Source organism: Pungitius pungitius, chromosome 1 (genome assembly GCF_949316345.1).
Source record: "Pungitius pungitius chromosome 1, fPunPun2.1, whole genome shotgun sequence".
NCBI classification, from domain to species: Eukaryota; Metazoa; Chordata; class Actinopteri; order Perciformes; family Gasterosteidae; genus Pungitius; species Pungitius pungitius.
Genome location: NC_084900.1, coordinates 11702310 through 11843786, shown reverse-complemented (window position 1 = coordinate 11843786; position 141477 = coordinate 11702310). Strand labels below are relative to the sequence as shown.

The 141477-nt window shown below is 42.8% G+C and overlaps 10 protein-coding genes across 26 annotated transcripts in view; 8 read left to right on the top strand and 2 right to left on the bottom strand.

Annotated features, from left to right (window-relative positions):
• The window catches only part of rtn3 (reticulon 3), a 23011-nt gene extending 16373 nt beyond the window's left edge, over positions 1 to 6638 (top strand). For all 3 annotated transcript variants that reach the window (XM_037481220.2, XM_037481221.2, XM_037481222.2), the window contains 5 exons: positions 1 to 103; positions 1319 to 1388; positions 2315 to 2361; positions 3737 to 3795; positions 3894 to 6638. The exon at positions 1 to 103 is cut by the window's left edge and continues 36 nt beyond it. In XM_037481220.2, the coding sequence (XP_037337117.2) occupies positions 1 to 103; positions 1319 to 1388; positions 2315 to 2361; positions 3737 to 3795; positions 3894 to 3942 (328 nt within the window). In that variant the 3' untranslated portion in view covers positions 3943 to 6638. The remainder of the gene's footprint in view (positions 104 to 1318; positions 1389 to 2314; positions 2362 to 3736; positions 3796 to 3893) is intronic.
• A 687-nt stretch (positions 6639 to 7325) lies between these two features.
• zfta (zinc finger translocation associated) lies at positions 7326 to 15300 on the bottom strand. The gene is made up of 5 exons (XM_037478767.2): positions 14354 to 15300; positions 13258 to 13773; positions 11392 to 11751; positions 10670 to 11104; positions 7326 to 10291 (listed from the first exon to the last, which is right to left on the bottom strand). Exons 1-5 carry the CDS (start codon positions 14475 to 14477, stop codon positions 9813 to 9815), a joined length of 1914 nt encoding a protein of 637 aa, XP_037334664.2. The 5' UTR covers positions 14478 to 15300; the 3' UTR covers positions 7326 to 9812.
• On the top strand, positions 14160 to 25087 carry si:dkey-28a3.2 (uncharacterized). Of its 3 annotated transcripts, none has more exons than XM_037478765.2 (7): positions 14160 to 14297; positions 17541 to 20951; positions 21735 to 22439; positions 22598 to 22647; positions 22735 to 22790; positions 22885 to 23202; positions 24066 to 25087. In XM_037478765.2, exons 2-7 carry the CDS (start codon positions 17628 to 17630, stop codon positions 24080 to 24082), a joined length of 4470 nt encoding a protein of 1489 aa, XP_037334662.2. In that variant the 5' UTR covers positions 14160 to 14297; positions 17541 to 17627; the 3' UTR covers positions 24083 to 25087. The 3 variants fall into 3 exon arrangements, with proteins under 3 accessions (XP_037334662.2, XP_037334660.2, XP_037334661.2); XM_037478763.2 differs by lacking the exon at positions 14160 to 14297 and adding an exon at positions 16192 to 16334; XM_037478764.2 differs by lacking the exon at positions 14160 to 14297 and adding an exon at positions 16192 to 16341.
• A 1446-nt stretch (positions 25088 to 26533) lies between these two features.
• On the bottom strand, positions 26534 to 30253 carry ecsit (ECSIT signaling integrator). The gene is given in 8 exon segments (XM_037480760.2): positions 26534 to 26682; positions 26685 to 26918; positions 27012 to 27117; positions 27217 to 27423; positions 28835 to 29058; positions 29159 to 29564; positions 29735 to 29897; positions 30131 to 30253. Coding segments are annotated over 8 exon segments (1476 nt in total). The 5' UTR covers positions 30226 to 30253; the 3' UTR covers positions 26534 to 26641.
• Positions 30254 to 31029: 776 nt separating this feature from the next.
• Positions 31030 to 63582, top strand: eml3 (EMAP like 3). The gene is made up of 24 exons (XM_037479372.2): positions 31030 to 31190; positions 43034 to 43210; positions 43443 to 43557; positions 43740 to 44243; positions 46208 to 46318; positions 46554 to 46582; positions 49894 to 49929; positions 51115 to 51235; positions 51566 to 51715; positions 52539 to 52608; positions 52874 to 52984; positions 53630 to 53725; positions 55104 to 55238; positions 55417 to 55555; positions 55707 to 55858; positions 55974 to 56099; positions 58069 to 58200; positions 58321 to 58388; positions 58669 to 58757; positions 59028 to 59125; positions 59861 to 59948; positions 60038 to 60136; positions 60221 to 60351; positions 61217 to 63582. Exons 1-24 carry the CDS (start codon positions 31166 to 31168, stop codon positions 61421 to 61423), a joined length of 3009 nt encoding a protein of 1002 aa, XP_037335269.2. The 5' UTR covers positions 31030 to 31165; the 3' UTR covers positions 61424 to 63582.
• Positions 63583 to 64067: 485 nt separating this feature from the next.
• On the top strand, positions 64068 to 88158 carry mta2 (metastasis associated 1 family, member 2). 2 transcript variants are annotated; one of them, XM_037479032.2, is made up of 18 exons: positions 64068 to 64481; positions 71405 to 71472; positions 73661 to 73754; positions 78825 to 78942; positions 81246 to 81309; positions 81400 to 81517; positions 81630 to 81732; positions 82173 to 82272; positions 82492 to 82680; positions 83622 to 83696; positions 83771 to 83829; positions 83913 to 84013; positions 84255 to 84394; positions 84497 to 84725; positions 84823 to 84912; positions 84991 to 85109; positions 85254 to 85396; positions 85598 to 88158. In XM_037479032.2, the coding sequence occupies exons 1-18, from the start codon at positions 64454 to 64456 to the stop codon at positions 85740 to 85742; spliced, it is 1983 nt and encodes a 660-aa protein (XP_037334929.1). In that variant the 5' UTR covers positions 64068 to 64453; the 3' UTR covers positions 85743 to 88158. The 2 variants fall into 2 exon arrangements, with proteins under 2 accessions (XP_037334929.1, XP_037334928.1); XM_037479031.2 differs by having other exon boundaries at positions 64069 to 64481; positions 85589 to 88158.
• A 2501-nt stretch (positions 88159 to 90659) lies between these two features.
• On the top strand, positions 90660 to 92487 carry cth1 (cysteine three histidine 1). Its single transcript, XM_037477832.2, has 2 exons — positions 90660 to 90875; positions 91227 to 92487. The coding sequence occupies exons 1-2, from the start codon at positions 90867 to 90869 to the stop codon at positions 92157 to 92159; spliced, it is 942 nt and encodes a 313-aa protein (XP_037333729.2). The 5' UTR covers positions 90660 to 90866; the 3' UTR covers positions 92160 to 92487.
• A 1074-nt stretch (positions 92488 to 93561) lies between these two features.
• Positions 93562 to 99306, top strand: taf6l (TAF6-like RNA polymerase II, p300/CBP-associated factor (PCAF)-associated factor). Its single transcript, XM_037480662.2, has 12 exons — positions 93562 to 93888; positions 94341 to 94495; positions 94630 to 94716; positions 94799 to 94949; positions 95061 to 95111; positions 95508 to 95602; positions 95670 to 95744; positions 95915 to 96135; positions 96651 to 96783; positions 97012 to 97140; positions 98154 to 98641; positions 98712 to 99306. Exons 2-12 carry the CDS (start codon positions 94349 to 94351, stop codon positions 99061 to 99063), a joined length of 1929 nt encoding a protein of 642 aa, XP_037336559.2. The 5' UTR covers positions 93562 to 93888; positions 94341 to 94348; the 3' UTR covers positions 99064 to 99306.
• A 1225-nt stretch (positions 99307 to 100531) lies between these two features.
• On the top strand, positions 100532 to 102370 carry kcnk7 (potassium channel, subfamily K, member 7). The gene is made up of 3 exons (XM_037479612.2): positions 100532 to 100867; positions 101102 to 101497; positions 101859 to 102370. The coding sequence occupies exons 1-3, from the start codon at positions 100537 to 100539 to the stop codon at positions 102137 to 102139; spliced, it is 1008 nt and encodes a 335-aa protein (XP_037335509.2). The 5' UTR covers positions 100532 to 100536; the 3' UTR covers positions 102140 to 102370.
• A 5004-nt stretch (positions 102371 to 107374) lies between these two features.
• ehbp1l1a (EH domain binding protein 1-like 1a) lies at positions 107375 to 139935 on the top strand. 12 transcript variants are annotated; one of them, XM_037478084.2, is made up of 33 exons: positions 107376 to 107668; positions 113637 to 113694; positions 114084 to 114179; positions 114278 to 114331; positions 114431 to 114609; positions 114758 to 114897; positions 116060 to 116125; positions 116496 to 116711; positions 117632 to 117787; positions 118044 to 118253; positions 118368 to 118487; positions 119083 to 119301; positions 119497 to 119556; positions 119646 to 119751; positions 121609 to 122022; positions 122196 to 125312; positions 125396 to 125461; positions 127644 to 130864; positions 130956 to 131010; positions 131558 to 131743; positions 132053 to 132601; positions 133023 to 135341; positions 135523 to 135616; positions 135701 to 135867; positions 135977 to 136025; positions 136121 to 136624; positions 136718 to 136769; positions 136932 to 136975; positions 137083 to 137194; positions 137419 to 137518; positions 137827 to 137900; positions 138474 to 138588; positions 138675 to 139935. In XM_037478084.2, exons 1-33 carry the CDS (start codon positions 107565 to 107567, stop codon positions 138766 to 138768), a joined length of 13116 nt encoding a protein of 4371 aa, XP_037333981.2. In that variant the 5' UTR covers positions 107376 to 107564; the 3' UTR covers positions 138769 to 139935. The 12 variants fall into 12 exon arrangements, with proteins under 12 accessions (XP_037333985.2, XP_037333986.2, XP_037333987.2 ...); XM_037478083.2 differs by having other exon boundaries at positions 132011 to 132601; positions 136121 to 136621; XM_037478082.2 differs by having other exon boundaries at positions 132011 to 132601.
• Positions 139936 to 141477: the final 1542 nt, after the last annotated feature.

Below are 141477 nucleotides of genomic sequence, written 5' to 3'. Positions count from 1 at the left end.
GACTTTCCGCAAGCACGTGGACTCCAGTCTGACCCACATCAACCGAGCCCTGAAGCAGATGAGCCGCCTCTTCCTGGTCGAGGACCTCGTGGACTCCCTGAAGGTGAGAAGCTCTGACCTTCAATCATTGTCCACTGGCCTCCTGAGTCATGGTCATTTCCTCTGCTCATAATGGAAACCTTTACCCACTTTGTTCTAAAAGTGCTCTGCTCTGGTAACCATGGTAACCCATCTCTCGGGGGAAATCAGTCCAATTATTTAAGTACTAATCTGATCTTTATCGCTAACATGAAATGAAGACTCGTAACCTTTACATCCAGGTGATGAACTGGTTCTGCATAACTGTACTTGAGTTTAGAATTTAAACAGCTCTACTTTGTAATGAATTTCATCTGTGGCCTATTTTAAGGACTTGTAGCCAAAAGATCCTGCTTTGTGAAATGCATCAGAAACAAATGGAAGAACCCCTCATTGTTCTGAAAAGCCTTTTAATAAATTCAAAGGCTGGCCTTCACACCCTACCTTAGTGATTTCGGCCCATTCTGAATGATTAAGTCTGTTCTAGGGTGATGTTTGCAGAGTTGTGCAGGCTGTCACCAAACTATGCACAAACAAGAAAGGTAAATGCAAAAGCTCCTCCTAAAAGGTGCAACAAAACAGGAGAAACCGGGGGCTGACAGTCGAGCTCAGTCAGTCCACACCCATCAGGATACATGAGAGACCTGTATGGGTGGGTCACAAGCTCTCTGACAGCTGCTTTTCTTTCACTTACAATTAAAGTGAGGTGAACAGGCTAGATTGAGGTTCAGTGATTGAATTTACCAAAAACATTGAAAAAATAAGTACCTGCTTCTGTCGTACTTTGACATCAGCGGCTGGCCTATCAGATTGTAGCAAGCAAGCATCTTTGTATCTTTGTTGTTCTCTCAGCCAGGTGGCAACCTCTGGTTCTGCAGAGTGGAGCCAATATGCAAGCCTTAAAACTTGCATTGTCTGTACTGACTCGCAGCGGGTGATTCATTCCTCTGGATTAAAAAAGACGTCTGATAAGACTAGTTCCCACACTGCCAAGTTAGAATTTGCTCCTTCATTTATTTATGTATTTTTTTTGTTGTGGAACTGGACTTCCATAAAATTCAATACATTGATACCATCAATATTTTTCTGAGCTTTTATTAGTTTCTTATGGCCACTATTAAGACCTAATTGTACAATTTACACTTTGATCTGGGATTGAAGCTCTGATTAACAAGGTCTATTTGAAATGTTGTATTGTGTGCAGAAATGCTTCTAAGTTCCTCTTCGGTTCCCTCAACAGCTGGCTGTGGTCATGTGGCTGTTCACCTACGTCGGCGCTGTCTTCAATGGAATCACCATCCTCATCCTGGGTAAGCACTGAGGGACCCAAAATGATGTTTTATGTTTTTACACATTTCTGAAAAATGTCCACCATCATTCCATGTCAGAGTGTGTTATGGAAACTTTTATTTTTTAAATGAAATATTATGGCCTAGCTTATTATTTTTCAGCTGAGTTTCAAGTTCATTCGGTTCAGGTAACTTTTAACAAAGCAGTATGGACAAAATATTGATGAAGTGTCACAATTGATTTTATCAAGCCTCCAAGTATCTACGGATTGAGATAATGGTTGCTAACAACAGACGCAACCATAGCTCACCTCACTGTACTATATACGGACGCTTTTGCTTTTAAATCTTTCATTTTTTAAGATAACCAGCGGAAAAATATTCTAGATTGTCGCCCAATCAGTGTTGATGGTTAATGTAGTTGATTGAAAAAATACATTTGTCGCTGCTCTATTGAGTTTTTATAGTGGAAAATGTATGTTCCTCCTGCTTCCAGTAAGTGAGTAGTTGGAGGTGCGTGCAGAAACTATTTTTTTTCTCTTGTCCATTGTATCACAAGCTGCAAAAATGGCATCTGCATCCTCATCCTGGGTATAGAATAGCAGAGGATGCTCTGGACGAATATACATTGGCCAAAGTTTTAGCTGACACATATTTACCTGTATCTCTTAGAGCAAAATTACAGGGCAGAAGCAGCACAAAAGGCTAAGGCAGCATTTTATTTTGAGGAAACTGGTCCTCGGGTTTAACAGTGACATGTGGCCTTCGTTTTGCAATGCATGTATACTGAACATTATATATTTAGTGTCAATTATAAAGACCTGAATCAAGTTAATTTTGCATTACCACTGACAAGAAAACCTTAACATGCAAAATATGAATATGATAAAATCAAAAATAAATAGGAAAATTCTGAAATAAATGTGCCTTCTCTGTTTCTTCTCCAGCTGACATCCTCCTCTTCGCCGTGCCTCCCGTCTACGAGAAGAACAAGGTGAGACCGTTGTCCTCGGCTTCCATGAATGTATCAGAGGACTTCAGCTGGACATTCCCAAGAGCATTGAGCTCACTGGATGACTCGGTCTTCATCACACCCTGAAGGCTTGTTGCTGTCCAGTGTCGAGCTGCTGAGAATGTGAAGTCATTGTACTGCCGGCTCATCCTGTCGATGCACATCGTGACCACTGGGATCTTGATGTGTTCATGGGAATGTACTCATCAGCTGTTGGAGGCAGGCTCTTGGTGGTCATTGTTTCTTGTTGTTGCTTTGTCCCTGGATTTAGTCATAATGAAGATGCTACTTTTGTGGGTACCTTTTTTGAGTGTTTCAATACTCGATGTGATGAGCGCTTTGCTTTAATGCAGCATGTGATGGACCATAGCAACACAGAGATCCCTGAGCTGCACTGGAGTGAACAGTCCCTTGACTGGCAGTTTTAACCTTTAACGTAGGAGTGGATGGAGTGTGGCCCAGAGTTACGCTCCCACAACGCTCTCAGCGTAAATGTGTGTGAGCGCTGTGTGGTGTGGTGGCGATTAGCCGGCCCGTTGGACACAAAGCTTCCTTTCGCTTGATGGGTATAGAACTAAGTACTCTTTCGGTATCTGTATGAAATGTTTTTTCACCACTGTTTTTTTTTTTTGCTTCTTTCCTGCGGCTTACAATTGGGCCGCTGCCTTAGAGTCTACCGTTCAGAAACACTTTGCTTTGCACTGTAAAATAATTGAATCCAAGCACAGGACAGGGAGTTTGTGAACAGACACATCCACACTTCTGGCTTGGAAGCGTGATCTTTTTTGTATTTTTCCCAGGAAAATCCAACTCTGCCTTTAACCCTCTGGTTCATCAGGTTTGGTCTCACTTTCACTGAATTTGTTAAGTAGCACAGAATTTAATGTTACTTGTAGAACAACACGTCTTTGATGACATCAAAATTTTATTTTATTTTCAGCTCTAATTTGAGACTGAACCATCAGAAATATGAAAATCTGACAAAGAATGAGAATTGTTAAACCCGTTGATGAACAATGGTTTAATAAAAAACTGCTGGCAGGTTTTGGGGTCAGAGTGGGTTCTGCTTGAAACGACAGTTCATACAACGTGTCACCTGATCCAGTGTAAACATCTGCTGCCCTTTGTTCTGAATGATTTCACCAGACCTCATGACCACAGCTCTGCTCTCTTGATCATTCAAAATGTCAACATAACTGCTACGAACTGAAGAAAGTGAGCACAGGTCCTTGAACTAGATAACACCATAAATAGGCATCCCAGTATTTTCTTGCAGTGGTTATCATAAATGGACCAGAATGAAGAATCATAGTCCCACACAGATGCTAACCTTCTGTCTCCCCTCGTCTCCTTCCAGACCCAGATTGATCAGTACATTGACGTGATACGCACCCAGGTTAACACCACGATGGCCAAGTAAGTGAGTCAGGTGGTGGGGATGAGTGTGTTCTAGACGTAGCGTTCATTCAGCCATTCAGTTTCCACTTTCACATTGTTTTTGGTTTTTTTCACAGGTTGCAAGAGAAACTTCCCGGAGCTGTGAAGCGCTGCAAAACTGAATGATCAACCCCCCGATCGGAAGCCTCCACGACACCATCGCCCTCATCCTCCATCTTAGAGCCCTCTTACCTTCTCCGACCCCTCTCCAGATAACGCCAGTTTAATTCCCACCCTCCTCCACCTTCAAACACCTCCTTACCACACTGAATCTTCCTAGGTAGAAAATCTCTTGCGCTGTTATTCAATGTAAAACTACTGCGCAGCTTAACTTACAAGCATTAAAAAGAACTGTGCCTGTGCAGACAGGAAGTGTGTTGCTAGCGGGGAAGTGACGTAGCGCCGCGGCGGACCCTGACTGTCTGTGGGCGCCGTTGGGTCCAGTGAACTAGACTGAATATATGACCTGGTTTCATTGTATAGAGCGAGCGGGGGGCAGGGGAGTGATGGCTGTCCACCTCACAAAAAAAGCAAATGTCTGTACTTCAATGCACGCATAATCCTAAAGGTTAACAGATCATTTGTGATGGAAAAGTAAATAAAAAAAGGTTTAAATAAAGCGTGCTAAACGGAGCGTTTTGGGTGTCATGTGGCTAGTCTTGTCCTGCTCTACTGCTGTTAATATGACTTAGATTTAGAGGCTGTTAACCGTTCTGCTGAAATGCCTCTTAGCGACCTAGCCTGACTCGCCTCACAGGCAATTCTGTATGTTTCTGTAATGCACTGAACATTTATTTTTAAATCCACAAGCAGGTTGAAATAAAAGCGTTGGAACACTGAGCCAGTGGTGATAATTTGGTCTAGTTCACCCTCTTCAGAAGCATTTTTCCGTATGTAAATATCCACCTGGAATACAGTCTCTTGCTCTTGCTCGCTCTCGTTCTCTGATTATCTCTCTCTCTCTCCTCCCACGTACGGAGCACATTAGCCCCGCTTTTTATATCAAAGGGAAAGTTCCCTCACAGGAGCACTGCTTTTGTCTCACCTGTTCTAGCCACAGTGTCGAGGACTCGCACTCAATTTTACATTTTTCTTCTCACTGCTTATTACTATTATTGATATTAATGCTAGGATTGCTGCTTTTGACTGGCCAGTAGCTTGACAACAGCCTTGTAGGAGTTCTGTTAACTGTCATTGAGCTTCGTTTTAAGGTGGAGGTGTTTCCGAGGCCTATGAAATCATTTTTGATTGTTGGATAAGTTTAAAGATTCTCTCTGACGTCCTGTCACCTCGAAGCGGCCACTTCAATAGATATGGACTTAATCGTAAATAATTGAACATTAAACTAGCATTCCCCGAACATTTGACGGCAGAGGGAAATGGAGCAGCTCTGTAGAGTAATAATAATAAAGTTCAGATGTGTTTGATCTTTTTTTTGAGGGGGTGAATAATAACTTGAACTCTCAATATGAGTATAATTTATTGAATTCAATAAAAAAAAGATAATTGCTTGTTAAAATTTTGCTTTTTCTTTATTCAAAGTCTAACTATTATTTTCGCATGTTTGACTCCATATAAGCCCAGCAGTGACCTGAGCTGAAGTCCAATAGGATGTGGGGGGGGGGGGTTAAATACGCGTGTAGCCAGGGATATGGAAGCGCTTTTGAAGTGCTTACTATAGAACTCTGTCTGTCCCTTTGTTCCTTTTCTCTGACTGCCAAGAAGCGCATGTCTTAGTGTAAGCTGGAAACAGATTGCCACCCTTTATAAAGGCTGTATCATATTCTCTACCCTGGCTTTTGTTTGATATGATTATTACTCGTGACTGTTTCAATGGTGTTTTTGACCTCGGTGAACCATAGTCATTTGTTAGCCACTGTTGTGTCTCCATATTGTTTTAAGGGATGAATATATAGAAGGACCGTGTGAGTGTGTTTTGTGTTCGCTGCGCCCTAAATAAAGTTTGCACGGAATCTCTGTGTACTGAACACCTCCTAAATGCAGTAAATTCCCATTAAAACTACTACGCCTGCCTAGTTGTTTTCTCTGGCACACCCCTGAATACTGACACTGTTAATGTTTATATGCATCCTGTTAATTTATTTGAATGTGGAGATGCTGTATATGGTAACTTAAATTTGTCATCTAAAAGCTAATGGAGGTCATTTGTGTTGGTTTATGTTTATTTAATTGATTTAAAGGGACAGTTCAACCAAAATCACAGAAGAACATGTTCCAGAATTTAGATATAAAAGTTCAATTTTGAACTTATTTGGTGTAATTTGTGGTGCTCACAGCATTGCATCATGAGTCAGCACTTGACTTCTTTATAACGTAGTTTTGAGGAAACTAAATTCTGTTGTGTTATTGTGGAATCTAAGATTGATTTCACAATTCATCCATTAGGTTGAACTGCCCCTTTATTGTTTAACCAGCCCCCTCCAGGCTGAACCAGTGTGTTGGCATAACACGCTGTTCGCTTCCCCAAATGTGCAGCACCTCTTAACTAGTTCAGGAGGGGCCCTGATAACGTGCAACAGCACCAAGGCTAAACATAGCCGCCTACTCGGATTCGGAGCCTATTTTTTTTAGAGTTTAATATATCATGAATTAGACCTGTTTCCGCACAGCATGTTGTTTTGTTGTGTGCGTGTGTGTTGCTTTGACGTTGTTGACGAACATGAGCTCTCTTTTGTATTAGCTATGACCTTGGTTCTGATTTTTAAAGCTTTGGGGAAGATGTTTCAAAAAGAAAGATTAAAAAAAGTATGTGGTCTCTGTACTGATGTCAAAGTGAAATTAATAAAAACACGTCAAAGGAGGATGGATGTGTTCTCTGTTTCAGGGTAATTGCAGTTGGAGCACTTCCACAGGAACAAGACATGTTCACATTATGCCCGCAGATATCAAAAATACACCCAGGAAATATCAAAATTAAGAGGCTCTGCCTTAAAGCTGTATGGTGTTTGGGTGGAGAGGGGATTATAATTTCTAAAATTAGACCATGCAGTCATACTAAACCATTAATGTTAACAGCCCCATGGAGACTCCATGTTCCATTTAAAGCCTATGTGGTATTACATAATAGGACCAAAGCCCTAACTAGTGAATGCAGCATCATAACGTTACCAGCCATGCGACTGATGAACAAGATGTCAGTTCATGGGGTAAAACCTGACATAACTCCTATTTTACTGTTCTAAACGTGTAGTTTATTAGTTAGTTTATTAAAGATTAGCTGACATAAGAATTTTGAGGATAGTTTTAGCTAAGACAGTTTTATGTTTATAATATTATCATTACTTTATTTATTCATTCAATATAAGGTCCTATGGTGGTTGTTCAGAAGGGGTGAAACACAATTAAGTGATTACATTTTTTTTTTTTTTTTTTAAGCTTTAACGTTTTCTGCGTCTGTTAATTTAAATACAAATGATATGTCCACTATTTTGCATAAATGCATACGTAAACATTCAATTGGTTGTACGGATCGCGTCCAAATCAGGAAACAGAAGTAAACGAGTATTTATTCAAACATCATGGAGAGAATTCATGTACAAATGAAAAGTGAACAGACGAGGTGAGAGTGAAGAAGAAGAAGAGGATCTTTGTCCACACCACTTACACAGTAGAAACACACACAAGCAGATGCATCACATGCTCAATCATTCGTTTCATTGATAGTTCATTTTAAATAGTTAAGTGCTATCTATCTCTGAATGCCGGGTTCTCAGCTCTAAAGGACCAATACAAGGGGAGCGTGGGCGGTTCCTTCATTATCACTTTGTATCAAAAGCTTCACCTGAGTAAATTCTGTCAATGTACAACAGAATAACAGAGGGACCGTGAGGGATTTTATCCTGACGGCTCAATGCATATCTTGTAAAATTACAACATAAATATTAAGTACACAATTTTCAAATAATTGTCTTGAAATATTAAGAATTATTCTAACATTTATACAGGCTTTTTTCCATTCTATTGCAAATTTATTTCCCAAAAGATTTCAACTTCACCCTCATATTAAGACTTTGTGTAGTATGACATTTGGCATAAAATTGTCATTATTCTTACGCTGACTGTTATTGAAAGTCTTTCCCTCAAAATGTTTTGAAATGTAATTTCAACCGTATGCTCCAAATATATTTGTTCTTATATTTTTCTCAAACCTTTTTTCCTCTTATTAGTTTGCTTTTTTCCTAAATACATACTTTCTTATGGAAGTAAAATATCAGTTTATTTGTTTTTCTTTTGGGCTCAGCACATGTAATTATACAACCTATGCTGACACTTGTATTGCTGTCTTCAAATGGGACTTGAGGACCGCTGATGAAATGGTTGTGGATGACATCACAATCCCTGAGGTACATTTTCCAGGTGAAGGCCTGACATTTCATGGCAGACGTTGCTTTCTTTGACAGCTGGAAGCTTTTCTTCAGCATCTCCTCTTGACCATATTTTGTACAGTGAATGAAAACAACCAAAGTGTAGCAGAAGTCCTTTGAGCATTCCTCGTGGCGTTAAAGAACAATGTCATTGAAATGATGAAGTAGAAAAACTGGACATAATTACAAATTACAACACGCTTTGTAGAAACTTGGGTGCATAAAAGTGCTTGTATAAAGGAAAAAATATTCTTTCCATATATTTACATATTCTTTTTTTGTGCAGTTTTAGCCAGGATGTAGATGATGGCAAGGATGCAGACTGACTGAGAGATAACATATCTCATTTAATGGGGGACGGACAAGGACGTCCTTCTCCCCCCACTGTAAACAAGGAATTAAATAGATGAGAGAAAAGGGACTGCACTCTGGCATTCATTGTCTTCAGCATTACATCAAACAGCCTCATTCGATTGGCTGTACAGAAGGAGCACTGGGCTCTCGTACTTTTTTGGGGCACAAAGTGCTGTGTTGTCTTCAGACACGTTATCGCAAAACTAACTCGCCTCAACAAAGACTCTAACCTCCTGAGAGCGTAACACTCTGACCAGAAACAAGCCTGGGACTCCTCCTGGGACCCCAACTGGGACCACTTCAAAGAAGTAGGATCCCACATGGACCTCATTCTCGTAACCCTAGTAGGATTCCAGCTGGGACCACTTCTGGGCCTGAAATAAATAAAAAATATGAAATTTGAGTCATCAAATTGCATACCAGTATGCCAAGTTAGGACCAGAACGTTGGAAATCTAAAATCACTTTTGGTCAACAAGTGAAATGAACTGGTGGAGTGCTTGATTGGGATAGTGGTGACCACTCGCAAGGGCTAGTCGCCGTTTACTGCGAACATGCTAGCTACGCGTGTCCATGGGTTCCCATGATCCCAAGCTCATGACTTTCCTAAGCAGTCTTAGCTAAGCTCTTCTGCCCAGATCAAATATTCCGCGGATGTTTCCCATGGTCAACATGCAGGAATTCCCCGTTTCCAGCTGACAGCCTGCTGATGTCAAGTCTTTAAACACGTGGCTGAATTAGTATCATTCAAACAGCATTACATTGGCTACACTGCCTACTGCAGTTTGAACAGACCGCCCTTAGTTAATGTCCTACAATGGGGACCTTAAGAACATGGGTATGACCCCCCCCCATGGACATGCTAGCTTTAGACAGCCACAATGCTCATCTGAGGACCTTCTCATTTGTAATCGGTTGAGCGGTCAAACGGTCTCTTTAGTTTCGAATGAGCGGAGCGGACATTTTTCACGGCTGTGACCTCTCTTTTGTGCCAGTTGCTACCTTCACACTCTACGATTTGGATCAAAGGTGGAAATTCCAGTATTTTCTAACAAAACTCTTGATATTTGTCAATCATGAAAACTGGTCATGTTGACATTTTACTCTGCAGATACAATGCAGAGATTTGGGGAACTTTGGAACAGAGTCAGAGGGGTCAAGGGCCCTGTTTGGCAAATACTTGGACATCCTTTTAAGAGAGAAGGTGGCTGCTTCTGAGCGGTGAGGGCCACGTGGGGAGCCATGGACGGAGCCCTTTCTAAGTGCCATAGTGGGCCGCGGCGGGTGTCAGCTCGGTGTGTCCGTGGTCCTGGGAGGAGAAGCAGTCGTCGGAGTGGATGAAGTGCAGGGCGGCCTGATTGTAGCTCAGCATCGCCTGCTGCTTCTCCTCTGGGCTGTAGTCCAGGGAGTGGGGGTGCACCTGCTGGACGTGCCTCTTGATGGTGCTGACCTTCAGCGTGGCCAGAGTGGCGCCACACACCATGCAGATGAGGCCATGTCGGCGGCAGTCGTAGTCCATCAGGTACTCCATCCGCCAGCGCACCTGGTAGTTCCTCCTCTGGTCCTTCCCGGGGTAATGGCCGTGACGAAAGGATGCGGCTGCAGCGCCGTCCTCCCGAACTTTGCCCTTCCCGCCGCTCACACCCTCCTCCTTCTTCACAGCTTTGCTGTGGCCTCTCACATCAGGGGAGGCGTCCACGCTGGTCCCCGCCGCCTTATTTAGGACCTCAGCTTTGCCTATGTTGAAACACAGTTAGAACAGGGGTGTCACACTCAGGTACTGCCCACTTTGATCTCAATCTTAGGCAACAGTCCAGCCGTATGTTTGACATCCCTGCGTTAGACTGAATGAAACCATTTTACTTAAATACAAACAAATATAGATGAGATTCTAGCACTTATTTAATATTTTTTGAAATATTTCAAAAAAATATGAAATGGAAATGTAATTCAAAATCTTTTAATGTGAAACATATGTGCAGAAAGTGGCACGTTGGCTTAATATCGGTCGAATGAGATAAACTATAACCATAAAAAAAGGAAAATATAGACAAAAGCCCTTTCATCTGCAGCTAACCTACATAAAGGAAATAGCAGGTTGTGGAAGCATCTCACCGTCTTGAATTTGCGAGCCTTCACTAGAACAATCTTTGGTCCAGGCAGCAGCCATGGCTTCCCTTTCTTGGCGGCTCAGGGTCGTCGTCTCGGGGTGACACTCCTGGATGTGGCGCCGGAAGCTGCTGACCTTGATCTCGTGCAGGACCTGGGAACACACCATGCAGAACGTGCCGCGGCCCTGAGGCCCGTGGGCCACCAGGTAGTCGAGGCGGAGCCGCCACGGGTCGCCCTCGTGCAGCCGCCTCCTCCTTGGCTGCCGGGGGGACTGCGGAGGTCGCACGCCTCCGTTTTCGGCGATGAAGTATGCGTCCTGAGTTAAAGTGCCGTCACCTTCTGGGTACACATCAGTGTTGGTCTGCATGGCCTGAGCAAAGAGGTCCAACCCGCCTTCTTTGGTTTCTGGCTCTGATTTGATTGAGTGTTCTGGCTGATCTGTTGTGGGGCAGAAAACCACACAAAAAAAAGATATATGAAAGACTGTCAGCACTTAACAGCTACAGGTCGATCAGCCACAATAAAACCTGATAACCATTATTGTGGATATTGTTAGATGCTGATGGAGTACACTGACTTGGACCGTGAGCCAAGACCGAATGTCCAGGCGGCCCGGTTACCCCGTCGCCATGACAACGCCAACTCAGATACCCAATGAGTTACAGACGTCAGACTGTTGGGACTAAACTAAACTTATTAGAGCGCTTCTCCTCCTGGGTTCCTACCGTGAGCCTGAGACCAGGCCTGCAGGATGCAGTGCTTCTCCACAGAGCTGTAGACCAAGGAGTTTGGGTGGGTGTCCAGCACGTGGCTCTTGATGTGGTCCAGGTGGAGCGAGGGAACCTCTCCTCCGCACACCATGCACAACAACCGGCCGGCCTCTGCCTCGTACTCCATCAGGAACTCCTGGCGGAACCAGGCGTGCAGCGAATCGTTCAGGTAGCGCTCCAGGGTCCGGGCCGACGGGCCAGCCAGGTCCTGCTCCTCCGCCTGGACATGGGTGGCTTCACCCTCCTCAGAGCAGGGGGGCAGACTGGGGGGTTGTTGTGGCTGCTCCTGGGGTGTCACCGGTTCCAGGGGTTCAGCTGTGTTTAGAAGATACAAAGCACATACACTCACCTATAGATTATTAAAACACCGGATCAATTTCTCATTAATGTAATTATCTAATCAACCAATCACATGGCAGTTGCTTCAATGCATTTAGGGGTGTGGTCCTGGTCAAGACCTGGTCTCCTGAACTCCAAACTGAATGTCAGAATGGGAAAGAAAGGTGATTTCACCAATTTTGAGCGTGGCATGGTTGTTGGTGCCTGACGGACCGGTCTGAGTATTTCACAGTCTGCTCAGTTACTGGGATTTTCACGCACAACCATTTCTAGGGTTTCCAAAGAATGGTGTGAAAAGGGAAAAACATCCAGTATGCGGCAGTCTTGTGGACGAAAATGACTTGTTGATGCTAGAGGTCAGAGGAGAAGGGGCCGACAGATTGAAGCTGACAGAAGAGCAACTTTGACTGAAATAACCACTCGTTACAACCGAGCCAAAGCATTTGTGAAGCCACAACACGCAAAACCTTGAGGCGGATGGGCTACAACAGCAGAAGACCCCACCGGGTACCACTCATCTCCACTACACATAGGAAAAAGAGGCTACAATTTGCAAGAGCTCACCCAAATTGGACAGTTGAAGACTGGAAAAATGTTTCCTGGTCTGATGAGTCTCTATTTCTGTTGAGACATTCAGATGGTAGAGTCAGAGTTTGGCGTAGAGTCAGAATGAGAACATGGATCCATCATGCCTTGTTACCACTGTGCAGGGTGGTGGTGGTGGTGTAATGATGTGGGGGATGTTTTCTTGGCACACTTTAGGCCCCTTAGTGCCAATTAGGCATCGTTTAAATGCCACGGCCTACCTGAGCATTGTTTCTGACCATGTCCATCCCTTTATGGCCACCATGTACCCATCCTCTGATGGCTGCTTCCAGCAGACTAATGCACCATGTCACAAAGCTCCAATCATTTCAAATTGGTTTCTTGAACATGACAATAAGTTCACTGTACTAAAATGGCCCCCACAGTCACCAGATCTCCACCCAATAGAGCATCTTTGGGATGTGGTGGAACGGGAGCTTCGTGCCCTGGATGTGCATCCCACAAACCTCCATCAACTGCAAGATGCTATCCTATCAATGTGGGCCCCCCTATGGGCCGAGGGAGGGCGGGGGGGGCGGGGGGGGAGGGCAAAGGGACATTCATTCTATGGGGCTGTTTCTTTTAATTATTATTTTCATTAAATATGCTGGGCTTTTAGTTGAAGTTGTAATGTGTTTTTGCTGTACTTCCTTTGCATAGTGAAGTAGGGAAATAATCTACCATTTAATGATTTTTTTCTCTGTTGTCTTAAGTATGTAACCATATGCCACCTGAGCAAAGACGTATCCAGGCCATTCATCCCCTCTCCAACCCCAACATCTCACCACTGAATCATGACATCATCCTGTCCTCCTCACACACCCTAATGCCAAGACGTAAACTCATACTGCCACCAAGTGTGAGCTTTAGAGAACTCATGCCAAGAGTCCTACCCACCGGCTGAATGCTGGTCCGAGTCCGGCTGCTCCTCTTTCTCCTGAGGCGACGGCGCCGCCACAGAGCCGTAAGACCTCTGAACTCCCCCCAGGCTCAAGTGGCTCTCCCATCCCGAGCGGATGACCTCCTTGTCAGCGGTGCTCCACAGCAGGGAGTCGGGGTGCTTCTGCCGGATGTGCCTCTTGATGGTGCTGAGCTTCAGAGTGGCCAGCGAGCTGCCACACACCATGCAGATCATCCCGTGCCGCTGGGGGTCAAAGTCCATCAGGTACTCGCAGCGCCAGTACTCGTGGTAGTAGCGTCGGTGGTCCCGTCCAGGGATGCGACTTAGGCCCGGACGAGAGGCTCTCTGGACCCTGGGTTTACGTCCAGAGGGGCCGGGGGCCGGGGAGAGGAGGAAAGGTTGGTCCGGTCCCTCTGTGATGTTCCAGTAGCTGGTGCCTGGAGATGTGACAGGTGTGACCATGCCGGCCTCTGATTCCCCCTCACCGTGGCCATTGGCCAGACCGTCCTCGTCTGAAACAAGGGACAAACAAGAACAATCCTTTTTACTGCACTGTAAAAATGGCCTCTCGGTAGATACTGTGATGTATACAGAACTTTCGGACTATAATATTGTGTTGTCCAAGCTTTTATTGTATGGGTTGTGGTCAGGCTGTTCTCCCTTGAATTAAATTATAATCATAAGAATCAGAAAAGGTGACTCGTTTTGTTGGCTAACATTTGATTTTTAGCGTAATCACGTCGTTATCACACTGTATATACTTATCAAGCAGTTTCCGTCGCCATCACGTTGTCATTTATTCCAATAGTCATTATTGTCGTTTATTCGTTGGCGTGAGTCTGCCTGCGCCGCCGCTGTCCACTAGGGGGCAGCGGCGTGTCTCTTAGGTCCGCCTGCCTGCGTGCTGTTGAGCCTTTGTTTATAGGAGCCACAGAGGCGGAGGGGCCATGCTGCTCCACGGCATTGTCCCCGACACGGATTAACTGGAAATCTGACAATGGCCGTGGCTCTGACAGCCACGCAGTCCCACTTTGCGGTGAGAAACACCATGAATAATAACAATAACTCTTTATTTCTTCTTCTTTTCTTTACCTCCCAAGTCACTCTCCTCTTTCGTCGCTTCCTCCTCTCCGCTTATTATTAATGAGAGCAGCTCAGCCTGCTCGGCACACCGGAGGTCCACGGGCTCGCTTCCCCCCGGGTCCTTCTCTTCCATCACTGGCCCGGCCCCGCTGTCTTACTCGTGGATAGTGGTCCTTCTTCCTTCACCGTATCGCAGCGCCGAAGCGGGACATGTCACACTAAACGACACCACATTACACCAGTGACATGTTCGCACCGCTCGACACGCATCTGGCAGACGCTCTAGCGCGAGCCCATCACCGAGGAGCCCGTGTTCTGCGATGCCCCCCCACCCCCCAGCCCACCCCGCTGCGCACGGGAGCCAAGTTAACTTTCATATAATTACACTATCGTGTATTCCGCCGGCGATTAAAGCTCGTTCCTCCGTCCAGCGCCGCGGCGCAGGCCTCCAGTAATGTATTTTAAGGCTCTTGCTTGTCTTCAGGGTGGGGAGCCGACTAGGGGCCCCTGGGGCTCCTTAAGGGGCTCCTGGGTAAATTTAAAGAGACAGTAGCAGTGTCGTCAATGCACACCCACCCCGGGGGGGAGCAAACAGAGCAGCGGGCGCTAATGCTGATAAGCCGCTAATACTAACGCTGCTGTTCTCTCAAAATAATGCCAGGACAGAGGCGGGCTGGTTCGGCAAAGCATCGGTTAAAAAAAAACGAGGCGGGTCCATTAGAAATTAGGGCCCCACGAGCTCGACCTCATAATATGTTGTGCTGGGGATCCAGGGGGGTTCGGGGGTACTTTAATCCAAACACAGATCCCGTGTGGTCATTTTTGACATACAAACCTGCTCTATTAAGCACAAGGAACAGTTATTTTCATTACTGTTTGGCCTATGGGATTTTGGCTTTAATAAACACTCGTTGGTCAAGTGCCCAATTGACATATTCAAAACCCTTGCTTTGTCTAAACAATAGACCCCCCCCCCCCCAATCAGTTTGCCACCACTCTAGAACCTTTAAATGTGCCAATGCAAGAAGCTATAAAAGTCAACATTCCTGGCATTTTTGCTTACATAAGTACTTTTTGTAAAATGAACCATCTGATCATACATTGCGTTATGAAGCATTATTGGTTGTCTTGTGATTGTATTTAAATACTATTACTTTGCTTGTGTGTTAATCTCTATCGAAGACTGGCCCTTCAAGAGAGGGTTTATGGCGATCATCTTGTTCAGAATCTACTGTGTGTAGAGATTTTTCATTATACATCTTAGTTGATGCTATTTACTATTAAAACTAAATTAGACAACGGGGCCCCTTTCGCCAGCAATACATAAATGAAGAGAATGGCTACCTTTTATTTATCAGCCCACTAAATGTTACTTCTTGTATTTCAAGTCAAGACCTACAAGTAAAATGACTATTTTTCTCATCAAACCTGCCTATTAATGCTTGTTTGGCTCGTTTATTTAAAACCACCAATCGCGCCGTCTATCCATGGTGGTTCTGCACATGAATTGAGGTAATTTGTAGAAAAAGCCAATAAATCAATGGGCCTTTGTCCAGCAGCACCAAATTGTAACAGACTTTTGTAATATCTGTGCATTGCCGCCGAATTAGTTATTTGGTTATCCACCCCAAATCTTGACCTGACGAATGAGGCTAATTATCAGCCAGCTAGCTCGAAACCAAACGTATCGGAAGGATTTCTCATAAACACCACTGAATGGATTTGAACCGGGGAGGCGTTGTGCTCTACTGTCTCTGCGTGTCCGCGCCACGGAGTGAACGCGCGCGCGCGCGCACACACACACACACACACACACACAAGCGCACGCAGAGCGGGCGTCCAGGTCCCACATCCTGGTACTTTACAGCGTTGTCAAGGCAAGCCTCGGAGAGCACGGCTGGCTGACGGAAAGTAGCTGCAGTGTCCTGGCAACGTATCTGTCCAAAACACGTTCACTAAAACTGTCCCGGAAAGTTAGGTGTAACTAAAGGTATCGGGTATGCATGTTTTTCTTCCACGCGTTTCCGAGCGTCGTGCTTTTACCACAGCGATGTGCGGGGTTTCTCGTCTCTTTTCGGGCAGGCAGCAGACTCCGGCGCCCGTCCGTGTGGACAACAGGGGGAGGTCTTGTCCATTGTGGCGCTTAGAGAGAGACACAGCGGTTCATGAACGATTTGCGCCGTAAATGTCGCAAATTTTCCCCACAGCGTTTCGGTGTATAGTGCAAAACGGGCTTTAGCTAGGTCGGTTCGCGGCGTTTTCGATCAAATGGTCGCAGAATAAAGAATAAAAATGGCTCTCGACAGATATAATTTGTGATAGAAAGGGACAGGTTTAAAGGGACAGTGTCACTGCTTCCTTCCTGGTTCATGTAGCTTAAAGTATGGCTACACATTTCTAACGCGACGTGTTTGTATCCCCAATGACGCCGTTGGCCGAGATATTTAATATTCATATGCCCCAATGCTACAATCTAGCAGTTAGCTAACTTAGCTATAAGCTTTACTCTGTCTCACGTGTAAATCGTGTTGTGGGCGAGGAGCTGGTGTCTTAGTGTTAGCCTCCATGTGCATTGTCTCTTGATTAGCATCTAACAACCATCAATCCATTTGAACAAGGGGCCCTGGAAATGGTAACACCTGCCTGTGCTCAAATGTGATATTTTACGAAAATAGTTAAAATATTAGGGGTAAAGTTATGTTAAGTGTTTTCACAAATGACATAACACAATATTAACATATTGCATTTGAAATGTTTCACCACAATGGGTTCTAAATTGAATTGATCACATCTTTATTTTTATATGAATATGATACAAAATCATTTTTTACATTTCATGTGTGACATGATGTGTGATGGTGTGAAGTCATTGCAACGCTGTGTGTATTTTAGGATTTCATCACACAACATATACACATGGTGTTAATTTAACCACAGAAAAAAAAATCCTCAGCGTCACAATATTGAAATGGAGTTTATGGTTAAGCTGTATTGATTTGAATGAACCGATGGACCTGATACATTTTCCACTGGGTGTATTACATCTTATCAGTACGTCCCTCATTTTTAAAGACACATGAAATAAAATAGTTTGCGCTACAACCTGTTTAATCGATTCTTGCTTTAGCTCGCTTCACTTCATATCAAATTTATCACAAAATGAACATGCAATTTACACTTTATTTTTGTTCTTCAGGACACCTGCATACCAAAGTGATGCCTGCAAGAGTTGGCAGCTGCTCAGCAAAGCCAACCATCATGTAGGAGGAGACCATGTAAGTTGATGCCATCAAGGATCGTAGACCAACGGGATGATTTGAATCCGTGCGACGAGGGAAGAGCCCGCCACCACTGTTGGATGAGAACTGATGGGCCTTTCAAGCTGGCGATGCCAACTGCAAAAGATAAAAGTGGTTCAACATCCCACCGCTACCGGCCGGCCTCAGAGTATGATGATGCCACCCTCACCCAAAAGAGACAATACTGGAGAACTAAGAAACGGGAGCAGAGGGCCCGACTGACAGAGCGTAGAAGAAAGGGAACGCAAGGCGGAAAGCTCCTACATCTGCATGACCCTGCAGTGGCAAATTCCACTTTAACCCTCCCTTTTGCTGCTTTTGCTTCTCCTTTGCAGAGTAATGACGACTCATGCAAAAAAGTCACGGCCTCTTCTGCATCACCAAGTGTAAATGTAGCCACAGCCAGCTCAGTTGAAGCCACTGAAAACCATGAAGAGAAGTGGCTCCATTCAATGAAACTGGACATTGTCTCGCCTCAGTTGCCAACATCATGTTCCATTTCATCCAAAGCTTCAAGGGGCAACGCGGTAACAGCCAGGGGTGCGCTGAGCAGAGCCGTTACCTCACATACACCCAGTGCAACCCAGCTGAACACCCGTTCCCCAGTGCCTCCATTCAGAGTGACCAGAACTACCAATGGCAGCTCCACTGAAACAACGCCTCAGTCATGTGTGTCCCTGCAGAGTGCATCGGTCCCTAAAACACAACATCAGCCACAAGTTGCATTACGCACCCAGCCCAATCTCCCACCAACCAATGTCACCACAGGCGTGGTTCTTATGTCTTCACCATGTGTCCCAGACTCTATTAAAACAATGGGTAGAAAAACCAACACAACACCTCAAAGTGGAACAAAGAGTGCCTTGGTCACTTTGCAGGGGGCTAAAGGTGTTAGCAAGTCCTATTCTTCCTCAGGGCTCGAGGAGGAGGAGCAAGCAGCCAGACGCAGAGAGAATTGGCGGATCAAAAAGCGAGAGCAAAGGGCAAAGCTGGCAGCTCAGCTAGTTAAAGCCAGAGAAAGGGCACAGAGTGTGGACTTCACGTTTAGGAGGCAAACGGCACAAAAAACAGGACTTGTTGGAGGCAAGATTCTTTCGCATCTTCCATCTCAGTCAATTTTGAGCGAAGCAGGCAAGAGGCAGATTCCGACTCAGGTCAAAACTTCATTTATATTTTCATCTGCCAAAAGGGAAAATGATGAACTGCAAAGTGGGGCAGAGGGTTTAGCCACAGCCCACCGGAACAAGGTAACAAATGCACATGGCAATAGGACAACACAGGCAGCCATCACATGTGATGCTACTTTGCTTAGAAAGCCTGGGGAGTCTATGAGAAGGTTTCCTAGTTATTTACATCTTTCTAATGTTGCCAGAGGGATGACACGATGTAAAACACCTAGACAGAGGTTCATGGATGCCCAGAAGAATTTAATGAATCAAAGAAACATACGATGTAAATCCCCATTAAATGCCTCAGTCTTTGGTAGCAGAAATCTCCCTCAAATTGACCCCAACGATACGCCTGAGCAGATAATCGCTAAACGCCGAGAGTACTGGCGGATTAAAAAGCGTGAACAGCGAGCGAGGCTGTCAATGGATGTGAAGTCTCGGTTGAAGGAGAGAGACTCTCTGATGCGAAGAGTGAAACGTTACCAGTCAATCCTGGAGGAGATGAGGAGGGCCAGAGCGTTGGCCCAAGCAGCGGGAAGCGGCCTTACCCACGCCTCGGAGACCATTGGAGGGTTCATCAAGGAGGATGGAACGGTGACTATTAACATTCCCCAGGGTCCTTCAGAGCACAACTCAGAGTGTCATGTTCCTTACAACACCCCCAACACAAAACCTCAGCACCAACCGAATACAAACCGAAGAGTTATAACACCCATTCGTGTGACTAAGCCCCCTCCTCCCCTCCGCCCAGCTCAGGTGAAAGTCTCTTTTCCGCTCGATGGACAGTCGCTCAACAGGTCACCGAGACTACCACCAATCAGACAAAGCACAGCCTCTGCTAAACCCCACAGGTTAGCGATCCAAACGGTCGGTCAGCTCACACTCACTCATCCTCAACCCCCCCAAAATGTGGTTTCTAGAGGATCGACAGCAGGGTCAAACCTGGGGGCCTGTGTCATGAAGATGGCCATCTCCAGTAATGCACCATCGCTGTCCGGACTCTCTCTGGACCCCGAGTTGACGGAAGAGGAGAGGATGGCAAAGAAAAGGGAATACTGGAGGATAAAGAAGCGAGAGCAGCGCGCAGCTCGAGCCGCTCGCATGAAGCAGGGCGTCTTCCAGGCCAGGGCCAGTGTGACCTTACAGAGGAGGAGGGCCCAGAGGCAAGTAGCAATAACAACCACAGGCAGGAGTCTCCCGAACCAAACCAGAAATGTACAATCCATACCCAACAACAGTGTCCCAGTTATGCCTCATGCAAATGAGATAAAACAAGAGAATGGGTCCATGCCAGAAGTTGACCTTAATTCTCAACTGGAACAAGCCATCTGTCCAGATATCAAAGCCCCGAGCTCCCCACCACCGTCACCACCCCCTCCAGCGGCACATTCAGAGCCTGACCCGACTGTGAATGCAGACAGCCAAGCTACCACTCTGCTAGCCGTAGCTTCTATGAAGAAACTCCTGGAAGAATCACTTAGTACAGTGACAGAGTGTAGCGGTGAGCATTCTACCATTAAAATGGAGTCAACGGAGGCCTCAGAGCAAGAGATGGAGCCAAATTTACCCCAGAATGAGTTTGCTCCTATCGCTCCTGACTTGACATTGGAGATAAAAGGCTGGCCTTCGAATTCCAATGCCGTAGTTGAAGAATGTTCACCAAGCCCTCATCTCAAGGACTCTGCCCAAAGTAGCGAGACGACAATACCACCTCTTCCCACCTCCAGCGGGGTAGTCCTGCCTCCCACATGCGAGCACTCATCCCAAACGCATTCAAACTTCATAGTAAAACCCTCCGTGGAAGCCTCTCCGCCCCGCAGAACCCAGAGGCAACGCACCAAAAAAGCAGGCCGCCAAAGCAGCCTTTCCGCAGAGCCGCCAAAGCTACATCACCTACCACAGCCGCAGCAACAACACGGTGAAAAACAGTGCCAGGCACAGGAAGAATGCCAAAACAGCAACCCCCGCCCAGAACAAGGATCTCTCAGTGTGACGACCGAGCGCAGCGGTCTGTTCGGCCTGCAGAGGAAGAGGGAGTACTGGAAACTGATGAAGAGGCAGCAACGGGCCAGGTTAAGAGCCCGGCAGAGAGACAGTCGGGGAGAGTGCGGCACTCGTCTGTCCCAGAAAAACATTCAGGTGATGTGACCCATAGAAATAATGATCATGTTGTATACTATATACCAAATAGCCAATATTCAACTGAGGGGAGCCAAGAGAGGTACACGTTTAGAAGAAGCTACAATCAACCCCTTTACAGAGTTCAATTAAAGCGGGGGATTTCAGTACTTGGACAATCCTACTTTTTGGACATTTTCAGTACATTTGAACAGTACAGAGATAATACTAATAACCATGATGACTTTAGGTGCATCCCAATAAGACATTTTCCTACTCTTTCATCCCTACTAGACCTACTGATTTTCACAGCTTCCCAGTTTCCACAGAATTATGCTCTGTATCCAAAACAGTTGGAGCCCTTTTAAAACTCAATAACTTTTTCTTTGCATTTTTAACTGTGATAAACTATTGATTTATAGGAATTATATTATATTTATATTTTATAATTATATTAATTATAGGAAAACATCAATTTTGGAACACTTGTTGTGCACAAGAACATCAAGTTTAGCCATGATCACTGGAAGGTCTCTACTGAATTTCACAACATCCTGTATTGATACTGCTGCCTGGCTTATTGCTTGATGTTCTACACAAAGAGTGCTCTCTCTAAAGCACCAGTCATTACACCACAATCTCTATCTGGAGTCTCTCACATATAGATGATACAGCAATAATAGAGGAGTGGGACTGATAAGGGCCTAGTTTAGCTAAGGACAAACACGTATATGCATGTTTCAGAAAGATTATTTTCTGGTGGTGTATTAATTGTGCTTTCCTGTTAATTCTGTTGTTTTTTAGGCTTCAGGTCTCGTTCTTATGAACACTGCGAAGGGCGTGACTCCCCGGGGAAAATCAGCCGTCTCTCCCGAGCCACCCGTTGCTTCTCCGACTGCAGTAGCCAGTATCCCCCCTGTCCTGCTCGTTAGCCCCACAACATGCAGCGCTAAACAGTCACCTGACGCATTCCGGGTCAAATTGCCTGTCAACAGTGTCCCCTGTTCGCCCAGAAGTGTGCAGCACCATGTGAACATTGAACTATCACAGAGCGAGTCCTACTGTCAAGGACCTCACGAGAATCCACAACATGCCATGCCAGGTTTCAGAAGGTGGATGTCCAGAAGCACAGACCTGGACCTGGCCCCTTCGCTCCCTACTCTGAAACCTCCAGACAATCCGCTGTCCAGCATCAACCTTCAACCCATTGAACCTCCTCTAAGTCCAAACTCCACCCTCAGTCCAATAAAAATCCCTTATTCTCAGCTTCAGAGCCCCACACACATGATGCATACTCCCACCAATCTGGCACCCATCACCTCCATAGCTCCACCAAAGCCTATCCCAGGGGAGTGTGAGGAGGACTTTCTGAGGAGGAAGAGGGAGTACTGGAGGATAAAAAAGAAGGAGCAGAGAGCCAGGAAGGCCATTCGGGACAAGGGAGTCTCCCCAAGGAGAGCCTCTAACAACTTCAGGCCCATCCTGCCTGCCCAGAAGCCACAAACACAGGTATATTTAAAAACTCTGCCTAATTATTATAGTCCTATTCAATAATAAAGAACAAACATTAGTCAGAAGAAACCAACACTCGGGTCACATTCACACCGAAGGGGAATATGATTGTTTGGAAGATCAGTTTTTTTTTTTTATTTTCTCTGTCACCGCAGGATTCTGGTCAGTGGCTGAGCTCCTCTGAGGAGTCAGAACATCTAATGAGGTGAGACATTTGTATAAAATAAAAACCGGTTTTGCTGCGGGCTTGATGTGGGATAATAAAGACTCTAAAGACAAATCTCTTTTTCAGTAATTCGGAGGACACCGACTTGGGATCGTTTTCATTCTCAGGTTACACAGCACCAGGTGAAGTATCAAATATGTCACTTTGAGCCGCCTAAACGGTTCTAAACGCACTCATTGCCACTACATTTTTTTTTTCTTCTAACTGTTTCTTTAGATAATGCAGAGCTTCTGTTCACCGACTATGAGGATAATAACGGAGAGGAAGGTTCCGTCTCAGACGCCGTGTGGCGGAATCGCTACCTCATGGACTACGATCCGCTCAACCAGCTGCTGGTGTGCATGGTGTGTGGAGAACTGCAGTACTCCCACAGCCTGGAGGGGGTGAGGGCCCACATTGACGAGGCCCACCCGGACACCCTGGCCATGGAGCCCAGGGAGCAACGGAAAATACTGGAGGCCTGGGACGAGCAGGTGTCCCAGAGGGAGCGCTTTTTCACCAGCCAGCTCCAGCAGCATAGCGGCACCCTGGAAGGTACAGTATGAGTGCAGACACAACAAAGGTGCTGACTAGAACTACTGTAAACTCTGTCAAAGGGGTATGCCCAGAATCCCCCATGCCAGGTTGTATACAGAACCTTTTCAAGGTAAAATGAATTCACCCAGAACCCTCGGAGTTCTGTCCAGAACTTTTGTACTTTTATGAAGAACCCGCCTACAGGGTTTCTACTGAGAACCCTTTTATTACTTGTGTTATTACTTTCAATCGAAACCCTGCTACCCACTGGGTGTTAAATCAAGAACTGCTACCAAAAGTGGTTTGGGGGACACTGCACCTTTGGCGCGTTGACACTATGATGGCCGTATTAGGCTGAGGAAGCTGCGCCTCCTGATGCCTGGAGCATGTCGATCCACAATGAAAATCATCATAATCCTCATCATAATTGTTTTGCCAAACATGTATTTATGATACAGGAAGGTTGGTTAAATTCTAAATTAAATGCCAAAGAGTTGAATATAGGATTAGGTATATATATAGGATTATCTGCTTCCGGAATATACTGATATGAAACCATGGTCATGAAAATAAATAAGCAGTTCTAGTTTTCATCAGAGAGAGGGAAGTTGGTCCCGGAGCCAGCCGCTGTAGTTCTGGTGAAGGAGCCGGATTGTAATTGAGCCAGAAAACAACATCAACAACCGGAAGAGAAGCACAAACTACTTGGGCATTTTTTTACACCTAGAAATCTAGTGACCCAAGTCACTTCTCTTCTCTTCTATGTGATTAGGACAAAGTGTAGCAGCTTCAAGACATCCAAATACAGGACAGCAAGTTGTATAGTGTGAACTCAGCACGTTAAATTCTAGTATGCCAAACCTTTTGAACTTGTTTTGCAGAAGCACACAGGAACTGAAGACCAGAGGAGAGGACTGCAGGAGTCAATACCCACACTTTGTCTTATTTATTAAAATGATATCAATGGGTTTACCTTCACAAAGTCACCTTTGAAAGAAAATGCTGTATTGGAGAGATTCCTTCCAACGGGCAGCTTTACCTCATTTCCCTACCCGAGTTGTAATGTGGGTCCATGACAGTCAGTGCGGACAGTTTTTACATCAAAGTGTTGATGGCTAAAATTTGTTTAATATTTAAAATATTTATAGAATAGTACAACATTCTGGTGAATACAGTCTTTGTACTAAGCCAGGCTAAAATCATGTTGGACCTATAAATACAGAAAAACCTATGTTGAAATTCAGGTCCAAGGCTGTTCTAGATCCCCGCTAGTTATTGGGTTGTTGCATGGCTGTTGAGAGTTATTGTTTGTGATTCTCCATGATGTTCTTCAAACCCCGAAGCTTACATATGATCCTCAATGGCAACTTTTTGTATTAAGACAACTTTTTTACAACTTTGTCAAATGTGTACAAACCTCCTGCGGGTTCATATCAGCTTCACCATGTGACATAAAACATCTAACCAACGTCTTCACTGTAAATACACAAAATACTTAAGACGTCTAAGAATATTTGGAGCAATGGTATTCATTATTTATTGACTCTCCTTGTATATTGATGGGCCATTATTAATGTCTGTAAAAAGCTCCATGTTAGAGAATTTTCTCATCTGTGAGTATTGAGTCCAAGGGTTTCCTGCATGAGTAGTAAAAGAATAAACTACAATGTATCATTTATGATATACATTATTGTGTTTTGTACCATTTCATTCAGAGAAAACTGCTGATCTGTTTTGTTTGAGCACAAAGCTGTTGGGAGGACTGCCTTCACAGCTGCAACGCAGTGTCAATAGCTGGAAGCGACCAAGCTATTTTACCTTCTGAGAATGTAATTCTGACTTGTTTACCAGTTCAAATGGAATGTTTCAATGCCTTTTTCAGTAATAAACCTTTTCTACCTTTGAGCTTAATTTTTTTTGGGGGATCTTTTTCCCCCACATTGATTATCTAATTCTACCTCACATCAAATATTACACTATGTCCTATATCATGATTCAAGTTCTTCAGTATATGGTATCAAAACAGCATCTGAGACACCATTTTAAGAATATTGCGGAGAGTTTTACATACCTAACTAACTAAACCCTGTGAGTTTCCATTAAACTGACAATTTCCATGATTGGGCGTATTAATATTCTGAAGATGAATATTCTTCCGCTCCTAATTTTATTACTAAAATGAAACGGCTTTTTCGTAATTACATTTGGAACAATAGAAGCTCAAGATTGGGCATGACCCTGTTATACCTATCCAAATGACACAGGGGGGTTAAAACTCCCATATCTTCAGGGATACTATTGGGCTTCCCAACCACCATCTGCCTCATATTGGTTTAGACACCGCTTAATGCTGCACTGGGGGAGGTTGGAAGAAACCATCTCTACCTCTCCTCATCAAACTGAACCATTCTGTAGCAAACCCCTTTGTTAAAAATACATTCGATGGCAATGGCTTGGAAATCCGTTCATAGGCCATCAGAAAAGGATCTGAGCAGATTTGTGCCTCATGCTATGATCTATCTTCATGGCTTGGTGTGTGCTCTGCACGGTCACCTGTCCTTACATAGACAGGTGTGTACCTTTCCAAATCCTGCCAAGTTTACAGAGTTTACCAGGGGTGATGAAGAAACATCCCCAGGATGATTAGGGGAAACAGAATGCACCTTAGCTCAATTTTGAGCGTCATGACCGAGGCTGTGAACACTGATATACATCTTTTTTATTTTAAAAGACTAAAAATAATAATGTTTCACATTTTGGGGTATTGTGTGTACAATTTTGAGGAGAATAATGAATGAAATCCATTTTGGATTAAGGCTGTGACTTAAGAAAATGGAAAAAGCAGAACTGGTAGAATGCTTTCCAGAGGCATTGTTCATAAGGCCTCACAGCTAACAATGCAGAGAATAAGAAAGCAAGCTGTGAGGCGGAAGGAACTGCTTGCAGAGCTCAGACTGCCTCCAGGTAGTCACACAAATGTCAGAAAAATATTTATGCAATGATGCAATCCTGCTTTTGTGTGGCAGAAATCTCTCCTGTCACCTGAAATTATTTTGCAACCCCCCCCCCCCCCCCCCATTTTCCTTACGACCTCTAGTGGTAATTCCCTAGTCTGTGAATTGGATCATTTCAAATGTTGACTATTATCTTGCAATGTCTTAGCTCCATCCATTTTTACTGACCTTGATATTGACTTTGTTTTTGTGCGTGTTAAACATGAAAATGTCTCCAGGGGTTTAGTGAACTTGATGCCACAATAACAAAACATCAAACGTGGTGATACTGACCTAATGTTAACTTGGTAATTCAGAGACAAAATGAGGACGCATTTTTTCAATTGGGATCGATTTTATTACTGAAGCTTACCATGATTAGTCCTCGTCAGGTTCAGCGAACCAGTAGCTCACACTAGTCCAGCCCCTACCCGTCATAGTACAGTATGTTGGGATACCGCCCTTCACCGTTTCATCCTCTGGCTTGTCCTTGGCTCTTCCTCCAATGTTCTTCTTCAGGCTGTCTCTCCTCTTTTTGGTACTCAGGTTCTGGGCCGTGGTGGTGGAATGAATCGGTCTCATCCGCCCCCTGCAGCTCCCGGGGCCCAGCGTCAAGGCGGAACAGAGTGGGGACCCGACCCAGGATGGGATTTTCCTCCTGGAGGCCAGAGATCCACTGGTTGAGGACGGCCTGTTCTCCTAAGCCGGTCATACACATGGCAAAGACCGGGCCCTCGTCCACTGTATGCAAAACACACAACAGCTGCATTTTACACACACACACAGGAGCTTTTTCTGACATTCATTCGAATGATCACAGTTATTGTGTCTTACAGTCTTCAACGTCAAAGCTCTCCTCGTCCCCAAGGTCACGGTCCAGATCCAGTTCGAGGCGCAGAGGATAGTCCAAGCACCTCTCTGGATCAAAGGGCTCCTCAACCTTTGGGAGTCGGTGAATGAGACGCAGCTTTGGTAAGATCAAGAGCACGCCGTTCCTAGATGACACCCAATGTCAAACTATCCCAACGGGTCTTCCTACCTTCTCCTCCGGCGGTGTGGGGTCAGCTCTGAGGACGTAGTAGTACACACACGTGTTCCTCAGCCAAAGAGGGAAGGGGCCCTCGACAAACAACGGCCTGTTTGGGTTGTGCTTGGCCAGCAGCTCCACCTGGCTGGGGCCCTGGATACCTACTAAATGTGGAAGTGTGATCTGCTCGCCACTCTCTGTGACGTCTGTGCATGGCAGCTAAAGCGAAGGGAAAAAGCACGCCATCATTTGGGATCAGCAAAGAGTTATTTTGTTATTGGTTACAGTGAAGTCAAACAAACAAATAAAAATTTCAAATATTTCAAGGCAATTTGGAACACAAAAATTCTATTTCTAGGTGTATTTATAATCTGAACAGCGATATAAAGACCATTACAAAATCAAAGTACTCTCTCGGGAAGAATATATCAAGTATTGGAGGACTTGTGTCTTAGTAGACTCATGCATTCTTCTTCAGTCGACTGGACTATTGTAACGATGTGTAAAAAGTTAGAACGCTGCTGCTCGGTCCTCATGAAAGTGGATCACATTCCTCCAGTTCAGAGTTCTTTACACTGGCTTCCTGTCCAACAAACACTTTACAATCCTTCTGTTGGTTTATAAAGCCCTGAATAGTCTAGGGCCAAAACACATGTCTGACCTGCTGTTACCTTATGAACCCTGCAGACCCCTCGGGGCCTCTGGGACGGGGCTCCTTTCTGTTCCCAGAGTCTGAACTAAACTAAACATGAAGAAGCAGCTCAAGTTCTTTTGCTACACATATCTGGAACAAACTCCCAAGAAGTTGACTCTTAGCGGCTTCATATGAACGACGATGAAGACTTTTCTATTTGCGGTCTTCAATGAAACCAGATTCAATGATGAAGTTGATGCTTTTTACTGTTAAACTAAACTAGACTTACTGTTATAAAGTATATTGTTAATATTTCAATCAATGCTCTTAAAACCTGTTGGTCACAAATGCCCCCTTTTTGGGGACGACCCAATAATTACACCAGATGCCTAGGAAAAAAAAATGCTGCATATCCCTGGAAATATCAGAGCCTGAGCAATAAGGATATCGAAGCTGTATAAACATGTTCCAAACATAACTCAAGAAAGCCGTAATAGGGTTAAACATTTTTAAATTTCCTTTTCTTTTGCCTTGTGTTTTGATGGTTTTATGTTGAGCGCTTTGAATTGCCTTGTTGAAATGTGCTCTACAAATAAACTTGCTCTGCCTTCCCTTGAAAAACTGAGACCAGAGAAGTGAACGTTCAAAATGAAAAGAGCATGAAATAAGGCCGGAAAATAATAAGCCAGAAAAGAGAGAAAAAATAAAGCTTCCATGAAGTTTTAAACAGCTAATTCACCAGTAATTTGTTTTAATTACCGGTGGCTGTACATTAGGAGTAACCTCAAAAGCCATTTTCTTCAGAACAAACACAGACATCCTCGATGAGAAACTGCATTTACCTACGGGAGCTACTTTAGCACAGGACACCTCTTAGGGGAAGACATCCAGGAGCTGCTTGGCCTAGGTTAGCTTAGCGTAAAGCTAGTAAACCATCTGCTTCTCTAGGAGAAAGTAAACCGCCCGGTTTCCCTCTTTGAAAGCCCGCGGGTGTACCTGGTGCACGGTGACTTTAGCGTCCCGGTCGTTAGCAATGCGGGTCAGGCAGAAGCGAGCCAGGTCCACCGGGTCCTCGGGCAGATGCTTGGGTACAGGAAATGGGTTGACATGCTTGAATTTGGGGAACCAGTACATGATGCGCTGGAACTTCCTCATAGGGTGGCCTTTCTCTCCAAAGATCTGGACAAGCAGGACTTTGGTCTCCATGTTGGGCATGATACCTGAAAACACAATATTTTAAATTACATTTAGACTAAAACCTATTCCAAATCAATTCCAGGGATTCCATGAGGAGACTGAGTCCTGATAAACGACACCCACCGTAGTTCTCCATCTGCTCCAGTAGCTGCACCCCACACTCTTGCTGCCGGGGATAGTGGTTGAACATCCGCTGGATAAAGTTCCTGGGCACAAACACCTCTTTGGGGAAGACATCCAGCAGCCTGTTGTAGACCACCAGGTCCCTCTCCACACCAAACTCTGGCATCTTCTTCAAAGCAGCGTAGATGAACTCCACGTGACCTCGCCGTCTCACGTCGTTCTTGATGAAAACGTCCACCACTTTGTTGAACGTGGCCTTGGTTTTCACATTTCTGGCCACCCGCTCAAACAGGTCGTCGTGGACAACCAAGGACCTGTCCCCCTTCTTGTCGTCCTCGTTGATGAACTCCGCGGGGATCGGTCGGTCCTTGGGCCGCACCGGGCTGCCGTGGAAACGTCTTAACACCTACAGTTGGTTGGCAAGAAGAAGAAAGGCTGATGATTCATTGTGATGAGTGCTGCTTGGTTGGATGTATGAATAATGGAACGATCGTTCTTGAGGAAAGGTCACAGTCCTTCTTAGGTGGCTCATCAACATGTTAGCAGCTGGCCCTATGAGTGGGGAGGAAGGGTTACCTGCAGCGGGGGGCGGTGTGGCGGGGGGGCCACAGGCCTGGAGGAAGCCGCCCGGAGTAGAGCTCCATACTGGGCAGCAGACCTGGTGGACTGGCCAACCAGTGTGAGACACTGCAGCTGGAGCAGGCAGCGGGCACTCTTCATGGTAGAGCCATCACACGCACTTTGAGGGAGCACGTAGATGGAAGAGACAGCATTCAGATGGATGAAGTCCTTTCACGGATCTGCTCTCAACGCACTCTTTGACTACAACAGTGACAACATCCAATATACATGCGTTGGGCTTTAAGCTTTACCGATATTCTTGTGTTTAGTGACTCATTCAACTTCAAATGCGTATGGTGAATGGTGTCTAACGTATTTGGGATAGCTTTTCGTCATTTGCTCAATACTCACCAATTCTGCTGACTGACGTACGAAGAACTGAAGTCTCCTTCAGGGATTAACCTCCATGATGTAAAGCCGGTAGAACTTCCTGGTCCCACACACATTTCATTCCCCCCAAAACAACACTAGCGGGGACTACTGTTCCTTAACCCCTTCTGTGCATGGACGGTTCTATACGGCATACTTTTTAAGATATGTAATTATTGTATACATTCCTCGAAGATGAATAGTCGTGAAGGTAGTTTATATTAATAATAATATAATAATAATATATTAATAATATTATTATAATATATTAATATTACTAATAATTAGCGGGATTTAACTTTGCATTGAAAATGGGGACAAAATGCCTGGTAGGCTTTTAAAACCAAATGCATATTAATAAAGAGGTTACACGTGAATTCCACCGTGAATAAAACAGAATGTATGTTAATGACGTGTTGTATTAGGCGGTACTAACGCGTAACACGGGGTCACACAATTCCACCGCGTGGTGGCGAACTGCTACCAACACCGTCTCAGGGCTGAGATTTGACAGACGCTGAGGTGTAGCCTCACAATGTGTTTTATTTTGTCGCGTTCTTTGGGTACTCAGTTCCGCAGACACAGTTAGTGGAGCCTATAACAAATGAGATAATTCATTGATGCAACTTTTACATTCATAACGCGTCTATCGATCGGTGCCGTCCCGCGACTGGCATCAAGCTAGCCATAATGAGGAAAGCAACTTCCGGTGCACTTTCAGTATCTCAGCCAGCAAGGTTATTTTAATTTGTTGTCTTATTGACTTCAATCTAAGTAATAATCTATTTGAATTTAATACGGGATTTATGAATATTTTATATATTTTATTTTGTATATATTTAATAAACAATAGCACTTTATTTGCAGGAAACTGCCCACGTTTCCGGTATTCGTGATATTAAACCTGCGAGGGTGTCCCCGGAGTGTGACTTTTGACACTCCTCTAAGCATGGAAAACACACTTCAGTGCAGCAGCTTTACTTCTAAGTAAAGTTCATACAAGTTAATCTTCCTATTATGGATTCCTCTACTAACAGTTTGGGTGAGTGAAGCAACGACAGACGTATTTTATGTTTCTGTTTAGCGACTTTTACAGACAACAGCAATATGGAAACTTGACCGAGTTTTCGGATATCGCTCACATGGTTACGGAGAGAACACTTAGCCCAAATGATACAAAAGTGCCCGTAATTATTGTTTTTCTTCTTGGCAATGGTCAACGTACCTATGTTGGGGAATGTGACTGAGAGTTTCCGACTCGTTTTGCTGTGTATTTATTTAAAGGAGCTTTTAATTGAATACATAAAGTTGTATACTGTAGAGTCTCGGGGCTTCCCGACACGTTCCTTAATGCATTTGGGAAAAAAACAGGCGGGCAGCTCCAAAATGTTGATAGTTTAAGGAAGTCTTTTTCAGTCATCATTTTACCTTCAAGCAATATGTAATATTCATGTTTCAAATAGCGAGTTGAGTATCGGGAGGCGTGTAGGACCTGAAGTGTTTGCTAAACAGCTGTTGTCTAGTTTCACTTCGTGATGGATTAGTTCTGCTTCACATACAGCAGAAGGAAGTGTGTAGAGCATATTTTGAACTGTGCATGCTATTTTGAAGCTTTTGTTTTTATATGCACAAGCAGCCCAAATTTCAATGAATGCTTTGCACATTTGGCTCTCAATCAAGATGGCTTTTTGCAAACACGCCACAATACCATGTGTTTCAGAAGCTTTGCCTGCTATGATCCCCCACAATGCCGTCTGTTTTAAAGGCGCTCTAAGACTGTTGCACAATGCTGACTTGTGTTGCGCATTTGTGGGCACTGTCGTCCCACGTGATGCACGCGCTGACGTTCACTTCTCGTGTACATGAGTGGGCGGTGAGGCACAGTAAGTATCGGCTGAGGATGCTGCTGGGGCGAACTGACGTGGTAAATACAGCGTGGAGGCCGCTTCTCTTAATGCGCCTAATGATCTAGCAGTGACGCTTTATAATGAAGGGGGCTTAGTAGCTTAAAAGCTGCGATACATAAATGAGCATCCTTGTTGTACAGGTGCTTCTTCCCGTGTCTCATCGTCAGCTGACTGGCTCGCCACGTATCACGGGTCCGATGATGTTTGTGATGCTGTCATAATGAGAAGATTCCAATGTTTAATGGCATGCAGGGTTTTCAAAACAAAAGCATATCAATGGGCTGACATTCATAACAATGTATTTATCAATATAGAAGCTGTATCACAAAATATGCTTAATTGATTTTGAAAGCAATGGACTTTTTTCCATGTGGCTTCATTTATTAAATCAGATAAATGCCTTCATGGATATAATAAAATATCTCCCTGGGTTTAATTACAGCTTTGAATCGTTCATCTGGAAAACACAACAGACAGCTGTATACAATATAACTCCCAACAATAAGTACCTGCTGTGAAATTATTATCAGAATACATTTTATGCTTCATTTAGCTAATATCAGCTGATACTCATAGTGGTGGAGAGACTATAAATAGTCCATACATGTTTTAAGTAATTTAACTGTAACTATTAAAAACCAATTTTGATGACTGAGAAATGGCCTTCAGGATCTTCAGGTCTCAGCGGTGCATGGTGGCCTGCTGTGGACATACATATGGTAAGAGCATGGGGGGGGACAGGTGGCGCCAAAGGCAAAGTTCATATGAGTTAACCATGAACTTGAACAGGTATTGGGGTGACACACTCAACCTCTCATTTGCATTTCTAAGCTTACTGCACTAAAGGGAGAAGAGTGGAGGAGCCTGAAAACAGCACCGATATACAACTACTATTTTGATTTTTATAAGATGCTCTAGCAGTCATATGACAAAAGCTATGGCTCGCACCAGAAGACAGGGAGCACCAGTGGACAGGCTACTATCCCCTAATATATATATATATATAATTAGTAGGGGGGTTAATTGCACATCAGAATAAAACATTGTTTTGTGACATGTTCTTTCACATCTGGCTTGAATTTGAGATGCATTTTAATGAATTCGGGGCTTCTTAGTTTGGAGTATTATTAACTATGTGTCAGTATTTTGCAATGCAAAGTTCAAGGAAAAATGTGCTCACTTCTAACGTTTTCTGTCTTTCTATTCATTCATTGATGCGTTCTATCTATATAATCTATACCCCTTTTTCCCAAACACTCATCTCTCCATCCATACGTCAACTACAGGCTCTCTTTATCAAGAAGTTCTTCAGGTGCACCTGTCAGCAAAAGCCTCTCCGACAGATAACTTGGCTTATGCTGGACCCTTGACCCCACCTTCGTGTCCAGCTGAAGGCTTGTCTAGGTGTACCTGAGCCCCACTTCTGTACATGTTGTAAACCCAGCAGCATCCATTGTGCAAACCATACCATTTTCTCTGGCTCCACTGAAACGTTTCAACTTGTCTCTCTTCATGCATTACCTGCTCAGGCTGCTTAGTGACTTACTCCTCGACTTTCCCACAGGCGTTTTTTGTTTTTTCCGCATTTTTTTAATCATCACCCATGTCATGCTTTTAATGGCTGTTTAAAACAAGAGAGTTAATCTACATCTGACCTTACTTACAACCGGCTGCTGTCATAGTCTTGCATATATATGTATATATATATATACAGTATATATATATATATATATATGTATATGTATATGTATGTTTTATTTGCTCAGGCGGAAGCTTTTCTATCCGATGTCCCTATTTCTTTTACAGTCCTTTAATTGTAGCACGAGCGTTGTACCAAATCCACAGCACAACACATAGTTTACAGCAGTGGTTCTCAACTGGTCTGGCTCCGGGCTGCTGAGTCAAAAAGCAAGTGGATTTAATACATTTCAACCCCTTTTGTAACTGGCAGTAATGAGTAAAAGTAAAATAAGACTTTTGAACAGACTTATCATTTTAATGGTGTCCTTTTTCACTGTGAATAACAAATGCATTTGGGACAGAGAGCTAGTTGTGCAAAGCAGGAAGTTGCATCAGTGGATGGCAGCTTGTTTTTCTCAGGGTGTTGTAATACTGCTTCTTTTCTGTTGTGCGTAGGTAGAAGCTCCTTCTGCGTTCTGACACAAATGTTTTTCTGGTTAGATTTACACTTGGTTAGCGGTTCTTTAATTCATTAATTCTATTAGTTAGATAGAAAACTCCTGATTTGAAACAAAATCAATTTTGGACCCTTTCCCTGAACAACATTTCGAGGGATTCCCGAGTTCCGTGTGAGCTGCCACCAAACATGCAAATCGGATCCTCGTGGATTCCAGCTCGGTACACAAAGATAAATGTTCTCTGGTTACTAAATCTAAATCCCATTTGTGTTTCATCAGCAGTCCACACAGGAGCTCACCGGTTTGTTATCTGCATGCAGAGCAAGCGTGGTCTTGCATGTTAGTGTCTGCTGCAGCCAGATATGACAGTTAGATCTGTGACAGTATGTTGACCCGCTGCCAGTGCTGTGAGGGCTCATCTGGCTCGCTGACAGTTATTTTTAGATGCTTTCATCCTCAATGATTTAGCAGGCACATCACATAGTTTTTCTTTAAATCTCTCTACTGAAGGATTTCATTAAGAAGCCTGAAATCTCAAAGTGAAGACCAGCTTTAGTACAGTTAAAACGGGGGTTCGGCGAGAAATGAGAATCGATGCTTAGGCTTTTCCAGATTAATATTTACTATCTACCTTTTGGGTATTTTTATATAGCAATTCAATAATTTCTTCCTGTAAAAGTCAAATATGACGTGTGATTATGTGAGCTGGCACCAATCAATTTCAACCAATATTTTTATGACATCTAACCATCAATACCATGGCAAGTTTTGGCTTCGAAGGAGGTGCGTCTGGGGCCTCTGTAGCTCAGTATGGTGCTACACTTAAGCCCCTTTTTAGTGATCCTGGATCACACAAAGATTTTGAAGTTGGGAGCTCCAGCATTTGTTACTCTGTTATTCTAGCTGGTGAGTGATTTTTTAAAGAGAAATAAACATCACAATTGTCCAATTAAAAAAAAAAGTAAAATAACGTACGGTCGCGTAGCTCAATTTTGGTCTCCACCACCTTCTTAGAAAAAGATGTCTCTTTAGCTGCTAAATGTACCACAGCTGATTCCACAGCTGGGCTCTGACTGTATCTGTCTGCTGTTTTTCTGCAGAGCAGGTTGTGAACTGTTGGATTATCAGAGTTTTATCCATGAAAGCATGAAACCGGCTGAGAGCTGAGAAAACCAAAACCATGAGCTAAAATAGGATGACTGGCAGCATAGAGCTACAGCATAGTAGTTCTTAATGTACAAAGGTTAGTAAGGGCAGATCAATCAACTCAAAGAAGCTGTGATTTTTCCATCTCAATAATTTACAATGCTATAAAGAATGAAGATTCATTTTTTTTAAATTGGTCAACAATTCAATCTTCATGTTTGAAATTTTATATTCAGTGTGGAGAAGATGCAGTAACACAAATGACAAGGGGATTTAATTGGATAAAAAGCATAGTAGGCTAATTATATCTGCTCTTTCCCCTCTAAATGTGGCTCTCTTCAAGCTGGCTGAAGATGGAAATGTTTTTTTAAAATTGCGCAACAACCAGTTGGACAAGAAAGGCTATAGCTTTCCACAGAGCTTTAACAAAAGACTCTCTGGCTGTGCAGCTGTCAGGCAGCCAATCTCCCACAAGACCCCGAATGACTTTCCAGAAAAGTATAAATCAAACAGATGATTTGTCTTCTCAGCTTTGGAATCAAATTCTTAAGCTGTTAAGTCTTTTTTGGGATCATTGGATACTTGAGGGTTTTCATATGAGTAACACCAAACTCCCCGAGCCCTCACACACTGGTGATTCGGGGATCGGGGGCCGGATCTCACTGGCGTCAGTCCCAACCGGGAATCCCAGACCCTCCTCTCCTCGGCAACGTTTTCCCTCTCTTTCTTAGGGCCCTCGAGTCAGCCCCAAGAACGGCGAGGAATAACATCTCACCAGTTTATACTGAGTGGACCATGAGGCCTCTTACCACTCAAATCTCCAAACATCCTCTGCCGGCCCCTTTCAATGCAAAGAACCAGGCTCAACTCTGAGCTTAACTCCAGATTTCTGAACAAAGGGTTCCTAGAGAACACTGTTTGGTCCTCATGTGATAAAAGAAGTCAACTATTTCATTAGGTTATGTTGAAAGGGCTGCGCAATAGTACTCTAGGTCAAATTTAGGAATGTAATGGCCTCATTACTCGGATATTTAAAGCCACCAATAACGTCATTTAAATTCTTAACTATTAGTCTACATATCAAATATTCATCACTAAATGCACGACCATCACGTTAAATTCAACTTTGATCACACGTAAAATTCCGTTTTGTAGAAGGCCTACTAAAACGAAGGTCTATCTAGACCAAAACAAGAGGTACCGTTTCTGGGTTGGTCGTCAGAACAACTAGACGGGAGCTTGAGATTTGTCTATTTTATTGGTCAAACCATTCCAAACATGAACTGCTTATTCGAGCCAAGGAAATACAGTAAGAGCCTCTTGTCTACCATCATTTCCTGTCACTTCTTCTGCATGCTGCTACATTATGGGCAGGAATGTCACATGCTTTCACTGGAAATAGTGCATAGAGAGGCAGAGGAGCGGCAAGTAAACCAAAACATCGTGGCTTAATGGGCCTTCGTCATAGTAAATGTTGACGCAGTAGTTCTACGATCATTTCAAATATTCCAGTGTAGTTTGCTGACAGCTATGAGTCACCCGCAGTCTTGGCTTTCAGATGCAAAAATGAAAACAAGGAAACTAGGAGCTCAAATTAGAGTGGGAAAGCCATCACGTGTGCAGAGTGTGCTCGAGCCAGCCATTCACTCGTTCATTTGATTTGAACAGTATAATTGAAACAATGAACCATAAACAGATTGTTTATTGAAACATTTTTCCCTAAAGTATACTGTGTGCGTCTCTGACTGTATTCTATTGCTGTGGTTTAGCTTTAATCTTTATTTTACAGAAACAATTCTATTACAGAGATTGGAATGTTGTCTTGGGTTTTAGTCACGTTTGTTGTTTTATCATAAATATTCATCTACATGATGTTAGTTGACCTACATAGCAACAGTGTTTGACAGAAATGAGAATTGTAATCAGCCAGACTCATATTTATGGGCTGCTGCATATTAACCAAAAATGCACTTCAAAAAGTCGAGACATCCCACATAGTGAGGAGATATGCTATTTTAATTTGGACATTGGCGTGTTGGCCCTTCAAAATAATTCATTGTATTATTGTATTTAACTGTCACATTAGCGCTGCTACAACCAGTAAATCCACAACCCTCCTTTCATCTGTCCACGTATGAAAGCAGCTGGCTAAGTATAGGATGGATCCCACTGCCAAGCCGCACTCCTGTGGAAGAAGCTCTTCCACACAAGGAGAGGTGTGGTGCTACCAAACAGCCAGTCATGGCCTCACCATAAATACAGCACGGACTCTTCTTACAGATTGACGGCACAGAAACCAAACTCACAGGCATTTCTTATACGTTATGTGTCCATGTATTCTTGAAGGGGCGAGTGTATCCGCAGGGTGGTATTTAAATTTGTGGTGAGCAGAAGTTGGCGAGGGACCCAAGCTTGTTGCAGTCGGTTAATAGTTTCTTTTCCTGAGGGCAAATTTAGCAGTAAACGGTGTGCTTCTGGAGGGAAAGCTCCCATTTCCTGTTTGGTGTCCCTTCCTGTCGAAAACTGAGCAGATGTGGACTCTGTGATAGTGCTCAGATATTTCAGAGTGAGTCAAGGCAGAAAATGTACAAAATGTGTTGTACATGTCAACAGTGACTGGAGGAGCCGGTGCTTCTCTAAATGGCATCTACTTAGAGATTTGAAGAAACTCAACTCCCTGGTTGTATAGAAGTCTATAAGAAAATGACTTCTCTCTTGGTTTATTACCTCAGTAAACATTTGACAGTCTGAAAAAAACATATTTAAGATTAAAAATGCAATTTGTCTGTTTTTGTTTTGTTATTTGGGGCTTTTCAAATAGCTTCACTCTCTCTACATTTGATACTGGGACATTTATTTAGAACTGCTAAACAAGCACTCACGGGTCTCCGGTTGCTACCAGGGACCATTAATATAAAACAAGGTCATCATGTCAGGACCACGACTGTATCCTAAGCTTCAACCTCTGAAAGGGAAAGATTTCATCCAGCAGTGGATAATATGATGGGAACCTGTCCTCTAGGTTTTGCTGACTGCACTATTTTCTAGACTGTATTATTCCAGTGTCTTCATAATATCCCCTTCATTACCCCATATGGCCATGAAGCTCCATATGAGGGAAGTATTTGGTGGCTTGTGTCTACATATAATAATTGATTTATGTCAAGGTCCGGCAGGGTCTTCTTGTGTGTCCCTAAACAAATGGAGTCGGCTCAGCTTTGTGTTGTTTAAACCTTGTGTGCATAAACACAGTATAGTTGGAGAATGTGCTTTATAGATTCCACAACTTTGCAGGTTAGTATCATCTTTTAGTTCCTGCATGCGTCATTCGGTGCCTTGCTGCGCATGAACACCCAGTGAGTGTTAAAAGTGCCGTTGGCCGCTCTCCAGCATGCAGTATCTCGTATCCCCCGGGGTGTGGTCCATAGAAGGTAAATGCTCCTCAGCAGGGATCCGTGTGCGTTGCTGAACCTCATCGGGCTGAAGCGCTGGAGCCAGCTGGGGACAGTTAGGTCCCAAAGATGATTTCTGGCCAGACCACAGCATTGATTTAACAAGCACGTGTGTCTAATATAGCTGCAGCTCATGAGCACTTCACAGCAAAGAAAAAAAATGGTTGGACTGATGTCTGATCTCTATATGACTGTGTTCTTGTTAGATTGAAACTTTGTTCGCGTAATACTGCAGTTTCTTTTTTTGAAAATAGTACGACTTGATTCTCAACTTTTCAGAACACACATTGTGCGGGAGCCTTTGAACAGGAGCAGACATCTTGCTGAAAAATACACAAGATATTGGAAGTCCAGAGGTTTACAAAATGAATACAATCCATTATTGGGCAGAGCAGATGCCAGATGCACATTTAAACAGGTTATGTCACCCAGACGGGATGCAAGTGTTTGAACAGCACACAGAAGGCCGTTTTGTATCGTATCACCTGGTGATTCAATATCTTCTCTTTCTTTTACACAAATAAAAATCTTTCCAACTGAAACTTTTTGATCATTAAAGTATTTGATGATATTATCAAATGAACTTGAAAACATTATATATATTTTTTGAATTCCAAATGGCTGCAAACCCACATTGGAAGTAGGAACATGGAGGAAGATCTGCTTACAATAAAGCTTTGGGAGTAATGTGCTCATCCGTCACTTTCTCTGTGTTGAATGAGGTTCATCTGGGTTTCAAAAGGGAAACTTGTTTATCTGCTAATGATGTTTGGTCTTTGATGCTCCTCATTGACTGATGTCGGCCCCTTTTTCCCCCTGAGACAAGAAGGAGGCCTGCAGTGGGAAGTTAACTTTCAGCATGTGTTTCTGCTTTTCTCAGCCCTTTTTCCATCCACATTTTCGGCAACAGCCTCACAAAAGGAGGGTTTGGAATGTTTAAATTGTTTATCATCAGGTAGTGTTTAGAGTTTCGGATGGCTGTTAAAGCTCCAGCCAATCTCTCTTAAAGTGTGCACTATGCAGAAAAGGCCCACTGTGGAAGCTTCCTTTCCTTCTCTCCCATCAATCTACTGAAGCACGTGCTTGAGCCCTTAAAACACATAAAAATGATAACTATAAATATTTAGGACCCATATCCAAAGCCATATAAATATACCTTACTGTAAAAGTCTGCAGAAGTTAACTCTGACGCAGTTTGAATGGAAGTTCAAACTGGAAGTTCCCAAGTCGCTTATTGTGTCACTTCATCAAACAATTCCTCTTTCCTGCTGCAGACCAGACGTTTCTATGTAAGCTTTTACCACAACGGGTTGGGGACTTCTTTGCACATAAATACTTACCATGCAAACGTTTCATTCAATTCAATGAGAAGGTGTGTCCAAACCTTTACTGGTACTGATTGTTCAATTTTCATCAGATCAGTACTTTCACACCGAATGCAACGATTACATGGTAAATATGCAATGTCATTCTTTTTTTACAAATCAAAGTGAATTTTTCTGACACTAAAGCTCTAAAAACAAGGACGACTAAATAAGGCAAACCATACTGCACCTTTCTGAAACTCAAATGTTGCTCCCATGTTTTGCTTTGTTATTATATTTGCCAATAGAGCTTTATTGTGGAGGGAACATTTCCTACACTGGCCCGCTGGATCGGCTCCAGGTGTTTCGCAACAGCGCTGATGATGAAACGCCTGTAACAGTGAAACAGTTCCAACAAAGGAAAATTTCTTTGGGAGCCACTTTAAATCATAACCCTGGTTAGCCAAAACATCCACAAGGGTTTTGGCGGTTCTTTTTTTGGCTAACATCACATGGCGATGACGGTTACATTCACAGATATCATAGAGAGTGATTTCATGTGTTTAATCTACTAAACGCCTCCTTGTTATACAGTATGTACCAAGTTTGAAGTTACCGTGTCATGGAATAATAGTATCGTTAAATGATTTTTAAGCCTGATTAATGATTTATCCAGTGTTTCCCATATGTTTACAACTTCAGGAGGGGTCGTCACTCTGGTGCTCTCTAACCCGCTGCTGCGGGCACCACACGGACATATTCGCGACATATTTATGTCAGTGTGGAACTGCCGTGCTTGGAAAAATAACAAAAACGAAAATTTTAACTTTTTAAAATTGCACACTTCTTCAGGAAATTTGTGTCACATTTGCCCTGTCTTTATATTTGAGGGTAATCCAGAACTGACCCATAAATGCAATAACCTGAATCCATTTTTTTTAAACTTTTGTTTTCACTCATCTAGGTAAACATTTTGCAAGTCTATGAGAGCTTTCTTAATTCTGTGTCACTTGCAGGGCTCCATCGAAAAGTGAGCCGAGCAGGTGATCTCTGAATGTGACGGTAAATTCCTCAACAGGTTGAGACAAAGTACTGATGAATGGGCGGATCGTTAACATAGCGGGCTGATGAAATTGTCCAGTGAAGTCTGATTGCAGGATAGTTCTTCAGAAAAGACACAAAGGACCTTTGGTTTTTCAGTAATGAAACATGTTTATACAAAGTAAACACGGGGATTTCATCAAAGATCTGAGAGAAAATTCCATTGTGTGTTAAAGTAATATGATACACAAGCATTTCTCTTTGTGTTGACAACCAATGCACGGACAAACCTGCTCCTGGTTTATGGTTTTCGGTGATGGTAGTGGTGTGATTTATTATTACCTGTCCACTGTCCACTCGCAGTCCCAGCTGATGGCTTCTATTGTTTATCAGCTCTTTTCTGGTCTGACCAAATCATAAAACCTTCCAGTGCTGTTAAGTGACACATCATCCTGTGTTTTCCTAATGAACTTTAAAGACAATTTGGCAATTCGTTAATTTACCAATCCGTCCATGTTCAAAGCCTCCATTGTGGACGCAGCTGCTAGGAGTGGTGGAAGGCCATTTGTGCCCGTCGTGGCGGCAACCTGAGAACCCGGGGCGGTTGACACCGGGGGTGAAGGAAGACGTCAATTTGGCTCTGGGGTCTTCTGAAGCAGCTGAGAGGTACCGGCTGGCCAACAGGGCTGCAGCTGCGGTGGTTGTGGAAGGTGAACCTCGGGCATGGGAGCAGTTCGCTGAGGCCACAGAGAAGGACTTTCGGTTTGGCCTCAAGGAAGTTCTAACAAACCATCAGAAGGCCGTGCCTTGAGACTTGGGGGCTTGGTGGTCAAAAAACTTTCTGGTGTTGTTTTAAAAATTCCTTGTGAGGAAGGCCCATCGCCAGAGCGAGTCAAAGAATGTTTAATCTTAACAAAATCAAGTAAAGTCACAAATTGAATCACATAAAATAATATTCAAACAAATAGATGCCTAATGTGTTCCACCCAACACACGGGTTTCACAAAAGGTCGGCCGATTTTTGGAAGTTCCAGGGACACATGTTTTTCTGAAATCCTCCTTCTCTTCATATCTCCATACGCACAGGGGCTGGGTTCCACAAACCGCACCCCCTGCCTGATGTCCATTATTGCAACACATAGTAAAAAGGCAGTTTATGGCTATTAAGAATACTTTTAAGAAAGATTTTCTTGGAAGTGGCAAGCACCGAGTTGCTCAAGGTGCCGGACATTGTTGGGCTGTCTCGGTTGACACGCCTCTTCAACGCGGGAACAGTGCTAATGTACTGGCAGACCAGGGTGGTTCCCATTTTCAAAAAGGGTGACCGGAGAGTGTCCTCAAACAATGTCCTCAATCAATCACTGACCATGCCTGTGACTTCTCGTCAATTAACGCTGGGGATTTATTGGCCTACAGTGCAAAAACAAAACTTCAAACGGCTGATTAATCCTGAGAATTACCAACACAGCAGTTGAGCTGTAGACAGTCTTTACCAGCAGAATATTTCTGTTGTGATTTTAGTTTGCTATCACAGAATTGTGACGGTTAGGGCGTTATAGAAGACCACTGATTCCAGAGAAGCTTCAGTAGCGCGGCACAGCAAATCCTGCACATATTCTTCATTTTGAAACAGCATAGAGATGTGATTTAAGCCCAAGATAATTAGAAATAGAGCCCGCCAACAAACCAAACAAACATGATCTCTACTTGTGTTAAACTTTTACCTTAATGCTGCTCAACAACATGCTGCTCATTGATCCTCTTTGGCTTTTTATGGAAGTGATCCTGTTGATAAGATGAAACCGATAACTCCGGATAAACTCGTTCCGCTCATTTCATCTATACCTTTGACAATGAGCCCTGCCATCCTGACACACCTTTACGGTTTCATCTTTAGACGACGCATCGGCAGATGGCAGCGCCGACTTCGCGGATCGAGCTTCCATGATGGAGGTGCGTCTGCAGGCACAGGAGGACGAGATCACGCTGCTCAAGTCCTCGCTGGCTGACGCCCTGCGCAAGATCCGCCTCCATGATCAGCTTCTACCGTTACTGAAACAGCAGCTCATCGCACGTGAGTGACCTTAAACATGCGCACGGTACAATGGCTGGTAGAACATTGCCCACTTTACCATTGCATATGCAAAGACCTGCAAAATATTGTACATGGTCAATAAAGCAATCTAACTGTGGACAAACTCGAATTAAATGTCCAAACTCATATAAAATAAACCCCCAATTTTTCTTTAAAGAAACAACACTCATAAGACGTCGATCAATAAATAATCCACTTTTGTCCCACGTAGTGAACCCAAGTGCTGCTGCGGTGCTGAACAAAGTGCGTTGCACTGATGGTTGCACAGGCAGCACAAGACGTTCCTCCAGCTCAGCCGCTGAGGGAATCCGCCCCCCTGCTACCAGGTACTGGACCATCACAATAAGGGCTCAATACAACAGCAGGAATGATTAGTGGCAATCATTTATTTCCTGCCTGTAATGTTGCTACATCAGAAGCATGATGGTCCGTTTGCTTGTTTGTGTTCATATGATGTGTAATTTGATGACCCTTTTTTTGTTGACCTCAACCTTTTAACTATCTCTAGCCAACTGTCAGACAGCATTGTGACCAATGCCAATGGCCACATAGAAAGCCCAGTGTCCATGACGCCAAGACCCGGACCCGCGACACAGGACAGGTCAACCCAGACAGAGCCCGCCCTCCCAGGGCAGGACACTGGGCAGAAAAGGGTCCCTCTCCCCAGGCGTGTCCAGAGCCTGCAACTCGAGGACGCCCTCGCTCTGGGGAAGCCTTTGGTTGATGGGACGCGGGACAAGCTGCACCGTGTCCCTGGCTGGGAAGAGGAAGATGAGGAGGAAGAAGAAACAGGAGGAGGGGAACCGGAAAAGGAGCTGAGTTGGACGTCGTCTGTGGAGGAGCCTATTCAGCCCACATTGATCAAAGGCCTCCAGAAGGAGGCCCACCAGGACAGGAGCTGCTCCCCAGAGGAACTGGGCTCACCCTCGGCATCGCTCAGAACCTCAGACTCCAACCTCAGCTCCCGCTCTGGCCCCATGTCCCCCATCCAGGAAGGAGAGAAGAAACCGCTGTGGGTGATATTGCCACCCGCCCCACCACCATCTCCATAATCACCTTGTCTCTCTCGAGATTGATCGCATGGCTTTTGATGACTAATCCCAAAAATTCTTGATTCTAACTTGTGTGACTGCAAACCCCAGGTTGCTAGGGTGTGATGGCGGTGAGAGCATGAACCTGACGACATGTTCGCTACAGCTTCCTCATGCTTTCTCCTGTATGTGTTGAAACAAAAATGCTTTGTGGAACATAATGGCAGCACTCGTCCACACTGAGTAACATACCAAAGATTAGCTTCATGCCACACATGTTTAAACTTAATGGAAAATTTAACACGAGGGTAATTGAACAGCCTACTGCACGAAAGGGGATAGGGTTACAGTATGTAAACAATTACCTCATCAGGAAAGGTCAAGGGGTTTGCTCGATTTGAAGGAATATTCTGAAATTGGCCTCAAACAGCGTCAAATTTAATATCCGTCCAAAACGACCTCCATAGTGGTCCCCCGGCTTACAAATTCACCGTAGCCATGAAGTGTTGATGCTTCTATACGACAATGCAGGTGTGCAGAACTGACACAGTGCCACTAAGCATCTGAGATTCAACTGGACTTTGCAGAAACACACGAGCTGCCTAAAATCTTGATTGTTTTTTAATCACACTTCTAACAATGTCTTCCTCAAACGAATCAAGAATCTTTTGCATGCTGGGTTTTGTTCTCAAACAAAAGCCTTCCTTTGAAGTGACGAGGAAGAACAGTGCCAGAGCACACTTTGCGTGTGTGTGTGCGTGTGTGTGTGCGTGTGTGATCTGCTAGTGCATGCATGTATTCTTTGTCTGACTTCCTTGTTGTGGCTTGTAAATGGGTGTTGCTTGCGATGAGTCCCATGTGCTCTGGTCCCTCTGCTCAGCTTGGGAAAGTCACGTGTCCTTGCTAGGCCCGCTGTACCTACACTCCACCCGTTATTCAAGAGTTGTATTAGAGAGATTTGGGGGCTAGGTTTCACTTCCTCAATATGTGGCCAGTGTAGTGACTTTTAATGTAGTGACTTGATTTGTTTAGCCCGACGACACTTTCTGTAGTAATGCTACGGTTACAATACGATGTGATCTGGAAACAGCCTGGGTCCCAAGAGATCCTCAGCGATTATGAGAGATGAATTATGGTTTGACAACATATAAACATATTGTTTGTGGGTGATGATTTGTATTAATCTTAGTCAAATTCAGCTTGGAATAGCAGATACAAGTAAATAAGTTAGGAATTAAAAGATAATTGCATTGATTACACTGATCAGACAGATTATAAACACTTCCCCTTGAGCCAAACCTTTTTGACAAAAAGGTGAACTAAAGTGTACTTCCTTGTCTTTTGGCAGGTTAACAACCTGTTTCAGTTCTCGTTACTCGTGTTTTTGTCTGATATAAAGTTGAGTGTAGAGTTACAGAGGATGTATGGAGCTTACCAGCTCGGTCTTGCTGAGTAATGGCTTTTCTAGTTTTAAAACTAGCTCCTGGTGTTAATGTTAAAATACTCACTTTCTTTATCATCTGTTAGAGTTGATCATATCTTCCCATGGTAATTTTATCCAGCAACATCAGCAGTGGCATTTACTGCTTTGACTACGTCTGTCTAAATCATCATCCGCATGGTAAATATGCCGGCATCATCATTGTAAACGGCTAAACTGGAAAAGCTCTATATATGCAATACAAGCAGCAGTAACCAACTGGTAACTAAGGGTTAAGGCTTTATTGAGACAGGGCGATTATTTGGTAAGTACAATGCAATTTTTACCGAGCGTAATGCTTGCCAAACCTGCATGCGTCTGTTCACACTATATTTACACACGCAAAATATCAATAAACTACCATTTTGCATTAGTGGGACACCTGCGTGCATCAGCACGGGATTGATTCTCAGACAGTGTTTACCGCTAGAACCTGAACACGATTTCTGTCATCTGGTCTTCTAGGGTTCGTAGGAACAGCGAGAAACTGGGGAACCCGGAGAAGCAAAAGAAACGTCTGGACAAGAAGGCGGCGTCCTCGGCCAACCTACTCAGCCGCTCCCCGAGCCTGGATAAGTGAGCCATGCTGCCATCACTCTCAGCTGTCACCACACAGTCACACAGCTCACTTTTTCCTACGGCCGCTGCAGCCTCACATATCTCATCAAAGAGACACTTGCTGGAACACTGATGGCCCCCATGAATAATAAAAAAAAAAATCCATTCCCATGAAAACCTAACAGTAAGACAGTATGTGATTCTGAAGTAAGCGTTTTTTTCGTCTCACACATTTGTTTTTCTGTCTCCACAGCCGAGCGAAGGAGCTGGTCAGCGGTGCAGGTGATGTGTCTTTTAGCTTTTTTTTTGTCTGAGAACAGTGTGTTCATCCCTTTATCCAAATGGCCCGGGGATTCAATTTGCCATATGCATAAGGTATTTAACACTTAATCATGAAGGCTAAATGGAAAACAATATTTTTGGCTAATCTCCTAATATGGTTTGCAGAGGTGAACCTTAGTTAGAGCCCCCGAAAAGCACATTTCCCAATCCATTTCTTAATACGCATTTTCTGCCAACCAATTTTCAGACATTTCACTTTTTAGCATGTTTTATTTTATATAGTCATATATAATGCTGCTTAAGGTGTGCAGAGCTTTAGGATGTAACACTAGAATAGGTGGTTCTTCCCAACTGACCTTCCTGCTAAGTCAAATACAGACAGGCCAATCATAGCGTAGTAGTGTAGACAGCTGCGACTAGGGTTCGACAACTATTTAACTCCGTATTTTCAGGCTAGTTTTGTGAATTTGGAGCTAGTATTGGTTAAACATTGTGTAATAGTGATTCTTATTAAGCAGAGATTATGGAATGAAAGTTCAGTTTCTAAAACGATTCTACATAAAAAAAACTGTGCAGCTATCATCAGCAGGGCATGTTAGCCCAGTCACCTTTGTGCTATGCTTATTAATAAAGATAACCGTCTACACATGCTACACATGATTGCTATATCGTAGTTACAGAATTACTTGACTTTACGAGCACAGTGCTGTTCCTTTATTTTGTTTTCTACTGTCTCCATCTCCAGTTGATGTGGTGGTTCTCCTTCGCACTGTGATCTGTACACTTTTGCTTCCCTCTTTATCTTTTTTTATCCTTTTTTCACTGCTGAACCAGTTTAACATCATGCATATATATTCTTCGAATACTGTCATCTCCAAAATCGCTTTTTTTTGTTTTCCAAAAATTTAGAAGAAGGACGGCGCAGGTGGTGATAGTTTGGGCAGCAGGGTAACTCTTCACAGCTTGACAGAGTAGCAGCAGGGGGCCATTCTTAGCCACGGATCGATTTGGATCATTTTTATCTGAATAGGAAGGTAAATGGTATTGGGCAGCTTGTAGTAATTTGGACTACTTTATCTACCATGTCTGCCGTTAACTGTGATGTGGGGGCATGGAATATATTTAAATCAAAGGGACATTATTCATATGATACCCCAGTCCTGATGAGGTCTTTGTAGAGTCTAAGTTATACGTCTTTGCAAAATATCCTGGCTCATGAGACCTGGATGAGCCTTCGCCCTGTCCTGTTGTGTAGCAGTCAGTTGATCAACAAATTCTAAGGGGTTTTATTACTGCCCACATGATTGGAAAGGAATGGTTTGACGGCGGTAAACCGTATTATCGCTCTCATCTTCTATTATTGGAAGATTTGGAGGAGACAATCTGCAGACCGACAATCACAAACATAGACACTACCAGAGTCATGTCGAGCTGAAGAGCTGAATACCGACAGGGAGAATGTTGGCATAAAGTCTTTTTAGAAAATCTGAATCATATTAAACCCTATTCACGCAAAAAAATATATTCTTGGCAATTTTCCTCAGCAGGCTGCCTGCCTATAGCTTGACACCATGGGACAGCTGTTTGCAAGGAAACAGGGCCCTTTGATTAATGTGTGACCTTTAATATGGAGTTCAATCCAAAAGCAGCAGAGCAAGAAATGTTTTTACCTCCCAAACATTATGTGCACTGTAAAAGGAGTACAGATCCTACAAATATGCTTCAAAGATTTCAATATAAGCAGTTTCCCTCACTTTGGTGTGGACAAGGCTAGAGTTGAACAATTCTTCTGTACTTGCTCCCAAACAGTTTTCTCCCTGGCACACACATGTTGTCATTTGGGCAAGAAGGAGTGCATTTTCCAACTACCCGCTCCTGTGGTTAGCGTAGCTTCTTTATGAGCTATTTTTTAAGAATAGCTCAATGAACTATTTACTGCTACTAGTTATGAAATAATTTCAGTAAATCAACATCAAAAACTCAATTTATTTTATTTATGATGGTATGCATATTTATTTACCTTTATGTGATGAGTGTCACTCACCAGGACATTTTAACCTGTCTCGCTGGTGTGAGTAATTGTGAAGCCGAACGTCCATTGTGGTTCGCGAGGTGCCGCACTATTTGAGCCTGCCTGACAGAATGATTGATGGTCTGCTTTGCAGGTCGCCAAAAAGACATTTTTGTCGAGTCTTGCCCCAGTTTCTCTCCATAATTCCTGTTTGGTTGAATATAGTTGGGCTTTTAATGACCTTTTAGATAACCTGACAGTGGAGAGTTTTGGGCTACACAGTGGAAAGTTGTCCTTTTAAGTCAAGTCAACATAGGAATCGCCCACCCAGGCTCTCGAGGCTTAGATAATTCTTCTTAATATGACCAACAGCAATCATGTTTCCTTCCACATGAGGTTAATTGTTATTCTCTGTGCTCTTTTATCACAAGATACATATGCTGCATCTTGTTTGTAACTTGTGTAATAGAAGAGAACATTCTGTTTTTAGTCCTATTTAGTTAACAGAGTAGTGGTGCACTTTAGTCTCTTGTGAACAAAATTAGTATAACAACAACAGATGAAAAAAAAATTGTAAGGAAAGACTATTTTGGCCTGACTTTTATTACTTCACGAGTCTCTCAGCGTTCCCGCCCTCGGACCGCCGCGTTGTGTTGTTGATGGTTTTTTTTTTATTATCTTTGCTTGTATCATTACCCCAAAAACTTTCATTCCAAAAGGTTACATCACTGCTTTCACATTTTTACATGGACGACTTCTTTCTACTATTTGTGATACTATTCACAAGCAACTTTTCTCTCATATGAACCGTGAGCAGACAGCGTTGTTATCTTTGGATCTTCTCAAAATGTGAAACTTTTCTTCCGTTTCCTTCTCACTTTTGCCAGAACGACGTTCCTGTCTTGAGGTGCCTCTTTGGCCTCGTACCAGTTACCACCATTTTATGGTCGCACAGCGTACAGACAGATATTTAAAAACCCTGAGTCTGAGCAGTCCTATTCAGTCTGCACAGCCTTCCTGCTTCCGCCTTCAACCCCCACACCTTCCCCCCCCCCCCTCCCCCCCCGCCCCAGCATAAAATAACACATCCTTTGCCAGGGGTAGAGAGCTATGTTTGAATTCCCCAAAAGAAAGGGAAAATATAGCCCAGCTTGAAATTCAAAACTCATCAATGAATCCCGTAAAAGAAGAGGAATAGACTCTACGGGATACACATGTTAATGTTAGGTCAGCTATGTCTGAAATAGAGGATCTTTGTGTTTATTTGTTTGGCTGACCCCATGTTTTTATTTTCACACAGGATCCCTCGGATCCAGAAGAGGAACCTACAGCCAAGGTAGGCACGCTTTTGTGTCCCTTTATGTCTGTGGCTCTTTTTACCCAAAGCATCAACAGAGTAGGCTGGACACTTCCAGCAATAACCCATTCACTGTTCATTTTGTAATCTATTGGCAGCTGACCAGTATAACCAGCCTCCCTACTAGTTTTAGATCGAAAAAGGTGGATAGAGAATGAATACAAAGTGTCATCAGTGTGTAGGATTTAGCATTTATTAAAGAAAATGACTATAATACAACTATACTATAGACTATAATAAAAGTGGTTGTGTTTTTATTGGCTTAGAATGAGCCTTTATATGTTCAGAATCTGCCATGTTTCTACAGTACCCCAAAATGGACAAACCAAACACTGGCTCCAAAGGGTCCCCACGTTTAAATGACAAGTATAAAATTGTACTTTCTTGTGACTTGTTCTTCTTAGTTTGTATCTCTATGCGGAAATGCACTTATTGTAAGTCACTTTGGATAAAAGCGTCAGCTAAATGACACGTGATGTAAAGTATTCAGTTGGTTGCAATCTGCTACTTTACTGCTAGATGACACTAAACAGATGGAACCTACACAATTCTCTTTTACGTTACTGCTGATAATAACACATTTCAAGCCAAAAGAAGGACATAACAGCAGTGTTCAATGACATAACACATAATATATGTTCCCGGTGTTCAGAGTGCTCGGCCAAAATGAAGACTCACACGGAGGAAAACAGTGATACCGATACTAGTGGTGCGCCTCGGCCTCTCATGGCCTACAACAACAAACACAAACCCTGATCTTAAGTAATAAACACAGGAGAAAAAATCGAAGTTGAATGATAGGTAGGAAATAGATCAACAGAATCTTTTTTTTCTCACTTGGGAAAATCTTTGCAATTGACTCGTGGTATCTGCTACTCTTTTATTTTGAAAAATTGAGTACCATTTAAGGCCCTTTTTTGATAAAAGAAAAATTATTACTACACACATTGTAAACTCAAGAAACGTTATTGAAATATTAGAGGCTCTCTCTGCAGCTTCAGTAAAAACCTTGGACATTAGTTAATGATTCGCAATGTATAATAGTAGTCAGTTAGGAGAAGAAGGAAGAGGATATGTGCTGAAACAAACAATGAAACACTTGTCTGCCTCTCTGGCTTTGTGTCATCACTACATTCCTGGTCTTCTGCTTTGTTTCATTTCCAGAACAGTCAATCAAAATGTTCATCCGAGGCCGGCCAATAACCATGTACATCCCCTCCAACATCCAGAACTATGAAGACCTCAAGATGGAGCCCCCCTCTGAGAGACTGGAGTTAGACTGGGTGTATCCTTCTAACGTCACAGCAGTGTTGTGTTCAGCCAAATCTTACTTTAAGGACTGTTATATTTAGAGAATACTGATATCCCTGTGAGCTCATTTCCTGGATTCAAGTGTCTGTATTGAAAAGTATCCATTTGATTGTTCAGTGCGTGTTAGGGCACAATAAAAGTGTGTTGTGAAGCCGGTGGAGACATTGCAGGGGGAGGCCGTTTAAATTATTATATCAGATCTCCACATTCGGATAGTTGACATTGACCTAGTTTGCATTGTTGGGTGAACTGGTCCTCTGAAGGAATGATTGACATGAATGTCTCCTTGACCCTACCCTACCAGCTATGGTTACAGGGGCCGGGACTGCCGGGCCAACCTGTACTTCCTTCCATCGGGCGAGGCAGTGTTCTTCATCGCCTGCGTGGTGGTGCTTTACCACATCAACAACCGCACTCAACGCCACTATGACAAGCACACTGATTGCGTCCGCTGGTAAGATAGATTTTATATTGTATGGATAGAAGGAACAAAACACACTTCTGCATTTCTATTGGAAGAGCTGGATCTGAAGCGTTTAGCCTGGTGTAGCCTACGGGTCTACACCAGGGGTCCCAAACCCACGGGCCGCAGGTAACTTGGTTCTTGGTTTGACTTTTTTTCTGAAAAATATCGCCCCTACCGGCCGCACCTTCAAGACCGGTCCGTGAAATGTTTTCTTTCAAACCTACCTTTGGTTTTTCACAGCCTGGTTTGAGTCAAACAAACAGAAGCCTTTAACCCAGTAGACTGCTATTGTATTTTACTGTGATTACTTAAGATGGGTGGCTTCGTTATTTCAACCCAAATCATAATCTTTCCTCAAACGAGGTAGTTTTGCAAAGATTCTCACCGTAAACCACTTGTTTAAAAATGTCCATATGTGACTGTCACATGTGATCACGTTGTATCACTATCATATCAGTGACACAGAACAACCCGATTTTTTTTTCAGATTTTTTTGACCAAAATCAGAGCTAAAAGGAGAGGGGCTGTGTTGTCTGATGTGTAGTCGGTTTTTGCTAATAGATCCCCTAAATGCTGTATTATATGTGTATTATTGTGTAATTCCTCCACTGTCACTAACTGAATGGAGACTAAGCCTTTTGACTTGTTTTAGTTGTTTTGTTTTGAATACGTTGCAGACTGCCTTTGTTTGTTTTATGTTAAGTGAGCTCATTGTTTTTGACATGGTGCATACAATTACATGAATGTCATTTGAATAGATTTTGGTCACAAAGCCTTTTATTTATTTGGGTAAATGCTGTTCTTCTTGCAGTCTGACGCTCCATCCTGACAAGGTGCGCATGGCGTCTGGCCAGACAGCAGGTGTGGATAAAGACGGCAAGGTAAGTGCTCTGATTGACTACATATACTATGTTCATATTTCTATATACTGTGTTTCTGTATGCTACATGCCACAACTCAGACATCTCATGTAACACTGGGAACAACCCTGCAAGTATACAGTCTTTTTCTCCATTTTATTTTTCAACTGCATATGACAGTCAGTAACATTCTAAAAAAGTGATGGTTTTTTCTCCAAAGAAAAGTGGTATCATTAACTGTTGGAGATAGATGAAAGTGAAGTGGGTGTGTGTCTGCTTCCATTAGCCCCTGCATCCTTGTGTTTACATTTGGGACTCCACCACCCTGGTCACCCTCCAGCAGATCGGCCTGGGAGCCTTCCAGAGGGGAGTTGGATGCGTTGCGTTTTCCGTTGCTGTGAGTAGATGTCTAGTAGCCCATTCTGTACATTCTTAAATAGTTACATGTATAATTTATTCCAGTCGCAGCAAGAGCCAGTCCTTTTCTTTGAAATAGACTATTTCCTTCATTCCATGCCATTACCTTTCCTCATTCATTCAGTTTGTTGGACATTTCTGATTTCTAGTGACTTTACTCTCCTGTTGGAGGTGTTGGGTTTGATGGTGCTGCCTGGGTGGCCCCATTTCCAGAGTTGAGAGTTGTTGTGTAATACATTAATAAATAAAAAATCTGCGCCCAGCCACCCAATATTTACTTTTGTCTGCCGTGTTTCTAGGTTCTTTGACATTCATTTGGAAAGTTGTGTTCCATATTGTAGCAGATTTTCTGCAAATTCATTTCGACTCGAAGTAGTGTATAATAATAACATATTCTCCCTGTCAGGGATTATTATCACATTTATTATTATTATTATTATTATATATTCGATTTTTCTAACACCCCAAGAATACAGCATTATTGATGGTAGCTTAAAGTAGATAAAAAAAACATTAGTGAACGACAACAGTATCCAGGGTGAACAGCTAAACGCTAAGTATTACATGACTAGTCAATTAGCGGTATGAAACTTTTACAGTGTTGATTTGTTCCTGTTATCTCCAGGACTCTGGAGCGTTCTTGTGTGTGATCGACGACTCTAATGAACACATGCTGTCGGTTTGGGAGTGCAACAACTGGACCAGGCACGCAGAGGTCAAGGTAAAGAACTACCAAGAGTAAACCAAGCTAACGTACTGGAGGGTGTGACAGATCAAAGGTTGAAAGTAGCCTTGCCTCTTTTTTTTACAACGCCAAAATGAAGGAAACTTTAACCCCTAGCCTGTGTTTTGGCCTCTGCTTGGAAAATAACATGTAATTATTCTGGAACTAATTTGTATATCTGGACATTTGTTTCTGCAACGCTAAAGGGGTCGAGTTTTCTGATGTGTAACAATTAGTTTATATTACTAGTGAAGAAATAAATCAATATAACACATATAAACCCTTTGAATTTTGAAAATCGCCTTGTTGAGTGAAAATAAAGTACTCTAGAAGAGGCTTTTATGCAGACCTCACAGCAGAGAAACGACAGCTGTCAAAATCTGGATTTTTGCCTGAACCCCAACTCTGGTTGGGGTCAGAATCGCAAGGTTCAATACACTTCTTTGATCGTCTTCTACTATTGGATGCACCACACCACATCCAAGCATCATTTTTAAAGGTTTGTTATTTCCTCCTACAAGCTGTCATGACAAACATGGGTAGAAATGGGTTTATTAGGTTGTCTAGTCTCATACATGTAACAATATGTTCACTCACTCATGAGGTATGTTTAGAAAGATTAAGGGGTTAGGGGGGCCTCTGTCATGCTTTTATGGGCTTTCATCCCAAAACACCTCAACTTCCATTGAGAGCAATTTTGGCCCAGCTGTCATGGCAACAGTTTAAATATTTTATGCTGTGAATTTGTTCAGCTGTGTATATGTACGTATGTCTGTGTGTGTGCATGTGTGTGTGTGTGTGTGCTATAGTGCATCAGTGCATAGGTGGGTGTTGTATATCATGTCACATTAGGATTTGAATGGGCTGAACGTCTGTTTTGTGGATGGTATCCAGTGTGGATCAGCGTGAAAAGACGGCTCAGTGCTGACCAATACTGTATAAACAAACCAGGAACAGGAACCAGATAATTATACCCCCCCCCATGCCCTACCCCATAGCACTGGAATAGTCCACATGCCACTTTACGACTCAGCCATGAATGGAGCTTTTTGTATAGAATTGATGCTTCCGTACTTTCTGTACAGACACAGTATGTGTGGTCAGGAAAGACCTTCCACTGTGTCTTTTCCTAGAGGCGGAAAACAGGAGGCGGATTTAGTTTGCAGGCCATAAATAACAAAACAATGAACTAAAGGAGGCTTAAAAACTCTTCAGAATATTGATACCTGCGGGTTTAAATATATGTCTCAAGTTTATTTGAAGTTCTTACAGTAATCAATATGCAATATGACAAATGACTCACAGGACTGTGTAAGTCTGTGTAAATAAACATCATCATGCTAACAGCGGGTTTGTCTGTGTGTTTTGTGTCCAGAGCACCAACGAGGCGGTGTTCTGCGTGGAGTTCAACTCCAGCGACAGCACCAACATCATCACCTGTGGCAAGTCCCACGTCTACTTCTGGACGCTGATTGCGGGACAGTTCACCAAGAAGCAAGGCATCTTTGGGGTGAGACACAGTCCGGTGTACCCTGACATTCAGTATCCCACTACCATTATTGTAGTAGATTACGAGTAAAATATTATCAAACGTCTAATAGAAGTGTGTAGTAGAGTGAAGCAAATATGTATTTAATCACCTGTACTAACAATGGATCATATTATTGCTCTACAAACCATCTTTTCAGAAATACAAGAAGCCCAAGTTCATCCAGTGCTTTGTGTTCAGTCTGACCGGCGACGTTCTTACCGGAGACTCTGAGGGAAACATCCTTACGTGGGGCAAATCAGCTGCAGATGTCAAAACGCTCGGTAAAGGAGCCAAAGGTCAGTACCGTACATCAATAGCACCAAATGCCAATATCTAAAAAGCTCAAAACCTGGAAAAGTCCATAATAAACACATGATTAAGCTATTAATGATCTAATAATATTGTGGTATCCATACGTTCTGATAACCTGGCTTAATTTACCCACAGAGACCTTTCAGATCATGCGACAGACACGAGCCCACGAAGGCAGCGTGTTCACCCTGTGCACCCTGCAGGGAGGCACTGTGCTCAGCGGAGGAGGGAAGGACCGCAAGATCATCCGCTGGAGCGCCGATCTGGCACCCGAGAGAGAGTGTGAGGTGAACCTCAGCTGTGTGTGTGTGCGTGTGTGCGTGTGTGTGAGGCTGGGGGTGGACGGCTCCAGTGAAGTTGCAGTTAAATAACGCTTGCTGATTAATCTGATTATTTTCATAGATTCCAGAAAATTATGGAGCAGTCCGTACCATCGCAGATGTGGATGGAGAGGAGCTACTAGTTGGTACAACCCGTAACGCCATCCTGAGAGGTACCTTCTCGGATGGATTTGTGGCCATAGTACAGGTAACAACGTAATAGCATGTTAGCATTGTGAGGTTTTGGGATGCTTTTTATATTCTTGGATGGCAGCTACTATATATATTGTAAAGGAATGGTTGTAAAATACAGTAATTAGTCCAATGGCCACTCCTCGCAAATTCAATGACACTAGCTGTTACACTTTTCAGATCGCGTTACGGTTGTGAATCACAGACGCACAAGGATTGAGCAAATACAGAGATCCCAATTCACGTTTGGATTTTGTTATAGTCATCTAAATCAGTGGTTCTCAACTGGTCTGGCTCCGGGACCCACCATCACCCCTTAATGCCAAACCGCGACCCAAATCAAGGAACATTCTCAACATCTCAAATTTATTCAAAATCAAGTTCATAAGCTGAATTTTATATTCAGGATGTTTAATTATCCTAAAGACCCAATGTCTCCCCCATATCAGAATGGTTTGACCCAACTTGGCACACGCTGCTGAAAACATGGACTGATGAGCTGGCAAAAGAAAGACACTCCGCTGCATTAAAAAAGTCCCTTCAAAATAAAATCACAGGATGAATTTTTTTATTTTCCCATGCAAAGGCCAGGTTGAGAATCACTGATCTAAGTAGGTTATTTGCATAGATTCAAATAATACGGATATAAAGGGTTGTATTTTATTGATTAAAGAATTCATGAGATCGAAACTAATATATTTATTCACGTTTCCTACCATAAAACAACATTTTACAGGAGAACATTTGAACAAATTATGATACATTTACAATTTATATTCACCCAATCCTCGATTTTACTGAGCAGAGCCAAAATTCATTGTAATGGGAGTGAATGGACCCTTGTAGGTGCCTCACTGTTACTACCTCACTTCCTGATGATTGTCATTCACAATGTGACATCATCAGGGAGTCATCAAGTGAGAGTCCATGCATTTTAATACTTAGCCAACATTCCTTGAGCAGCTACTCCGTTACAAATACAGCTGCTGCTCTTCTTCTCTATTTCTGAAAGAAAGTTCTGTTTACAGTGCAGCCAAATGCTAATTCAGTATCTTCTATCCTCATTTTTTTAGCCTTTTTGATCCTACGGCTTATGGTCAACAGCTGGCATCAGAACGCGTTTTAGTCTCCACTGACCTCTGGAATTTGGCTTCTTGATCACATTTAGATTTTCATCTGTGGGAAAGTGAAACATCTTGCAGACAGAAAACACACTCACAGAAGTCTAAAGCACTGCTGGAGTTTCCTAGAAGCTACACTGCACCTCCAAAGGCTGTGGATGGGATTAACAACATAGTAGTGTGGTGTGAAATTATGTCTGGATCTTTAATATTCTGCATGGATGCACACATATAAAAGTGTGTTCAGCGTTGTTTATTTAGGGATTACGTAAAACTTAACTGTCGATGAAAAGCTACATTTTAAGCTTCAAGTTAATAAAATGAGTGAACCTTGAGAAAACATTTCACCTAATATATATAAACAATGATTCATAATATTACCGGGTATGCGTTATTGCTATTGTAATGTAAAGTATTAAAACATGTGATTTGAGAAGTCAAAAGATGCCTACCTATTAGACTCCTTTCTCTGCTCAAGTAACCATTACTCATCTATATCTCTACATCGACAATGGTTATTTGCTGCTAAATTAATGCTCTGTGCTATGTACACTTGAGAACCTTTAAGGCTGTTGCTTTGTGTGTGTGTGTGTGTGTGTGTGTGTGTGTGTGTTTGTGCGTGTGCGTGTGTGTGTGAGTGTTTGAGGAAAACCATCTAAACGTCTAAGATCAATTGTTGTGAAAAACTGGTACAGATACCTCTCTTTATTCCCACCCCATTCTGGTAATATATCATACAGTACAATGTACTTTAACATACACAGTATATTGTGGTGGCAGTGATTGAAACCTACAACAGCACATGGCCCCTATCATCAAGACTTCATTTAATTTCACAACGTTGTGTGTGCGCGTGTGTCTCAGGGTCACATGGATGAGATGTGGGGGCTTGCCACACACCCCTCTCAGAACATCTTCATCACCTGCGGCCATGACAGGCAGGTGTGCTTGTGGAACACAGAGGAACACAAGCTGGACTGGTGCATTACAGTGGAGGTAAGAGGACCCACTCATTCTGACTGACTCTCAGCTGACTGGCAGAAATGCGTTGATACTCATGATATCTGTTTACGACACGTGTACACATACTGTTAACTGGTCCTGTGTGTCTGACAGGAGTACGGCTTGTGTGCTGACTTCTGCCCCAATGGATCCGTGGTTTCAGTCGGCCTGAGCACAGGAAGGTAATACAGCACAACAAAGCACTATTACACATAGATAACAAAAACCAAAAGCCTTGCTTAATGGCAATCACGACTCACAGTCATTTGATTATAATGTGAACATATTGATGAAATGAGCTGTAACATATAAACTGAAGGTTGATATTAATTACTAACTCCCAGAAAAAAAAAGCCTATTATCCAAAATGTTGGGCGTTGCAATAATTTAATTTGACAGAGGAGAACCTCCACAGTCTCTGCCACTATATAAATGTGACTAATGCCTCTGTCCCACCAACAGGTGGATGGTTCTTGACCTGCTGACCAGAGAGGTGGTTTGTGAGTCCATTGATGGGAACGAGCAGCTGTCGGTCATGAGATACTCACCAGGTCAGCCCTCTTTATTGTGGAACTGCTCAAGAAAGATCATAATCTAGGATGTAGAGCAGGCCCATGTTTGATCAGCCTGAACTAAAGTTTGGTGCACTTAATGAAAAAAAAAATCTTTTTTTCAGTATTTCTTTTTGTAAAACGTTTTTCTTACAATGATTTTAATCTACCAACTCTCTTGACATCTTTTCACCAACTCGGAAATAAACCGGAACCTAAGTCTGAAAAGGAAATCCCCCTTATCGCATGAATGGCCTCTTGTGTTCTCAGACGGCAGCTTCTTAGCTGTTGGATCCCATGACAACTTTATCTACATCTACAATGTGACCGAGAGCGGCCGGCGTTACACTCGCTTTGGGAAATGTAACGTGAGTTTATTATCAAATCCTTAAATGTTCCCAGGGATTTTCCCCATGATCACGTCGGACCTCCTGTGAGGGCTTTTTGTTGTGTGTATGCTCAGCAGTGGTGGCGATCGCTGTTGATGCAAACCACTCAGTCCTTCTCAAAGACAAGTATTTCACCACATTTAAGGTGTCAGTCTGTTGACTCTTTTTTTCCCCTTCCTGATATACTGTTGTCATCATTGTCTCACACCTCCAATAGAAACAATTCAATGAACATACACAATGTTATGTTTTTTATTCCCATATCTGAAAAAAATGAAATATAAATGTATTAATAATGACTAATTATTTAATATCAAAACTACTGATGCCGAGATGGTTGCTATAAAAAAATTCAAACTTTTACTTCCATATCATTTAAATTATATATAATTTTTTATGCAAATAGATGACTCAAACGAAGCACAATGACATGACACTGACTACAGAATAATTAAAATCATCTCCAGGACATTGGGGAATAGAAATTGGAGTTTTCCTGGTGCTATGACAAAACATAACGTATCGATATCAGCCAATACAGAGAAAGATGATCAGCAATCCATGTCGGCAACAACACACTTTGGTGGGGAATCTCTGAAGGTTACATTTGCTTCTGGAGAAAAACATTAACCCCTTTTTTACCGTCTCACATTGATTTCACAGTTGGTTCATAGAACAACATTTGACACTGCCTGTGCTTATCTATCCAATCAGGGCCACTCCAGCTTCATAACTCACCTGGATTGGTCCAAAGATGGAAAGTACATCATGTCCAATTCGGGCGACTATGAGATCCTTTACTGTAAGTGCACATGTATCATTTAGTATGTGAATCCTCAGGGAGCCTGGCAATCTACTGTTGTGACTGTGAAGATGCATCTCTTCTCACAGGGGACATAGCAGCAGGGTGTAAACTGCTGAGGAATCGCTTTGAGAGTAAAGACAGGGAATGGGCCTCTTATACGTGTGTGCTGGGCTTCCACGTCATGGGTGAGACACTCGACTGCTCGACCTTCGCGTTAGGAGTTACTGCATCCTGTCACGCTGCTGACCTGTGTTGCTGCGGTCTTCCAGGTGTGTGGTTGGAGGGCTCTGATGGCACGGACATCAACGCGCTGTGTCGCTCCCACAGTGAAAGGATGGTGGCCGTGGCTGACGACTTCTGTAAAGTCCACCTCTTCCAGTACCCCTGTCCCAAGCTCAAGGTACGCGTCACCCAATGGGTCGACTGCTCCTTCTACATCTACATCTGTGACTGTTCTATGAAGAGAAGACACTTGCTTTGCACCATATGATGACAGTTATCTCTGGCAGCCTTTTTTCTCTCACACCATCAGTAAATTGTACTGAGATGCAGTATAATTTAAGGAATAATGTAGGGGGGCTATGTGTAACTTTCAGAAAACCTGTGTTATTATTGGCTGTTAAGTGAACCGTTGTGAGCGTTCCAAAGAAGCCAGCGAGCCTCCTGGTCATTTAACAAGACAGTAATGACTTAAAATTACAATAGTACATCATATTTGGAATAGCGTTACTATCTGCATTGATGCTATGTTTCATTTTGACCACGGGCTCCAATTACTTTAATAGCCAACGCTTATAAACAGCTAATACCAGATCAATGTCGAGTGGCTATGGTGCAGCTAGCTGGCTAACTTAAACCTAGCTTACGAGTAGCTCGTTGTGGTTCCCCACCTTGCATTGGTCTTGGCTAGTAATAAAGCATGTGCGTAGGGGAACTGAAGATAAGTGAGGTGCGCAGGAGCGTGCACAAACGTCCCATTCTATGGATTTCTATTTCTGTCTTTTCTTTCAGGTATTTTCTTTGAAATCCTTCACTTTGAATTCGGTCCACATGCCACTATAGGCCACCAAGAAAGTCAAGAAAATCTTTTTAATGATGTTATAATCCAAACTGAATAGTTGCATTCAGCATGACTTTCTATAGCACACTTTTGAGGAACAAGAGCTAAAGTTAGCACAAGGTGTGTCCTCACTGTTGCCCCCCCCCCCCCCCCTGCTGAAGATTACTGTGTGTTCATACAGAGTGGCCTCTCATTCCCTCTCTAGGCGCCGAGCCACAAGTACGAGGGCCACGGCAGCCACGTCACCAACGTCTGCTTCACCCACAGCGACTCCCACCTCCTCTCCATGGGCGGAAAGGACACCTGCATCATCCAGTGGAGGGTGATCAGAGGCGGGGCTGGCGACAGCAGGGAGAAGCCGCCCTCGGCCTCGCCCACCTCCACCAGCTCCCCGGAGCCCGCCACCATCTAGGAGGGACGTTGCGTTATAAACAAAGAGAGGTGTGGGGGTGGGGGGGGCGGGCGCGTCAGTCGGTGGACTGCAGCCACAGTTATGGGCTTTGCATGCCACGGCTGCCTTAGTTTCATACGGATTGTATAGAGGGATCATCTCCGAGAGGAAGGTCCTCTCATAGTCATGTGAAAGTGGACTGTGTGGTTCCTCCATCGCTCTGTTGACACGTGGTGAGGTCATGTGGTGTGCTTGTCTGTGACAAGACCTCTATGGTGACAGGCTTTGGTTTCAGTGAACATTCCTGTGTTTTAGTCCACCTTGTTTACCAAAGTGCTGCATCGCGGCCTTTAAAGACGTGTACATAATGTTTTTACTATGTTTTTACTACTTATGTTTTTGTTTGGCTGACATCTCAGCTTGCATCAGACAAACTGTGACAAACATTTTCCAATGAAATTCTCAGCATCTTTGACTAATTAATTCCTCCAACAGCAGATTAATACACTTTATAATAATTACTTTAGTGTTATATTTGTAAGACAACATTTGGCGATGCAATCAATAAATAATTGAAGACTGGAAATTGTGTTGAGTATCGATTGCCACTAGGGGGCAGTGCTACTTCAGTTATGTGTTCTGATCCCGAGTCCTGAAGGAGACGAGGAGACGAGGACACAAGGATCGTTCTACCAGGGAAACTCGCTACAAAGTTCTAGTTAAATGTATGTTATACAACTGGATTATTATTACTGATACATTAACACGAAAACTCCTTTCAATACCGTTTCTGATAGAGGTTTATTCAGGTGTATATTTAGGATCTGAAAAGAAGTTAAACTTTTGCTGAAATTAAATTTGCTATAAGCAAAGAGTAACTCATTTGATATGCTAGCAACGGTTTTAAAAATCTCTTTCAAAATGCGCTATTAAGTGAAAATGTCACAGTTTTGTTTTTGATGTACACCGTTTTCCTTCAGAAGTTCTGTATAACACATTTTCATGTGGGACTTTGATTTGGATTAGTTTGAGTATTTTAGTCAATTAAGCTTAAAATTGGTTCTTCCTTTCTCTAATTATTTTTTTAAATGGAAGCGGCTTGTAAAGGAAAACATCCTCCACTTCAAGTCTACTTGTGAGAGATATTATTTCTTATTTGCCAGACGGAAAGCTAAAGAGGGGTACACTTATCACCAAATCTGTGAATGACTTCAGTCAGCTTTATTTAGACTGCTTGGAGACGGAAGAGGAATGCTGAGTTGCCTGACCAATTATGGAGTTCTGGCTTTCCTCCATTCATATTTGTTGGATAAACAGACATGGGTTATTTTTCTATGAGTCATGTTGGTAAATCATTGCATTTATTTTGGAAATGTCCACTAACTTTACCATGGGACTCGTGAGGTGTGGCTTTGCCTGCACGAGAAATGTCCCTCTCAAAGATTTGGTCCACATTCCCATTGCACTCAGAGAATCAATCTTAATGGTTATACACATGGAGAAACTGCATGACTTAAAGTTGTCCAAATGAATGGGACTAATCCTTAAGTTCCCATTTTCCAATATCAATATTTTTTTTTGCAAACTGCTGATCTATTTATGATGGGTTCTATTTAGTAAACAAACATGGTTGATCTGTATTGCTGTACCTTTGTGTTATACGGTCAGATATTAAATTGTGGTAGTGTGATACTAAGCCCAAGACATGTGAGACAAAGTGAGGCTTTGTGATTTCATTCGTCAAAATAATGAGAACACAACTCAAACCTTTACTAAAACTGAAAGTAAACATTGTTATTTTCTGTAAGGAACAAACCAGTAAACAAAAGACAAAACAGAAAAGGTAATAGTCAGCCAAACTTAACAGTACAACAAAAATCAATTCAACATTGATTACAGACTATTAGCGGGCAAAGGCTTGGGCTTGTCACCTACAACACACAACCTACGAACCATCAAAAAGACATTAGCTAAACACCAAACCATTCCGCCATGATTGCACACTTTCAATAGTAATTGTAAAACTGACTTGACTTTAAAGACTTTGCTGAAACCCTCAGTAATAATATTGATATAGTCAGATTACAGCCATGAGATGGGAAAATGTTTTTTTGCTGACCAAAGTAACTTACGTTTATCACTACCACAATTTCACTTACCGATTCATGATTTAAAATAAACGAGTCATTCTTGTGTCTTATATTTGTCTCATATCACATCATTTCAATATATATATATATATATATATGTATAATTTGACCCATTACACACCAACATTTCCTCCAGCTGTTTCCCTCAGTAAAGACTTGCATGTGCTCATGCAAAATCTCTTCCAGTGACCAGATGAAACCTGTGTTCTTCCTGCTGTGAAGAAGTCAGTTCTGGCACCAACGTTGCTTTCTTTCCCTTCAGATCATTTGTGTGATGTGTGCAGACGTAAATGTAAAAATGTAACAATTAGTTAAACAACGTTATGTTCTCAAAAAGTATGTGAGACGTTTTACACACTTATTTATGAATGTACGTTTATAGTTCATATTTTGAATAGGATATGCATTAAACCAAGGCCGGTGAAGAAGTTAATTGCGACATACCGGAGATTGTCGACATTATCCGAAGATGACGATTAGCGCACGAGCGAAGGGGGGCAGTGAGAGTGTGCGCGCGCGTGTGTGTGTGTGAGTGAGTGTGTTGAACTGAGCGGAGGTGAAGAAGAGGAGGATGAAGCTGGGAGCGGAGGATGGGAGGAAGAGTGGAGTAAGAGACAGGCTAGCTGTGTGTGAATGAGTGAGTGAGTGAGGAAGAGGAGAGGAAGGTCGTCGGAGGGACCGAAAACAAAGACTTCAATATTTTGGAGATAACCTCCGGAACATTACTAACGGAAACTTTCAACTTTTACCCGCCACATCTCGGCTTGTTGTGTCCGGAGCCGGCTTTGTTTCACGGCGAGGGTATCTGCGATAAATGAAGGAATAAAATAGATCCCCATCGACCTTTTTCTACCCAGTCGGGGAATACCCTGGGACTACTTTTGATAAAGGTTAAAGGAGAATGGCGGCTAACATGTACCGAGTGGGAGGTAAGGAATGTTATACATTTTTAAGACACCCCCCCCACAACGTGATTGTTCGTTTCGACAGCAAGGTGGCTAGTAGCTAGCCCCTAGCTGTCTGAGCGGTTAGCCGCTAACTACCGCTAGCCCCGTCTAGTGCCTGTACGTAGGTCCACTCTTGCATGGATGAACGTCAAATCTATTAAAAACCTCCAACAATGTAGTTAATGTGGCTTAGTTAATGAGTAAATGTAAATCATTCTAACCATGTGACCTAGTTTATACCCGGTTCAATGCAACGGTATATGCTACAACGTTCGGCACCGATCTAATACACCAAGCAGTGTTGTTTTATTTTTTTAAATATCAACTTTTAAAAAAGATTGGCGTGATATCGCGACTAGTGTCCACCAGAATACATTATCCAACGGCGGGCAGCTTCCACGCAGCATGAACCGATTGTGAAAGTTGGTATTTAATTTGAAATAAATGCACCCTGGCTGATACTAGTTGGCGGAATTGTATTTGTTTCCGTAAGTATAAGCTAATCGTCCGTTACATTGTGTATTTTGGACCATACGTCTTTTGCTTTACTAATGGTAACGTCTTGAGAGCGAACACGATGCTAGCTAGCATAAACTGCTAAGTTAATGTTAGCTTTTGATAAGTCCGCATCAAGCCAACTACACCGACGTCCGGGGAAGCTAGCTAAAGCCACTCGCATAGCTTTGTCTGTGAGTGGGTTAATTTCATTATTGCCTCCGCCATATCAATTCGTATGCAAAGTATAGCGTTAGCCGTGCTAGCTAACTTTTAGTGCTACATGCCGTTAGCTTAGCGTGCCGTACTGTATGAGGTTGCATTCAGCTCCTGAAATGCAAACATTTCGTTAAGCGATACGTCTATTAAAGAGTAACTTCTTCGTCTTATAGCACCAATCAGTAGTCACATTGAATCACCGACCATAGAAACACGTAACGTTACCAAAGTTGGTTAACTTAAGGTTAGCTACTAACAACTTGCCACCAGTGGAACAATGTCTGTGCCGGTGAGACTGCCTGTGCCATTATGCACCGCTACTTTGCCGCTGGATGTAAACCTTAGCATCTCGTCAAAATTGAATGAGGCTCTAAAACGTTATATAACGTCTCACAGCATCCCGTGAGACGTCTAGTATTTATTGTGTTATTTAGTTTTCAACCCTACTCGTTTGCAAATATCAGTTAGTGGAGAGAAACAAACCATCGGAATAAACTAGATTGGAGCAATACTGCCTCGACTATTTTCCGCCTCAGTTTCGTCGATGCTTCGATGTGGACTTGTGTAACTGTAATCACGAGTGTATTTTGATGTGTAGCCTGGTCTTTCCAGTGCTTGTTACCACCGTGAATTGTCTATAATCATTAATTTCCATGTCGGGACCTTTACCCTTTATTTTGTCCGATTTTTTTGGGCGACCGAAATGGTTGACGTGACGGTCTCTTTGCTATTAAAGGTTGTTAAAGTCTCCTGGCTGTTCGTATTGATTTAAAACTACTTTTCATAATTTTCGGCTAAATATCAGCTCTCGGTATTTGTTGTTTGTACACCAGCTAGGATGGGGGCAATGAGTCTGGAACCTCAGGCGCATCTCTTGCCCCCTTGTAGTTGCAGACTTGCAGAGTGGGTTTATCCTGGACTTTTATGAAGGGGGAAGTTAGTGATTTAGACTTTGTTTTATTCATTGTGAAACACATATATGCATATATGTGGCTCGATATGAAAAGGTTTTGTATTCCTGAAATGGTAAAACAAAAATACGGTTTCATCATAGTTCTCAGTTTGGCTCAAGTGTTACTTGTTAGTTTTTACAGCTACACTTCCTTGTTCCCTTTTTTAAGTAGGGATTGTGTTTATATGTATATTTTTGTCTGGTTCGTGTGAGATTCCTGCCCCAGCACAAGTTTTAAAAAATGGTTGTGCATGAGAGCAGTAAGGATGCACACAGTGAGCAGCAATGACACGTGTTGTGTGCATTTTCAATGGGCATTCTGAGAAAACTTTGCATGCGATCCATCGTTGTGCGCCATAGCTGGATCCCTTATGCAAAGTGGCAGTTTTTCGCCAGTATGCTTAATCATGAGTGTGTCGTGGAATTCCCACAGCAGGAAAGCAGTGTGGTATGGTAAATAAAATGTTACAGGGTAATTCTAAGTGAGTGAATATGTAATTACTTGTTTAGTTAAGTGGCCCACAGAGCAACACATTTAAGTTGTTGTTGGCTTTATGATGTAAAAACAACAAAGAAGCACATATTTTCTGTTCTTTTATATTACAAGTCCTCTTGAAGCACAGTGTTAACCGTATGTAAGATAATTATCTTTCCCAGAGATTAGTCAAAAGGCTTTCTACTTTTTATTCACCCTCAAGCACCCAGCATACCATGCCACTCCAGCCCAATACGTCCACAACAAACCCTCATGGCTGCCTTTTTTCGATCACTTTCCCAACATTGTAAAAATAACATAACCCACCAGTGGTCCACAACCACCGTCTGCGGGCAGAGAGAAAGAACTTTTTTTTTCTCCACTGAAAAATATTTTAATTTGAAATATGACCGGATTCTCTCCTAATTACATGCACTTGTCCCTCTTGACACATTTCTCAACACGTCACCCAAGCGTTTTTTGGATGAGCAGCAACTACTACATAGAAGTGACTCCCAACATGCATCATATTTAGAGCTATAATCAGTGTTGTCAGGCACATGAGAGTGTAGATCCCCTTTTGGTGCTTTAGCGAGGGTTATGTAATTTGGTGCCGTTGTCTTCCTGCTGCAAACAAGGAGGTGATGCTTTTCTGGTCAGGCTCCTCATCAGTGTGCTAAGTAGAGCAATGAATCCTCTTCTGTCTGAATTCTTCCTTCTCCATCTCTGCCTGTGATGATGCATCAGAAGCCCACTGGTATCCTCCCGGGGCTCTGTGTCCCTGCTTGTGGGAGGACCAGATGGAGCTTGACGTGAAGCTGCACGACTGTGCAGAGCTACATCAAGCACTGCAAGGAGGCACTGTGTTTGGTAGTTGTATGATGAATGGATGGTAGTCCTGATCCATATTTTAAAGACTGACATCTCTCAGTTGAAGCTGTTAGCAACTGTGAAACATTTGCCTTCTAAAGCTCCTATTTATCATTAAATCTGAACATACAAACACAATGATTATCCAGTGAGTCCAAGAAACACTTAAATTACAACAAATAACATTTTGTAATAACTATTTGTGTCTGTAAATGATCTCAGCTGGTAACTCGATTTTTCTCAAATGTAGGGAAGTATACAACCCTACAATATTTCCCCTCTGAGATGCAGTGGACATAAGTTCAAAGTTGCATAAGATTAAAATACTCATGGAAAGTAGAATACCATCAAATTGATATTTGGAGGTTCAACTGGGGCTGGGCGGTATAACGGTCTACCATTATAACAGTGCCCCCCCCCCCCCCTGAAAAACATGCAATTAAAAAAAGTATTTTTTTAAAATTCTTCCACACAATTCCACAGCAGTTCCACACTGACATTAATATGGCGCAAATAAGTCTGTGTGGCAAGACCAGAGTGACTACCCCATTCGGCCAACTAATTCTTATGCCATCTCACTTAGCCCTTGTTTGTACATCTTGCTGAACAATTTTTATAATTGTGTTAACAGTTTACCCAACAATTTGCAAACAAGAAAGCTAGTGTTCAGTAAACATGAATTCAAGGGAAGTGACACTTGTATGGGCTCTACTTTTGGGGGTTTTGCGGAGGAAGGACTCGAGGCAGCAGGAAGAAGTGGAGGGAGTCATGCTTGTTGTGCCAATGTCATGTGATCGGAATGTAATCCACACCATCTTCAGGAGTAGTACAGTCCAAATTACATTCTCATTGCACTTTGCATTGACTGTTCAAATACCCACATGTGAAAGGGATGTTGATAACAGGTTCCTCACTCGGTGGATTGTCTGATTTGTGGCGACCTCGGCTGGCCAGAACATTCTGTCCTCTGCCCAGCAGGTTTACCTCAGCGGTGTCATAACCGGCTTCCCTGGGTGTTTGATAGCATTTCAGTTTATCTGGAATTGCCTTGTTGCCACGCCTACCGGCGTCCAGGTGTTCTCGCTCTCCTTTTTCCGAGTGCAGGGAGGTCCTTCTACTAACACAGCTACTCTATTCTGAGTTTCACTTTCCCTTCTGACTGACTACAGCATGCTCACTCTCCTGACCTGTCATGCTAATCCAGCTAGGTCTGTTGTATGTGGCAATGCTCATATGGGACTTGATCCCCCCCCCCTCGTAATAACTGCCTTGTTGAAGTGTAGCCTGGGTCAGTGTTGTGTGTTGGAGGGGTTACCTGTGGTGACTTCATAAAACCCAATAAAGAAAGCTTGTTTCTCAAAGCTGTTGCTCGTACAGTGGGTACGGAAAGTATTCAGGCCCCTTTAAATTGTTCACTTTTTCATTGCACCCCATCTTGACAGAAAAAAAACATTTTTTAAATGTCTACATCTGAAACGGAGTGAAACATTTAAAGGGGTCTGAATACTTTCCGTACCCACTGTGTATGTTTTTTTAAGCTAAATCGGAAAAAGCAGATTGACTAGTTGGCAGATACAGCAGCAATTTGCTTATTCTTTGCAACACGCAAACACTGTCCAAATGAAATTCTGTAGAGTTAACACAATTTAGATTGTGAATTTAAAAATATTTAATTAAAGAAAATACTAATCAGACCAATGAGGATGATTGTTTTTTGTGGTGTTGTCCGTAATAACCCCAATCTGTGTTGACGGTGTCATTGCCAGAATTTGTCATCCTTGCTTGTAATCCCAGTATAGCTGAACCCCTTGATGACTAATTCAATTTATAAATAATATCAGTGTGATTCTTTTCTTCTGATCACATTACAGACAGAAAACTGACCATAACCATGAGTTATTTTTAACAGCAGCCCGTTGACACTACTGCTGAGGTACATCAGCCTGTGACCCTCACATCTTTCTTTTTACTGACCTGTAGTACAGGTGTTATGTTTCTTATTGAAGCAGAGAGTACAGTAAATGTTTTTTCCCCCTTCATTCTTTGCTGGACTGAATGTGAATTTACCTAAGATTTTCCCTAGATCAATGAGATCAGTGACGTTATCAACCCTTAAGTGTAAGGTCATATCGGTCTGAGTGTGTGTGCGCACGTGTTAGAGTGTGATGAAGAAGAACAATTAAATCAACATGGCTCTATCCGAATCTGACCTGTTTTTGGTTGGTAGTCTGTCCGCCATGGTGTGAGCGCCACATGCGTATATGCACATAAGCGTGTACGTGTTGCATCGAAACTGTCGTGGGCACACAAAAAATGTTTAAATGCCAGACTGGTTAGGCGCTGCCCCCCCCCCCCCCCCCTCTTGATACTTTGGTAGGGGAAACACTGACTGCCCTGCCTAGTAAGCATCGGCACACCACAGTCAACTCACATCTCAATCTACATTAGTCATGTTTTACCTATAGAACTAGGGTTGCAAAGGGACTGAAAATATACGGTTCTGTAAACTTTACAGAAACCTTCCATGGAAAGTTAAGTTAATCTATATATTTTTTTTTTTTGCAAAAGCATATGAGAAGGAACTTAAATGTAGGTCCTAATTTGTGGCTCTTGATTCAGCCTCACAATGGTTGGCTCACCAATCAGAACATAACGTATCAACACACACACAAAACTGATTACAGTGCAATCCACATGGAGCTGGTCCACAGTCTGGATGGACCACGTTCCACCAGTCGACTTAGGTGAACCGAATCCTGTCAGGTCACTAACAGCTTCTCAGTCTTGTACGGACAGGCCTGCAATTAGAACGGTGTGTCACTTGAACAGGTTCCCATCCATAAGGTTAGCCAAACTCTGTTTGGTTGTGCCAGTACAGCCTAGGGCTGGGCGCTATGGCCTGTTGTGGTATTTTGTATGATTCTGGCGGTATCGTGTTAATCTGTTTTCCTGAACACATTCATTCATTCGGGAAAAATGAGTTGGGCAAACGGTGGTGCTCTCTGCCACGCTGCTGCGAGCCTCGAACGAACATATTCGAAACATCCATATCAGTGTGGAACTGCCGCGTGTTTTCCATGCAAATAAATATTATTATATATAGGTTTTTTTTGATTGAAGAAGACATTTTTATTGCCAAGTATTATTTTACAGGTACAGGAAATTGGGAGCAGTGGGCTGCCTTAGGGCCGCCGGGGAGCAGTTGAGGGTTAGGTGTCTTGATCAAGGACACTTCGACATCTGACATGGAGCAGGCAGGGGTTCAAACCTTTCTTCTCTCCTCATGCACTTTAATGTGCTATGAACTCTCCATCATTTGACGGCTGTGTTTAAAAAGCCAACAATCTCCCCACATTTAGCCAGGGCGTTTTCCAAACCATGGTCTTTTAGGGACACAGTGGTGGTCCTCTGCAGACTGTACCGTGCAGGGTAGATGTTGAGATGAAAGTATCCTGGCAGCTAGCTTAGCCTAGCAGTGGTCCGTTTGCAACCTTCTGTTTGACACATATAATTCTTTTTTTCTGCACAGTTTTCTGCTGTATGGTGCGCCCCTGTTTGTTTTATCTCCAATGCAAAAAGCTCTCTCCATCTCCAGTTACTGTCTGGCTCTCTCCTGTCTGACTGCAGCATTTCAGGGTCAACGTACACCGGGAGTAAACAAATTTGCGTTAACTATAAATATTTTATCGCATAAATCTCAGCCACAATAACCACATAGATTGACGTGTTCATTTTGACACCCCTAATATATACCACCCAGCTCTGGTACAGCCACAGTGCTGTGGTCTGTCCAGAGGACACCTGACCCATAAGCGGGCAAATGCACAGTGCTTCTTTTATTTGAATATTACTCGTTAACTCGGCATGAATATAATTGTTTTCTGTTTCTTTCAGATTATGTTTACTTTGAGAACTCCTCCAGCAACCCTTACCTGATCCGTAGAATAGAAGAGCTCAACAAGGTTGGTTGTTTCTCTTGTCTATTTCCATTTTTGTTGTTTTGTTTTGAGTTGTTTCTGCATTACTTGTATGTGGTACCTTCACATTTGTGCATGTTTGTTACTTAACTAAATGTCCTGAATGACTATTGATATTTATCAAGAGCAGTGATGCAGCTTTCACTACAGTTTATTTTTAAATGATCATTTACATTTAAAAAAAATGTTTTTTTAATCAACACATTTTTTTGTTTATAGTCTCAGAAGCCTATAACCTGTTAACACTTTTGTTGTGAAATGTTTGCAGGACCTTGTTGTAGAAAATGGCGTTCAACACTCTCACTGCTCCATAACTAAATGGAGCCTTTTCTATAATTATATTATGTTAATAAGTGAAGTTAATTGGGCCATTATCCAAGGGTCATTCTAAATCCAAACAGGGCACATCAGCAAGCAGCTGTCACACAGGTAGAAGTGGGCTGGGGGATGGGTAACCCGAGCCGAGATATGCTCTCAGGTACTGAACATTTCACAACAAAAGTGTTAACAGGTCATGTTGTAACTGATTCATGTTATAACCGATTGATTATAACATGAATCGGCACTTCATATTACCACAAGATTGGGTCGGTACCAGAGCCTGTAAAATACCTGGTAGAATTGGCCTCTTGTACTTTGACCAGGATGTGTATCGTCTTCAGCTTGTATTCCTGGATTCTGTTCCGGGTGTGCTGTGGTTACTGTAATCACAGCACACCGGTGCAGGAGCTTTGTATAACAACAGCACCAACAGCAGCATATGACACAGGCTTGTTTCCCAGTCAAAGGATTAAGCTCATTTATGTAACACTCTTACATTGAAGGGCTTGTGCTGAGCAGCAGGAGAACTGCATCGTCCTGAGTGCTAATGGCTGCTGAGCACAATGAATGATAGTGAGAGTGTTCAGCTCTGCAGCTCCTGCCTGGATCATGGTGGAGAGCACAGTGTGTTTGTGCATACACTGCTGATGCTTTCTTTGCTCCTATGATCAAGGTCAATCCAGGGATAATTAAGTACCTGAAGTACTGCTATCAGGAGGCTGGCATATCCTAATCTTCAGGATGATACCAATAAACGTCTTCATAAGATTTAGCCATAGCATGAGATGAACTGTGAAGGTATTAAGGTATTGGCCTGATTGAAGGGGAACCTGACTTTTTGAAATTTTTGACGTTACCCTTCAGAGTACAGAGCAGAGGGGCAACACACACACACACACTCACTCTGTCATCTACTGGCTAGACTCACATGTGTGAAGACAGTGCTCTCACACACGCAGAAGAGAGCAAACACTCTTATTGCAGGCTAAAGTTAAATTGATAGTCACTAGCTGGGCATCCACCACTGTTTCTATCAAGTTGAAGGACTTCCCGGTTTACTTTTCACCTGCTGGGATGATTTTCTTGTTTCCTTTGAAAAGAAAAAAAACCCAGAATGTTTTGTAATGATTCATGATGTAAAATAAACAAAGGGTTTTTTACATAAATTATTCCTGAATAAATGATAAAGAATAAGGCAATGAACATTCAGCTCAGTATAAAAATATATTTCTCAAACATGTGCTCAAACTATACACGCAGTGATGGAATGAGTGGTATCAATGACACTACGAAGTCTCTCATAGTATAACCACCACCCTCCTCTTTCCTCACTGTAGCTTTAGTTTGCTTGTATGTAAGTGTACAACATAGTACTAAAGTTCTGGTTCTCAACAACATTGTAGGGGTGCAAAAAGGTGTCAATCCACTGTGATTCACTTTAACCTTTCTGGGTTGGGTGGAAGAAGAATATGTTAAATGATTCACATGCTAGATTTTAAACAATCCTATCCATATTCAGTTGCTGAAGCTCATCAAAAGTCCACTAGTATTAAACTAGCTTAGAGCGTAAAGTCACAATTAAGTGTAACATTTTAGCTTAGATATGATGGACACCTGTGGCCGCCCACAGCTGCTTATAATCAAAGTGCTTTCTGTTTGCAATTGATTTTTTGTCCGCTTTACTGATAAGCCAAGAATTAAACCACTGAATGAAATGTAAATGGTGCGTAGCCCTGGTTCGTACCTGTGACTAAAGAGTCCTCAATGAGTCAATATGGCTGCTCTAATTGAGGTACCTCTACCGGGGCTTTGTAACATAGTCAGCTTGTAACTGCTGCATTGCCACTTTCAGACAGCCAATGGGAACGTGGAGGCAAAGGTGGTGTGTTTGTTCAGGAGGCGGGACATCTCAGGAAACCTCAACACCCTGGCTGACAGTAATGCAAGTGAGTATGAAACCCAACGCTCCTCTCAGCTCCCTCATTGTGTCCTCCTGTGTATTCGCAGCTACCATGTGGCTGACTGCCTTTAATGAACCTCTTCTTCATTGTGTTCCACATTGAAACAAAACTCAGCTTTAATGCTGTGAACTGTACCACTGCCTGCGTCTAGTGTTAAAGAGAGAGCATCAGTGTTGTGTTAGGCTCCAGGTTGATCATTATATGTATGTATATATAATGTAAATCATGGTTATATTTCTTACGTGAGTTAATATGCCTTGGAATGGGGCTCTTTTAAAGTAATTGGGGCTACAGATTTTTTAATTGGTGTCCATCAACTCTTTGAGAACAGCTATTTTTGTCTCTTGCCATCATGTCCTTCATCGGAACTCCTCCAGCAGTACGGTTGCCGGCATCCATAGATTCTTGATGATGTTGGATCGCAGAAAGTTAAATATGCAGCTGTCCAATGGCATTTTTGTAGGGCTGCCACAACAAATCTATGAAATCGATTATTAAAAGTGTTGGCAACAAATTTCATTATCCATTCGTTGTCTCGCGCGATTATTACATCACTCAGAGTTGCGGAGATGCACACGTAGCTAAGCCGACATAGAGTAAAAAGCAGCAAGCATTTTTAAATACGAACGCAGATGGCAGCCATCTTGGTTGGGTGAGCTTGCTTACCCATAACATTGTGTTGGTAGGGATCCATGTACTTTCTAAATAACCATAACTTGCTCAATTTTCAACCGATTTTTAAGCGGTTTGGTTTGCTATGAACGTCAGATGTAGTTATGGCACTGCATACATACTATGAATAATTATGTTATGTTCTAAATATATAGTATAGTATAAATAGAATAATGTTCTAAAATGGGTACAAGATTTACCTTTACAAATATACATAAAAAATGCTGCAATCCCAACCCTGCACAGAGATATTTTGTCATTTATTTACACAACTTTGTACACCCCTCGACTGGCGAACCGTCGTTTGCAGAGATCTGCGTCCATGAATTGGAGGCCATCTGCGCGTCCTTACAGTCCGCCAATGACGGGTTGTATAAGTGGTTATATTTACGGATTTCTGTAGTAAAAATCTTCATTTTAATAGTGACGGAATTGTGTTATGTTAATTATGTTATGAAACGGGAAATGTGAGAATGACAGCCTTGCTGGCTGCGTGAGCTCGCGTAGCTTTTGACGCATGTCTAGAAAATTGGTCGACGCACGCAAGAGGGGGTAAAAAGGCACCCAAAGGGGCTTGCATCTGCGTGTCCTTGCGTTTCTCTGAAACAGCATAAACTAGGCTCTTCATGCATCTGATCAAGCTAGCGTTGGCTCGCTAATAACGGCAGTAAAGCAGTTAGCAAGACTAAAGACACGTTTTTACTTGCCTTTTTTGGACCATTCCTTTTTCAATCTGTTGTCTTGTATATATTTGGTGCTTTGTCCCATTATTGACAAATATATTTGTACGTGTTGTACTTTTTAATCCTGTCATACACGGTAGTCTAGTGCGCTTTCGCATTTACTGTGGGTTATACGTGGTGTTATGCCTGTAAAGGGACACACGGTGATCCATTAAACCAGCGCGGCTAACTAAGAAACCTCTAATGCATTTATTTACAAATGCTATTTTAAATTAATCTCAAAGCACTTGGTTATTTTTTAGCTGTATTTAGATGTGGTGTATACATATAATTAACTTGCACTACAATAATTGTAATAATTTAATGAACAAGCTTCAAGTGAACACGGGGGGTGGGGGGGGGGGTGTCTGAGTGTGCGTCGGTGAGTGTAGTATACAGAACAAGTTCTGACAAATCCTGTTAAATTTTCTGATTTGTATTTCTCCTTTTTTTAAATATTACATAAAAATATGTTCAAGGAGCAACCTGCACTTTCTGAAGTATTTTTGCAATGTGAATTTGCAGTTCTGTTTTAGAATTAAAAAAAGAATCGACCGATTATCCGATTATTAAAATAATTGTTAGTTGCAGCCCTAGAGGTTAGGTTCATTGGTTGATGGGTCGTCCTGGTTCAGCTTTACGTTTGGAGCCTCAATCAATAGTGCATTCACTTCTCTTTATACATCCATGATCCCATTTGCATTCACTACGGCACTTCCTTGTCACCATCTTTTGTTGTTTCACTCAGGAGTCTTTTCTATTTTCATTCATTTACGGATTAATTAATCATAATGTATCATAATTGAGGCTTGTAATTTAGCTCGTCATTTATCTACAGCGTTTCGTTAAATGTGTTGATCATGTTTAATCAATATTTAGATTTTTATATTAAATATTTTAAAAAAATATTAATTAATGTGTGGTTTATTGCAGTAGTTCCTTCTCGGTATGTGTGGCCTTCTGCCCCACTATCCGGCCTATGAGCCCCTCTCAGTCTTGTGTGTGATCAGAGCCAACGAGGTGGTAGAGTGGCGGTGGTGCTAATGGCATGAAGCCTGATCACACTCACTCATTACCCCCGACACCAAGAGCAGCTCCCCCTCCTTGCTCCCGGGCCGCAGTGCTCCAGACAAAGACATCTGAACACACACACACACACACACACACACCTCAAAAGGATGCATTAATGCTGTTTTTTAAAATTGTACTTCGCAAAGCTGAAGAGAGATTGTTTGTTCACTGGTTATGTGGACAAGTGTGAGATGATGTGAGGAAATACAAAGATGGTCATGTGCTGGTTCTGCTGCGCTTTTTAAAAGGTTTTTAGCATTTAAGAGGCCACGCCGTCTACCTCCCAAACATGGCTCTGCCTTAATGGATTTTATAGACGATGTGTGGTGGAGCGAATTTAACTTTATTGACACTTTTGTTTTTACCCCACTTGATTACAAATCTGTATAAAAAAAACACACACCCACACCGTTCTGATAATGCTTATTGTGTACCAAATAAATACAAATGACTGAAGTAGAAGGGAATCTTTGGATATGATTTCCATGAGACGTTTTGCAGCACAACGTCGTCCATCTCTCATGAGAACTTTTCAGAACGGTCCCGCTGAATCTGGACACGAGCAAAGAGATTTCACAACAATGTTTACATCTTAAATTTGGTTCAACAGTTTGATAGCAACCTTTTGTAGACACTTCCTTGTCACACCATCTTTTGTTGTTTCACTGGAGCCTTTTCTATTTTCATTTTTAACAGCGCTCATGTCACTGGTTTACAGCGGGCGGGTAAAAGGTGCAGTGACTATTTGACTTGTTTATTTCTGCAGTTTCAGCTACAAAAGATATGTGGCCAAATGCGCCTCCAAGGGTTTGAGGAATCTGCTCCCAATGTGTCTTGGTGACCGCTACACAGCCCTGACATCGCCGTGGTCATTTTCTAAATGTTCACTTTTACTCATCCACACTAACGAGCAACATCTGTACTGTCAGGTTAATTCATTCTGGTTAGTCTTGATTTAACAGTTAATCAAAACACCTATATTGTTGTATATGCGTAGTCCATGTGATGTGTGTGACTGTCTCATTGAGCATGCTCAATGTGGCTTTGGGCTGTTCTCTTCCTGTTACAGTGATGAAGAAGTGCACCAGCCGCTGCTTATTTGTTCTCTGCCTCACTCTTCTCAATTCCTGCTCCCCTCTTCTTTCTCCTTATATGAAACACACGCACACATTAAGTCTTTTTCTCATAACAAAGGGCCCTTGATCTGTCCCCGAGGGCCACAGCACGCAATGGGTTAATCCTGACTTGCCTTTTGTCTTTGTAGGAGTAAAGTGTGTGTGTGTGTGTGTGTGTGTCCCTGTGTGTTCGTGTACGCAGGGAGTTGGGGATACATGTTGGGGGGGGGATGGGCGCCTCAGGTTTGGTACACAGGGTTTCCTACTTTGTCTGGCAGGGACTAGCTGGACAGGAGGGGGGGAGGGGGGGGGGGTTTAGAGGTTAACAGAAAAGGGGTGTGGCTTAAGGTACCGTCCCTCTTGCTCGCTATCTCTCTCGCTCTCTGTCTCTCTCTCTCTCCCCCACCCCCCTTGCCCTCACTGACAGGGTTTCCTGTGGCTGAGTGCAGGGGCGGAGTCCACGGAGATGGAGCGATATAGTCCCTCCCCTCCAGCTTGAAACAAACTACTCACCCGCCTGAAATTAGGAATGCGCAATCTAGTGGCCGAACACACACACACACACACACACAGCTGCAATGGCGTCATTTTGAAACATGTATGTCTTATGCGTTTGGTCTTCTGAAATACTTGCATTGTTTGATTGATAATGTCAGTAAGACATTAACCCGGAGAACAAAAACAGTGACGGTCATTACATAAGAGCTTTAAACACAGTGAGGCATAAGGTCTAACAGACGACTGCACTCCTCTAAAAGGTAACTTACTTATTTATGTGAAGATTAACAAGGGCCACGCATTCTTTTCATTGTGCTAACAGGCAGACTAACTCATTCTTTTGGACCAGCATAAATACGCACACCGCTAGATAAAATATGATCATCTGCAAGAGATGTAGAAAACGGAGCACAACAGAAGAACGGAACAGACTGGGCAACACCCCGATTCCCAATAAAAAAAAAATCAACATTGCAGACCACGCTGGTGACCACTGTGTGATCTGCTGCTCCGGGGCCAACAGCCACCAGGGGGCCTCTTTATGGAAACTGTCTAATAACAAAGGTGGATGGGGTGTATGCAGGCCTTTGTCTAACTTTCTGTAAATGCACAAACTTTCAGTTTTTGAAATCCTGAAGGGTGGTCCTGACCAGAATGTTTCTCATACATTCTCATATATTCAGTGTAGGCAACAATTACCAGGGAATGAAATCGGCACCTTTCGCTGGCAGTGAAAAATGTCAAGTCACATGGGACCATGGCAGACTTTATTTATAAAAAGCCAGGGATTAATATTACTTGAATTAAGTTTATTCTACAAATGTGTCACAAGTAAAAGACAAAAACACGGTTTCCCCTAGAAATGTTCAGTGACCTGTGGTTTTCTGCTGAGGGGAAAAACCACAATGTCATACCTACCTTCAATATCCCGCAGGACGGTGGAAAACCGAGCTGACCGCCATGTGTTTGTGTTGCAGGAGAATTTGAGGAGGAGTCTAAGCAGCCCACTCCGTCTGAACAACAGAAACACCAGCTCAAACACAGAGAACTCTTCCTGTCTCGACAGTTTGAATCCCTACCTGCTACTCACATACGGTACGTGTACGAATCCAGCTGATTTTATTTCCTATTTAAAGACTTCCTGTTCTACTGTTGATGAATGTATTGATCCTCAGTGACAGAGTGGCACACGTTCGCCACATATTATTTAACATTATAGATATAGATAAGTATAGAGGACTAAGGCCACCTCCGCATCCTGACTCCACCAGCAACAGATGTCCACACTATTCATGCTGTTTTTAACATTACTTATTGGGTTATTGGGTACATGTGAGTGTGATAAGAGGGACAAACAGACCACATCTATCTCCTGCAACATATTCCAATTACTGAGATTTGCCAGAATCAGGAAACATTTATTGCCATAATATGTCAGACATATTAAACACAAAGCTATACACATTTGATCATTATTCCACTGAGTGGAACATGTTGGACTAGCAACTCTTCCTGCTGTCCTTGTGCACTTTGTGCTCAACTCTCCATAATTTAACGGCTGTGTTTTGAAGTGCCAACCATCTCTCCACATTTAGCCACGATGTTTTTAAAACACTGTCTTTTAGGGACACAGTGGTGGTCTAAAAGTAGACTGTATGCCGTGCAGGGAAACAATGGAAGTAGCATAGCAGCTAGCTTAGCATAGCAGTGCTTTAAGTGGTCAATTTGACACTCAACCCCCTTCTGTTTGACACGTGGAGTAATTCCTCTGCTCAGTTCTTTGCTGTATGTTGCACCCCTGTTTGTTTTACTTCTAATGCAAACGGCTCTCTCCATCATGATGTAACTGGCCGTTTCGGTCAACTTCGGTTCACCTCTGGTTCTGGAAGTAAACATGTATTGGCTGAATCTAGTGGCTATCCAATAATTTCTTAGATTATTAAGAAGATTAAGATAGTTCCAGGTACCTGCAATCTAACAATTATGTTTAAATGGCACAGAGCGCATACCGGGATAAACTAATGCTTGATTGTACAAGTATACCACTAGTCAATTAAAATCCTTCTTTTTTTTTGCTGGCTATAACGTTATTGCACGTCTTTGGATCAAGCCTTTGTTTTTCCTGTTGATACTGTAGAGTAGGGGTATTAAAATGTAAAAAAATCTGTTAGAGAAAAGGTCCAGAAGATCCTATTGTAACTATTTAGTGTGATTTAAATAGAGGTAATAGAGTTATATCAACATCTGCATTTAACCGATACACAACGCACAAAGCAAATGGATCCAGTGTTCATAACTGAACATATTTATGTATGACTGCAATTATTATAAATGATCTCTCAATAACTACATAGAAGTAGGGCTGCATTTGAAAATAAAATGTGAAAATTGTGCAATGAAATATGTATAATACAATGTACATGAAAGGAAGAATAGGGGAGAATTGGGCTCTAGCTTGTCATGCCAGAATTTTAGCAGCAGTTAGCAAGACTAAAGACACGTTTTTACTTGCCTTTTTTGGCCGATTTATTTTTTCAATCTGTTGTCTTGTGTATATTTTGTGCTTTGTTCCATTTTGGTTATTGTTGACAAATATATTTGTACGTGTTGTACCTTTTTAATGTGGTCATATCTGGTAGTCTAGTGCGCTTGCACATATACTGTGGGTTATACAGTAGTTGATGTTATGCCTGTAAAGGGAGACACACAGTGATCCATTAAACCAGCGCGGCTAACCAAGACTAACTAATCCTCTAATCCCTAACCCAAAATTTGAGTATATTGAGACATCACGTAATTTGGGACCGCATAAGAAAAACACATTTTACTTCTGCCTTGAAAAGGCTATGGTAAAGTTAGGTGTATTAATAAATTTGCTTAGGAAGCATAGAACTAAAGCCACGTGACATAAGAAAGGTGACCTCACACAGGTGTGTGGTCAGCATCAAACAGGGAGAAACCCCCTACAAAAAATGTTCCAATTTACCTGAGTCCACCCTAGGACTTGGTTATTTTAGCTGTATTTAGATGTGGTGTAAACATTTACTTAACTTGCACTACAATGATTGTAATTTTTAAATGAATAAGCTTCAAGTGAACGTGGGGGTGTGTATTGGAGTGTGTCTTGAGTGTGAGAGTCTGTGCGACTGTAATATAGAGAACAAGTTCTGAAGTTAAAACTGTAAAATTTTCTGATTTTGTTTTTTTAAATAAATTAATATTTTCAAGGAGCAACCTGTACTTGTTGAAGTATTGGGTTCAAATCAAAATCGTCTGTTTTAGCTTTAAGCTTTGGGTCTGGATGGAACGGCTTTTGGATCTGGACAGTTAGTGACCTCTGCCGTAGACAATATTTGTCTTTGCCATTCTGATCAATGAATGCTCTCTTCTGTCCCCAGGGGGAAATGTAACGTCACCCTCCTCAATGAAACCGACGTCTTGTCCGGCTACCTGGAGAAAGAGGTGAGACAACGTCTGTTGGTTTTAGTTTTCAGTAAATGTGTTGGTGCTTCCCTCATGCAGCTGTAATCATTGTATGCATGTTGGGTCCAGGACTGCTTCTTCTACTCGTTGGTGTTCGACCCCGTCCAGAAGACCTTACTGGCGGACCAGGGAGAGATCCGGGTGGGCTCCAAGTACCAGGCAGAGATCCCTGACAAGCTAGCTGAGGGTGAGCAGCTTATTTTGAGTTTAATATACCAGGCAAATGCTACACCGTTTTTTTTCTATATAAATAACATTTAAACAGTTCCTAAGTTGAACACCAGTTGTTCTCGTTTCAGGTGAGTCAGACAACCGGATCCAGGAGAAGATGGAGACCAAAGTGTGGGACCCCAACAACCAGCTCAAAGACCCACAGATAGACCAGTTCCTGGTGGTGGCAAGGTAACGCTCTCCTCCCATTTGTCACTCAGTTGCATCATCATCATCATTATCATCACCACCTAACCCTGTTGCCATGAAAACGTCTGCCATCCCAGGCAAGCTTTTCATGGAGAAAATGTGTGAACTGGCAACAAGTTTGATAATCTCTTTTGGAAATGTATTTCATGGTTGGTTCATATATGTGCGCTTTCGTTTGGAGGTATTTGTTTAAATGAAGGGCATATACACATTTTTGCAATGTTTGATTACAAATTTAATTTGATGATGATACTACGCTAGTGGTTGGGGAAGGGGCGCAGTTTGATTAAGGAAATCTACTGCAAGTTTGGTTTTGGAGGGAATCCTCCTGCTGGCCATTAAATGGTCCAAACACACCATCTAGTGTTCATGCATAAACTTTCAGCTCCCCACACAGCCTCTCATAAAAGGTCTTATTTCAGGGCTGTGGGAACCTTTGCTCGGGCCCTGGACTGCAGCAGCTCCATCAGACAGCCCAGCCTCCACATGAGTGCAGCTGCAGCCTCCAGAGACATCACACTGGTGAGATGTTTGTGTTTTATTTTTCCATGTTGTGTGTTTTTACACACTACATTTTGTGTTTTCCACACCATAACAATTAGGCCTCAATGTTTAAAGAATTAGATTTTATTGAATTGTCTGTTTGGTGCCTTGTATCATTTGTTGTTAGTACACACCAGCAGACTTCTCATGTTCGTAATGTATCATGCTGATGAAGCTTCATCTTTCCCCTGCCATCAGTTCCATGCTATGGACACGTTGCAGAAGAACAGTTATGACCTGGCCAAAGCCATGTCCACGCTGGTTCCCCAGGGTGGCCCGGTGCTCTGCCGAGATGAAATGGAGGAGTGGAGCGCCTCGGAGGCCATGCTGTTTGAAGAGGCTCTGGAGAAATACGGCAAGGACTTCAACGACATCCGTCAGGACTTTGTAAGCTTTTTCTTCTATGCTGTGGAAGCCTGAAGAGTGATTGAGAGTGATGAGAAATGCAAACATTTAAAATGCTGAAATCAACAGCTTATTGTAGGGCTGGCTGATATGGCCACTTTGTAAGATTCTGGCGGTTTTACGGTACATCACAGTATTTTTATTTGAGTAAACACATTCATTCATTGACGCCAAAAATGATGATGATGGCAATTGCCGGCCCAGCCCTAGTTTCATGTGGAATTGAACTAAATTATGGCATCACCTAGCAATTATTTATGTAATCAAGTATTCTAACAATTGTTACAGTTGATTAATAGAGCAATAAAAAATGCTTCTCTAAGACGCAATAAAAAATATACAAAAGAGGAATCTAAAATACATTAATCCTGTTTAATCTATAGTGGTTATTTGAGGAAGGACACACAATTCAACTGATTAGGAATTAATAAAAAAAAATGTGTGTTTTATTTAAATGTATAATTGTATTTTGAGTCATAATATACCGTTATAATATTTTACCCTAAATCACATATGTCAAACTCAAGGCCCCTGGGCCAAATCCGGCCTGCAGTGGATTTATCTTTGGCCCGCAGGATAATATCTGATTACCATTTACAGCTGGCCCGCTGGTATATTATGAATAGCAGTCCACCAGGGGGGCGCCCGGTGTGACCGGACTGTCGCTTATGATTTTACTGGTCTGGCACACTTGAAATCAAAGTGGGCAGTATGTGGTCCCCTAACTAAAATTAGTTGTACACCCCTAAATAGAGCTTTGATCATTAAAGCTTAAATGCATGTGACTCAATGCAACTTCCATCAGCGTTAGCTTTAGCTCAGCAGGACTCTTGTTGTTCAAGTCAATCCGAGCCGAAGTTTATGGAGAAATTGTTTCAGCCTGAAACTAAGCATATTCTGTTTAAATCCTTCCTCTCCTTTAGCTGCCTTGGAAGTCTCTTGCCAGTGTGGTCCAGTTCTACTACATGTGGAAGACCACCGACCGCTACATCCAACAGGTAGGTCTGAACTGAGCCCCTCTGAGCACCGCCTGGGTTTGACAGCTCTTCTAATTGTTTCCTCTCTCCATTAGAAACGACTAAAGGCAGCAGAGGCAGACAGCAAGCTGAAGCAGGTCTACATCCCCACCTAGTAAGTGTCGTTGTAAATCGCTCCACAAAGTAGCCACCATTGGTGTGAAGTGCTGTCTGAATAACTCTTCTCTCCTTCTCCAGCACCAAACCCAACCCCAACCAGATTATGGCGCCAGGGAGCAAGCCCGGTATAAACGGGGCAGCAGGCTTCCAGAAAGGCCTTAGCTGTGAGAGCTGCCACAGTAAGTATGCAATATGGAGGACCCACTCGATGGGGGGGCGGACAATGGGACGGACTGACTCCAGATTAAGTTGTGGAAAGTGATGATCAAAAGATTCTTCAGGACTCATATGAAAACAGAGGTTGTTAATTTAAGTGTGATCAGAAGGGATTAAGCTTCAGCTTAATATTTTCAGTCTACGAGACGATAACTTTGTTGATCAACACTCACACTAACACAAACGCTCCCCTCACCCAACCAGCGGCCCAGTCTCCTCAGTGGTACGCCTGGGGCCCTCCCAACATGCAGTGCAGACTCTGCGCTTCCTGCTGGATCTACTGGAAGAAGTACGGAGGCCTGAAGACGCCCACTCAGCTAGAGGGCGCCGCAAGAGCTGGTTCTGTAAGTCTCTCTCCTCACCAGCAGTACTGTCCCAACATAAAGCTCGAGTTCTCTTCCATTTAAGAGTTGTCTTGAAATGACATGTCTCCATCCTCCGTGCAGGAGTCAGGCCCACGCGGCCACATGACCCGCCAGGAGGTCCAGGGCATGTCGCCCTTCACCCGCAACGAGGGTCGCGCCAAGCTGCTGGCCAAGAACCGCCAGACGTTCATCCTGCAGACCACCAAGCTGACCCGCATTGCCCGGCGGGTGTGCGAGGACATCCTGCAGCCTCACCGTGCCGCGCGGCGGCCTTACGCCTCCATCAACGCCAATGCTGTCAAAGCTGAGTGTATGTTTAACACTGTATTATTGCATGTTAATCAGTGTTTATGTGAGTTCACCAGATGGAAGATGAATTAAACGTTTTGTGCCTTGTTTGTGTTCAGGTATAATCAGGCTGCCCAAAGCCACAAAAACTCCTCTAAAGACTAAGCTGGTGCCTCGACCGTCTCTGGCCAACATAGTGAAGGATTTAGGTAAGGGCCGCAACTTCTCTCAGCATCCACCTTCTACGTTTTGATTGGTTGTTGAGGAGTGTTGTTGTGTCTCTGCAGCCATCTCAGCGCCTCTGAAATTGAAGGCGTCTAGAGGACCCCCGACACCCATCAACAGAAATCAGGCCAGCCAGCCGCGCGTAGGCCAAAGCCTGCTGGGAAAGAGGGGCTTTGACAGCGTTAGTCACACACACACACACACACACACACACACACACACACACACACACACACTCGACTGCACTAAATCCATCATTCCCTGATGACGGGATTGGCTGTTCACTTTTGCTGATTCTCTCATCCCATCTGTCATTGGTCCACAGGCTACTGGCATGCCCTACCCGGCCAATGGGAGGCCGTACACTTCAGGTATGAGGACCACCTCTCAGTCGGTCATCAAGCGGCAGAAGGTCAGCCAGGGAGAGGCACCCAACCCTGTGGTGTTTGTGGCTACAAAGGACACCAGGTACTTCTTCTTCTTCTACATGGCTCAAATTTTTACTGTAGAACAGTAAAGAAAGGAGGGCTCTATTTTCAACCACAATTATAGTAGAGTGTATCTCAAGGATGTGAGCTGCTGATTGAAATGTGATCGTGACGTAATCCCCCTCGATGGATGAAGTAAACTCATTATGTCCTGGTGTTCTCTGTCAACCAGGGCTCTGAGGAAACATCTGACACAGTCAGAGATGCGCCGGGCAGCGAGGAAACCTCACCTCCTGGTCCGGATCAAACTTCCACCGCCCCCCCGCTCACTGGCCATGCCCCTGCTCCCCTCCAGCACCAGTGAGCCCATCGTCCTGGAGGACTAAAGGGTGGAGGAACATGGGGGGGGTTGGTCTTTTACCGGAACCTCTGGGTTGGAGTGGGAGGGGGCGGGCAGGGGGGGTCTGTGCTCAGGCCCTGACTTAACAGGCAGCACAGTACACCAAACCAGTAGTCTTTTATTTCCCTATTTTCTTTAGTCTTCTGTTACTTCCCAAACGTTGATGTGACATACAGATATACACGCACACACTTAGATGACTGTACAATTCCATCGCAAACACACACACACACACACTCACACATCGCTTTGGGCGTTGTAGTATTTTTTCCAGATCCTGAATCATTTTTTGCTCCCCTCTTTTGATTTCGCCTGTTTTTAAATGTGTAATTTAAATCGAAATACGTCTCCTCCTAAAAACAACGGCGTTAAAGCACACTTGGTTTTTCTTCCCCCATGACGTCTCTAACTTTGTGTAAATATATGCACCGATGAATGAAGCTTGCAGTATGTGAGTAGGAGAGGGAACTGGGGGGGGGGGTCTAATTTGAAAAGAAAATGTCATTCCAGCAGGGACTAATCTGACTGGCTTTTAATCCTAGCTCCCTGGCCATGCTTGTTTGTACTGGTGAAGTTATTAAGGAGACACGCTGAGGAGACATGTTGGGACATGTTGAGCCGTCCTCAGCCCGTCTGGACAGTGTTTGTTGTCTGTAATGGTCCACTTTCAGGGGTTATTACATGGCTCCAGTCCTTCCTACTTAACTGATACTGAGTGAGCACAAAATCGTGTGTGTGTGTGTGTGTGTGTGTGTGTGTGTGTGTGTGTGTGTGTGTGTGTGTGTGTGTGTGTGTGTGTGTGTGTGTGTGTGTGTGTGTGTGTGTGTGTGTGTGTGTGTGTGTGTGTGTGTGTGTGTGTGTGTGTGACAGCACGTGTCACTCGTACAAAATCGCAAGTGCCATCTTGTTAGGAAACGAGTGGTCCTAATGAATGAATCTGCTGATGATCTTAATGACTTCATAAAATAATGCAGATCACAACTGTTAAAGCTAAAATGGGCTATCTTCCAATTGCTATTTTTAATCAATTAAAACTCAAACCTAGATACAAACAAATATTCATCACACATCTCGTCAATCTTGAATTAATAATAATCACCCTTTTTTTTTTTTAAGATGCAATAACGATTTGTAGTTTTTGCTGAACTGACTATAAAGCTTCCTTATCCTGACTTTGCTTCTTACATTAGTTTTGTGCTCACTTAATATTTTCCTTATTGATTAACCCACTATGCTGTCTCCACCATCTTCAGTAGCCATTTAGAAAAAAATAAATTAAAAATAAGGGACATGGCTCTGCTCCTCGGTCTCCTTTTTAGAGCCACTTTTACCCGGTTGGAGGAGAGCAGTCGGCTCCCGCTCTCCTGGCCCTTAGTCCAATACATGTGGACATACTGCCGGGACACAAAGGGTCATCGCTTACAACCTGTAGGACGCATCATTGGTAGTTCGAGGACAATCCAGTGAGTGTGGTTACTGTGTGACTCGTCATGATGAGAGAACATGTGTGGCTTTGAGGTAGCATGTTCAAGGGCAGGAAAAAAAAGCCACGATGTGCAAAAATAAAGAACCCCTTTTAACTCTTTTGAATTAAAGCCTCAGTATTGCTCACACTGTTTGGTTGGTTGGAGGGAAACGGACGCAGTTATGTTACAAAAAAGTTTTTAAAATAAGGGCAATATGTAAATGTAGGGAAGACAATTGGGGCCAAAAATGAAGTTCTGGAATAACATGGCAAAAGTTTGATATTAAAGTTGTGCTTTGTCTCCAAATCTGGATTCATTTAGAACTTCTCGCATGTCTGCAGAGCAGAATGGACAGGTGTCAGCCGTTTTCAGCTGGTCTCCATGTGCTTTTGCTTCCTTTGTCTATTTTGGGTTCCATATTTGTACTGTTATTAAAGGGTGAGTACTAAAAGCAAGTTGTTAATTGGATAACTATAATTCCTGTGAATCCCCCCCAGCACCGAGGGCCTACACTGGTTTTATAAGCAAGTTTGGTCCCAATGTGGGCTTTGTAATATTTCTCCAAAAAAGAAATTTGAAATGTCGAGTTTGTAGCAAATACTAATCTGTGTAAAGACTAAAAGGAGAACTGGCATATTTTAAACTTTTTTACATCCAAAGTGTGTAATTCTGCTCCATTATTGTGGAGATGACTCAACCAGGCTACTGTACATGTGAAACATTGTTCTCCTTCATGGGGTGGGGTGGGGTGGGTGGTGTCATTTGAACCAGGGGCCACATTCAAAAGGAACAGGGTGATAATTTTTGTATGATGGAGACAAAACATGCTACAAACTGAAACTTTTTCTCAAGTGTTTTTTATTCCGACGTCTCTGTATCCTTTAATGTATCTTGATAAGAAAAGAAATAAAGATTTTTTTTTTCTTCGTGGTCAGTCATGGGCTCTTTGTCCACTGTGTTTCTCTCTGTGTTCACCTGGTTAGGTATCAAACTTCACTGGCTTTGTTTTTGTTTTGTTTTCATTCCAAGATTAGAAATTGAACTTGAACCACGCTGCAGCCGAGCATTGACTTTCCCACAGACTATCAGCTTATGCATCATGTATATATGTGTATATATACATGGGTAGATGACCATATAGAACTAGAAGTTGTATTTTACAGTATACTGTCTCTCATACTGTACATGTCTACAGGGCTGCGATGCAGAGAACATCTGGAAGGCTGCTCCATGTGTTTATTTGGCGCTTAATACACTTCTGGATGTTCTATGTTTCACTGCTTCTATTGATCATAATTACTGATTATGGACAAAATGTATAGTGATTCGCCCATACAGATTCACACACATAATAAAACTCCTAGTTCTATATGGTGATCTACACATACATATGCATAGGCCGATACAGTACATACATCCTCCATTCATAACTATGAATTAGACTCTTTGGGCTTGTTTTTACCTATTCTGAAAGAGTTGAGATCATTATTCTCATTGGATGATGATGCATTCCATGAAGCCTCCTGCCAGCAGGCAAATAACTATTATCTGATTGATAGGGTGATGAGGCACTTAAAATGAGACAATTGTGTTGGGCTTGTAGACCTTGCAGGGGGCGGTGTCAGCTTTCGCAATGATTATATTAAATTAATTTTGTTTTGTAGAGCACAAAATTGCAAATTTGCCTCAAAGTCTGTACTCATGAGACATCCTCAATGGGGAGAACAAAAAGGGAAGAAACTTTAGAGAGAGAGATTATATTATGGCAATATTCTTGTGTGTCCAGTTCAGTACCAATCACACAATGTACACCACTTGTGGTAAATACTGATCTCTCCCAGACCCTCTAGCCCCCTCCACAGACTTAAGGGGGGGGGGGGGGGAATCCATGATTCCCTGATGGAATCTTCGATACTGACCCATTATTTCAAAATAACATTTGACGTTGATAAGTTCAAAGAATATTTAATAATATAATATTTGTGATTGTGATCACTTGTTAGATTAATATCTCATTCTTTTTTGGGAGGGAAGGGGTGTCTTAATTGAAATTATTTAAATATTTGTCTGTTTGAAAAATTGGTGGACAGCATAAAGAGCTGCCTTTAATTTATGTGTTTTTGTTATAGTTTTTTAATTAGTTTTATTTGCAAATGAAGAGGAAATGTTTGTGTGTGTCCTGGAGATCCACATCTCCATTTAAACATAGGTTTGAGTGGGTGCTTACTACTTATTATTTGTGTTTTTTTCTGTTTTTACTTTATAAACATCTTTATAATTAAATCTAGCTATGTTCAACACAAAAAATTAAATTAAATGCACTGGGATTTAAAAAAGCAAATCGATAGGAAATAAAGGGATCAATGCTTTCTGAATCCCTGGGATACATTTGTAGGTGTGTTTCTGTTGTCGGGTCAAAGGAAATTTACTTCATTTGTACGCCGCTGTGTTCTTATCAGACAACCTTTAATTAGAAGGCTCTTCTGAATTAGTCCGATTTAGGTGTTGGTTTCAACACCTGAAAAGATGGATGTGGATTGAGCCATGTGATCAATGTATCCAACTCAGCAACTTTTATAAAGTGATTCAAATGCTTGTGAGTGACTTCCACAGCAGGCGCTCAGCTCTGCACAAGCAGCAGCCAGGGGACAGCAGGAAAGGGATGACTAGTGCACACATATTATTATAAAATAGCATGTATATCTTATTATTAGCTTGTACCGATAATTGTTGATCAGTTTGGTAGCATGTTAATTATAGACTGCATAGAACGATAATTGTTTAAGATGTTTAGGTTTACTAGTAAATAAGGAAAAAAAGTAATTGTTCAATAATTGAATATGTTGTGTTTAAAATATACTTGATCATATTCATTCTGATCATTGTGTTTATATTACTTACAAATAACAATATGTGATAATGAACAAACAAATCTAAACTAGCAAATGTATTTTACTGTATTACTTCATGACGTCATCACGCATCATAATGTTATTTAGCAACAAATCAACCTGCCTCTAGCAACTTCCCCCGGAGAAATGAGTTGGCAACAGTGCATGTGATTTAGCAAAAAACTTTCTTTTCATTATGCTATGATTTATCATTTCATATCTTACGGCAATGTAGTATGGGGCAGCACATATAAACCTATATAAACCGTCTCTACCTTTTGACAAAAATGTCATAATAACAAAACTAAACGTAGGCCCATTGAGCGGACAAACACATATGTCGCCCTGCAACAAAACATACAGCTAAGCTAGCCTTAGCATTAGCCAATGTGTGCATGCGCTACACTTCCTATGACGTCATCGCGATGCGGATTGAACTGTCTTCAAGCGCGTTCACTATACTTTGACGGGATTGGTCGCTGGGGGTAGCCACGTGACCTGGCGCTCGGGCACAGCTGATGCTCATTTTCAAGCAGCGTTAGTGGGCGGGAGTGAGAGCCGGTTTAAAAGACGGGGGGGACCCTTCAGTCCTTTGCTTGTGACTCCATAACAGAGCAGCCGGGAAGGGATCGCGCCACACTGACTTACTGCCAGTCAAACTTACCAACACAGCCTTCTACTCTGTAGACCAGGTCACCTCGTGCCACGGTTCTTCTCCCAGAATCATAGCGCAACTTTTATCTACTCGCAGCCATGTTTGAGGTAACTTAATGTCTTTACGTTTGTAAGAGTGTCGACTTTAATTCGTTTAACTTGTTTGCATTTCACATCGGGTTCCTTTTTAATTACATTTTGCATTTTTTTTTCAAAACGCAATTTAAATAACTCAACCAGGTTGATGTCCCAAAACTAATTTAACCAGTACAATTTTTTTTTTCAAGCACTATCACATGTTGTCTAAAATATAGCTAGTAAACAGTTTCCTTTTTCATTAGTAGTCTGCGTTCCATTGTTCTGCACAGCTGGAAAATGGTGGCAGTCTTTTGTTTTAGACAAATATGAATCATTGAAGGGATCCGTATTCTGTGCTCAAACTCAGAACTTTGCTTTCAGACCAGAAGTGATGACTTGTTCCTGCCTTCCTACCAAGATGAGGCGCTTGTGGACCAGCTGCTGTCCAATGAGGAGTCGGATGGAAATTGTGTCGACGGGCTCTCGCTGACTGGGGCCCTGCTCCCCGTTGTAGAGCCCTCCTCCCCATCCCTCCTCCTCCCCATGGTCTGCTCCACCCGCTACAAGACCGAGCTGTGCACCACCTACTCCACCACTGGTTTCTGCAAGTACGCGCAGCGCTGCCAGTTCGCCCACGGCCTGCAGGAGCTCCACGTTCCCTTCCGCCACCCGAAATACAAGACTGAGTTGTGCCGCGGCTTCCACATGACCGGTTACTGCTACTACGGCAGCCGCTGCCTGTTTGTCCACAACGCCACAGAGCAGCGCCCCGCCCTTCGCCGCAGCAGGAACGTCCCCTGTCGCACCTTCCGCTCCTTCGGCGTCTGTCCCTTCGGCACCCGCTGCAACTTCCTGCATGTGGAGGGCGGCCAGGTTGGCAGCGGTTCGGAGTCGCCAGATGTTGCGGACGAGGGGCTAGTTTCCAGTCCCCGGCTCCAACAGTCGACCAAGGAGTGGAAGCCCCGCGGAGCTCTGTGCCGCACTTTCAGCTCTTTCGGGTTCTGCCTGTACGGCACGCGCTGCCGCTTCCAACACGGCCTCCCCAACAAGATTCGACCCTCCGACGCGTCTCCCAGCAGCTCCGGTCTACCTTCCCCCACCTCCCTCTTCACCTCCTCCTCTCCAATGTCCTCCACCTCTTCTTCTCCTCAATCAGCCTCTCCTCTCGTCACACCATCTGCAGAAGCCACCGCCCACAATGCCTTCACCTTTTCCAGCCAGCACCTCAGTGACCTGCTGCTGCCACTGGCCATCCACCTGCAGCAGCTGGAGAGCAGTAAGGGTCAGGAGATCTGGGCCAACCGGGCGATCTAACATGCATGCATGTGTTTTAGAAGCGGTCATTTGCACTGAACACCCGCTCAATTCAAGCTGCTGTTTTTTTTAAAATTTGTTTTATGACTTTTTTTTAAACTCTCCCTTTCTGGGCAAATGTATTTATTTTTTCTTAAGTTGAGGTTGTTTGACTTCAGCGCTTGTGTCAGGAAGTCGAGCAAGACTTTCTGTTAGCAGATCACGCAGCCTAGTTTTGCATTTGAGGTCACTTGTCTCTGGAATCACTACAGTTGCTAACATGAATATGATGCAATTTTTTAACTATTGTAAATACTTTATTAATGACTGAGTAAATGAAATGTGACCTCAGAATCATGAATAAACTAATTTTAATTTCTAACTGAGCTGTCTTGATTTGTGTAATCGCTACAAAGTGCCAGGTCTGCTTGTGCATCAAGTTGAATATAGTTACTATGGTCAGTGACTGGGTGTATAGCAAGGACACTGCTTACGGGTCTGTTGGCTTAATTTAGTTACTGGATGTCTGAAAGCTACAGTGTAAGCCTTTTCTATTAATCCTCCCCTGTTTAAACATGCAAATTCTCCAGTGTCCAAAGCCCGTCAGATATGGAAGATCTTCAGAGGCCTGAATCATATTCATAAAAGTCATTTTTGATGAAGGAAGTGTATCGAAATGCAAGGGAATAGCTGCAGGGCCTCAAAATTGTCAGGATGCAGTTACCTTGGTATCCAGGTTATCTATAAAACTGTCCACTAAGACAATTTTATGGACTTGCAATTCCCACACTGTTGAGCTGAATCTTGACTACACTTCCCAGAGTGCACCAGCAAATCACTAATTGTGGAGCACCTGTGTAGAGGTCCTCATTCCCTTTTTAAACCGGCACAGTGGAGAAGAGTTACTCTACGGTTCGGTCCAAAGACGCCCATGGTCGGTGAGATTTTATTTACTTTTGTTTAAAATGCTGATTTATATTTAAAGCATGAGTAACTGAGTAGATTAGGGTTAATCTTTGCAGCATTAAGTTAATTGTCAGGATTTGCTAAAATATTTCATTAAATTTGAAAGTATAAGATGTTTATGTAAATGTAAACTCAGTTAAAAACTTAATTTGGGAATGTTTAATATGAATGTTTAATTTTGAAAGGCAATTTATGTTCTTTGTCTTTAAAGGATTACAACCTAACTCTGAACTGGCAAATCAATGGACAAAGGCAAAAAAACTAAATAAAAGTGATTGAGCCAGAAACTGAGGTGTCCTTTGATTTGTGAGCTGGAGATAACTTGACACACACACACTCTTCCAGGGTCCTCAAAGCAGACCCAAAATATTGGACAATTAAATGGCTGCTTGTGAGTCGACACCGGAAAAGGCGGGACATAAGCTTGTTGAACATCGGTGCACTCTCGGCGCGTCATCAATACGGAAATGCTTAGACTAACAACAGCTACGAAAAATGAGACCGGACATTTGCGTTTACGTTAATACTTTCGATTTCATTAAAAATGTACATTTTACAGTGTCCCGTATATTGAATTTAATCAAAAAGAGTCATTCTTTTTAAATACGCGCCACACGCTTTTTGATGTCGCCTTATTTTGAAGGTGTAACGGATGTTTTTCACTCATCATGCTCTCCAGCGTGACACTATTGATGGGACTCACTGTTTAGAACTAACGTACGCTGATGCAAACCTCTTCTCTGGCTCTGATGATACTCGGCCTACAGCCGTTGAAACTATACAGGTAAACATCTAGTTCTGATATTTGAGATTTGCCAAAGTGTTTCCTCTATCGGTACACAGGGAGCTTAAGCTAGTCACGTTAGCATCCTATGTGATCGTCGCTGGCTACAACCGGTAACGTAATGGCTCAGGCTGGTACGTTACTTGCGTCTCACTATGTTTGACTAACGTTTATAGTTGTATCCTAAGTAATGCAGTTACGTACATAAAACGCAATTCATGTAACGTAAATGATTTACTTCATCAGTAATTGTTTGTCCCAGCTGATAGACGGAACCCATATTTCATTTTGTTAGCATGAGGACACTGTTCGAGTTCAACCAATAGTCCCTTTGAATATGATTTCAACTTCAAATCACCAGCTGTTCCCCGTTAGCTCTTCTTCGTGTCCGCGATGTAAAAGCCCCTAAACACGTTCCCCACGGTGTAACACAAGCGCCTTTTCCTTCCCAGCCGGCAGCATGGCGGACCGGGAGGAGCGCCGCTTCGCCGAGGTTTCCCGGGAGTCCGTCAAACTCATGGCCGAGAGTGCGGGCGTGGAGCTGGGCGACGATGTGGCGGCGCTGCTGGCCGAGGATGTGTGTTACCGGCTCCGGGAGGCCGCGCAGGTCCGTGTCCCTTATGACGTATCCTTCCCTTTTAGTTAGGAAAGGCTATCCTTCTTTTATATTGAAAATATGAATTTATTTGAACCAGCAGTGTGACATGCACGATTGACTTGAGTTGTTCTGGATCCATACAGAGCAGCTCTCAGTTCATGAGACACGCCAAGAGGAGGAAGCTGACGGTGGAGGACTTCAACAGAGCCATGCGCTGGAGCAAGGTGGAGGTGAGCTGGTCTGCGGTCCAAAACGCGCCGCCTGATGTGACGTGAAGGCGCTACAGCTTCTCCATTGCCGTGTCTTCGTCAGGCTGTGTGCGGCTACGGGGCCCAGGATGCTCTACCCTTCTGCCCGGCGAAAGAAGGGGAGCTTTTCTTCATTGAGGATCGGGACATCAACCTGGTGGAGTTGGCTCTGGCCACCAACATCCCCAAAGGCTGTGCTGAAACCATGGTGCGAGGTACGAGCCCCGGCACCGTCACAGACCATTCCCAGACGTATCCTCCATGCCCAGTGTCCAACCCGAAGGTTTCTTTTACTAATCACTATTCTCCTCTCCTACTCTTGTAAGTAAACGTGTCTTACCTGGATGGGAAAGGCAACCTGGAGCCTCAGGGAGCAGGTAAGACTTGTGATTATTAACACACTTTACACCCTCTATCCAAGTTACAGGAAACTAGTGTGAAGTGGCAAAACGCCATTCTTCCCCAAGTTGAATTTGGCTGTGGTGCAGGCTCACATCCAGAATGGTATTGGAATGGAATCAATGGTGAAGCAGAACGTTTGTAGAGCCACCGGCAGGCTGTGTGCAACACAAAATTCAATTTGAAATCTCATATTTGTTTTGTATGCCAGGAAAAACATGCACAAACAGCTTCACCGAGCATGCATATAAAACTATCCCAATTGATTGTCATGAATCAACCTGTAGCACCCTAATTGTATCTGAAGCACAGGTGTATCCGTTTGACCCTGATCTTGAGGTTAGTATTTAGAACCAACTGTTGCAATGTCCCAGTTCCCACAGCGGTGCAGTCTCTGTCGGAGGACCTGCTGAAGTACTACCAGCAGATCACTCGGGCCATCCTGGGAGAGGACCCCCACCTCATGAAGGTAAACCGTTGCTGGATCCGGGGAATGAGTGGGTCCGTTCCAACCTTTTTTCTTCTGCGTGTTGCAGGTGGCTCTGTTAGACCTCCAGTCCAACTCCAAGATCGCTGCCCTCTTGCCGTACTTTGTTTACGTCATTAGTGGGGTAGGTTTGTCCCATGATCAGGTCTTGCGGATATGTCCCCGTTTAAACCAACCAATCCAAACAGATGGTGACTGTAGGAAATGTCCTGTTGATCGGATTTTCCTGTAGATCAATACAATGCACTGTAGTGCTCTGTAAAGCGGGTTGATTATTGGACTGTCTCTGTGCAGGTGAAGTCGGTAAGCCACGACCTGGAGCAGCTCAACCGGCTCCTGCATATGGTGAAGAGCCTGGTCCAGAACCCCTACCTGTACCTGGGCTCCTACGTGCGCAGCCTGGTCTCCAGTGTCATGTACTGCATCCTGGAGCCGCTGGCCGCCTCCATCAACCCGCTTAATGATCACTGGACCCTCAGGGACTACGCGGCCCTGCTCCTCAGCCACATCTTCTGGTGGGCAGCACTGGTTCATAGATCCTGCAAAAACTCAATGTTTTTTAAACCGCCATGCTGCCATTTTTTTATGATCTCTATGGCATACTATTGACGAGGTGCAGAATTTTTATTTGGTCAAAGCATTGAGTGAGTGAAGCGAGTTATTGTCCTTTTTTTAAAGAATATCCTATTCAAAGCCACTGTAGCATTATCGTTCTATATTACTGTTATAGTATAGTAGTTATGTTAATATACAGTGTCATTTAACAACGTGCATCATATGAGGGAAAATGAATTCAATTTTCATTTTAGCCCAGAATTACAGTTTTTTTTTTTAAACTTCAACTTTTTCTAGGATTTATTTCATGAGTTGGCTTTTGTTTTTCCATTTGTAGCAGCCTATAAATACAAATAATTCATGTGGCCTCAATGGCTGACCTCTTGGCATTCCTTCGGCTGTCACACATCCAGCAGACGGGGAGCGACGTTAGCATTAATGTGAGACGAGATTCAGTCCATCTGTTTGTCTCTAGGACTCACGGGGATCTGGTGAGCGGGCTCTACCACCAGATCCTGCTGTCCCTCCAAAAGGTTCTGTCCGACCCGGTGAGACCGCTCTGCTCCCACTATGGCGCCGTGGTGGGGCTCCACGCTCTGGGCTGGAAGGTGTGTAAATGTTTCTACATTTAAAGTATACGTGGCTCCAACTTCTACTGCTGTGTCATCGCAGTCTCCGCGAGACACTTCCTTGTTTCTAGTTCTCTTGTGCATCATTGTATAGGCCTCCTTTGGGGTCTCCACCAGAGCCCTTGCTGTGAATCACGTCTATGTTGACGCCAGGTCTACTTAATGACTAGTAGGTCAATCATATCTGCTGTGTGTGTGTGTTGGCAGGCTGTAGAGAGAGTGCTGTTTCCACACCTTCCCGCCTACTGGGCTAACCTCCAGGCCGTGCTGGACGACTACTCGGTTTCCAACGCTCAGGTCAAAGCAGACGGACACAAGGTGTATGGAGCCATACTGGTCAGTACTGCAGTCCTCTAATCAGGGGAACTGGAAAGGAAAAAAAGAGAGATTTGAAAAGAAGGGGGCTGAAATGAAATGGTGCAGGAGATGAAAAGGCAGCAAACAAAGAAGAGCCGTTAGTCAGGGGAAAGAGTCCCTGCAGCAGGCCCTGGATGAGAGGATGTGTCCTCCACCCCCATCATTATCTAATCCTTTTGTCTTTACCTTTTTATGAGCATCTCCTGTCCTTCTCCTCCTCTTTGAAGCTCTTATGAAACTCCTGTCTCACTCCATTATCATCCATATCCACATCTTTGTTTTATTCACGCTCTCCCCATCTCATTCATCCTGTCACTCCCCCATGCTGTTTTACATACGACAACATGTTGCTCAACTGAATGATTTTACACCTGAAAGTTTGTTCATTGTCTCAGCAGTTACATATAAGGCTGAAAAAATATACGTAAATATTTTTCTTTAGCCGTCGATCTTTTTAGGGCGCTTTGCTTTCATTTTATGGTTGGGAAATAGGAAGTTTTAATTAAAGATTATAAATAAAGATAAAGATTTTTACATCTCTATATTTGTTCAATGTCCACTGTTTGATTACATCTGTTAACAGATGACAATAAAGGGGCTTCACCCTGGCAAGGAGTATTAACCAAATGTGGAGGAAATTTGTGGATTGAAGCCTTGTGAGAAATCAAAAGTATCTTGAACTCGTTTTGTGATTAAGTATTTATTGCCAACTAGAAAATATTTAAAAAATGATGATGGTAAAGAATACAGAAATCATCAACACAAGCCGTAAGTACGGACAGAAGTCAAATGACTACAATTCAGCTGAAAAGGGAAAGATTGTTCCTTCTCCCTCAGAGGAGCAGGAAGATCTGACCAAGAGGAAAGGGGAGAGCAGGAGTTTTATTCACCCTTGTTACATTTTGTCCGCCTGGCGGCATTTGAGCAACGGCCCGCAGAATAGCGTCTCGTATTCGTGCCAATGACACTGAGTTCTCCTGCGTGTCCTGCAGGTGGCAGTAGAGCGCCTGCTGAAGATGAAGGCTCTGTCTCTGTCTCAGCCTGCCGAGGGAGGCTCTGCCGCTCAGCCGGGCTCTGCTGTGGGTGGCAGGGTGAGCTCCCCCGGCCTCAGCCCCCCCCCGGAGCCCCTGTCAGAGGCCGCCCTGGGCATCGCCAGCCACCTCCAGGCAGGCGGGGCCGGCTGTCCCTGGGAGGAGTGGACGCCGGTCCCTCTCCCCGCCATGTATTGTGAGCTCTACTCCTTCTTTGGAGACAGCCTGGCGGTCCGGTTCAGCACGGGGCCGGGGTACGGCAGGTTCCCTCCCTGTGCCCCGTCACAGCTCGCTGATACCAGGAAGGCACCCTGTGGCCCCGCCTCCGACCCCGACACCGCCCGGAAGATGCCTCAGCTGACGGCCAACCTCAACATCAGCCCGAGGCAAGATGGGAGTCCTCGCACCGACCCGCCCCCCCCCAGCTTGGCAGCTACTGGTCCAGGAAGGTAAAGCAAACCCTTTTCCTAAACCAAACCATTGGGTTGGTGACGCTCCTGACTTTTAATCTCTCTTCAGGTCGCTGGCTCGCTCCTCCTCCTCTTCCTCCTCCTCCTCTGTGCAGCGCTCCAGATCTTCCTCGTCGCGTCCAGGCCAGCGTTCAACCGGCCCGTCTCGCGACGTTTTCCCCAAAGCTCGCTTCACCTCCCCTCAAACGGGACTTCCTGTGTTTGCCTTCCTCATCGGCGGGCGGCAAATGGGTCGCCGTTGCCAGGGGCGCCGGCCCTTCCAGACCACTTTTGCCCCGACTCCACCCATTTCTGCCGCCCCGCCCCGCGCCTACGCCCACAAGCTGCCCGTCATTGGCAGGGTGGGAAAACCGGTGCGCCGCTGGGCGTGTTCCCATTACTCCCTTCATCTGCCTCTCTAGAGATGACCTTCTCCAAAATGAACTCCGACAAGGTTTGACTTCACACGGCCCCGCCCCCTTACCCTTCAGGGTACCCTTCAAAATCCTAATGACATCAGCAACATGGAGATTTGGCCGCCTTTTGCAATGGATCTGGCCAAATTAATGCTAGTTTTTTTAGGATCTAACAATTACACTCGTTTTTACTTTTGTCAGATCATTCATTTGACATTTTGTAGTAAATAAAGTTTATTACAATATGAAGACATTTAGTTGTCTCTGCTTGAAAGTGAAACATTCTCATTTTGTTTGTGTATCCTCGTGTTGGAGACAACATAAAATATTCATCGTGTTATTCATTTTAGTTTATCGTTAAACTAATTGATCAGCTAATAATTTGAGTTCTATGTTCATCTGAGTAAAATGGGAATAAGGGCTGTTTTCAGTGACTGTGGTTTAACATTTCTGCAGCACTATTTGGTGTGCTGAAGCTGGACCCCACACAGCACGGGGAGCCCTGAGTACGAGACTAAAGTTTACAGTGACCACCCATATGGTTTTTGCGACTCTCTACCTGCTGAGGACCGATGGTCAGGACTTTGACGTTTTGTGCAGCTGCTGTTTTTGCTGAATAAAACATTTTCTGTAGGAGTTTTGAACCCTTTTTGGATGAATCTCTACCATTTGATTGGGTGTGTGTTCTGGGGGGGTTATGACTATTCTACACAGAACACTCGTTTTGGTGCTCTGATTGTGTAGCCTACTGATTTGTCTTTGCTACGCCCCTCTTTGTAGTGCTCTTGTCTCTTTGGGCTTCTTTCTGAGTCTCTGTAGTTGCTTGTGTGCTCCCAGTGATCATGTCTCTAGTTGTTTATCCCTGTCTCAGACTGAGGCTGTCTTGCTTTGTATGTTCCATCTGAGGGACATATTGCGAAGAGCAGGGGGGCTCCTGACCTAGAACCGGTATACGGTTTCATACCGGCGTTACGCCATAACGACTGACGTTGCTCTTCTGGAGACATTTATTTTTACGCCTCGTCGCAGAGTGTGCAGCGGTCTTACGTGTGTTGAGCTTGTGTCATGGTTCTAACTTTTTATAACAATGAATAACTTACAACAAACACTCTAACTGCGTAAAACACCAGGACACAACAGCTTGTGACACACAAACCATTTGAAACACTATTTATAAAACAAGTACTTGCCGAACTGCGTGCTGGTTACAGCTCACAACAAGAAGTAACTACATGAAAACACTGAGTGAATGAATTGATGTGTTTACTTGAAAAAGCAATACCGTCACATACTGGGATACCATCAGAATCTATCTAAATACTGTAATATGGATTTTTGGCAATAGGGTCCAGCCCGATCCTGGGTAATTGGGCAAAAGGCCAACAGGCCCGTCCAGTAATCCATCCGTCCACCTCTCTAAATACTTAAAAGCCTAACTAGCTTTCAGTGTCTGGTTGCAGTCTGGAGAGGAAGCCAACAATGGCCCGGCTAGTGTCTTCTCTGCGGCTGTTGTGCCAGGTCAATGCTTTTGCCGGCCTGGTTCTCTGCTACCTGCTCTTCCTTCTGCTGGGGGCTCTGGTGTTCACGAGCGTGGAGAAGCCAGTGGAGAAGGAGCTGAGGGCCGAGGTGGCGGAGCTGCGCCGCTCCTTCCTGCGGGAGAACCCGTGTGTCCAGGAGAGCGAGCTGCGGGAGCTGCTGGAAAGCGCTTCCTCTGCTCACCAGAGCAACGTGGCGGTCCTGAAGGCCGACGAGAGGCGAAATGACTTCACGTCATCGCTCTACTTTGTCATCGTCACTCTGACCACCATGGGTAAGACGCTCTCGTGAGGTCTGTATATATCTCATTGGGGCTGCAGCGTGTGAATAGTTTCATGTTGATCAAGGTCATTATTATACAGTTTCTCGTAATGACTTGTATTCACTTGGCAATGATGTAAAGGAGCAGTTCCTCTCATTGGAGAACAACAAACCAGCTCAAATTTATGCTTGAATCTACACTGGACACCATACTGTTCCCTGTGGACTTCTTCCCTCTTTCCCTTAGGTTCTGACTCTTACACCCCCAAATCAGACGAGGCCAAGCTCTTCTGTATCTTCTACTGCACCCTGGGGATCCCCCTCACCCTGCTGCTCCTCACCCTCATCTCTAACCTCCTCCTCCCGGCTGTCACCCATGCTCCCGTCCACCACCTGCACACTTACTGGGGTCTGCCCTACTGCCGGGCCGCGCTCGTCCACGCCGGCCTCCTCTGTGTGTTGGTCCTCTCCCTCCTGTTCCTCCCCCCCTCCCTCCTGGTCTGTGCAATGGAGCCTGGCTGGAGCTTCCTGGATGCTCTCTTCTTCTGCTTTGTGGTCCTGAGCACCGTCGGCCAGGGAGGAAACTCTCTGGGGAGAAACTGGAGCCCTTCGGCCAAGGAGACACTCCAACTCCTCACCACGTGTAGGTGCAGGTGTCCTTTTATAAAGTGTTGCATTATCTTAGTGTTTATTGCAGCATGAAGCTCAAGAGCATGGCTACGTGCAAGTGTCCATGACACCTGTGTGTCTGTCCAGCATTCTGCTGCAGCAAAACATCCTACTGTTGGGGCTGCATGCCCCTCATGTTGGTGCTGACTCGCTTTATGTAGCATATACTAAATACAAAATGCGAAAGATTTAAGAATACCGATTAATTAATCATCAATTAATTTTTCCTTCCTCAGCTTTATATTATGTGACAGCTGTTTTGTTTTATTTTTTTCTGCACATTCTGCAGTCCAGAAGTGTTTGCAACATCTGATGGAAAGGTTTCTCCTCCACAGGTTACCTGTTGGTGGGCCTGGTGGTGATCATTACCTTCAAGGAGACTGTCCTGCAGGTTCCCCGGGTCTCCGCGGTGATGAGGCTCTTCTGTGGTCCGCAGTATGCGGAACTGGAGGGTCTGCACCTCAGTGAACTGACCCTCTCTGAGGAAAGCTGTGAGGAGGAGCCTCAGTACTCCCAGTCCATCTGCACCGTCGCCTCCACTCCACTAGAGCCGATGGGCCCCGCTGTCACACACGGAGGCCCTCTGACCTTCAAAGTTTCAGCTTCTGACTTTTAACCGTTGTGGAAATCTGACATGTTTTGTCTTTGATTACTGGATGTCCGCTGCATTCATTGATTGTGTTTGGCCTCACGGAGGCAGTAGAACTAGCCAAAAAATACTTTAATATTTACATAACAGGTCCTTTTACAGTGGGTGAACCACCACCACTTCTACATGGTTAGTTGATGTCTGTTGATAAAACCAGATGGTATGTAGCCCTTAAATGAGCAGGTAGCAGGTACAACAACTAACTAATGCACAGCTGCAGCGCTGGTGATGTCTTCAGGAGAGCAAAGGCTTCACACTAAATTCCACCATTCATTTAAAACAATGCCCTTTTTTACATTGGTATTAGAGTGTTTGGACATCCTTTGAAAAGACACTTACCCCCACATTGTAGCTGTGACTACAGTGTGTGGTTGAATGGTCTAAATGTGAGTTGCTGATGGATAGCTGTCACTGTGTACGGTACATCCTGTCATCAGCATATGAATAGCTGTGAATGGGTGAAGGAAGACATGCAGTGTTAAACAGCTTTGAGTGGAAACTCGTTCTAATTGCACACTTCCAGATTTTTTTTTTCTTTTTTTTTCGAACTTGTGTTCTTTGGAACCAACTGATGCTGAGTATTTGCATTTGCTACTTCTCATGCTAACCCACTTGGATGTGTACAATTAATGGAGTTTCACTTTAAGATGACATTTTGCTCTGCTTTTAGAAATTCCCTGAACCCAAAATGCTGTTGATTGACCTCCCTCACGACAGATTTGGAGTGAAAGCTTCTCTTAATGAAACGTCCGGAGTTCTTCACTTGGAGCCGTAACAGAGGGCTGTTGTTTGTTCACATCTCTTATGGCTGTGTTTGTATAAGGCACAGAGGACTGTGGGAGGGAGCCACCATGAATCTGAGCTGGTGCCCAGCACTGCCAGCCCTCGCCCTCCCTGCCACACACACACACACACACACTTCTACTAAAGTACATGTCACCAATCTTGTAAATTCACCTCCATGTCCCGTCAAGTCTACATATTTAGGTTGTAGTGTAGCATGAAATTGTATTTCCTACGAGTGTGTAATCAAGTAAAAATTACGTATATCAACGCCACTATTGCAATTATTCAGTGAAAGCCTTAATTCTAATATTGACTTTTTAAATATTAACTTTGAATGTGAAACGTCAGCACTTGAGGGCTGTCTCAGTACAGATCATATGCAAATATTAATTAATACCTACCAAAATCAGACTGAATAAATTGTACATGACCCTAAAAAATAACAACATAAACCAAAATAGGTTTTCAAACTATATTTTTCCATCGGAAAACTATGGATTAGAAGTAGTTTCAGGAACTGGGAGTGATATCGATGCTTCGCTGGCGTTGTACTTCTAGCTGAGTCACATTTGAGTGCCTCCTTTGTCCTCTTCCTTCAGCCAACAGCCTGAGACAGGCCATGTGATGGCTGGTCATCAGGCTCATGAGCCTCCTCAGAGCTGGGTCAAACAACGTGTCAAATGCCACCGACAACTGCTGTCCTCGGGCCACAGCCCTGTCACATGATCAACGCCACGTTGCTGACCGTATCAGTGGTACTGTTAGCTCCCTGCTAATGCTGCTAAAGCAAAAGAGAATACTGTACATCGCTCTAAAAGAAAGATGACGGTGCTTCTTATATACTGTGTAAACGCTGCAATGTATTCAAATGTACCAGTCCCAACTTATTAATGATGTAGTGCAGGCAAAAAACGATGCATTTGAAAAAAAAATAAAGTAGTCTACATAACATTATAAATGACACACAGGTTTAGATGAACAGTAGTGAGTGGAGATTAAACACGAGCTCCATGTGTTACTGACCAGCTGTTGTCATTGGGAGCATTGATTTGAAGTTGTGTGGCCCCACTTACCTACTAATGGGCTCAGTGGGTTTCTGACAGAGGAGCAGAGGAGGAGGTCAGGGTGCACAATGTAGTGCGCAACAGAGTCCGCTTGGGGAAGTGCTTTCCGTGGCTGGATGGGTGAAACAAACACACAACTCTCATCCAACCTCAATTTTTTTCAAAAACATAACCAAGCGGTTTTTTAGACTAATCTCAACAAAAGTAATTCACTATGTTCATGTTTAATTCACCTTGCAACCAATTCTTCAAAAGCTGCAGGGAGACCCATCCACTGACCAATGTCACAGTTAAGTATTTACAAACATAGCAAAGTACATCATTTTCATCCCGAATGTCAGTATTCAAACATGCAACCGCATGTTTATGTCCTTTTGAAATATGACGCCCGTGTATCAATGTATGTAGAGCCTGTTCAAAGGTCACACATGTGACTGTGCCGTAGATTGTTGCCACATGGCTGCAGGGATGGCAAGATGTTCCGTGACCTTATTAATGTCGTGGCACAGGCTCTGTGATTCTGACGGACAGCTCACAGGTGTTTGGCTTGTCCGGGCTATATTTACAAAGGTCATAGATGGAGTGGTGACTCATGATACCGGCAGGGATCTGATTACTTCACCAACGGTGGGAACATCTCAAGAACATGTTCATCCCCACCTCGAAAGAAAGCTGGTAAAAAAAATGTACACTCACAAATATTCCGGGGACTTCAAAACAGCATGCGCACGAGCCGGTGGCTGGCATCCAGACAGGAAGTGGTTTAAACATAACTTCGCCTCATAGTTGCCACCATTTTGGAAAGATAAAAACAAAGTTTGCTTGGTCCATGATGTCTAACAGCATTCCATGACCAGCAAGAACCAGGAAATGCAAATCCTGAAATAGTTTCAGATAAACTTAGTCTCAACATGCCAAAACGTTGGCAAAACACCAAGTTAAAAAAAAAAACAACCCTGCTATTCCCACATGTGGGGACTCTCCCCCACGTTTCCTTCTTTCTTGCTTTATCTTCACCATCCCGATTGCAGCTGTTTCCCAGCGTGCCTGCAGAGTGAACGGTTGGTAGTCAGGAAGCATGGATAGCCAGTGTGTATGTGTGTGTGTGTGTGTGTGTGTGTGTGTGTATATATAAAATCCATGGCTTTTTAGGAATATTTCCTTTTCATCATTTTTTTCTGCAGTATTTCACTGTTAAACACAGTTGTATGTTTGAAAGCTGACCTACACTTGTTAGCCTTACTCTCTTACTTACTCTCCATTAGGCATAAAAAGATGATCTTTGTCCCTACATTTGATCTGTTCAGATTATTTGAAAAAACACCTCTTCTGTCAAGTCAAAGTATTTCTGTGTTGAGTTTTTGTTCTGTTTAGAACCGAGTCACACTTCTTGCGTGTATTGTTTGCAGATCCCAGACAAGGTGTGTCGCATGGCTCGACATTCATACACAATAACTCAATACACTGCAGCTATGGAAATGAATGATTATTGTATTCTGTGATAACATCAGGACGCGTTGTGATTAAAACAAGGAGACCAAGCTTCCTTTTGGCAACTCTGACACAAAAGTCATATTTATGTGAAGTATGATTACGAAGAATAATGTAAACTTTCCTTCCCCTTTAATGTACTGAATGTTTGAAAGCAGATAAGACCACATTGAGAGACTGATGCACTTATCAAGATCTCAGATGCTAAAAGACAATACTTTAGTGAAACCAGAAAATAGTTCTAGTTTGAAAGCTTGTTTAAGCTTTACTTAAATAATGTGATGTGAATGTGACCATTTAACCTTTTTGAACTGGACCTGTCGCATATGCTATATGATTCATGGGTTAAGCTCAATGTGTGGTACAATTGAGGAAATCCTACCAATTTGCAATAACTGATTACAATGGGCAGAAGCAACATACTGTTTCTTCCATTCATATGTAATCTATTATTTTAAAGATGTACTCATCAATATTTGTATTCTGACAGAAGCCTCATGCCAAGAAGTATACAGCATTACATTAGAGGGAGGCCTCATTTTCTGGTCCTATGAATAGACTGAATAAGGACGCTGTATGATATGCGAGCATGAAAGCTAGATGTAAGATCTAACTTTGATCATTTAGGTTGTTAATCAGGCTTTGTGTTCTACATTATATTCCCAGCTGCTCATGTCAGCAACAGATTATAAATAGACGGGGGCTAAACTGAGGGGGACTCATGACATGGGGAAACCTTCTGACTGACACACACACACACACACACACACACACACACACACACACACACCCCTACACTCAGAGGTAATTTCTATTTTGCTGTCAGCCCTTGATATTATCCCTAAACCCAGCTTCATGGGAACTCTGTAATCACTGTTTGGGTCATCTCAGGACTGTTGGCGTGGGACCGCATGGGCTACATATTTAACTATTTTTTGTCACTCATGTGCAGGACAATGATTCAGGCAAGGGCAATGTGTTTGCATCGATCATTCACCAATAAATAAAAGCCCTTGAAACCTAACCCGGATGAAAAGACAATAGGACAACCCCTTTAAAGAATCTGACAACATTATGCCATTTTATCTCCAATGTCTGTTTCTCTATTGCTGAATAACTGTCCTTATTTCTATTATTCAATAACTTCAGCTTAAGAGCTGCATATCAATAACATTCAATTAATGTTGTTATTTGATTTTCCAGCAGAATATGAAGTCATTGTAGGTGTGACTGGCGAGGAATGGTTTATTACAGAACAAGCTTCGAGTCAAGTTAGTCATAATAAACTATGGGGAAACCGGAAGTTCTAGCCTTCAAATTAAAATCTTCTCATTTTAATTTAGATTATTAATATGATGGTTACTGAATCAATTATATAGCATGTTAGATGAATAATCTCAAATTTAATATTTCTCTTGTTCCCCGGTTCAATCATTGCCCAAAATAAAACACTCACACACACACTTGGACTATTGGTTTATTTCCTGATTTCCCAACTTCTGTTTTTTTCTGATCCTTATGATTTTATTTAATGACCCAACGGTTAAACTTTACTGAACATTCTGGACCCTTCACACAAAGTGCTCTTTATCTCTCTAAATGTAATATTTACAATATTTCATATGCTGCTTCCAGTAATACTACATCTGTTTTTAAAATAATACCAACCAAATAAATGTATAATGGCTTTTGTTTCCCTTGAATTTAATTTGTGGCAGTGGGGTGATACCTTTGGAACATGATTTACATCTCTGTTAAGTGCACCAAAATAAAAATCCAAATTCAAAACTTGTTTTATTTTGAAAGTCTTTCTCTTCGGTTTCCCCTTTGCTCTGGCCTAGCTTGACGCTGGCTTGCTAGGCGTGTGTTTGTTTTGTAGCCCGTGCAGGAGTGAGGCACCGGGGAGCAGCGGAGCTGTCAGGGCAGCAGGTGGACTTCCTCGGTCTCTTCTCCCGGGTGGAGCCCCAGCGGAGGGAGCCGGCAGCGGGGTACGCACTTTCTGCGTATTCGAGTTTGTCCGTCGCGTCTTTCAGAGCATTATCTGAGCAGCCATGACTTCTGTGTGGAAGCGGCTTCAGCGGGCTGGAAAGAAGGCGTCCAAGTTCCAGTTTGCTGCCTCCTTCCAGGAGCTGATGGTCGAATGCACGGATAAATGGTGAGTGACTTTTATGACACTTGTGGTTAACTTGTCAGTTAACGGTAGTTTGGGTGGATGTGCGCTGCGTTTCGCTTGTCAAGGCCGCCAATATATTGTGATTCAAAACTGAATTCAGATATGTTTCAAAAATGTTCTTGGTGTGCGCCACAGGAAGAAATGACCTTGTGTTCACACGCCTATCAGCATTGATGTCGATACAAATGAACTCATTACAGGTCCTTTTGTTATTATCGCAGTATTACAACCCTTTCTAAAAGTTGACATCGATGGATTCCCTCGTGTTGAATATAAGTACAGCCGTCCTCTCGGAGGCTCTACTGATGTTAGTAGTGAAGTGTGAAATATAATATGGTGTCACTCCCCTTCGAGAGCGCGCTCCCTTACTTCCGCGTCTGCTTAGTAATGAGAGTTATTAGCGCGTTATGTGGCATCATGGTAACCAGAGCAGCCCGAGTCTACCCCAGGACAAAACCTGGTTGTTGAAGATACTGAGCCGGTGCCCGGTGAGCTGTAGCCGGAAATGTAAAACAATGACGTCATAAATTGAGACCCCTTCGTCACCCCGATGACAGGTTTCTGACCTCACCACATGAACTTGCAGGGAGGTGCTGGGGAAAACCTTTTTATGCTCAGCATTGCTACGCTTTAGTAACTATGTTTGCAGTGTTTTTTTGTGGTTTCATTTTTTATTTGATTTATTAACTAGTGTGAAAACAAATCATAATAAAATAAAATCAGGTAGAACTAGGCATAAACTGCATGTAAGTAGCATCCATGACAGGAAGCAATGAGAACCGATAATGCTGTGGTAGACCTGTCAATCACAGTGGCCCTTCCTAAAGCGTCCCCTGCTTTATGGTCTATATTTGACTTTAAATAGAGCATATTCTACTAAATCCACACTGGGGCTGCAACTACTGATTATTTTGATAATCGATTAATTGGTCAATTATTTTGTCGATTAATCGATGAATCAGATCAGCATCAAAAAGCTTTAATTTCCAACCCTTTGTTCTAAAACAGAACTGCAAATTCTGCACATTGCAAAAATACTTCAGAAACTACAGGTTTCTCCTTGAACATACTAATTTAAAAAGAAAAATCTGAAAATTTAACAAGATTTGTTTAAACTTTATACTACACTCACAGACGCACACACTCTTTAGCTTATTCTTTACATTTAATTAAATTGCACTACAATGATGGTAATAATGTATACACGTCTAAATACTGCTTAACAATAACCAAGTGGTATGAGATTAATTTAAAATAGCATTTGTAAATAAATGTATTAAAGGCTTCTTAGGTAGCCGAGCTGGTTTAATGGATCACCGTGTGTCTCCCTTTACAGGCATAACATCAACTACCGTATAAGCCACAGGATATGCGCAAGCGCACTAGACTACCAAATATGACCACATTACAAAGTACAACACATACAAATATATTTGTCAACAAAAACCAAAATGAGACGAAATATATACCAGACAACAGATTGAAAAATGAATCGTCCAAAAAAGTCGTCTTTAGTCTTGCTAACTGCTGTTATAAGCAAGCTAACGCTAGCCTGATCAGCTGGATGACGAGTAAACAGCAGCAGCAGAAGAGCTGCTGGAGGCTCCTCACATTCCTCATGTCAAAACGGGACAACGTGGTGCTCTCGTGCCACGTTACCTTGACTTTGCATGTTTTGCCATTGACACACTTTTTTAGTTTCTTCAATGTGAAATGCTCGCACACGTCTTTTTTTCCCCACTGTGCACATCTCCTATTTTTTTTATTTTAAATGAGGTATTACCTAAAGCCAACCGGAAGTTGGTCAAAGGTTTTGATGGGCCCTTTCTAAACTCATCCCTGCAAATGTATTATTAACACATTCATACTAACTGAGCACAATTACAACAAAACAACTAATTAAGGTGCAAAGGCTACTTTTACACAGGGCTGCTCTGCAAATGACCAAATGGGGGTTTGGGTCCCCACAACATTTGGTTGGTGGGCATTGACGTTGCAGTGGTGGCTGGGAAATTGTTGGTTGTATTTCTAACTTTTGACATCTCTGGCTTTCATAGTAAAATGCAGCAGGCTAATCCTAACCCAGACCGGCAGAGCTCTTCTTGCAAAGCTCTGCAGGCTCGCCGCGTAAAGCAACGTTGTACACTCGCTTTCAGTCATCAAGAGGAAGACATCTCTTCATACTAGACTGTTTTTGATATTTGTATGATATTTGAGGTTTAGAGCTTTGTGCTGGTTTCAAAATGTCTATTCCATTTAATAGATCAAATGGGTACATCAGGAATGCTGATGGGAGATCTTTGTGTTTGGAGAAAAACGTCCCCACCCAATGTATCATTGGATTATGCAAGAACTCTCTGGTTGTTGGTCTTCGCTCTGTTCGTCTGGCTGCTTCGGCCCTGCACGAGTTCCATTAATACCATTCCCATTACTCAGGGTGCAGCCATCGTGTGTAATCCTCCAGCTCTGGCTTGTATGGTGGCCCACCTTTCCAGTCACTCCGTTATGTGCCATCCAAGAAGTAACCCCGCACACAGTACCAGTGCCAACATGATTTAGAAATCAAACAGATGCTATCGTGCCTGTACAGAGACCAAAACAGACACCAAAAGCTGTGCTCACATACCCATGATACTACATGTGTTCTCTTGTTTCTTTAATTTGGGCAGAAACCCAAGTGTAAATCAATTACTGTTGGTTTTGCAATGCTGGAGCTATATCTTGTTGTTGTTGTCACATTGCGTCTCTGGCTATGTTTTCAGTTGCCGCAGTCTAGTATAGTAGCGTATAGGTTTGGGTTTTTGTCTCAGCACAGATACAGTAATACCAAATATGGAACCCTCACTGTATTGTGTATCACTAGTTGATACCCAGGAAATTGCTCAGGGTTACTTCCTCCTGCAACAACCTCCAGTTTTGCCCATTGAAGCCATTGCTTCATCTTCTAAAACTTGCGTACTCTCTAATGACCAGGGGGCGACTCCTCTGATTCCAAAAAATAAGAAATCAGTTTGTATAGTCGATAAGGCTCTCAGTCTCTCTTGATTTATACCCTCATTAAACAATGGAAGTTTCAAGTAGTTTTCACTTTTACACACCAAAGTAATTCCTGTGATTTAGTAACATTGCTACAAAGAAACAAGAAAAGTCAGACAAATTAGAAACAAACTAACAGATTAACCAAAATGTCTTTTGTGTGCTATTTGACACTTAATGGACCATTATTCACAAAATCAGTGTTTCTCAAACTGTGGGGCGCAACCCTCTAGTGGGAACTGGAGATTGAGCCCATAAACTCATATATACAATGTTTACTAATGTAACAAATCAAGAGAGTAGTACAGTCACTTTCATATAGACTCCTACACAATAATGAGTACCCCCTGCTGGTCATTACAGAGAATGCAGATTCAGAACAGTTCCGCAATGGCTACCCCTACCAGCCATACTCGACTGGGAGAAAAGCCTGTTGTAATAAGTCAAGTTCACATCCAAGGGTAGCAAATGTTTTCACAGACATCATGTCTGTCACTATCTCTATGATTAGAACATTAGGAGCTGGAGAGATAAATAGTTGCTGGCAGTTATTCTCCAGTCAGTGACTTTAAACCAGGGGTCTTCAACTAAAAAGTGAAGAGGTCCAGTTAGAGAACATTTCTAGAAGCAAAGGTCCAGAAGATCATAATGTGACTACTTAGTGTGATTAAATAGAGGATGAGTTGTATCAACGTTTGCATGTAATCAATACACGACTAACACATTAAAATTAATTCAGTATTATTCTAAAACTCTTTTGACAATATTTATTGTCACGTAACAAAGAACTGAACATATATGTGTGACTGCAAATATAAATTCTGTTCTCTCAATTAACTAAATCAAAGTAGGGTTACATTTAAAAAAAGAAAAACGATAAGCTTGAGTTTCCCCTCTTTTGCTTCACATTTGGACTTGACGGTATCAGCACATTATAAATAATACATCTAATAATAAAATAAATATTTAATAAGCCTCATGATGATGTTTCAACGGGTTCTGAGTACTCGAGACACTGGTTTAGTGCTACAGTGGGAAGGACGAACAGAGAACCAGTCCGTCCATTATGGATTAAATGCTCTATTTTGGCTGTCCATTTGTTCCTAATTTTTCTCACCCGTCCCTTTCTCTCTCGGCTTCTGGGTCCGGATTAGTGACTCTGCTTTAAACCATCATATGATGTATTCGGTCTGTCTGTGGATTCTCTGCACCCGTTCTCTGTTTTGGATTAAATAAATAGTTAATATAAAATAAATCCCACATGTTTACAGTCTGTCATAGCAAATTAACGTTTATTTATTCTCCACATAAGTAACATGGCGTCACTTCCTGTTTCAGTGCGGAACGCAATGTTGCCTCAAGAATTAACTATATCTTTGGACAACAAGTTGCTGCTTTAAAGCCTTAGGATTATGTAAGGAAAGTCATACGAGAGGTCTCCCTTCATTTAGATTGCATTTTTTCAGGGATTACAGCATCTCCCTCCCTCTCTCTCACAGACACTCATCCAAAAGTATCTGTTTGTCCTTAAAAGACTCTCCATCACTGACGTCTGACTCACACAGTCACATGATTTTCATTTTCTCCCGGATAAGCTCCTAACCTCAGTGGAAGCACACAGACGTAGTAGTTTGTGTGCTACATTCAATCATCCCCTGGGTCTGTGTTCTTCCTCAGACTGTAGTATTATTACTACATGAAATTAGATATTGGTTTATCTCAACCACTACCAGATGGATCACCATAGAACATCAGGGTTGCCACTAAATTTGAGTATGTTTTCGTTGTCACTGTGAGCAAATTAGCATGCTGACAATAACGCTCAGCCCAAAGCCATGCGGCCCCTGTGTGCGGCCCCACAGAGCTGCCAGTGGGGTACCTTGGATGGGTTTTGAATTGCTAAACATTGACCGTTTACTATTTCAAGCTTCCAAATTACTAGTGGGAGATTGAACCTTTTTTGGTACCAACAAAAAAATTGCGATTGGCCCATTACCAAAGCAACTACAGGATTTAATTATCGAGACACTCTTCCACTCCTGTTAGACACGTATACATATTGAATAGCGTTTTCGGTAAGATGCAGACTTCAGAATTGGAACAGTTCTGGACTGTGACTGATGAAGTCCAGACAATTGACGCATATTGAAGAAGGGCGTATTATTTGTGCTTTTTGCTGTTCAAAACCTGTATTCTTTGCTTCCGTCTTCTGGTGTAACGCAGATATCTTTTAGCATATATACATATAACTGAAAAACGTATACATACACATTTGAAACATTTATACAAATATATGTGAAACACTTGCATATCTATCTAGACTTTTTATATCTTTGTAATCAAGAATGTTTAAGTGTTCAATAATATGAAAATACAACCTTTTAATTTGTGCATGCACGAGTGTTTTAGATAGATACATATTAATGTTGAACTTGCATGTAAGCATTTCATATGTACACGACACAGAGGTATATATGTATGCGTGTATGTTTCTCATATATATGTGTAAGTGTTTTAGATGAGTATGTATAATGTTTTATATATGCACGTGCATTGGTTTGTGTGTATATATGTGTGAGTGTTTCAATTGTGAACGTAAGAGTGTTTCATTAGAATGTGCGAGAGTGTCTTAATAGTCTTGAATGGCCCCTCATAGTTTCTATTTGATGGGTTTGGCAGCTCAGTGTGTTGAGAATACACCAAAAGTTTAGAATGTATGCTTTCACTACATACCAGTGAAAATAAATGCACTGATTTTTGCATTTTATGCAATTGAATTTTGCAATTATATGATCAGTATCAAGCACTTTAAAGTACTAGTATCACTTAAGGTTTACTGGTATTGGTACTAAGGCAGTAAAAATTTAAATTGGAAACCACCTGTGATGTTATTTGTGCTCTGCTGTGATTGCAGGCAACCAGACAAACTGAGGGTGTCGTGGATCAGGAGAACCAGACGTCACAGCACAAAGGTAACAAAGCAGAAAGGAAGAATATGACAATCATAAAGACGCATCCTAATTGTCTCTGAGCTCCTCGGGCAGCAGGGCGGAACTTCTAAATGATATTGAAGCTAATTGGTGTAATTTCGGGAGCAGGATCCCGCCTCCAACACGCGTATTTGGGTATCCCTGTAAACACCTCCCTAACCCTCTTCCTGTACCATTTCCAAACCATGACTGAGGGCAGGTAACACACGATCAAACGTAAGCACTTTAGTAAGCAGTTTAGTTGTGACAACGTCATTTCTAGGACTGCTGGCATGTCAAAGCGTGCTCTGCATAGGTTGACTCGGTACCTGCAAATCACATGTTGGCAACAACTGTGAGACTGAATCCGTGGTTTTGCTGTTTTCCGTCAGCTCCACAGCTGGCAGCCGGGGATCAAGAACCCGTACAGAGGCCTGGTGCTTTGGCAGGTTCCAGAGAGTTTAGACATCAGCGTCACACTCTTCAAGGTAGGACTTCAAAACTCAAGCTTAAGTAATAACGGTTGACGAAATGAGTTGCGGTACAGATGGGAAATGCCCAACTGAACGGATTCATCTGTTAACAGGAACCAACTGCAGATGAGTTCGAGGACAAAGAGTGGACATTCGTCATAGAAAATGTGAGTCAGCAGGATCCTTGGTTGTGATTTTATTAAATTTATTTCCGGTCCATAATTTGTGTTCAATTTTTCTCCCTGTCCATTGTTTTTATTCATTAGGAGACCAAAGGCCGCAGGAAGGTGTTGGCATCAGCAGATGTGAACATGAAGAAGTTTGCCAGTGCCACACCGACCCAGTGTGATGTCACACTGAAGCTCAAACCGCTGTCTGTCAAAGTGGTGGAAGCCACGCTGAAACTGAACCTGTCGTGTGTCTTTCTCAAAGAGGGCAAGGCCACGTGAGTCACCGACCCAGCAGCATATCAACGTCCTCAAAGAGTCACAGCTGTTGTTACAGAATTGAAATCAGCAGCATCGTTTAAAGACCAATACTGACACTTAGGTTCATCTGAGGCTTTAAGAGGATTCTCTCTCTGCTCTCCACAGAGATGAGGACATGCAGAGTCTGGCCAGTCTGATGAGCATGAAACAGAGTGACATCGGGAACCTGGATGACTTCATCGACAGTGATGATGAAGGTGGTGAGGAGAGGAGGACCAGCTTTGGACAAGCTACTCATGTTCCTGGTGAGACTGGGGAATCGCTCATGGATCACTTTGGTCAATATATCCAATGAACGTGCAGTGCATTGAGGAGCTACTTGTTCCCAATGCTCCCGGTTCAACACTAAAAAGTTGTTACGCTTAAGTTATTGACACAAGCTGAATGAAAGTTAAACTGAAGAAAGCAACTTGAAGTTGCAGTGAAGAAGACCCTTCACCTAGGTTGAGTTGTTGGGACATCAGAAACTCAAATCCACAGTCGGTCTCACATGATTGTTGACGACTTGGTAAACGTAGCTATGCAAACCTACGGAAGCAAAGTGAGAAAATACAGTCTTTGGGAATTGTTAAAAGATAATCTTTAATAAAATGTCTTGTTTCTTAAAAATCTTTAATCTGTGATACAGGTTGGAAAGGTTTTTCCTGGTGACCTATTCTTTTTTGTTTCTAAATAGGACTAAAACTGCTTGTGTTTTGTTCCAGGTGAATATATATTCATAACCTGCTGACACTTAATAAATACATCTTGTGAATAGGGTACATTCAGAAATTAAAACATACTTAAAAAAGCATGTATGCTTGTAAAATCGTTTTCCCCACCAGTTTCCAATGATCAAAAGTAAAAAAAAGATTTTTATCAATTAAAAGAAATATCAAATTATTAAAAAGACTATCCTATTACTGTTCTTTAGTCATAAACATAGGAGAGAAAGGAAGTCATACAAATCAGACTTAGATAAAGGATCACCAGATTTGTATAATGTAATAATGATAATTTGGTAATCAGTGTTTGTTTACGGTGAATTTACCACTGTAATCTAAGATACTATCCAAGCTTCTTTCTGGTGTATCTAAGACTTCATCTCTGAATATTACCCCCCATCGAGGGCTCTGTAATATTTTTTTATTTTTTACCTACTGGTGTAGCAACACCAGGTGTCCCCTTCACATGATTCCAAACATCTGTTCTAAAGTGTTGCTGCGCTGGTTACTGCAAGTTGAAACCTTCCCACTTCAAGGTCTAATACACTGTGAAATTCATCCTTTCTGTTTCTATTTCAACTATTTCTTTCAAAACGCTACTTCCTCTTTTGTTTGATATTTGACATTTAACCTCTCTGTTTGCTGTTCCTTTCTCTCTCTCTCTCTCTCTCTCTCTCTCTTTCTCTCTCTCTCTGTATAACAGCCTCTGTCTCTATCATGAGAGTACATGACTTGGCTTGGAGGCCTATAGTTGAATCAGGCCCCACAGGTAACTGTCCATAGCTCTACTCTCCCACCTTGCCGATAGGAGACATTGCACAGTAATCTATCTTTAAGGGGCATTATGTGTACTTAAAAAGCATTATTCTTGACATACAAGTAACAAACCCAAGCTCTATGATCAATGTTCATTTAAAAAAAGTCATTCTGGCCTCATTCCTCTTCCCCTTTTTACTTCCTCTGTGTTTCCTCACAATACAGCAAAGCTTAATCCCCCCGCCCCCCGTTCTGTCTTTCACTGCTTCTATCTACTTCTCGTATCATTCTTCTTTTCATTCAAACCTTTAATTCCCCTCTCCCCATCTTTCTCTGTTCCCTGTGTCCTTCCATTCTACCCGTCTCCACCCGGTAACGCTCAGAGATGGATGGGAAAACCTCTGGCATTTCCTCCACCATTTCGTCTCGTCCTCCTGTGCCTGAACCCCCAGACTCCTCTGTTCCATCTTCTTTATGCACACGACCACCAAGCACTACCCAGCAGGCTCGGCCCTCCCCCTTTGCCTACACACTGCCTGCCTTTACTCGTGCTCACCCTCCTGTGCTTCCCAGAATCTTCCAGCCCGCTGCCGGATCAGGTATCGGTCAACAGATACTTCGAATTTCAAATAGAAACTTACCTTAATTCTGCTTTCAGTGTGAAGACAATTTATTCCAAATGTTTAGAAGGGTTTATCAGCAGTCTTACAGGCTTCACGTCGACCAGCCCTTGATAACTTCTGGGATTACTTATTTGAATCCCAAACACAGTATTTCTTAAACATGACTAAGTAGCCCCTTAAATTGTTGTTGCCTAACCTGAGCTGCAATGGTTAAAGGGCGTGTTGTGTAGTAGGTGTTTCCTGTTGTACTGTTGACCTGCAGACAGACCTGCTTGAATAAGCCTGGGGCTCCGGTATAACAAATGGATACCGGATAAGAGATGATAGATATTCTAACCCCTTTCATCTTCCGTGCATTGACCCTTGTCTACAGTCTAATCACCTACTTGAGATGTAAAGGATGTTGGAGTTGGAGTTACAATAGTTGCAGCAGTTGATTTTTCTTTAGCAAATATAAAGCAAAATCAGATCACAAGCAATAGGTTCCATTTTGGCCAATCTGTTCTGCCTCTTATGCTTTCATTGATTTGATTTGATCAATATTCCGAGGGATATAAACAGAAAACAGAACGCATCCGATTGCAAAGTCTTGTCCCATTGCCTGTATATTAAATGCAGAGACATATAACGGATCTGTCTGGAAATATTCTATTTATAGTAGTGCTGTCAAAACGCGTGAATCTATGCGATTAAAGTGGCCCAGATTAATGCGATAAAATATTTTTACGCCGTTTACGGAACTTTGTTTACTTATAATTTCAAAATAGTGCGATAATTAGTTTTTTTTTTTTTTACCTATGGACAGCCTTAATTTATAGTTTTAATCCCTATTGTTCTGTCCTTTGGTTTGATGTTCTTCTCTCTCCATTCCCTTACCTCTCTCTTTTTTTTTTTAGTGCCCAGTACAGCTTCAAGAAGGCCCCATAGCTTTCACAGCTTGGAGGCCTTCGCTACCTTCACCCCTTCTAAAGCCACCTCCACCTCTTCTCTCTCCCCCTTCCCCCTCGTTCCATCGCTCCGCCCTCCCACTTTCTCTGATACCTCACAAACAGGTATTGCGTGATTCCATTTAGAGTTATTAGTGTCCAATTATCAAAACGATCCAAAATGCATGGTTCTGTTTGCTGCTATTGATTTGCATTAAGGCATTTTGCTGCAGCACAGCTTTTCTTTATAACTGGCAAAATCAAATGTCACCAACTATTCTTTATACCACAATAATGCAGCATTAAACCGAGCATGCTTTTGTTCTACCGCCCCCCCCCACCCCTCACTTATTTTCTGGTCTTTTCTTTCTTCCTCTCTCAGCCTGTCCCACGGCCTGGAGAGCACACGGCGTTCCTTCCCTCCCTTCTGCATCCTCCTCATATTCGGCTCCTCTCAGCTCCTTCTCTCCTACTCCCTCTGTACCTCCACCTCCCGCTGCTTCCAGACACCCCAAAGCTTGCTTCTCCTCTGTGGGGGAGTTGGGCTCGGCCCTCACCAGGCCCAGCAGCCTGCCATCAGCCCCAGAGACAGGTACAGGCACCGGTCCTGCCGGAGGCCGTTCATACGTGTGTTACTACGCATTTACTCCTTTTCCACCATCCTTCCTTCCATGTTGCTATTTCCCTTCTCCTTATTTTTTTCCAGCTCCGTGGCAGAGTGAATGGAGGCCTGCGAAATCGTATGCGCCTCTAGCACAGCCCGCCTGCTCCCCTAAGTTTCTGCGTTTCTCCACCAATGATTCTGGACAGCACATAGAGATGCCATGTAATTCTGCTGTACTCTGTGTCTACCAGTCACTGTGCTTACGTGTAGATTTCCGCCCCTTATTTTATCTAGACTGAAAGTGCACAAGAATAGGTCTTGAATGACTCTAACGGACTTCCTGCTTTCCAAAATGATCACTAAAAGACCAAATGGTTGACACTATAAATGTCAGCAATTATACCGTAAGATGATACTTGAACTTTTAAGTCACTTTATGAAGTTATAATTATTATTTTTAAGGATTATGAATATTTTTGAAAGCTTGAGACTATTATGCAATATGTCTATATGACTATGATGTATTATAATATTGCAATATAGAAATGGATTTCATAAAAATAGTTTTCTCTGTCATAAATGAGGACAGTTGTGAGAAGGTTTTAGTTGATTCACTGTGAAAAAGAGAGAATTTGCTTTGGAATGGTCTCATCATTACACATACCGTACAGAGTACATATCATGCAGAATTAAAACACAGAGAAACGCCTGCTTTTAGAAAGCAGACGTGTCGTTGATATTCCACCTCGCATTTTCCACCCCTCTCTTACCTTCATTCCCATCATCCTTCTGCCCTGTCATGTTTCCCCTCTGTCAGCTTCGTCCTTTTTGGAGGAGCAACCACAGGCGGAATCTGGATTCGTTCCTTCTTGGAGACCCCGAACTCCCCCTATAGTCGAGACCCTCTCACTTTCTCCTTTAAGTCCTTCTTCTGCTCTTGTTCTCTTTGAGCCTCCTCCTCCTCCTCTTCTTCTCCCATCTTCTGAGCCTTATAAATCCCAAACAGCAACAACCTCCAACAGTGACCAAGATGCAGGTACAGAAACAAAAAGGAACCATGCTGAGCGACTAAACCCCACCAATTGTCTCCCTCTGCTGGTTATTCACATGAAATGATCTAATCACTCTAAATGATGAGGCTGTATATGGTGCTGGCATGGTGTCATATGGACATCGAGCTTGTCACAAACAGGCCCTGTATAATTTCCTCTATGCTTTTCATTTGTTTCAGAATTCAAAAGACAGTTAAGCACGCTGCGTGAAGAGGACAACCCGTGTATGACTGTCACAAGTGAGCGTGAAGACACAACGAGTAGAGAATGAGTGTGAGCTTCAGGAAATGAGCACATGGCTAACGGATTGTTGCTTCTTGCTGTTCAGCTCCTGATCCCACAGCGCCGGTCAGCCGCAGGCCAGAACCCCCCGGGGCTTCAGAGAGGGGAAGAGACGCACATTTGGGAATACATGTTGTGAAGGCATCAGCAAGGTGAGTTCATATGAAACGTTTTTTTTTATCGGGTTTGGTGCTTTTTTATTATATAGGGTGGCTGGCATGGCTTCAAAGTACTAACCCCATCTCCAACGCTGTATCAAATGAGTACTTTGGTCTTAACGCTGTAGGAAACTATCAATAGTGGTTGGAGCTGAGAGAACTTTATTCACCGATGAAGAGCGGTTGAAGGTACCAAAAGAAGCTTGTCGGCCGTCCTTGATTCGTCATTTCTCCTTGATTTACTTTACAAATTAAAAACTAGTCAAGACAAAATATGTCTGCAAATACAAACTAACTTGGTGACCCCTGAGGGCCAGAGCTTCTTAACTGGGAAAACGCTAGAGCAACTATTTAAAAAATAAAGACTGAAAAAACTCATTGATGGCCCTTGAGTACCCTACGTTCTGCATTTGTCTTGTTTGTAGCGCCAAATGGTTAAGTATTCACTTCTACTGGCACTATACGGTTGCATCGATTAAATTATATTATATTTTATATATATATATATATACACCTCCATTGATACTGTCTGTTATGTTGATGGTTCATACCTGTGTTTATGTTGTTAAATTGACAAAAAGTCTTCACTGTATTAAAATGGTGGTGTGTGTAGTCTCTGATTTGTCAATCAAGTTTATATTAGCTTCCACATGTACTGTTTTTAGTTCTCAAGCTCATGTGTTGGTTATTTATTACATATCCAGTGCAAAATGAGGAAGCCAAAGCGAGTGGACTAGTACCAGATAATATTTTCTAAAGTTGGTGTAGTAGAGATTTGGACTTGCACTAAATATTGAGTGAAAAAGAGGACTCTAAAGGAATGCCCATCCTGCTGATGTGTTACTTCTTGGATTATAAGGCTTGCACTTGTTCTGGGGATTGGCTTTATTCCCCCTAGCCGTTAACAAACATTTAAATGCAGCTTTAACAAAGACCCAGTCTACACAAGGGCCACACAACATTCAGGTACACTAACTATCATAGTGTGTTTGGAATGTGTTTGCTATTAATTCAGGCTTTGACTGGCAGCATTGGCTTCAAGGGGCTTTAATATACTTGATCTTTCAAACTTGCAATTTGTCGGACTTGAAAGTAATCTTGGTTAAATTTAATTTATTTGTAACACAAAACACACAAAAAAGTTGAATGCTGGTCTTTGAAACTTTAGTAGTAATCAGAAACAACTTCTCTCGTAGCATGTCCCGTTCTCATCTGAAAGACATGGCATTGGGCTGTAAAATGTGTCTGTCAATTTTTTTGACAGACACATTGTTATTCTACAGAATCTGTGTTTACATTTTTGTTAATGAATATGATTTCCAAATCAAACCTTTAACTGAATGGGACTGTAAATCCTGTCGATCTGAAAATCCCTAGATATCACCAATCTGTCTGCTGGACAGATGGTACCCTCTGTCCAGCATCTTCTGCTGCTTGTAATATCTGGCATTTTTTGAGCACTGCAAAAAATGGTTTTATGGTTCTCGAGTCTCTGGAATGGCCTAGAATATGGTATTAAAAAGAATATTCCAAGTACGCTGACATTTTAACAAAACCATCTTGTTCAAGTTTGATATAGCAAGTGCAGGTTGATCTGACATTGTTGTTTTAGTGTATCATTTAAAAAGGCTGCGCCTGGTTATTTGTTCCGTGATTCATCGCAAAGAGCTTGTTTGTTTGTGACTCTGGTTTGAATCTCCTCTGATTTTTTGTAGTCCATTGCCACTTTGCTCATTGGCTTGTTTGTTGTTTAGTGGGATTCTGTGAATATGGCCTTGAAATGGACTGCATTACTGCAGGGGAAACTTACGTTTTACCATCATAATTCTGCTTCATTTGTTTGTCCCTCAGACCTGAGAGCATGGCTTCACTCCTGCCTCTAAGCCCAAGAAAGCCCGTAGCCCAAGGACTAAAATATTTTGAAATGCCAAAAACACAGATGAATCAAACAGATTCAAGGCCAACAACAACATTCTTGAGCATTCAGCCAACAGCTCTTCCCTTCACTTCAGCACCTAAGCTAAACCGTGCTTCAGTCAAAGGGCCTTTGGTTCAATCAAGAAGTCACTTGTCCATGAAGTCCATTCAGTTAGAAAATTCACTTTCCCAACTGGAGCCCAATCATCAGATTTCTCCTTCCAACCCCAAGCCAACCTGCAGACCACTTCAGGGACTTTTGTTGCCATCTTCTCAAATTGCCACAGGGTCTGACACAAAACCGATAGCAGTGGCCTCTAAAAAAGAAGCTGTAACTGTGGATTTGGGGTAAGTGCAGTATGTTACTCTGTCAGGCAAATGCCTACTCCAACACTTAACAATGCAGAAGTAATTCATAATGGCAAAAGATCAATATATTGTGTTTAGATTTTAGGTAAGCTTTCCTAAGCACACCAGCCTTTTTGTTCTGACAACAAACTCGGTGTACTTTATTCCTTCAGAAATGAGAGCATGGCTGCTCCGTCTGGAGAAAAGTCAGTTGAGAAAAACTCACAGTGGGAGAAGCCACAAAGAGACTCTCAAAAAATAAGCCCCGCTGTTCCAATACCCATTATGGAGAAGAAAACCAGATGCAACATAACTGCCTCAGACCAAGTGAATTCAAGATTGAACCCTTTTCTCTCTGCAGAGCAAGTCACAGCAGAGAATTTGTCAAAACAAGGAGAAGAATTCAAAGTGGATTTTGCAACATCTTCCACAAAACACTTTGGTGTGCGTGTTTTTGACCCACGACATTGTATGGAGATTAAAAATGTGTCAAGCTCTGCAGGCAGTACAGAAGAAATGTGCTTGTACACATCAACGGTGGAACTTGGTCCTCTATGTACAACAAAAAGTTATATTTCTCAATCACCGTCCACTCTACGGCCTGATGTTCCGATTGGAGGCACACGAGGCCTTCCAAGAATGATTAAGTTACAATCAAGTTGCCCACAATATTCCCAGATTCCTGGCACACCATCTTTGTATCAATCAGAGATTACAGCTTGGCCTGATTGGAGGTTATTGACTCCAAAGTTACCAAGCAACAGATTTCCTTTACTCATGCACTCGGACATTAGTTATCTTTTTAAGAGTAGTAAAGGACTTTCAAAAATGGTGGACATTACACTGTCCTGCCCAAGGTCTGCCAGTATTCCAGGATTCCCATCTGCTTGGAAGCATGAACCAAATATGACTTCTCTTTTACCTATTTGTCCGAAAATTAGCAGTATTCCAGGGTTAGCTTCTGCTGGATCAGTGAATGGGTTTGAAAATAATGTTTGTGACAGTGGTTCTCTGTGGAAGAAAAAATTGCAGCTCAAAGTCGCTTTTATTTCGTCCTGTTTTCAGGAGCAAGCTGTTACTGATACTAATATGGTTAACGTTATGGTTGCCATGTTGCCAACATGTTGTAGAAAGGCGAGAATTGCAGGATTTCCTTCCGCACCATTGCACAATGTTCCAAGTATTTCGAATATGGCTAGTCACCTCCCTACGTGCATACATAATTCTCAAGGTGCAAGTCAGGATCCAGACAAAAGAGAAATATTCAGTACAGTAGCATTGTTGCCTTCATACCCTGTAAGAACCAGCCTTCTGGGTATCTCCAAAGGACCCCAGAAGCTATTACTGAGTATTGCCAGTATTGTACCTCTATGCCCTAAACAGAGCAAAACTCCTGGAATGTTGTCTCAAAATCACAACATTTCAGACAATAAAGATTGGCATGCCTTGAGGAAATTGATCATAATGAGACCAGAGAAGAAAACAACATCTTACCTGGATCATTGGACAGTGAAAGACAAAGATATGTTAGATATGCTGAGAAGCTTTTGTGTGGATGAAAACACAGCTAAAAATATGAGTGCAATATTACCCTCCTGCCCTGATAAAGTTAGTGTTCCTGGGTTTCCGTCTGCTTTGACACTGACGTTTACCAATGGCCCAACTATGGTGAAATTATTGCCAAGTTGTACAGAGGCATCTAGAATTCCTGGAATGTCACTACGAGACACAAGCAAACAATCAGAGTGGCTGATGGGAAGCAAATCGCTGCTGCGTCCTCAGGAAAAGTCGGCAATGGAATTCCATTTACTCGATGTAAATGGGTTCTATTCTGATAGTGATGTGATCAGAAATATGTTATCAATATTGCCATCTTGCCCACAGACAGCTTGTTTACCAGGTTTTCCATCAGCGCCATCTAAGGTGTTAGCAGATATACCAACTATGATCAATTCATTGCCTACATGTCCCAGACATTCCAGCGTATGCGGAATTCCTTCTAGATACTACGGTTATTATGATGAGGCTGAATGGAATGTGTATAAAAGGCCAGTGTCGGAACGGCCATTAACAGGGAAACTGACAGGGAAAATGTCAGTAATATATGACCATAAAATGCATATTAAAGACAAAGCAGTGGTTAAGCTAATGGTATCAATGTTGCCACCCTGTCCAAAACACTCATTTATTCCTGGAATTTCCTCTCAGGCAGGAGCGAGATCAGTGGACGCTGTGATCAGAGAGGATCAAACCATGTTAAAAACTAAGGCCATTTTCCCGCAACAACGTGAAATTCTGCATGGAAATAGTAGTGCAAAAGATTGGGATGGCTGGTATGTCGACAAGGACGTAGTTTGGAAAAGCTCATTCAATAGAAGGCATGGATTTGTCCACAAAGATTTTAAGGACAAGGATCCATCCTATAGGGACAAAGAAATGATGCTGAATATGCTAGAATCATGTCATTCACGGCCCCTGAACCCTGGAACTCCATCCGCTTCACAACAGCAGGTTCTTGATGCCACTTTGGAAAAACATCCAAACATGGTAAAATTGCTACCATGTTGTCCACAACGGTCAAGTATTGTCGGTTTCCCCTCAAGACGGTCAGTTATTCCTGATTCTGAAGTAGGGGATTGGCCAGTGGTGATGAAGATGCAAGACTGCAGTGAATTTCACACAATGTATAGTTCTCCCCACAAAGAAAGAATGATGCCAATGGATTCTCTTTATCCTTCCTGTCCAAACGCTCTCAGTTCTTACTTCCCAACAGTTACAATGCCTGACATAAATTGGCTTCCAAATATGGTAAATATTGTGCCATCTTGCCCAAAGAAAGCCTCTGTGCTTGGGGTGCCATCCACACATGTGCACCTTACAGAAAAGGAGTGGCAAGGAACGGCGATAATTAGAAGTGAAAGGGAAAACCATACGAATGAACAGCTCTCAATGGAAGAACGTTTCTTTGGTAAGATTTCTGTCAGAGAAGGATCAAAACTGTCCCTACTCCCGAGCCAAGATGTATCAGAGGATGTTCAACAAGGAATGACATTGGAGTCATCAAGCTGGCATGTCGAGGCCATTGTGAAAGACTTACCATCATCAAATTCTGAGCATCAGCCATCCTCCATAGTTAATGGGATGGAAACTTTATGGGATGAGGCCAGTCCAATAGGATTCGATCTAGACACAGAGACAACTAAATCCAATGTCTGCTCAGATTTGGAGGGATATAAAGATGAAAAGGGCTTTTGGATACCTATTGAGGCTGAAGAAAAAGATGTTGGAGGGTGAGTTGGAAAGTTGAAGTTTGAGTTGTTTTGGGATATCAGCAGTGTAGGTTTTGAAACCTGCTTTTGGATTCTGTTTTCAGAAACCTGCATTGCAGAATGTGGCACTCCATCCCTCACATGCCACTGTTGTTGAGTGTTAGGAAGAGGTGGGTTGCCTTGGTTTGCACTGTAATGCAATGAGGAGATGCATTTCAACAATAATGCATTTGCTTTAATTCAGCACCATCCGACTGCAACGTCTGTATTTGTTGTGCGTCATACATTGTGTAGCTCTGAGTTGTTCTGTGGTTCTGTTTTGCCCTCTCGGTACTGGAGATTGTCTCAGCCCCTGCGTTTAAAAGGATATCAAAAAGATTAAGATATCAATATGTGAAAAAAGGCAAAGAAGCAGGTGCTGTTGTAGCGACTGTTGAGGGTTTCATGCCTGTAGACGGTCAGATAAAGGTAGTAGGTAAGTTTGAGAGACGCTAATACTCCCCACCGATTTTTTGTTGGACAAAGTTGCATTGTAGCTTTAGCACTTGTGAGCAAAATGGTTTGCCATACAGACCAAATTTATAAATAAACAAGTACAAATGAAAGTCAGTTTACAAAAACTATAATAAATACATTGATTTAATTTAATTTAAAACCCCAAAACTTTCACACCCTTTGCTTTTTATATTTTACAGCACTTGATATTATTATTCATTTGGGAAATAACGCTGGGTTTACTACAAATGTTATAACTATAGCTGTGGAATCAACCTGCTGTGTCGTGTTGTTTTGAATTGCAGTGTTTTAATGCTTGTGGGGGGTTGTTTAATACAGGCTGGAGTGAGTAGCATTTGCTAACAAAGCATGGATAGTGTAAAATATAATAAGAATCACAAAGAGCAGTAATATAGACTTTTATAACGTTGCTATGTATATACACTCACCGGCCACTTTATTAGGTACACCTGTCCAACTGCTCGTTAACACTTAATTTCTAAGCAGCCAATCACATGGCGGCAACTCAGTGCATCTAGGCATGTAGACATTGTCAAGACAATCTCCTGCAGTTCAAACCAAGCATCAGTATGGGGAAGAAAGGTGATTTGAGTGACTTTGAACGTGGCATGATTGTTGGTGCCAGAAGGGCTGGTCTGAGTATTTCAGAAACTGCTAATCTACTGGGATTTTCACGCACAACCATCTCTAGGGTTTACAGAGAATGGTCCGAAAAAGAAAAAACATCCAGTGAGCGGCAGTTCTGTGGGCGGAAATGCCTTGTTGATGCCAGAGGTCAGAGGAGAATGGCCAGACCGGTTCAAGCTGATAGAAGGGCAACAGTGACTCAAATAACCACCCGTTACAACCAAGGTGGGCATAAGAGCATCTCTGAACGCACAGTACGTCGAACTTTGAGGCAGATGGGCTACAGCAGCAGAAGACCACACCGGGTGCCACTCCTTTCAGCTAAGAACAGGAAACTGAGGCTACAATTTGCACAAGCTCATCGAAATTGGACAATAGAAGATTGGAAAAACGTTGCCTGGTCTGATGAGTCTCGATTTCTGCTGCGACATTCGGATGGTAGGGTCAGAATTTGGCGTCTACAACATGAAAGCATGGATCCATCCTGCCTTGTATCAACGGTTCAGGCTGGTGGTGGTGGTGTCATGGTGTGGGGAATATTTTCTTGGCACTCTTTGGGCCCCTTGGTACCAATTGAGCATCGTTGCAACGCCACAGCCTACCTGAGTATTGTTGCTGACCATGTCCATCCCTTTATGACCACAATGTACCCAACTTCTGATGGCTACTTTCAGCAGGATAATGCACCATGTCATAAAGCTGGAATCATCTCAGACTGGTTTCTTGAACATGACAATGAGTTCGCTGTACTCAAATGGCCTCCACAGTCACCAGATCTCAATCCAATAGAGCATCTTTGGGATGTGGTGGAACGGGAGATTCGCATCATGGATGTGCAGCCGACAAATCTGCGGCAACTGTGTGATGCCATCATGTCAATATGGACCAAACTCCCTGAGGAATGCTTCCAGCACCTTGTTGAATCTATGCCACGAAGAATTGAGGCAGTTCTGAAGGCAAAAGGGGGTCCAACCCGTTACTTGCATGGGGTACCTAATAAAGTGGCCGGTGAGTGTATTATTTGTAATCATACTGTCAAGCACTAATTACTTTCTCACTAATTGATTGAGGTAAACTGTTCTATTATGATTCAAACCAATATCGTTACAATGTAGCTTGTGAGAAGCATCTTACACATTACTAGTTTTTGTTGGTGTCTTCCATCAGTAAAATGTGACCATAACACACTTTAATTGACCTTCTCCTTAGACATGAAAACCTGGTTTCACTAGAGCCATCATGCCAAGTTGTTGCTGGTGCAACACAACGTCTGTCTCAAACCCAAATAAATAATGCTGAGCAGCGGTTACAAAAACCTCCCACAAACAGGACCATAGTATGGGAAGAGCTACCAAAGGCATCTACAGTAAAATGTCCAACAGACCAGACCATACTATGGGAGGAGCTACCAAAGGCGACTCAAGAGACAACACAAAACTCATCTGAGAAAGAACTGGAAATGACAAGAGAAATGATCAGCCTCTCTTCTACAGTATCGAAAGCTGGTGATGTGAAGAAGACAAATAAAGAAGCTGGGATTGCAGATCTAATGCCAATATACCCAACAGTTGGCAACATATTCAAATTCACTGTTACTGCTGAACAAACAGAGGAATGCCTACTGAACAGCAAGTCTACGTGGGATTTGCCATCAGAGGCGAAGGAAGTTGTGCATAAAACGTCTTCCCCCCCTTCTGCACAATATGCGGCATACTATATGAAGACAGATTTATTGCTTGTCTGTCCCAGTATGACATGCATTGCTGGAATGCCGTCTAGATTGCCCGCAAAAGAAAACCACTGGTTTGCAGATCAAAAGCCAATCTGGGAGAAACAATCAAAAATCAAGGAAATATTCGCACCATATGCGTTAAAGGATGATGAAATCAACGATATGGTTTTAATAGTACCTTCTTGTCCCAGACAGGCTATAAATCCAGGTTTTCCTTCTGCACCACTATACAGTTTAGTTTGTTTTTGTCCAAGTGTATCCAGTACACCTGATGGTTCATTTATTGATGAAACCAGCAACAGATCACAGGTTCCTCAGCATGTTCCAAAATTGGAAAATAAAATGAAAACTGAACAAGTTGTAATGACAGCATCACTAAAAGAGAAGGATCAATTTAGACTGGAATCTTTGGAACCAACTTGCCTAAGACGTTCTTGCATACCAGGCATCCCATCAATTACACAACCTGGTATAGCATGTCATGGATCCGATATGACGAGCCTTCTAAGTTCTTGCCCCAAAACAACTTGTATTGAAGGTGTTCCATCATTAATGGAACCATTAAGGAAAAACTGGCCTGCAGATGACAAACCCTTTGGGGTAATTCGAACAAAAAAATACATTGTTATGATTGAAGAGAGACCCCACTACGATGACATGAACAATGGCATGAGAGCCATGTCAGCTTTAGCCCCAACATGTCCAAAATCATCATGTATTGTTGGTTTTCCTTCAATGCAAAGAGATGACAGCAAAAACTGTAACACTTTTCCTCAGTTGTTATGGGAGAAGCAAATGAAAAATACTTCTTTAATAATACTGGAAAATGCTAAAATTAAAGAAGACATGACAGGAGTTGTGTCTCTTGCACAAAATTGCCCAAAAGAATCACTCATCTCTGGCTTTCCCTCGGTCCCAAAAACAAGGGTAAACAATGTTGACCTGACAAATATGGTCAGTCTTTCAAGCTCATGCTCAAAAAGGTCACAAATACCAGGATTTCCGTCATCTTGTAATTCAAAAGAATGGAAAATGAGCGGGAAACCCCTATTTGAATGTAAATTGCAAGCAAAGACAGTGTCATGCATCGACAGAAGTGAAGGAGATAAGAGATCAATGAAAGCAATGGTTGCTCTTGTACCATCCTGTCCAAAAGAGGCAAGGGCGCCAGGATTTCCTTCTCATCCAAATTCCCAAAACATTTATAATGCACCAAATATAAGTCTTTTTCCATTGTGCTCGCAAGTTTCCAAAATTCCTGGATTCCCGTCAATTGATCTGAATGTTAGTGTAGGATGGGTAACCGCAAAGGGGTCATTGCTGAAGAGCCTACCAAAGAGGACGGTCATATTTGAGACACCAAATAACGATAGAAACATTATGAATTCTATTGTTTCATGTGTACCGTCCTGTCCGAAAAAGACAAGAATCCCTGGTTTCCCATCTATTCCAAATCCCAAAACGGTGTATCATGGCCTAAATGTAGTCAACCTCCTTCCTTTGTGCCCCCTTGTTTCTATCATACCTGGATTTCCATCGGTTAAAAGTCACAAGGAAGATGGACGGTCTCCTGAACTGGGTCCATTAATGCACAGACCACTGAAGAACATTCAGTTTAGGATAAACAGCTCACCAGCTAACAACGACAAACTAAACAATATGATATATTTGGTTTCTTCTTGTCCAGGAGCATCAAAGATTCCAGGCTTTCCCTCTGTTCCCAAATACAACATGCTGAGTATTGTCCCTATTTGCTCCAAAGTATCCAATCTCCCTGGATTTGCATTCTTAGAAGGAACCTCAAAATTACAATGGGTTTTTAATCCACACACTTTGTGTGATAAGCCATCAAAGGAGACAGTATTCCTAATGGACAGTCCAAATGAAGACCCCAAATCTGCAAAGACAATGTTGGCCTTAGTGCCATCTTGTCCAGAATCATCCACAATCCCTGGCTTTCCCTCTGCACCTCGAGCCAAATCCAAGATTACAAATATGATATGCTTTGTACCTTGCTGTTCCAGGGCTTCAAGTCTCAAAGGATTTGCATCCATGTCTGCAATCCAAAATTCAGGGTGGCTTAATGAAACCAAACCAATTTTGCTAAATCCAGGCAGAAGAAGAAGGGCAGGCATCATTTTGCCACTTGTTGAAAAGAACGAGCCGTCTTGCTACAGCATGAGAGACATGGTGACATTAGTGACATCCTGCCCCAAAGAAGCCAGAGTTCGCGGTTTTCCGTCTGCTCCAGTTACAAACAGACCACCAAATATGATCAGCTTATACACGTCCGCTCCGTGTGTTTCATGCATCCGAGGTTGCCCATCAGCGAGGATGCTTAGCTCTGAATGTCAAAATATACAAACTAGGACAACTCACATCAAGTCATTGTCTAAGAAGTCGCAGAATGAGAAGGTTTGTGTCATTGCAAATTTTCCAGCCAAACATGAAGAAGATGAAATGAAGTATATGGTAGCAATGGTTGCTTCATGTCCACATTCAACTGGAACCCCTGGGCTTCCCAGCATTTCACAATTGAATTCAGCAGAGAAAGGAAAAGGAATCATTCAAGTCGGCTGTTCTACTGGGACGTATGCAGCCCAACGAGCACGTTCAACACAGTCACATCAAAAAGACCCAAGAATGCCTGGTGTTCCTTCCACATGTCTTAGCTTCTCCAACACACCACTTGCATATGGTAAGACTTTGACAGTGAAGTGAAGATGCACCTTTGTCTATGTCTTCTTCTTCTCTTTATGTATTTTACTTTGCGTTTGCTTTTGTGACAGAGGAGAAGTTCAATGGAGGTGCAAAGCAAAACATAGATCTTTGTGTAGACAACAGGTAAGTGAAGGAGCCCTGAGCTCTTTGTTGTTTGCTGTGAAACAGGTAATTTAGTGCTTGTCTAACAAGGACTCTATAGACAGTAGTTTTGTAACTTGATAATACAGTGCATGGTCAATTTCAGTGAATGATCTAATTCAAGGGTGTCAAACTCGATATTTTCAAGCGAGAGCTGCTGCCTGGAGTGACAAACGAAAAGGTCTAACTCTGGGGCGCCCCCACTTTTTGGGCTCAAATGAACCAAGGCATGGCGATCAACTCCCCCGTCGGCCGGTTTACGGTTCTCCCCCTGGTCTAACGCGTCCGCTCACTCACATAGTGTGACCCCCAGTCGACTGATTAGGAATAGCAGCTACTTTTATAGAGATGCAATTTATGTCTTTCTGTAGTTCTCACAACAGCAAAGTCATCCGACGGGCCACACTGGACCCCCCCGGCGGGCCGGATTCAGCTTGAGTCTGAATTCAGATTCGACGATGCATTCAATGTTTGATTGAACCCAAAACGCTGGGGATCACACCGTAAACACTTGTTTCTGGGTCCTCAGCAAATCACAAATAGAGAGGACAGTAGCAGAAGTAGCCCAGACACCAGACACAGCGGGAGTCTTGGGTTGGGAAATGATGGAGGCACAGGGAACGATTACAGAAAGCCAAGGAACGGATTCTTTCCCTGCAAAAGTGGAAGATACATCGGGATTAGTAAATGCTATTGTGGGTGTTTTCAACAAAGGGTAAGTGTAATACAGACCTGAAACTAATAGTTTGCGCATGCGTCATAGTGTGTATCAATCATTGCTAACCCTAAATTGAGATATTCCAGAATCCTCTTTATCATACGTTATGCTCGTTGTATTTTTCTGTTTCCGATTTTGGCATTTCAAATTTTGGTGTAAAGGAAAAAACTAATGCATTTGCATACAAATTTATTTCACTTTCTCCATTACTCACTGGTCTCTATAAAAAGTTTGATGTTTATTGAAACCATTGTTTTGGCATAGATCCTGGTTTCACTCACTCACTCCAGTGTCCATGTCTCACAGTTATGAAACAGTAGCATCTATTTTGGGGCCGTCCAGCTCTACTTTAGCTGAAGTGGAACACCAACCCAGGGCTGGCTCTTCTAAGGATCTGAAAGACAAGTCATTGACCTCTTCAGATGAGTTTTCAACACATTTTGCTGGAAGCACTACTTCCATACAGAAGATAGAGGGCCAGTTGGAAGACATTCACACCAAAGATGAAATTGAATATCCGGCAAGTGTTGAGCCATACATGTTGGACTTGGAAGGTGACCGATCAGCGTCTGCATCACCAACTACCGACAATGGTGACAGGTTTTTGGTTTGTGCAAGCATTAGGAAATGGCCTCCGCTGACAGAGTCCGATATTACTGAAGTATCAAAGGAGAATAGTGAACAAGTAGAGGAGCAAGAGGCCTTCCTTGAAAAATGTCATGCAGAGGAAATATCGCTTACAGGGCAGGATTCACATTGTACAGTGCACGTTGAAAGCTTGTTAGCGAGACAACAGATGGAGACAGAAAAGGATGAAGTTAGAACAGACTCAACTTCATCACAGCTGAATAAAGGGTGAGTGCTGTGGGCCAATGACTCGTTTAAGTGTTTGGTTGCACGGTGTGATAGTGTATATGTTCTGCGTTTTGGTGATAACATTGTCTCTTGTTCTGCTTATGAGCGCTTGCTAGTCAGGACATTTTGATTGTCAATTATTTGTGATGGCTGTAAAGGTTGGTATTGTGATATGGAATGGTGCTGTAAACCTTTTTGTGGTCTTGTAAGCTTAGGGCCAATTTGTCTTGCTTTACATGCTGCTGGGTTGTTTCAATGTCAGTACAGCAGAATATTAGAAGGTCAGGATGTTTTTACTATGTGTTATACAATTTGCTGACTCAGTTGAATATATTTATTGGTTGGACATAAGGTGCATGGTACAACTACGTATATGACAAAGAAGAGCCCATTCTGAAGCTTATCCTTTCTCTTCCTTAAGCCCACAACAAATAAACATGGAAGGAATTACATCAAATGAGTCACGGACAAATTCCAATGTTCACAGTGAGAAACTTGTGGAAAAACCCTCATCTATTCAGGACATTAGTCTAGTTGGACCACATGCTAGCATTGCTGACCGTGGAAGAAAGCCCCAGAGAAATGTTCCAAAACCTCAACCGAGAAGGTTTGATCAAGATAAATATACTATTCCAGTACGACCACTCAGAAGGAAGGATAGTTTAACCTCAGACTGCAAACAAAAATCTGATGTTGTGTCGGTCGATCTCCTCCCTGAGGTTTTTCCAGTCCAATATCTAGGGGAAAATACTAGTGGGGAGATACAACCTACCACTGCCCCATATTGCCAGATGGATAAAGAAGCCAGTAGCATTACTGGTGTGCCTCAAGATGGTCATGCCCAAAAAAGTGATAGTGCTCAAGTAACTTCACTCACAAGTGACTATAGACACAAAGGAGAAACGGAATCTGTGCAAATATCCAGGGACGTTGTTGCGCCTCCTCGTGTGAAAAGAAGAGATGGTAGTTTGCCACTTGAAACTCCAGGGAAAACTGCCCCTTGCAAACCTCTGAGGAGAAAAGACAGTGTGACTAGGGAGACACTTGTTCCAAAAACCAATGACCAACAGGATTTAAAAGCTAAGGACAGCTCTGCTTTGGAAACTACGGATCCAGTTCGTCCTCAACCATATAAAAGCATCTCTTTTGTCTCAGAGGCTCTTGAGCCTTTAGAGAGCATTGATACACCCAGTCAAACAAATATTTCATTACTTCACCCCTCACAACCAGTAGGAAGAAAAGCACAAACAAGCAAACAAAACTCTGATGAAACAGATTTTGTTGGGAGTGCCTCTGCAAGGGCAGATACCGAAATACACAAAGAGCAACCCTCTCGTGCTTCGGAATGCCATGAGAAAGATGTCATTGCATCTGTCCAGGTCACAGTGCTTCCCTCGGAAACAAAGGTAGTTGGGAGTATCCCACCAAAGCCTGAACCAGACAGGCTTCATGTTGAGCAAACTGCTTCTCTCTCAATCATTAAGAGAATACATCTTCCCCAACGTGGCAAGAAATTCACTTCAAGCAAATCCGGCAAAATCTGCAGTGACAAGGAGTCTGTGAAACCAGTCCAGATAATAAACACTGGAGAAATGCAGCAGTCAAATATTGCTGGTAACAAAACTGTTGATATGTTTGACATTGTGTCTTCTCCGAAAAAAGAAGAATCATCAGAGATAGGAGAAGCAGAGAAGGACAGACAAACAACTCTTTGTATCCCAAGGCCACGTGAGAGAAAACGTCTCAGTGGCTCCTTCCAAGAAGACGTGACAGCTATGGAGAGCACATCAAAGCCTTCCCATGGAGAACATAGAGAGGCAGCCAAACAAGTTGGTCCTTTAGCCTTTTCCTCAACAACTAACAAATTGTCAAAAGTGAAACATACCAAACAATTTCCCCCTCTTCCTTTGGGTGATCAACCTTCTTCATCCACAAAAGTAGTAAATCCTGTGACGTTAAGGAGAAGTAGATTGACCACTGAGGGCAGGGTTCAGGGCGAGGATGGTCATATTTCAGAGAAGACACCAGGAGTTTCAGGCTTACCTGTACCAAAACCAAGAGTCAAAAAACGTCTCAGCGATTCATTTCCAGATGCCACGTCACTTGACCCACCACCTCCCCGCATGCCGGAAACATTAACCGACAGCGCTGGGGATCGATCCGTCCAACAGAATGAACAGCCAAGGTTGCCACAGCCGTTGCCGCGGGCCAAGAAACATCTCAAATTTGCAGAATTGGAATCGAGAAACCCAGAGGATACATCTGCCACTGGCAAGGAAACTAAGGAAGGCTCAACATCGCTGGATTCAAGTGTGATCTCGGATGGAGGTTTCGTCACAATCCAAGGAGAAGATAATGGTGCATCGCAGTTGGAACAGGAAGTGCTTGAAGCAATGGGAGAAGAAGAATTTCATCAGGTGGACGTTGTTGAAGATGATGAGAAAAAACGAGATGAGATCATCGATGGCTGGACCTTTACAGAAAAACCTGTTGCCACAATAGACTCGGAGAAGGCTGCACAGTGTATGTCTCAGCAAGCTGACATTGAAAAAATCCTGAGAGAAGAGGTTGATAGGGCTCATACTTCCACAGTTGCATCTTCTCAGGACGACTGGCTACACGTAGATGATAAAGACAGCGAACCAGTGGAAATTAACTCAAGGAAGGAAATGAGGGACGAAGAGTTGGACTTTGGCTTTGAGTCTGTAGATGTAGATGCTGGTTGTTTTGAGGAAGAAAGGTAAGATTAGTCAGTAAACATACTGAATAACTTACTCCACTCAATAAAAATGATCATGTGTTTGTATTTCCTAATAATTAAACATGGTGTGGCCTCATTAGACGGTTCAAAATCATCAATAACCGGACAAACATCATGTAAAATGTTATTTTCATTTTATTTTGTTTTCGTGTTTCTGCAGGCAGAGGGAGAAGTCACAGGTTGGTTGCCTTCACCAAGCCAATGAAACAACAACACAGCAGAAAAGACCTGCAGATGGGGATGCGTCTCCGGAAGTATGTGATAGTTGTGTTCAGAGTGAAGAACTATCAATGAAGTTATTTACAATCTTTCCGCAATACTGTAATTCTGTGTTTTAGGGTGTTTCACCTACTCCCAGCTTAGTGACATCCAGCCAGTCTCTACTGGACTGGTGTCAGGAAGTCACACAGGGTCACAAGGGATTGAAGATCACCAATTTCAGCACCTCCTGGAGAAACGGCCTTGCCTTTTGTGCTATTTTACATCACTTCCAACCAGAAAATATGTGAGAAAGCTGTTGAAAGTAGTTTCCTTAAAGATGTAAATAGCTTTATATTCTTCCTAATCCTTGCAGTGTTATTTATGTTTATTTTGTCTTTTCTTTGTGTGTGAAGTAATTATGAAATGCTGAACCCGTATGACATCAAGGACAACAATAAGAAGGTGACTCTTAAATAACAGATCAATATTACCTATATAACCGTTTCATGTGTTGGTTGTTGGTTGACCAATCTGATTTATTGTCCTACATATTACAGGCCTTTGATGGCTTTGCCGAACTTGGCATTTCCAAGCTGATGGAGCCTTCAGACATGGTCATGCTGTCAGTGCCTGACCGCCTCATAGTCATGACCTACCTCAACCAGATCCGCACCCATTTCACGGGCCAGCAGCTCAGTGTGCTCCACATAGCGAAGGATAGCAGCGAGTCCAGCTACGCAGTAGCCGCGGACCGGGAGGGACAAGAGGATCCCGAGGCAACTGTTCGCTACTGTGCCCAGAGGTTGCAGGAGGAAGGGATAAGTCTAGACACCAACGGGACTGCAGGCACCGCAGAGTCGGCGGACAATGAAACCAAGGAGGTCGTACCACCTCCCAGAAGCAGACGGCAGCAGGTTGCTGGGATTCAGCAACCAGTGGCACCGCCGAGGACTCATTTCCTGTCCAAGACTGGGTTCTCTCATGTCAAAGACGCGGATCTGGTCAAGAAGCGTAGATCACAGCGGAGGAGTGGCTCATTTGAAGAAGGAGACATTTCGGTGGTATAAGTCCTAATTTTCTTTCATTTTTTTTTCATTCTAATCATTGTATTTTTCACTTACTTGTTATATATGTGCAACTTTGTGTGTTCGTAGGTTGTTGCAGGCCAAAATGATAGTATGATTTCTCGGAGGAAGTCAGATACTGGTAAGATTTCATATATCTTTGTTAACATAAATATTAATGTATCCACTTTAAAAATAAAACAGTTTGAACATGGTGATGGTGGAATGTTTACAGTATCTATTGTAGAAACTAAAGTTGAGCATGGAGTCATTCCTTCTAGTGGTATTTGTATTTGTCTTACAGAGAGAACAGAGGCTGAAGTTGAGGAGGGAAGACCAGAGGGCCAAGTTAGTCCCCATTTCTTTCATTGCAGGGTTGAATATCTACAAGTGCCTAACTGTCTGTTTTTGTTAATTGTGTTTGTGTTTGTTTGCGCATGTATGAATGTGTTCAGGACCCCAGCGAGTATGTGTTGAGTCAGATAGAAGCCCTCGAAGCGGAACAAAGTCATATTGATAACAGAGCAGGTGTTGTGGAGAGAAAACTCCGACAATTGCTGGAAACGGGTAAGATCATCTTTCTACAAATGGTGCACAATGAATGATATGCACATTCAAGCTCAGAGTGGCAGTAATAGCAGCATTTCTAAAAAGGGTTAAGCTTAAGGACAACAATTTGGATGGTACTCATTAAACAGATTGTTTTTAATTCTTCATTACCTTACTGTAGGAAAGAAAGAGAAGGAACATGACTAACTTATGGGTGAATATAATGTAATTTTCTCCTGTAGGTAGTGACAAGGTGGAGGAGGAGAGGTTGATTCAGGAATGGTTCATCCTGGTCAACAAGAAGAATGCTTTAATCAGGAGGCAGGACCATCTGCAGCTTCTGTAAGACATCCATGACACTCAACGGGAAACATTAAAAACTGTACAATTTAACCTTGCCTACTGTTTGTGATCACCTTTTGGTTCTGCTGAGTTGAGACAATGTGAAAGTGTCTTAAAGAAATCTGATTGTATGGAAGTCCATGAGAAAATGACTACTTCTTTCTTGAATTATTCCCTCAGTGAACATTGTTAGAGTTTCCGTAAAGATCCCGTCGCTGCATGACATTTAAGCAGCCTGCACCCTATGAAAGATATTAGCTCACTGTTTACTTACGTCAGACATTTCATTCATCTTTTTTAATTGACAGGCTGGAGGAACAGGACTTGGAGCGAAAATTTGAACTGTTGAACAAAGAGCTAAGGGACATAATGGCAATAGAAGGTAAGACTTTCCTGCTAAACATACACCACTTCACCATCACTCCCAAACAAGTTTTACACATTTCAACATGGGGCGTAGTTGCCTCTCATTGGTCGTACACAAATCATTATATAGTGTCATCCCTACTGAAGCATGAGGGAGGACCTAGGTCCTAATATAATAATAATACTTTTATTAATCTGAGTACCCAAAGACGCTTTACGATATAAATCTAAGTAAGGGAAAAAATTGTTTGACCCTCCAGGGTCACCGAGAAACACTGTCTCCAGTCCAGTCCCTGTGTGTGTTATTTTTTTAACAAATCTGTAATTCCATATCCATTGATTACATAGGTAGAATCATGGCTGTATTCTGGTGTACACTAAATGCATTTTATTAATAGTTAATTTATGAACCGGGTCGTCAGTTTATTTCTAATATCCTACAGCACATAAACTGATACATACATCTTATAAGTAATAACATTATTATCTCCAACCAGAGATACATAACTACAAAATATTATTGGGATATCAGTAGCAATTCTCCCCCCCTCACCATATTTTGGTTTCCTTCTCTGTCTTTGGGGTGCAGAGGGGCAGAAGACTCTGTTCCATAAACAGAGAGAGAAGCTGCTGCTTCAGGAGCTGGTTTCACTGGTCAACCAGAGGGACGAACTCGTCCACAACATTGACGCGAAAGAGAGAGGGTGAGACATACTTCTTCTGCTGATACACACACTTGCATGATTATGCAGCCGCTCCTGTGACTCTCCTCGTCTCCCCTTGTCCTCAGAGCTCTGGAGGAGGATGAGCGTCTGGAGCGAGGCCTGGAGCAGCGGAGGAGGAAGTACTCCAAGCAGCAGAAAGAAAAGTGTGTGATGCAGTGATTTTTTTGAACTCCCGGCCACAAAACGCTGCCTCACAGCGGCCTCCTGACAGGACACGGGTGTGAAGACATGTTTGGTCCTCTTTTTACCTGCCGTCAGACTGAAGAGGACATTCCCATGTAGCGGGGGTCCTTCTGACCAATTATGAGGTGGAGTGAGACTCCTAGAAATAACATGTGGTGTTTCTGCCTACGTTTTATGCCCTATGTATTCAAAATGGGCTCTGAGAGAGAGAGAGAGAGAGAGAGAGAGAGAGAGAGAGAAAGAGAGAGAGACGCTTGCACGTTGCACGCTTGCTGTGTGTGTGTGTGTTTGTTTTTTTAGTGACTGTTACAGATGTGAATTTATTGACAGTGTGTATGCGATTTGGAGATGTCTGGTAAAGAGCTGCCAAAAACAAGAGAATTATTGCTGACGATGTTGGGATTGAATTTTTGATAGCTGAGGAAATCAGCTCAGTTCAGGGGTAAAAGACTTGAGGTGTTGTTTTCATCCTATTTTTTGGTGGGAGAAAGGACAAGCGAAAGCAGCCACTTTAAAGAGATTATTGGGTAGATTTTAAATTGTTGCTGTTTTTTTTTCAAGTCGTCCACCTGAGAAGCAGCCACACAGATATTAAGAAAGCTAACTGCCCTCATTTTGGTAACATATCTTTTCCGTCTGTGTAGGACATGTTCACATGCCACAGCAGCATTTATCCTCTCTGTAAACTGATGTCAATGGCATTTATACATATAGGATTTTGTATTTCACATGTTGTTTAGGAAATGTTCTGGTGAGACTTAAGTGGCTAAACACATTCAATGACTCCTGCCTTTTATTTTGAAATACCTTTAAAGTACCAGATAAATTTATCCTGAAATGAAAGGTAAAGATGGGCAATCTTTTTTCTTCGGCAGCCAAAAAGAGCTTAAAGGTAATTAAAGCAAACCTCTTTTTAGATTTGCACTGAAAAATATTTTTACTTCAGTGCGAGAAGGTCCTGTAGCAGCGCTGTTTATTTTATGTGTTTGCAGTTGACCCGTTGCCATGACGGCTGCTTGTAGCCGCTCTGATACCTCGTGTGAATGAGCCACAACCTCAGATAGATTTCTGTTATTATTTGTGGTTTCATGTTACATTTGCACACATTTGTAAAGTTTAGAAAATATAAAAGATCTGAACGCATTTAACATCTCATGCAGTTTTATTTGAAATTCTATCATTGATTGTTTGGTTCTCGACACAGACATCCGCATTGGTTTGGAGTTGGTTTCTGTCCAACATTCACTCTTTTTTTACTCTTGTCTCAATGAACTGTGGAGGAAAATATCCGTCTCTTACCAGCTAGGCACTAACTTTGTTTATTCATTATTCCCTAATTATCTTGTTCCCTTGAACCCACAGTAAATGTTTATTATTATTCACATTATTATTTTATTGTGTTATGACTGTGGACCATAATCTAAAGCAACCCATATATTTATTTGTAATATTTTGGGTATTATATGTAGTACTGTGAAGCTTTTATTAGTAGTACTAAAGGAATATGATTAATGCATTTTTAATAGAAATTGAACACTAAATCATAATTTCAATACTATTTATTTGATACAAGATTGAGATTATAATATTGTTTCTAATGTAAAGATATACAGTATTTTAAATGTTTTTCTGCATCATACTATTCAGGTCAAAAGTGTTAAAATCGACGGAAACAAAAATGAAAAATCTGTAGGACAGATAAAGTTCAGCAGCGAACATGACACGTGGCAATTTACAATTGCATGTTGTTTCTGCTTTTAATTAACAAAACATAAAAAAACAAGCAGTATCTAAACATCTTAAGACTTTCAGGTGATAACAGCAATGTGCGAGCGCAAATGATTATCGTGTGAAAGTCTGCAATATCCCTGCAAGACAACGCTCAGGTCAAAACACCCACTTTACCGCGGAGTAGCCGCTAGCTTACCTGCTAAGGCAACCAGATTTACGCACTGCGTATTTATGCTTTAGAAATTACATCAAAAACCCTTGTCAAATGAGCGTGTATGTGTAGAAAGCTTTAACAATAGTGAAGATTGGGGGTTTACATGAGCACTAACCTGTAGGACAGCTAAAGTTCAGCAGTAAACATGACACAAAGCTTAATTTACACTTGAATGTTTTTTCTGCAAAGTGAGCGGGTAGTTTTCGCCCTAAAACAGCCTGTGTGCAACTGCTGCCGTGTACATTTTATAGCCAATTCCCTGTTCTACGTCCACTGCAAACACGTATCATGTTTTCATGTCTCTCCAAAGTTTACAGTTAATGATAAAAGATTCCAGATGTTGGATCACTGTTACGTCGTTGCACCAGCTGATGTTGGAGTAGAAGCAGATTGCGTTCCGGGACACTCGCCGACCAGAAAATAACAAAACCAGTCAGAATATCGTTCACGTCTTTCTAAAACAGTGGTCACGCGAAAGGGAATGAGGTAACTGTTTCCTCTACTAAACCAATGCAGGTCACGTGAAAAGACTCAAGACCTGAAAACCCAGTCGGGAAATGAATGAATCATTTCTGATTCATTCATTTGCCTATGCAACAGTCCCAATGCGTGGTCACGAGAAAATTAACAAATCTCTCTTTGAGAGGACTGTCCATACGTTCAAATGACATTTTATAATTATTACATTCTGTTCTACATCTTCAATATTTCAACAAATACCAAATTAAACCATAAATATC

What these genes read in the sequence shown, in the direction of transcription:
- zfta (XM_037478767.2), bottom strand. Translation starts at nt 14,477, where the DNA reads ATGGAAGAGAAGGACCCGGGGGGAAGCGAGCCCGTGGACCTCCGGTGT. An exon ending in CTCGGACCAGCATTCAGCCG is followed by an intron (nt 11,752 to 13,257) that starts GTGGGTAGGACT and finishes TTCTAAACACAG; the next exon opens with CTGAACCCCTGGAACCGGTG. An exon ending in GGCCTGGTCTCAGGCTCACG is followed by an intron (nt 11,105 to 11,391) that starts GTAGGAACCCAG and finishes GCCCCACAACAG; the next exon opens with ATCAGCCAGAACACTCAATC.
- si:dkey-28a3.2 (XM_037478765.2), top strand. Translation starts at nt 17,628, where the DNA reads ATGCCATCAAGGATCGTAGACCAACGGGATGATTTGAATCCGTGCGAC. An exon ending in TGTCCCAGAAAAACATTCAG is followed by an intron (nt 20,952 to 21,734) that starts GTGATGTGACCC and finishes GTTGTTTTTTAG; the next exon opens with GCTTCAGGTCTCGTTCTTAT. An exon ending in GAGTCAGAACATCTAATGAG is followed by an intron (nt 22,648 to 22,734) that starts GTGAGACATTTG and finishes TCTCTTTTTCAG; the next exon opens with TAATTCGGAGGACACCGACT.
- eml3 (XM_037479372.2), top strand. Translation starts at nt 31,166, where the DNA reads ATGGATTCCTCTACTAACAGTTTGG. An exon ending in GAAGGAGAGAAGAAACCGCT is followed by an intron (nt 44,244 to 46,207) that starts GTGGGTGATATT and finishes CTGGTCTTCTAG; the next exon opens with GGTTCGTAGGAACAGCGAGA. An exon ending in AGACTGGAGTTAGACTGGGT is followed by an intron (nt 51,236 to 51,565) that starts GTATCCTTCTAA and finishes CTACCCTACCAG; the next exon opens with CTATGGTTACAGGGGCCGGG.
- mta2 (XM_037479031.2), top strand. Translation starts at nt 64,454, where the DNA reads ATGGCGGCTAACATGTACCGAGTGGGAG. An exon ending in GAATAGAAGAGCTCAACAAG is followed by an intron (nt 71,473 to 73,660) that starts GTTGGTTGTTTC and finishes TGCCACTTTCAG; the next exon opens with ACAGCCAATGGGAACGTGGA. An exon ending in CCGGCTACCTGGAGAAAGAG is followed by an intron (nt 81,310 to 81,399) that starts GTGAGACAACGT and finishes TGTTGGGTCCAG; the next exon opens with GACTGCTTCTTCTACTCGTT.
- taf6l (XM_037480662.2), top strand. Translation starts at nt 94,349, where the DNA reads ATGGCGGACCGGGAGGAGCGCCGCTTCGCCGAGGTTTCCCGGGAGTCC. An exon ending in AGGACCCCCACCTCATGAAG is followed by an intron (nt 95,603 to 95,669) that starts GTAAACCGTTGC and finishes TGCGTGTTGCAG; the next exon opens with GTGGCTCTGTTAGACCTCCA. An exon ending in AGGTGTATGGAGCCATACTG is followed by an intron (nt 97,141 to 98,153) that starts GTCAGTACTGCA and finishes CGTGTCCTGCAG; the next exon opens with GTGGCAGTAGAGCGCCTGCT.
- kcnk7 (XM_037479612.2), top strand. Translation starts at nt 100,537, where the DNA reads ATGGCCCGGCTAGTGTCTTCTCTGCGGCTGTTGTGCCAGGTCAATGCT. An exon ending in CGTCACTCTGACCACCATGG is followed by an intron (nt 100,868 to 101,101) that starts GTAAGACGCTCT and finishes TCTTTCCCTTAG; the next exon opens with GTTCTGACTCTTACACCCCC. An exon ending in ACTCCAACTCCTCACCACGT is followed by an intron (nt 101,498 to 101,858) that starts GTAGGTGCAGGT and finishes TCTCCTCCACAG; the next exon opens with GTTACCTGTTGGTGGGCCTG.
- ehbp1l1a (XM_037478082.2), top strand. Translation starts at nt 107,565, where the DNA reads ATGACTTCTGTGTGGAAGCGGCTTCAGCGGGCTGGAAAGAAGGCGTCC. An exon ending in CCAGACGTCACAGCACAAAG is followed by an intron (nt 113,695 to 114,083) that starts GTAACAAAGCAG and finishes GTTTTCCGTCAG; the next exon opens with CTCCACAGCTGGCAGCCGGG. An exon ending in GTGGGTGTTTTCAACAAAGG is followed by an intron (nt 131,744 to 132,010) that starts GTAAGTGTAATA and finishes GTTTTGGCATAG; the next exon opens with ATCCTGGTTTCACTCACTCA.